The following is a 144,179-nucleotide window of genomic DNA, read 5'->3' as shown; positions in this document are numbered from 1 at the left end:
AATACTAATAAAAAAGTCTAAATGTTTGCTGGATTCAGATACAAACCCAACACACACAAGCAATCTTACATCGAACTATAGCTTTATTTTCCCCCTGCTGCTGTCCCCCTATACCCACCCCCCCTGCTTTTTTTTTTTTTTTATTTTTTTTTAATTTTTTTTTATTTAAAAGCAGATTATGCAGACAAAGATATTATGAGAGAGCATATTTCAGTTGTAAGGTTTTAGGACAGAGGAAGGAAAACAGGGCTCAGACCAATTAAAAGCTTTAGAGAAGAAAGGCAAATCAATTAAAAATGCCAGAGGGCAGACACTGAATAGAAAGAGAAGAGACTTTGACAAATTTGAAATAACTCTGTTCTTCACAGTCTATAATGGCAGATGAAAATAAGCTGCCCTCATACTCACAAATATTTAGGGAAGGATAAGGCATTTGATACCTCATGGGTAAAAGAGATCTGTGCTTCCACACACTGAATAAACAAGCCACAGGACTGAGTTAGTGTTTGGTGGGTACTTTGGAGAAGTGTATAAAATGTGAGGTGTTATTTTTGAGACACACAAGCAGCCAGCCTTCCAACTCAGCTGCTGAATTATTAGTCTTATTGATCTCCTACTGCATGATTTTTTACACCACAAAAGCCATTTGCTCTCAATGGAACACAGGCAGTGAAAAGACAATAGTCATAAAAAGATTTGCAGTCTGGAACTTCAATTTTGGCAGCTTACTAGGAATAAGAACCCAAACTGCCATTGCTGAATGTATCCTTTGACTGTAACTATAATTTAAAAGCATTGTCCAATGTAATTTCTTTTTTTTTCCTCACAGTGATTCCAGGCCAAGTATTTATTCCCCCTCCCCCATAAGAATAGTGTTTTGAAGTCAGCCAATGAAACATGTTTTATTTAAGGACTATATTCCTGGAGCAATGGAATAGATTCTTTGGAGACCTAAAGGTTGCAGAGCACTTCATTAGTTCCACATAATGAAAGAATGGTGCAATTGAAGGAGATCTCTAAGGGAAAATGGTGTGAAAATTAGAGACTCGTCTGCTCACTTGCAAAAAGAAAAAAAAAAAGAAAAAGAAAAAAGAAAGGAAAAAATTGAGAAAAAGGAAAGAAGGGGGAAAGAAGAGGGGAAAAAAGAAGAAAAATGAGGAAAGGAAAAAAAAAACCCGTGGATTTTCTAAATAAAGCACACTGTCTCCATTCAGCCCATGGAGAAAGGGTGCCTACTCAATCCTCTTACCATTGACAATATAATAAAACCAGAGGAACTTTTTTGAAGTAGATCTGCACATTCCACATTTGGATTGAGGGGCAATGGACTGTTTAAATTGCTATTTACATTTCCAGCTGTTTTACCAGTGATTTGCCCAACTTAATAGCTCTTTAAGCTTTTAAACAAGAAAATAGCTATTCTCACGACTCAAAGAAGAAACCATGGTTATTTCAGTCTGCCTCTATTGTAAAAGGCTTAGACCCCTCTCTCTTTATAGATGCCCTTCCCTTTATAGTACTTCCCTTTTCCATCTCCTCCTTCTTTCTAAACCTTCTTCCATCTTTTTAGCTCACTTTTTACATTATATACTTTTAGCACCATAATGTATCTTTGCTGATACTGCTCATTCAAGGAAAATGTTTGCAAGTAGTCACCAAGGTTCCCAAGAGAGACTTAAGTTAGCTAGAAAATCAGATTTGCGTGTAAAATCTTCTGCTAGTTATTGGGGTGTTAGTCCATGTTAAACAAATGTTCTACAGCTATTGAAAAATGTATATTTATTTATCCAGTTTCCTCTGGGGATATATTAAAAAAAAAAACTAGACGTATGTACAGACATAATGTAAACTCTATTTTCTGCTTATTTTTCAGGCAGAGTGGAAGAAGGGCAAAGAGGAACTCCACAGATAAGAATGAGACCAAGATAAAAGGTTAAAATAGAAGGGAGGTTATTTCATAGTGGCTCTATAAAAAACTGCAATTATCTTGTTGTAATTTGAACCTATTAGCTTGTTTAAGTTGGTGCTAATAAACTGTAAAATCATGAAGAAGAAATTCAAAAACAAAATCCACCTCCTCCTTTTCCCCAGATCAAAGCTTCAATGTTTTCCTTTTATTAACCCTAAATGTCCCCTGTGTTTACAGATGATTGCAACCCTAGTCAGACAGTGCAGCAAAAAACCAAATCTAAACCTTGCAGGAAGTGGTAGCAGCAACTCTGATTAAAACTTTTGAAATGAGTACAGTTCAGTAAAGAAAACTTTTGCAGTAGTCAGAAAAATATAACTTCTTTTTAGGTTGTATCCTAACTCAAATATTTTTAGAGAAATTAATCGCAACTGGCATAACATCAGACAGCTGTGATTTTCTTTTAAAGGTAACACTTCATATTTAACAGTTATACAATCTAAACTACACATATTCTAAACTAAAATTCACATTTTTTTGGTTAGGTTTGTAAAAGTTAGTTTATAATCCCCAGACCAGGCAGACGTGTCCTGGTGTCACACACTGGCACATCACTGACAACACAGCAGTGTTACCAGGCAAGACAGGACCAAGAATCAGTGGGTAGTTGAATTACTGTGACTAAGAAAATCGGCTTGTAATAGAACCATCTGTTCACTTTAGAAAGGAAGTGAGAAAACTTGCACACCTGAATCACTGAAAGGTGACAGAGTTCTAGAGGAAGAAGGTTTAAGGGTAAATCAGGTGCTATCTTTGCCTACAAAGAAAAAAAAATCAAACAGCATGAAAGCCAAGGTCCAGTAGAAGCCACAAAAAACTGGAAAATCATCAAAAAACATCTAAGCACAATTAGACTTTATGAATTTTTTTAGTGAAAAGAAATTCCACTGTATTTTAGTACTCCACAGGAGAGTTGAAAACAAGCAGTATTTAGCAGAATTTTTTATGGCAAACTCTTGCCTTAGATTTTGAAAATTCTGAGGGAGCTCTGCTATTAACACTAAAAAGAATACAAATATACATGGGGTGGGGGCAGTGGGACAGAAGGGGGGAGATTTTGTATACATTTAATGTGACAAATCCAGCTCTGTTTTAGTACTGTTGAAAAAGAACTGCCTTAGGAGCTGCCTTATGAATTTCGATACTCTGGATATATTCCCCTAGCCTGAGTTTCAACAGCTAAAAAAACATTAAAATCCATCTTTGTTGAAGTTCCTAACAAAAGAGGAGTTAAAAAAAAAAAGCTACTGTGTAGAACGTGGAAATAATTAACTTGTGGGGCAGTCTATTATCAGCCAACAATCTTGTGCAGTAGAGTAGCCACAGGAAGTTGCACTGAGTAAAAAAATGTTTGAAAGTAAAGTTTTCCAGCACTGGGCAAGATTAAGAGAGACAAACTCCTGTGAGCAGCTACACTAAAACCAGCAGTTTAGAGTATTGAAAGAATCAGGACCCAATCTTGAGCTGCAGGAGCCCTGTATTAGAGAATTCATTTGTATGAAGACATTACTTTGTCTCAAACATGGAAGTTTTACTGCCGAAAGAGCCATAGTAAAAGGTTAATGACTCAGCCTCGCACTATATGAAGAGTTTTACATTTTATACAGCATTCAGCTGCTACAGCCACCAGATATCAGTAGTATGTCCTGACAAATCTCATTAGGCTTCTTCCTGCTCTATTAAAATCACTGGAGGTTAGGAAAGATGGATCAAAACTACGTTGTGCAGCCTGATAGGTTTTATATTTGCATATTTTCTAACACAGGAAAGATTTAACCTAGCAACTACTATTTTTCTAAGAAATACATAATACATACAGTTTTTAATGCCCACAAAGTAAAAATGAGTCTGATACAAGCACTTTACAAATGTGGATCAACACACAGCTTACATGTCTGAAAAGTCCAGCAACTCCATAAACAAGCTCAAGACTGGCAGGTTACCTTCACCTCTAATCTTCTCTTCCAATTCCCAGTAGGTGCTGTATCCTTCTCCTAGCAAAGCTGCTTTGCAGCCCCTTGCAGACAGCCTGGCTGACCATTTCCAGCTGGTTTTTAATACTCAGGTGTGGTTGGTGTCACTGACCTTCACAGGCTCCTCCAAACTCTCCCTCATGTGCCAAGTCTTGCACACCTGCAGTCCTGGCAGAGGGCTTGAAGGTGATGGGATGGGGGTGGCTATACCTACACAGGCTGGAAAAATGCAGCAGCAGAGTTGAAGGATATAGGAAACCCTATATAACCTGATTATTTAATGTAGATACTCCCTCCTTGGAACTTCTTGGTATTGTCTTCCCCAAATTAGCACAGAAAGGCCTTTTTAACTCCAGAAGTGGTGTTTTAAGAAGCAGAATTTAGAAAAAAAAGGTGTCACTCCAATCTTTACTTTAGTTTGTTCCATTTCCAAAGTCTCTCAGGTGCTGGGAGAGCATTTAAAGACAATGAGGTAGACCAAGCTAGCCATGCTGTCATGCTGCAGGAGATGCTCTGAGGTCTGAGCAAACTTCTTTCCCCACTATTCCGGATGGAGAGGAGTTTCTGTGTAACCCTGGGCCATTGCAAGGAGGAGTCCGTTTCTAGGCATGGCCAATTTCCAGTGCTTCACAGGAACTAAGCAAACACTAACCCAGAGTACATCTGGTTAATTGTATAGTGAGAGGAAAAAAAAATCTTGACCCCAGTGGTTACCCAGCTAAATCCCTGAAGCCCAGGCTTTTATTATAACCATTATCTTTATGCAAATCATGATCATGCTGAGGACTTATTCTGCCTGTTACATATGAAGGAAGGAGCTGAATGAAAGATACATTCTGGACAGATTCCTTGGCCAGAAGGGACCATTCATGCCAAACACAGTTTGAAAGAATATCTTTTAGAAAGTTATCCAAACTGCCTCCTAAAGACTCCAAGTGGTGTCAATCATGCTGCCCCCTTAATCTATTGTAATGTTCAGTTGCCCTCAATACTAGAACACTTCCTGAAATCAGTGTAAAATTTATCCAGCATGAGCTTTTCCCCATCAGATCAATTTCTGCAAACTTGAAAATCACTGATAAACTGCTTGGTAGCATTCTGTGTTAACACTGATGGCAGTTTTAGCTCTGCTAGACCTGAATACTCAGTTTCAGACTTCAGTAGGATTCATAAGGTGTCAGGGAAATTCTCTCTCAAATGCCAAAAAGTTCTGCAAAATGAAAACTGTGTCTGGTTTAAAAGCTGTGGCACAGAGCATGGCTGCTAGACAAACTCTTTTATCCTTACTCATACTTCTGTCCCTTCCAGCAATACTCACTGGCCACACACAAACACATTGCATGATCTCAACTCACCGAAATGAAACCTAGGAAAAAGCATAAGCAGGGAAGGAAAAGACAACTAGTGAAACAGTAAATGGGATCTGAGAGAGCAGAATGTCTCATGCAGCTATTGATACACACTCAGTGTGATGGCTCAGAGTTGTGAGCCCTAGAAAGGCACAAACCATTACTCTAAAACATGGGTTCTTGCCAGCTGGAGATACTGTAACCAAACATAGCAGGGGCCATCTTAGTCTGTGTCTCCTTGTTATAGAAACATCCGAGGCAACAGAGAAGTAGTCACACACAGTATCCGGTATTGTGTCAAAACAGTTCTTCAGAAGCTTTGGGATGTGCTCGATCAATAGCTGGAAAATACTGTTGAGTTGAACACTGAGTGTAGCAGGTGCACCTAACAAGCACCTATTAAAATGCCTGTTCCCCCAGTCAATTCCTTATAGATACTCCTTGGGCTACTGGGTTTTCAAAAGCTCTGTCATTCAAGGCTTCTCTTCTTTGGCTCTGTTGTCACCACCACAGCAGTCACACGAGCATATGTACCTCTGGTGGATAATCACTGTGCTTCCTGCAGCACAGCTTTCATTTCTGCTGACTGACAAATGCCTGAATGCAGCTTCCTGGCTGGATCTGGTGCCCTTCTCTGTTCCTTTCCCTCTGCCCTTCCCTTGCTTCAGATTGAACAGGTATAGTTTGTGCTGTTTGTGCAGTCAGATCACACCTGCCCTGCCAGCTGCACTTCCTTTTATCTGTGAGTAACAGTGTGGGAGCCAAAAATTGACTGAAAACGCTTTCTAGTCCCGCTTCCTTGCTGGTGTCTGGCTCATGTGTTGAAATACAGGACATATCACCTGAAAAATCTTTTTAGTCCCTTAGGTCAGAAGTAGAATAAAATTAATTTGCTAACAGTGCTACTGAAAGACCCATGCTGAGAGTCCAAAACATGAGCATATGTAGAAATTGTCTGCCCAAATTCTTTTTAGAAGGCTCAGAGGTAGAAAGCATTAGCTGAAAAATGATGCCAGGCAAAGTGAAATTTTCAAACCTTTATTGTGAATCACAATTTATAGTATCATTCTGCAGGTTTTTTTCTGAGTTTCTCTTTTAGAGAAAGAACTTTAGTCACTGAAGATACACAATGATTCTTCATAAACAGCTTAACTCGCCCTCAAATGCTCCATGACTTAACACAGCTCATGCCTGCATGTGAAAGTCTTTTCAATTTGATTCCCTGACTGTCAGTTCTGGATATTTGTAAATAGATAAAAATGACCAAAAAATACAGAAAGACAGAAAGATCCTCAAGATTAGAGCCCTTGAATGCTGCATTAGGTGAATACAAATATAGTTAGGACTTTCATCCTTTGCAAGGACAAATCTGAAATTTGCTGCATTCAAGGAACCTCAGAAGGCAAATTTACATAACCAAACTCTTCCACTGGCTGTGTTGAGGGGAGCAGCACAAGCTGTGAGGTGTAGCCTCACCTGTGGGGTGCAGCCGTGTGAGGCTGAGAACCTAAAGGGATGTCAGAGCTGGCACAGCACATTGATGGAGATGTTGCCTGCATCTGGACACGAGTGCTATGCTTCTGTGGAGAAATAGGCAAAAACGTTTGTTTTCTGCCAAAATCTCTCTTAGCAGAGTCACCAAAGTCTGTTTCCAAGGCAGAACAGCTTCTCTAGGGTTTGATATAATTCTGGCAGAAAGTCCTTCATGCTGCTTGAGCAGAGGCTGGTATATGTATGTGGTATATATGGCACTGAAACAAAACTTCTCATCACTGCTTTGCCTTCTGGTTGAAAGGCAAATTGCTCAGCAAAGGGCAACATTAAATTGTAGTTCCCTTATTTAAAACAATAACAAATGTCTCCTGCATAGAAAACTAATAGGCCCTGTCCCCAGATGGTGTAAATTAGCATGGCACCACTAATGTCTGATTTATAACAACTGAAGATCCAATATACCACATAATTAAATGTGCACTTTAGTATCCTGGAAATGTCTTGAGGGGCCATGTAATTGTGTGGTAATGAACTAAACTTTTAATTAGTTCTCATTTTGAATTAGAATCAATAAGTCAATAAATAGCCTTCACTTGATTCAGATGATAAACATGCACAGCTGAGACTGCACTCTATGTCCTCCCTAGTTTTCAGGGTCTCTTTTCTCCTCCATATGTCAGAATCTAATGAAGGAGCTTTGAAGTATGGTCCTAATATATTATTGTCACACATGGTGATAATACTGGTAGAGTTAGGAGACTGCCAGGTTTCTATTATAAATCCTGTTCCCAAGGTTTTATAGCATGTGTGTTTCAAACTGCAGTCAGCAACATTGTTTTTACAAGGAGCTGTCAGCCCCAGTGTGAATTTTTGTCAAAATAAAATTAAAAATGGATTTGATAGATTCAATCTGTCAATTTTTCAGGATTTCTGAGGCTATTTTTGCTAGCCCCTGGCATAATATGCCTTGGATTTGAAAAATGCAGTTTCATAGCAAGCTTTTCAACACGACTAATTGCTGATTTTTGTTGGAAGGAGAGAAGGGACAAATAGATTTGTATAGTGGCAATTATAGTGTAGTGACTCTTCTAAGACTAGATGAGACCTTTCTGACCATCTAGTCTGACCCTTTGAATAGCTAGGTGACAGAATTTCATCCAGAAATTAACACATCTGTCCCAGTAAATTGCAGGTTGAATTACAGAAGTTCTTCAGAAAGTTATTGCCTCTCCCTGTAGGGAATGTTGCAGACAAACTATAATCCAGCATTTGGAATGGCAGAGCTGAAGCTATCACTTCAGACTTGTACTCTCTGCTCTATTATGACTCACTGTGTGGTCTCAGGAAAGTAACTTAATTTTTCTGATTTCTCCATTTTTCCATCTTCTGCAATGAGGAAAATAATATTTAAAAGCCTCAGAGAGAAGATGGTGAGATGTAATAAATTATTGGAGGAATGCTTTGAACTCTTCAGATAAAAGATGCTATTCTGTGAAAGTGAAGAAAGACACTAGCCTGTATTCAAATTTCAAAACTGATTACTTTTCAGAATGTGTTGTTTCTCTACATTTGTGTAGAGCTAACAGCTGCTGCTGAACAAATCGGGTTAGGTGAAGAACTGAATCTCACAGTTCATTTTAGAAAAAAACAGTGTAGGAGTTGGTATGAGTACTTTCACTCCATTTGTAATACTTTTCTCTACTAGAAAGGGTGGTTTTCATTATGAGCATATTTTGTCTTAATTTCCACTGGATAGAGCATTTTTCAGTGGGACTCTCTCAGGGCTACAAAAACTGTCCTTTTCTTGGCTGTTTAAGTATCTGGTAGCAAATTGGGTTCTGGAGAACAATTAAAATTATTGGGGTAATTTGCACTTTGGTCTCTCGCTGTGGCTGGACACTCCAAAAATAGAGGGTTTCATCTTCAAAAGCCTAATAATAATACTTGGCACTGGCATAAAGAATAATTCACACCATTATACCTTAAAAAATATCCAGCTTCATTCAATTGGAATATCCAGGACCATTTTCAGAGTGACTTTTACAATTAAGTTCCACTAATAATCCTTACTATTTAGGGTCTATGTTTACCCTGATAAACACACCTGCTTCAAAAATTGTCCCTTGGCACTTAGGCTAGTTATGTAGAGTGATCTGCACACACACACACTGGGTATTGTGCTGCTCTAAATTGGCTCCTCAATGTCCTCCAAAGATTATTTATTATTTTATCACAGCTTTCTAATTCAGAATTTCCAAAAAACAAGGGAGAAGTAGAGCAGTAAAGAGGGTAAGGTCCACAGTCCATAATACTGCAAGGTATTCAGCCAAGTAAAATTATTTCACTGAAGGACCATCACAATGAAAACCCCAGGGCTATGTGGTGGGACACCAGCTCCTGACCCTTCAGTATCCACCAGGACATCTGCTGTGCAAGAGATAGCGACTGCAGCATGATGACTCCAGGAAGAGGATCTTGTGGAGAACAGGGAAGAGAGATGGGGTTTGCACAGGAGCAGTCATTGCTGCAGTGTGGTCACTGGTGGCTACATACAGTGACTTTCTTGCAAGACACAAGATCTAGGGGGAAGACTCCCAAAATAATGATAAAATTTCATGGAAGTGGTGGGTCTGGATTAATGGAACTATGTAGCTGATCTTGTTTTCCAAAGTCCGTACAGCCAAGTCCTTTAGAAATACAATTTCTATATTAAGAACCTGTGTTCTTTGCCTCTGTGTATTTTCCACCCCAACTGCATTAGAAGTTCAACACCAGATGAGGGTTCTCAAAGTCTTGTTAGAATCAGTATCTCAAAAGAGAAATTTCTGTGATGGTTTGAGAGGTTTCAGCTTCTGAATCCTGGCCACAGAGAAGAATGAATCTTTGTATAAAACTCAGCAAGACAGTTTTTAGTTTGCTTTGTTAGCTTCAACTACACAAAAATAACAGATACTGTATTTTTGCTCACACACAGTTTCATTGTTTTTTAGTAGTTTAACTGGGGACCAAAAAACAGTGGGGACTAAAGAAGAGTTGGGAAACAACTTCTAAAAAGTCCACATTAGCAAGTAGAAGTTCTCAAGCTGGGATAGTTTATTTTCAGACCAGGATAAACAAAAGATTAAACAATCTACACACTGTGATTTCAGTAACAACTTAGATACAATGCACCAAATTAATTCCTTGTTTATTGTATTACAGTGGGGTTGCACCAAGTTATGAATTTAGCATGCTGACCCTGTTCAGTGAGAGATGCAGAGATGTACAAATAAGTATCACAAAGACTCTTACAATGTCATTTCACAGAATGCTTTCCTTTCCCTTCAGACGTCAATGCTGACCAGACGTAGTTGGAGCAGAGCTGGTCAGCAAAGGCTACCAGTACTAAAATTCTGAGAAAGAAGAACCACAAGCCATTTCTGCAAGTGAACAACACTCTTTTGTCATGAGTGTGTTTTAGTATTTACAGTCCAGATCAGTTCTGAGTGATAAAAAATTATCAGAAGCATGTTCCTCTGTGAGTTGAAGCTCACCTTTGTCACAGATAAAGAGTATAAATTGACATGTAAAAATTATTCACTGCTGGCTCATTGTTGAGCCTTTAGTCTCTAGAGCTGAAGAGCTTGTGAACAGGATAGCACAGACTATGCTGTTGAGATGGAATGCTGAGAAACAGAAACCAAATCAAAACAAAATCTGGCTGCTATCTATTACTGCTGGGATTTACTTTATTTTCTTCATGTATTCAGGCTTGTGTGTAGGTGGCCCAAAAAGCTTTGGACTAATCCTAGATCCCCTTCAATGAGGAGTCCTTCTTCTCATTTACCAATGTGCTGCAGCAGATGGCCAGAAGTGGGAATCTTCAGGCAGATGTACAGGACTAGACACAAAAAAAAATACATGAACATAACTGGACAGCTAGCAAAACATGGTATCACAGGCAAAATTAACTTGATTCTTGACAATATTTATCCCACTGCCACAGTGCTACTAATCTCAACAGAATTAAAAGCTCTCAACAGAATTAAGAGCATTTTGTCAATGATATGTGGCACAGATCTCTGAATATGGATAGTCAGCCTTCCAACAGTGTAAACCACCCATGTAGACCAGCCCACCATGAACAACTTGGGTGTTTACAGGGGTTAGCCTATCATGCAGATTAAGTATGAGTTGAAGCAGCCAATTGTTTTGATCCTCTGGCAGTGTACAGAGCAGAAGGAATATTAATCTTATGAAATATCATACCATGCAATTTATAATAATCAGGGGAGTGATGAGAAAAACCCAGGACAATATTATGGAAGAAGGGCCATTTTAATAATTTGGCTTCAGCAGCCTCAGAGAAATGGGCAAGAGATTCCAGACATATTTGAAGACTTTGAAGGCACCAAGGAAATAATCCATTTAATTCAATAACAGCCCAGTTTGGAATTGCCTCATTTGCAGCTTGCTTGACATTTGCTGAAATTTTTGGTGCCAGTAAAATAAAATTGCTCTTTTGGTATAATTAACTTACTAACACATTATTGAATGAGACATTAAGTGTGTGTCTAAACTTTTTGTCTCAAAACCAAGAACATGAAATATTTTAACCTAAATGGGACATGAGAATTGACTAGTGACATTTGAATGCAGGGACTGGTCCAGACTCTGCTTCACAAGGGACTCTGCCATGGGCTCCTACTGTACTTTGCACCATTTCAAAAGAACACTTAAAAAATATTCTGGTTTTGGCTGGGATAGACATAATTATCTTCTTAGTTGCTGGTACAGTGCTGTGTTTTGAGTTTAGGATGAGAATAGTGTTGATAACACACTGATATTTTAGTTGTTGATGAACAGGGTTTACACTAAGTCAAGGATTTTTCAGCTTCTCCTGCCCTGCCAGGAAGTGAGGCTGGGGTTACACAAGAAGATGGGAGTGGAAACAGCCAGCACAGCTGACCCCAGCTGGCCAAAGGACCATATCACCTCCAGCTGAACAATAGAACTGGGGGAGTTGGCTGGAATGGGAACCTGTTTCTCAAGGATTGGCTGGGCATAAGTCAGCAGGTAGTGAGCAATTACACTGTGCATCACCTATATTGAATGTTCTATCCATTATTATTTCCCTTCCTTTTCTGTCCTATTGACCTGTCTTTATGGCAGCCTATGAGTTAACCCTTTTCCTGATTTTTCTCTCCCATCCCAGTGCGGGGGAAAGATGGAACAGCTGTAGGGTGTTGAGCTGTCTGCTGGATTAAACCACAAAAAACTTCAATTCACAGTGGGTTTTGTTGGGTTTTGCTTTTTTTTCAGATGGACTGCTATGGACACATGGTGACACCTCAATCCATAATGGAGGCTTGTTAGCTACATTATAAATCACATCAGCATACAGGCAGATGGCCCATGGGTGCATGTCGCTGAGCACACACTGCAGCTCCCTATGCAGTAGCTGAGCCATAACCCATACTATACCACCAAACCACTATTTATGACCTTATTTGTCTCCCTAGACCAACAGGGATAACCCAACCTCATGTTGGGGTTGATGGAGTGTATCCTCTGGCTGGACACAGAAAGGGACTGACACATCTTGTTCAACAGTCACTGCCTGACAAAATTTCACAAACAGTAGGAAAGGTCCACACCCACTAAACCTCAAGAGCTTAGCATCTAACGCAGGCACAAAGCCATGTGGTACACACTCCCCTCTCACCTGCTCAAGGAACAGAGGCTGTCAGTGCACTGCAACTTGTCCATGAGCTGCATCCTGATACAGCCAGTGGAAACTGGACTGGTTTAGTGTGATATAATTCTCTTGCATTTGTTTCTCAGGCCATTTGCTTGCAAATTGGTCTCTTACTTCATCAGTGAAATTGAAGGCAAATCAAGATTAGTAAAGAAATTACTGAATCTGCAAAGTGTAGCATCAAGGCTATGTGGCATTTCAGGGAGGAGGAATATATTGAATAAAGATTAAAGAATAATTGTAGCACAAAGATGACAAGGAATGATACTATTTTATTTGCCTTAAAGTGAAGTACTCCTGACAAAGGATGGATGGATTAATTTTTACTTAGAAGCACCATCCAGTTCTTGAAATGTCAACAGAAAACAATTCAGGAACTATAAATGTTGTCTAATGTAAAAAAAAGATGCAATTTCAAGTCATGAGAAAACAGATTTCAGTGGCATGACACATCCTTCAATCAGTCTGCAGATTGTGCCACACAGCTACAATCTTTGTGGGTGGTAACTCAAAGGAGGCATAGAGACTCTCTGGATGTATTACAGTATTATGGCACAATTTATTAAGTCAATCTTTCATTCTCTGCTTTAAAATGTCTACAGTTATATTCCCTCTTCCATTCTTTTCCAATTGAGTTGTACAAATGGATAATTTGCACAAGTCTGAGCCAGGTCAACAAGGCTGAATCTCAGCTCTTTCCTGGGGAAGGGATACAGGACACTGCATGGCTGCAGCACTTGTCTCTTCCTGATTTTGGTCTGTGTGCCCAGGTTTCGGTAGTGGAAGGAAGACTACAGGGGTTCCTTCTGTGAGAAGCTCCCAGAAGCGCCCCCCATGTCCAGCAGAGACAGTGCCAGCCCAGGCTCCAGGACAGACCTGCCACTGGTCAAGGTCAAGGCCAGCAGAGAGGGTGGTGACACCTGGAGGATAATGGATTTAAGAACAAAAAAGAAGTTTTTGCACAGCTGTAATTTGGTACAGAGAAGAGTGGGGTGAGAACACATGAGAGGAACAGCTCTGCAGACACCCAGGGAAGGGTAAGAGTAAGAGCTGCTCCAGGCTCCAGAGCTGAGGTTCCCCTGAGATTCCATGATGCAGAGAGGTGGCTGAGCCCCTGCAGCCCCTGGAAGACAGGGGTTTGCAGAGATCCACCTGCAGCCCCTGGAGGAGCCCAGAGCAAGGATATGCCTGAAGGAGGCTGTTACTCCAAGGGAAGCCTGTGCTGGAGCAGGGTCCTGGCAGAATCTGTGGAGAGAGGATCCCAGGATGGAGCAGATTTGCTGGCAGGACCTGTGACCCTGTAGGGGACCCATGCTGGAGCAGGCTGTTCCTGAAGGACTGACCCTATGGAAGGGACCCATGCTGGAACAGCTTATGAAGAACTTCAGCTTGAGGGAAAGACTCATGTTGAAGAAGTTGCTGGAATACTGTCTCCTGTGGGAGGGACTCCACACTGGAGTGGGGAGTGTGAGGAGCCCTTCCCCTGAGGAGGAAGGACCAGCAGAAACAAAGTGACACCAACTCATCACAACCCCCATTCCTGGTTCCTCTGCACTACTGCAGGGAAAGAGAAAGTTTGTGACTAAACTTAAGCCCAGGAAGAAGGGAAGGATAGAGGACAGGGTTTTAAGATTTGGTTTTATTTCTCATTATCCTGCTCTGATCTGATTGGTAATAAATTCAATTAATTTCTCTGAGTCTGTTCTGCCCCACGACAGTAACTAGTGAGCGATCTCTTGCTGCCCCTATCTCAACCCAGAAGCCTTTAGTAATTTAGTAATATTTTCTTTCCCTTGCCTATTTGAGTCTGGAAGGCAGTGATAGAGCAGCTTTGGTGGGCACCTGGGTCAACCCACCACACCTCCCTACTAACAGCCTGTATGGCTCCTGGGAAGTGCCCAGAACATACGAGGGCTATCCACTGGCATATCACACTCCTACTGGCTTCTAGTTGCTTCCCTGCAAAGAAAATAGAAGGTTCACTGGGTGCTTACCAAGATCTCAGTTACTGTCCCTGGGAATGTTTCTGTTTATGGAATGAGACTGGCAAGAAGCTCTAGCAGTACTGTCTTGCTAGCAGGAACAAAAGTTCATCCTACAGGAGCAACTTCTCCCTACTTTCAGAAATTGCAGCCCCTCAGATGCCTTCTTCAGATGTACAAGAGCAGTGACACTTTTATTTGCTTGTCCTATATTTTTCCTTCTTACATACTCCCATGTACTGTTTGTAATTTCAACTTGGATCCTAAAGCATTCCATAGAGGGATCACTCACTGCCTCTCAGGATATGTTAATTAAAGTCACCAATAATGAGATTTTTCTCTTTTGGAATATTTTTTGCAGTCACATGTAGCTCACATAAGGTTTGTACAGTGTTTTTTGTCATAATTGTCACAGGAAAATGAAACAATTTTGAAGTGGAGTAGTAGAATGATAATTTGTTGCTGACCTGCTATGGGATGTGTAATTGCTCAGTAATTAAAGCTCCAAAGATATTTTATACTTTTCAGTCGTTCACTGGCACTTCTTCCTGCTACAATGCTGATGCAGAGGTGATAATTATTTGCAGGGCTGCTTTCTAGCTCTCCAGACAAGAGGTTCTGGTTAAAAAAAGTGTACTTCAAACATCATGTTGGTCTTAGAAAGGAAGTAAAGGAATTATTAAAGTACATGTCAAAATCTGTATTGATTCAGGGTTCTAAAAACAATTGAATCTAAATTGGTTATCCTAAGGAAATGCAAGGAAAAAACCCAAACACTTCAGACATATATGCTTCTATAGTCCTGGTGTTTACAATGCCGATACAAATAAAAATAACTAAAGCAGAGATGGCTGTTGTTGGCAGTCCCCAATATTTAGGATCAATATAGCAATGAATGTGTAATGTCACTTTGGGTGGCACATCATTCTACTTGATGTGGCCAAAAGCCACATCCTTCTGTAAGTAAAACAATTCACTTGTTAATTGCATAGCCCCAGGGTACCCTGCCTCAATCTGTATATAATATTGATATATCTGATAGAATTATGGGATAATACTTAAAAAAAACCTACCTGGTTATTACTCTTCCTGTCAAGATCTGACAGCTGTGTCAGCCTCAGGAGACTACTGAGTTCCTTGGCATAAGGTGTGGAGCATTGCAGTGGATTAGCTGGGGCTCAGGTGCAGAGCTGGGGAGTCTTCCTGGTTTCAGACACAATACAGCAGCTCCATGGGAGCTGGAGATAGGACACCTTCAGGGTGACCAAGGCAACCACATGATCTATTTGTCTCTCTTTAGTTTTCAAACCAATGATAGAAAAAACTGATATTGTTTTTGGACCAAGTCAACAATACTGAGTGACATGGAGCACTCCAAAAGGCAAAGGCCAAAATCAGTGAGTATTTGATCAGGTTGCAGATTTTTGCTGCTCAAGTTAAGGCCATGCATTCACTCACATCTCTTTCTTTCTCAAAGAGGACCGTTACACCAAATTAGCAGGAGACACATGAATAGAGTAGTAAAGAGGATAAGGATTAAAAAAAAAGTCCTTTGTACCTCAGTAAGATGGTCCCATCATGATCTTTAGTTAGGACTGGTGATCTCATTGGAATACTCTGCACGGTGTCAAGGAGGTAACATGCAAGACAAACATTGAGCTAAAAGCAGAAATTGAGAGAAAGCCTTCAGATAAGAACTGCACAGATACTTTGAATTGTCGCTTTACCCATCTTCTTCTTAAACCTATTTTTAGAGATGCCAGTGCATATTACCTTGCTCCTACAGCCAACCTAGTGATGCTGCAGTCAGACAAGGTGTCATTTCTTCACTCAGTTGTCTCATTGAGGCTGTATAAATTGATATTTTCCCCACAACTACTTGAAACCACCATTCTTGTGAATAATATGGTGTACCTTTTATTAATTTGACATGGTGTAGCTTACACATATTAGATAGAATTGAAGGAAATTGCCTTGAACAATTAGGAGGTGTCTTACAGCTGAAAACAAATTTAGGCTTGGTCTTAATCTCTGAAAGTTACCACCAGTACCAAACTTGCAAAAAGTGCAGGCTAGCAGAAAGCAGCAGAGCACAGCAGTAAATCTGCAAAGCCATTAGTCTTCTAGACAGCTGTTACAAATACAGCAGAAACTTATGGATCTACATAATCTCAAATGTAAAAAGTCATACCTTTCATTCATAGGAGTGCTTTACAACCATTAATTAAACCTCATGACACTGCAGGGAGTTAGTAAAATGCTAATGCCAGTTTGGCAGATGTGTAAATTAGCCTATTTATCATTCAATATTTGAATGTACTTGATCACATTGAGGGGAAACTGATCAGGAACCTCTTTATCTATTGATTTTCCTATGCTAGAGGATATGTATGATGTCTCAAGAGATTTAGAGAAGGAACATTCTGTTTTAAAATGGAATTATTTGGAATAATAAAGCCTCTAATTTCCTACATTTCCACAACAAAATTTAAAATAAATATTCTCCTTCTACTGTACCTAACACTTCAGAAAAAAACATATACAAATTGAGGAAGGTATGAAATAAGCTACTGTTTCACTGATTTATTTGCCTACTCACCATTTTCAAGGGTTCTTTTTCTGTAGAGATAATTAAAGATGTGTGGCTAAATAATCAACCTGTTTTCAAGTCAACCCATTCCTAGAAGCAAGGAAGCAGCACTAGGGGCACAACACCACATGACTTATGATTTCCAAGGAGGAGGGGAAGGCAGATGAGAAGTCAGCAATTTCTTAATTTTCAGATAATTTAGAAAATTTAGGTCCATTTGCTCTGGATGACAAATTTAGTTAACGCTGTAAGCTTTCAAAAGAAGAGGCACATTGAAAGAATACATAGAATAAAATCCTTGGTGTTGTGAATCTTCAGTAGCACTCTTGGCGAAGAGTAATTTAAGATGTCTGGCCTCTAAAGTCAATAGACACTTAAAAGGACTGGTGGTATCTCTAGCATATGGCACTTTTCAGAAATGTTAAGGAAGGCCTGACCTTGTAATTTGGTGGGCAGGAAACAAGCTGAAGCTGACTGGTCTTAAGGCTTTCAAATCCCTGCCTACTTTCCATCTGTTTCAAAAATCAGGACCCAGCAGAAAATACATTTCAGAATAATCACATAACTGGTCACACAATCTTACATTGTGTCTCCCCATTGTACCATATTTTGGTTGTAAAACCTTTGGAAAACATAGCAGATGATGAAGAGGTAACAGGTAACAAAAGGACAATGTAATGAACTGGAAAAGCTGTAGAAGCCTGAATATGATTGCTACTAACAATCCAGATATACAATTTACTAAGCGAGGGGTAATCAGATCTCCTCCTACAAGCAGAAAGCTGAGTCCTGCACCACAGACAGATGCTTACCTCAGTTCTCTCCATCTTTAGTTAGTCATGCTTTGGCCACGCAAACTCATCCAACTTCCTTTGAAGCATCATGTCCTGACAGCTGCTAGGAACAGGATATCTAACGTGATAGGTATAACAAATCCTAAATTCCTGGAAAGGGCTTCCTTTGAGTGTACTCTTTGGTATTTCCTTTCCTATGGAAATGGGCAGAACTGTCAGCCTCCTTGGAAACTGCAATTAATCCAGGGTGAGGAGCTCATTGCTACAACAAAGATGCAGACAAAATAGTTTTTTCTTCTTTGCATGTCTACTATTCAAACACTCTGGTCAAGCCACATTCAGTAGGTTCAGCTTTGAGCTTGAAGCCAGAAAGTGCTCCAAGGCTGTGCTCCTGACCACGATCCTACTAAAAAGTACTGTGCTAAATAAATATCTGATATATCTGGGACTTATTCCCTGGAAGGATCACAAAGTGTTTTGCATGCTATATATAGGAATCACTTCATCTACCACCAAAATGTGGTTACATATGAAGTGAAAGAGAGGGCAAAGAACAGAAACACTGCAGCTATGATGTGAAAAATAGATCAGCTAAATTTTAAAGGCAGATGAATTTCTTGAGCCTGAATCAGAGCCTTTGAATCTATTTAGCAGAAAACATCACAAAAATTTTCATTGATGCCCTGTTGTCAGATTCTTGGCTCCCCTCATTAATGCTGAAACATAGTGGTCCCATTTTTCTGTGGCCCTACCTGAATTCAGGCTCTGATGTACATTTGCCCTTTAATCATAATATGATTACTTTAAATATAATTTTGAATACCAGGAGGACCTGCCACAATGATACCAGTTCCCAACAGTAGAGAAAAAAGCACAAAGGAGGAAAGACTGTTAATAAATTACTTGACAACAGCCATCCCTGTAGTTCACCGGAACAGTGACTAATGCATTCACCCTCCCAGCAATCCTGCAAAATAGAGATCATCAGTTACACTGAGGAGGAACCAAAGGCTCAGAAAGACTCACACCCTCCATGCCCTGCAGCTGTTCTTACACTTAGATCACAGTATCAAAGTCCCATCAATGCCTCTAAGCAGAGAATCTCTCTCCCTAAGGACCCAGGCCCCACCAGGGTCTGGGACCTAAAGCATTCACAGGGGTCGTGGACTGACAGTTTGGTGGCTTCTTCCAGCTGTTGATGTGGAAATTAAGTGCATTTTTGTGGTATTTTCCTAACTACTTCTAGGCCGTGTCCAATCTTTCAGTTTGTGTTTATCCCTGACCACAGAGCTGGAGCTCTCCTTTGGCTCTCCCCTAATGCCACACCATCCATCTCCCCCTGGGCCTTCTAGCCCTGACCTTTGGCTCAGGGTAACACTTTACACTGGGAATGTGGCACCTCCAAAGCAGAGAGTGCAATGTTAGAGCTGGAGAAGGAGCCCAGTGCTTCACCAGAGCCTGGCACTACCAGTTATTCAAATTATATCATCCATCTTCTACCTATAACCATGTTCCAAAGGGATTAGACAACTCACAACTCTGGTAAATAGTTCTGGAGCTTTTCACCTCGAGGTTAGAGGTTCACAGTCTCCCTTGGTTATGACTGTAAGATACTCTTTGGTGCTTTCCCTGACTTACGTGTGTTGCAGGGCAGTTATGTCTACTTCTCTCTATCTGTTACCTGATTTCACTAGATTTTTTTTTTTAAAATTTTTAAAAACTTTTTAGCCTACTGTTTGGATGGATCAGTGGAAAAGGATACGAAGAAAATATCTGTATGTGGTAAAAATGCACTAGAATTTATAAGGCTTTTACTTTCAACAGAATTTTGAGGGCTAATAAAAAATGCAAAAAATATAAAATATATAAAATATTTCTCTTCCTTTTTCCTAAGGAGACAGGGGTTGAGCAAACCAAATCTTGCACTGTGCTGCAAAGAAATGACCACGAAGTGAGCAAGATCCAGTCTTCTGGAGATAACCAAAAAAGATGTCAAGTTAGTGAACCTGTGAGAACAGTCTAAAACCCGCAGTCTCACCAGGGGAACATATGATTTGCCACTCTGGATCAATTAAGAGACTCCTCATGAGAGTGGTATTTTTGCAAATACATGGAGTAAAGGAGCTGAGAAAGCTTATTTGGGATGTCTCCTGTAAAGTGAAATTCAGAGGCAGACTGATATCTAATTCAGGACAGTATGAAAGAAATGTGTGCTGCTCCTAGCAATGAGATACTTCTGTAGATAAAGCTAACAGTTAGAAATTACAAATTTGCTTGCATTCAAAAAACAAAAACCCGAACAAACGAACAAAAAACTAAACAAAAAAACAACAAAACGAAAAACCCCCAAACCAATCAAACTGAAAATCTATCTTTTCTCTGAAGTGTACATTTAAATTCAGCCACTTCTGACTGAAACAAATACATGATTTAAATATTCCTGGCTTATCCATTCTTATTTAAAACATTTCTAACTCTCTTTCCTAGCAAACTACTCTAAGTGTACAGGCAGTTTAGAAAAGTTACATGTAGCTGAATTTAGTGAAGATATGAAGTTTTGGTGTTTGAAATTTTTTTCCAAAGTTCAGCTTTCAGGGTCATGCAAGCATGCAAAAAAATCTGAACTTCCACTTAGTAAAAAGAAAAAAACAAAATATTTTTAAGCCCCGTGGTTGCAAAGAAAGATTTTGAAAATAGAGATCATAAAGTCTCATAAGGCAGAAGACAAACAAAAAATCTATTTGTATTATTTTAAAGCTCTCATCTTATTAAAGCTAATAACATAATTAGGGGGCAGGGTGGATGTCTGCTCCATGATATTTGAATGCCTGGTTTGGAAATGCTGGACTTTACTGTAGTATTTTCTATTTATTGTTTATTTTTAGTATTGAGTACTAAAATTCCAAGTTTCAGTGGAGTAGAATGCTTTCTTCTCCTGAGGTGATAAAACCCTGAAAATAATGGAAATACTGACAGAATGTAACTACACTGTCTCAAAAGAATCACCCTGATTTTTAGTTTCTAATTAAAAGCATATTTCTTTCAAAATTGGCTCTTATATAACTTGTAAATCATTTTGGTGGCAGCTCAGAGGGAAATAAGGGGAACGTTGATCTTGGCAAGCTTGATCTTGGCAAGAAAAAAAGAATTTTCATCTGAACTTCAAATTCTTAAAACCTCTTAATCCAAACAATATATATACTAGGTCAAAGAGCTCTTTAAATGAAGAAAAAAAAAAGCATCAGCAAGTTTAAAGTTGCAAAGAAATTAACAGGTATTCTGCTGCCTCCCTGTGGAAGCTGGGATGCTTTAACTTGAATTCCTTTCAAAACCAGAATCTAGTACGTTTTCATTTTTAGTTCAAACCAATTTGCAAGAGTATTTCTAATTATCTGCTGGGTTTAAAAGCACATACAATGCTCAAGATCTGAACAGATGGATGATGTTGGAGGACGTAGGTGGGGAGATGGCCATGAAGGTGCTGTGGGTGCTGCACAGGCCCCGAGTGCTGTATCTATTGCTGGTCTAGTGGCCAAGGCTGTTCTTTGAGTGATCAAGGAACCACATCCTGTGACACATTCCTACTACTCCTATACTAAGCTCAAGAAGAAAAAAAAGTTAGTTTTCTACTGTTTTAGCCCCAAACCTGCTCTCTAGTTAGTGCAGGTAGGGAAGCAGCAAAATGCTGCCAGTGGGTTCAATTGCTCTGTAAATGGAGCTTCACTTTGGGTCTCCTTCACCCCTCTGGAACACAACAGTGTGTGCTTCTGTTCTGTGCCACTTCTGTTCTGTGCCGCTTCTGAGGAAAAAGTGTGAGAGTAAACAACTCTGACCCTTCACTGAAGGAGGAAAACAATACAGAAGACAGTAGCAAACAAGGGCATTCAGGAAAAGGCTCTTGAAGGGAGGGAAGCCCTGGATAGAGCAGCACAGAGGACTGTGCAGGGAGTAGATGGAGAAGAAGTGGCACTCCTTGGCCAGCACTAGAGGAGGTACGAGCCAGTGTTGACTCAGCAGGCACGGCCTGCCAGAATGTCAGGGTCAGCACTGCCCTGCCTGCCCTTCTCCAGCACTGAAAGGACTAATCAGATCTTTTTTGCTACATGTCTCATATTTCTACTTCCAAGTTTTTTTTGGCAGCTGGCACTCACTGCTATGTGATCCAGGTGCAGTGGAGCCTGTCCTGGCACTTCTATTAAAGAAGAGATGGTTATCTGATTCCATCTCATCTGAGCCACCTGAGTGAGCTAAACCATCCTCTGGAGATGCACTGCTCCTTACTTAAGAATTGAATTGCATTCAGGGGGAGGGGTGAGAGAAACCTTCCTCTAGAGATTATAAAGGAAACTCAGGAAAGCTTTTTGATTTATGTGCTTTGAATTATACAGGATTAATAACAACTACATGAGCATGCACTGAGTATTCAGCCTACCAGCTCATTAAACACATCTAGGACAAGACACCACTGACTGTTTTAGCTTCTCTGGGGCACTTTCCCAAGAATCATGATAAGGTGAGTCCACAGGAATGCAATGGGTTAAATGCGGATTTGTGTCATTTGTCATCTACAAAGAGGACAGTGCGCTCTCCAGGCTCAGGCCAGCACAGACTGTGAGATCATTGCCTCACACTCGAACTCTACAAAAGATCTCAATGAAGCCACCAAAATTGCAGAAAGCCACAGCATATAATCTGCCAGAAGGTAATGAAATATCAATAAGATTAGGTTCTCCTGGCAATAATTCCCCCTAAACATTTTCTGTCACATGTTTTTCATATGGCTTTAAAAATATCAAGGCATGCCTAGTCCATTGAGAAGTAACACAGAGCAGGACATCACTGAGCTTGGAAGCTGTTTAAGGAAATAGCTGAGGAATCCACCTACAGGAGTGGCTTAATCTTCAAATAATCACAATATTTTGTTTAATTAGCATTAAATGTTGCTGCAGGCTGAAAAATTTTCAACTCTTAAAAATATAAGATTGCCTTTTTGACACAAAGAGCCTCAATCTGTACGTCACTGTCATATTTCTGACCACACTGATGAGCAAACATTAATTCCTGATTTTCTTCTCCCTTTCTCTGCTCCCTTTTTCATTCCTGTGATGGTAGTATATCCTCAAAGGGAGCCACTTGTTCTGTCTAGGATGGCCTCATGTCTAGGGCTGACCTGGACAGTCCTGGAACACTGGCTTCACCTAGAAACCACAGCCCCATTGAGTTCCTAATTCTCACAAGGGAAAGGAAGACACACGATCTCACCTGATTTGCACCCTATGTGCCAATGTGAATTTTCTCGTGCAGACCAGATGTCAGTTGAGCAAGAAACAGTGGCACCAGCAATGGCTCCATTTTCCACTTCATATAACTATGGAAGTTTGTTGGCAGGATTTTTTTTCCTACCAAATTTCTCACTTTTTTTTTTTTCCCCTGCCGCTGTTGAAACTCTGTGAGAAAATTTCATTTTCAGATTTTTGACTAAAAAAGTGAAACAACTCAAAAAACCCCAGCACAAACTTTGGGGAAAGGGAAAATAATTTGTAACCCTAAGAAAAGCACTACTTTAATTCCTAATACCACCTTTAAAACACTTTTGTTATTTGCTGTCTTTCATCTGTCTTTCTCACAGGAAGAAATATTAAAAAAAAAAATAAATTTGTAGGGATTTATTTCAGTTCTGTGATCTCTAAACCCCTTCGTCTCAAAGAAAAGGGCACAGAACTCAAAATAAGAGTGTGTGGGAAGAAATGTTCTGTAATCATCTCTTCCATGAAATAAAAAGGACAATGTAAGTAAGGAGAAAGAAGCCATCTCATTTATTTACTTCTCATCCATTCTCCATTAAAAAAAATAGATGGAACACCTTTCAAGGAAAACAAAGCAAGCAATTCCCTTTTCCAAGGGAAAATATAAATTATGGAGAAAAATGGATTTGGTGCTTCCTGTTATTTAGGCCCTTTTCCACCTGTTGGTAAGGAAAGAAAAGGGAAAGTTCTACAAAAGCAGGAATTCTGACCCCTTTGCCAAATAAAAGAATATGACTGTTTTGAATGAGTCAACTGTTTCTGTTTCTATTTTTTTTTTCCAAAGACCCTCCAACTCTGTCTCAAACCTTAAAAAAAAAAATAAAAATCCATAAAGTATTTACCTCTTAATGCATCACTTCTGGGGCCACATCAGTGGTTAATGAATGACCTGAAAGATGCCACCCAATGACCAATACATAGATTGAGTAATTTGTGTTGTTATTTGTCCACCTACCTACTTATCACTGCCTGGACACAGGTATTTCTTCAGCCTTAGGTCAGACTCTGCTTAGCATTTTCACCTAAATATTAAAAACAAGGGGCATAAGGATTGACAACTTGGTAGAGTGTAGAGATGAACCACAATAAATGTGTGTGGTGTGGTCTTCAGCAGAAATACTTCAGTGCACATTTAAGGTTTCCAGGACAGAGGATCTGAGCAGTGTCATCATCCCCTTCACTCCCCCAGCTATGACACTGTTACCTGAAGAGTTGAAACAGACAAAGGATCTACATACTTCCTTTCCTTGGAAACAGGACTAAGTCCTATAGGACTTCTTTTTGCAAGGCCCTACTCCCATAGGACAATCTGTTGGATCCCAGCTGAACACGGTGCCCATAGTTTAGGCAAACACCTGGCCACACATCTGTGGGAAAATGTCTGAAGCAGGCTGATTTTCTAGTTAGCCTGAAAAAAAAAGGGAGAAGCATGTTCGGGCTGTAGCTTATGTGTCATACAGTTCATTTATCCCCTTTCATATTTTTTGGGAGGGAAAGGAAACAACTCAATTTCTTGCTTTGACTACATGGGTGGCTTTCCTGGGGACCTTCTTGGCTCCACCCGTTTTTAGCCAAGTGACACTTGAGCAACCAGGTGCTTTGGAGCAGGATGAGCACAACTATCCTGTGGAGGAAACTTCAGGAAAGCATGGGGCAGGGAGTTCAGCTCAGCAAGGTTCTCCCTACAGGGCTGCCAAAGCCAGGAGAGGATGGGCAGAGAATGGTGAGAAACACAGCAGTTCTGATCATCTTCTGGTGACTGATCACAGAATCAGTAAGGTTGGAAAAGACCTCCCAGGTCATCAAAACCAGCAACCTCGCTCTGACAGCACCACCACCAAACCATGTCCTTAATGAAATGAATAAGATGAATGTATTACAAACAAACCATGGGAATCTGCTTGTAGACAGGGCTGGGAATTTACAGATAGGGAAGTAATGGAAGAAATTGTCAGCTCTAGAAAGTGTTGCTAATTGACACAGAATGCTGCTTAGTCAAGGCTGAGTAAAATTCCTGAACCTCGAGAAAAAGAACAAAGACTTAATAGAATTATGCATTGTGTTTTGTTATAAGAAGAAAAATAAAAGGGAGTGCATATTAGAGGGGGACATAGAGTAGGCGATTTGGGAAATCTGTGCTTTCCAAGTACCTCAGCCAAATGGGGGAAAGAAGCGGGTGATGTATTTGGGAAATTGGGATAAAAAGGGGGCTGCATCCTCCAGCAATTTGAGAGACCCCGTGACCTCTCCTTTTATTTGAATAAAGTTACAGGACTTCTCTGTCTCCCTTTTGGACACAAACCTCCAGCATTGTGAATTTTACCACAAGCTAAGCACCACATCTACAAGTTTCTGGAACACTGTGACGGTTGACAAATCAAACCCTTTCGTGGGCAGCCTGTCCCTACGCTTCGCTACCTTTTCGGTGAAGAATTTCCCAACCGCAGTATCCAAACGAATGCTCCTTTGGCACCACTTGCGACCTTTCGCCGGGGGGGAAAGGCCCCGAACAAGGTGAGGCCGAGCGGGCGCCACCGCTCCCGCCTCCTGCCACGAGGGGGCGCCACCGCCCCGCCCGGGAGCCGCCTCAGGAGCCGCCGCGGGATGGGGCCGGGTCCGCGGAAAAGCGGGGGGAAAACCGATTAAAAAGCAGAATATAAAAGGGAACTGAAGGTCAGTACCTCACAGGAAATGCCTTCCCAATATCCTTTTCCAGACGAAATTTTTCTAAGAGCCTGCTTAAAAAAATAAAAAAGTAAAAAAATTTGGAGGAGGAAATGTCTTAAATAAAATGTCTTTAAGCATATTATTCATACTTTTGACGTTGGTTCCAGGTATTAGCAAGAACGTGTGAATGCGGGCACTCCCCGAGTTGTCTCCCTGGTGCAGGAGAATTTAATCTTTTACCGCAAAAATAATGATGAGTAGCTGTTTCTGAATTCTGATTGAAACAGCTTCTTGTTTATGTGTTAATGAAAAAAAAAAATTGTCTCTTCGGTCTAAAAAATAAAGTATGTCTATGAGTACTACCGGCTTATCTTGAAATAATAGGAGTAATATACATAGAAATGGAACAGCTGAAAAGTTAGGCCTGTGAAGCAGATCCTTGGGGGTTTTTTTTCCTGGCGTGAAAAAGATGATTTAACTCATTAAGTATTGATTTAAATGAAATGGATTTGAGTTTAATGAACAAAATTAGATTTTTTTTTTTTTTTCAAGTAGTTCTTAAACAGCAAATTTCTGGCCAGCTCTGTGAGTTCCATTGTATCAGCAATAGCCTGGAAGCTTCTCCATTTCAGGGACTGTTCCTTTATTTCTTAATGCTTTGGATAGTCTGTTTCTCTCTATTTAGATAAGAATGCCTTAATTATGGTTATTCTGTAGAGAGTGGTGGAATACAGGTTTCTGTGCCCACACTTGCTCTCAGCAATGCTGCTCATAATGACCTTAAGCCATGCTACAGAGAGTAATCACTAAATTCTACCTAAAATTGTTTGGATTTTTTTTGGTTCCTTTTCTGAAATAAAAAAAGTATGTTTCAGAGAGGAAAGAAATAATTGCTTCCAGAGGAAAAATAATCTTTCAATGCACTCATTTTTCAGCACAATCCTAAAGAATTCTCCTAGAGGTTAAAACTACTGAGTTGAATGAGTTTCTTATCTTCCCCTATTCCTTTTAAATAAAGACGTACCTGAAACAAAAGAGTATCTGCCTAAAGGAAATACTTAAGAGAAATTGCCTGGTTTTTACATGCCTTTGATTTTCAAACCCTTAGAATTTTTATATTCAAACAGTTCTCTGTTATCACAGATATTTTTGAGGGGGAAGTATAATTCTGATTTCAGCAAGTGAGGGCAAGGAAGATGCCGCATGTTGCGGAATGGGTTCAGTAATGTCCTCCACTGCCAGTGGGGAAGGGGCAAAACCAAGAAAGAGACAAAGGACACAGCCCAGTGCCCACAGAGTCCCCACAGGGAGCCCTGGGCAATGCCCACCCATGGGTATCATGGACAACTTTGAGCTGAAGGAGGTGGCCCTGATCCACCTTTTTCTTCTTGGTTAGTGATTGCCAAACCACCCTCAAACTCTGCAGGTATCTATACAATATCAGCTGTTTTCAAGGGGGCTGGGGACCACTGTTCAACAGAAATAAATACATTATTTAATTTGGAAAGCATATTAAATTCGTTTTTTAGTTCATTACACTTCACTCCCCAGTGAAAGCAGCTCTGTCATTACAAGTAAGATTGCTTTGATATTTACCTGAGCTCAAAAAAATGCCATTTCTCAATCTTACTGAAGACGACAAGTAATAATTAGGAGGGGGAACACTGTCTGAGGAATAAAGGATAACAAAGGCAGCATTGCATCTGTTGTAAAAATACTGCAATAAAATAAGACTAGGCATGTACCATCCCATTTTCTCTTACAAAGGGTATGGATTGAAGGCTGATTAATATCTCATATGGCATCACCACTAGCTTTCTAAAATGAATGTTCTTTCCAGGCCAAATTTGGGAGGTGAAAGGAATATATTTATTTTTAAATTTCTGTCACAACACAGTTAAAATAGCTCAGGTACTTATGTATGCACTTTGTAGTAGTAGACTCGTGTATCACACTCTTCCAATAAGGATGCACATCCATAAGGGATCAGGGTAGGCAGCAGGGCAGAGACCAAGCACTGGCATGATGTTCCAGGTAGGGGGTGAACACAGGGTTCCTCCTCTGTGGCTCTGTTCACTCCTCATCATCTGCCACAACTGTTTTATCATAAACTCTTCAGATGCAGAGACTCTTCCTCCCCAGGAACACAGAGTGCCTAGAGGTGGAGTTTTGATATCAGCCTAGGCTTCCTTGCTCTACTCTAATGCAAATAATAATTAAAAGCTTCATGTTGTACCTTTATGCTGAAGACAACACCTCAAATGCAATTGTGATAAATGAAAAACAATCACTCTCATTTTATCCAGGTATTTTTTTTTTTCTGTCAAAGCCACAAACAAGAAAGAAAAATTAAAAATAGCACATTTAGTCTTGCATTCCTAGTAGGGCTTTGATGACAACCACACACAGTGGATTATATATATTTCATTTTCCAGATAATAACATGAACTGTTCATTCCTTTCCAACAGACTACACATTCCAAAAATATTTAATATATGTTTAATATACTGATTATTTCCTCCATCATGTTACTAAAGACAAATTAAATACACCTAATGATCCCTTCTAGTTCTATAATCCCTTTAATCCAAAGATCCTAAGGCACACTACAGTTGTTAATTTGCCATGAAAAACACTCTGCCATAGAGCTGTGCTAATAAATTACTTTGGTAGCTGAATCTAATATACATTTGGCTTCAGTATGACCCATAGTTACATTTTTAGCTATAAAGAAAGGAAAAACATTCCTTTTCAAGTGAAAGGAAGCATTTTGTTTGACCTGAAGTGTTTTATTTCTGAAGAATGAAGATTTGGAAAGAAGTGGCCAGATTCATAAAGAAAGTTGTTCAAATGAAGATGAGGTTATTATTTGGCCTTGTGTAGTTTAATGGTTAGGACAGTTTTGGAGGAAAAAAAAAATTAAAAAATACCAGGGGATTTGAAGACAGGTCTATTCCAAAAAATAATTTTCTCTATAGTTAGGGCTTTTCCTGGAAAACAGAGAATCTGTGTACCTCTCCAGAAGCACGCATAAAAGGTATAAACTCAGGTTTATCTCACAGGGACTTTAGGTACAAGACAAAGTTCAAGGGTACATCTGAGCATTCCTTAGAAATTCTTTGTGTAGCAACTCAAATCTCTCAATTTCTCCACTATTTAGATATACTTTTTCCTCTCCCGGTAGTTTGTTTATTCCCCCTTTTCATCCTCCCCCTAGAGCTGTTTTTTCAAGGAAAAAAAGCTCATTTTTTTTTTTCTGTTTTTCATTCAGCTCCTTTTTTGTCCAAGTAAATCAAGGCATAAGTTTGCATGACTGAGAACAAGTAGCTAAACTCTGAGTTTTAACATTAACATCAATGAAAGTTGCATGGCATCCAGAATCACATATTGGTGGAACTGAGTCTAGACCAGAGAATCTTCCTTTGTGGTGATCTTGCTACAGCACAAGTGCCTCAGCAGCTGCAGAATTAACAGGTCTAAGGATTTTTTTATACTTTCTTTTTGGATAGTGATAAGCAAAATTCACTTTGTAGATGTTCTTTTACGTGGTTTAACATTGTGGTAAGTAATGAAACAAAATTAAGGAGAGAAATTAGGAAAAAATTAAATAACAAATTTAGGAAGCTGGAAATCATTGCCTAATATACATGCAGAATGTAATAGGAATTTGGTAGACAAAGCACCCAACTTTGTAAAATCTTCTGACTTAGCATACCCCTAGTAGATTTAATTTCAGCATGTTTGCAGCATGTTTAATGACATTTTCCTCTCAGATGCTATTGCTTTGTGATTTGGGTCTCTTGAAGATTAATTTATCTTCTATTTTCTTGTTCCAGATCCATAATTAAGGTCCCTCTATTAATCTGGGCATGGTGCAAGTGCTGTGAAAGAATCAGAGCCTACTCCAAGGAGCTTACAGGGACATTGCAACTCCATCTTGTTTTCTACTTTTACCCTGAATTTTAAGTACCTCATTTGTTATTGCTCATATTTATACAAACCTAGCATTAATTCATTACATTCACAGTAAAATCAAGAACCAAGAAGGTTACAGTATGGGCAAAGACTTCATTTTGCAAGTGCCCCATTACAAGTCATACTTGCTTAGTACAAGTACACTTTAGCTTCAGATATCAAAAAAATATTTGTATGTCACTGTCATTTCATCCACTTTTGAGAAATAACGCAAATCTTTCCTGCTCCAGCACACTGAGCTCTTGTTTTTTAAAGGATTTGCATCACTGAAACTAAGTGGAGATTCTTCCAGCTTCCAGACATATTTCAACAGGTAGTGCTGTGCTTCTCACCCTATTTTGCTTAGTGGTTTGCATAATATCCAAATTTTAGGTCTCAAGTGAGAGTTTTGGGGTTTTTTTTTAGGTTTTATTTATTTTGTTTAATCTTGCTTTTATAAAGTTCACAACATTATTACCAAATGGATTCACATTGTGTGAGCCCTGGAGGATCTTAAGAGAGTGCCCAAATTCTGAGTTAAGAAATGTTATTAATGCACCCCTAGTTGTGAATTGGCCTGCCCACGTACCCATGACTGTATTGACTGCTTGCCACTGTCCAAACTGCAGATACAGATGTGACCTCTGCCACCAGAGCTCTTCGCTCTTTTAAGAAAAGCAATGCAACTGAGAGAAGTATCCAGCGTCTCCATCTATACATATTGGTACAGAACAATTTCTTTCAACTGCCTTGTGCTAAGATAAAATAGCCTCAGACCCACAAACTTATAGAGCTCCTTGTAAGCAGTTTACATACATTATATGTTCACAGGATACATACACCTGGTATTTTTGCAGGCCGATTTTGGCAGGTGATGATCTGAACTACAAAAGACTGGAGAAGGAAATCTCATGCCTGTAACCTTAAACCCATGGAAACTTAAGGGAGTGCTGGTAGAAAGATGCATTACACCCAATAAAAGTATTAGAAAGTGAGGCAACATTATCAGATATGTCTGTGAGGGGGAGATAAACATGATGTGTAACCATAAAACAGATAGTGTCCACAAACACTAAAAGCTTTTTTCTAGGGTTTTCACTTGTGCAGTCTTGTTCTCAGTATGCACATGCATATCTATCTCTCCGAGAATACCTCCACAAGTCATTAAGAGTTTTTAACAAATTTGCCAGACAGCAAGGGTTCCAGACCAAATTCTTCAAGCATTAGTGAATTAAGTGACCAGAAACATTACAATTAGCTCTGCTGAAGAAAAGAGGGTTATTTAGATTAAGATATTTTTAGATGTCAAGGATCCATATGTGCAAGAGTGACCATGCAAACATCTCAACAATGACAAAATTTTCAGTCAGAGTTGCTCTTCCTTGAAACACCACAGTGAACAATGAGATATACGTCTCCATAAAACATCAGCCTAGTTCTGTTATTTAATGACTGGGCTGTTTATTTTGGGCATTTAATATCATTAATGGCAAGATTCAGAAGAATGAGAAGATTACTGCTGTGCAGTTGATAAGTGAGGCTGCAGGGCACAACATCAAGAACAATGTTCCAGGCACATGGGTTTGGTATGAGAGAGCAGGGAAGGAGGATGGTCCATACCAGTCTGCAGAAGCAGGGTGTTTGCTGGGTTCAAGATGACAGAAATGTCACCAGACAGACACTGAGTGCTGAAAGGCAACTGATGACATTCTGCTCAGTGTGAAAGGGTGATACAACAATTTAAAGTGGAGAGACTGAGCTTTGAGACTGACATCCAAGGACTGTGGCTTCTAGTGGCTTAGCTTGAATAAGTAAGGTAACTGTTATAAAGCCAAAAGAGAACAGATTGCAGTATCTATGACATAAGACACAGTATGGCAAGGACCCCTGTTTTAGCAAGAGAGGAAGCCAGTCATGTTTTGAAGAAATATTTGGCAGAGTGGGGATGAATAGGAGAGAGGTGTCAGACCATGCCTCTCAAGTTGTAAACCCCTTAGACTTGTTTGGCTTCAGCCTGCTTGTTACCCTCTCTCTGCATATGATACCACCTTTCACATGATTAGCAAAAGCAGCTACATCACCTCTGAAGGGGAGAAAGTCAAACATATGGCACACCTCTCAGAAACAGGAAGGCATTTAAGGATTAATTAATCATCTAGAAATATTACCAAACCTACCTTTGCTAGAGGGTAAAAGGGCTGTTAGATATTTTAATTATATGGAATGGTTGCTCTGTGGAAATGTACGTGTTGAGGTTTGACCAATAGCCATTGAAAGTGGAGAAAAGACAAAGCTACTTAAAAATCCTAAAAAGTAAGGGTTGAAAAAGATAAGACGGGAAGAATGATCTGCTTTGAGAAAGGAAATTTGTGCAGGGAAAAATGAAAAGGGCAAAAGTTAAAAATGTAAAGAGCATATACCTAAATTAGATTTTCAGGGTGAAGTTTCAAATAAACAACCACTGATCTCAAGCAGATTGCAAGAAAATATCAGGGAACATATGTGCAGGAATACACACAGTCATAATTGTCTGTGTGTATACACAAAAGGTATATAGGAAAATTAACAAGGAAAATACCAAAGGTATTTGGCAGCTACCACATGCAGAAGGGGATGTGAAAAGAACAGCCACAGAAGTTCAGTACTATGAGGATCACTTGCAGGAAGAGCACCTTAGTCAGAAGCAACTCTTAAAGAGGTGGAGTCTCTTGAATATTGCCATAAGATGTGGAATTAGCACAAAGGAGCTCAACTTCCAGCTGGATTTGAGTATGTGCAGCAGTGGAGAGGGATGTTGTACTGCACAGGTTGTACCAGACAGTGACAAAAAAACAGCTCAGTCAGAAGGAGCAGACTGGAGAGCTGAGACCCTTGGGATCACACAGCAAATATGAAGTGACTGGGGTTAAAGATAAAAAAATGAAAAGGGTTGAGTTTCATTTGCTCTATCAACACCAGTGGGAAAGGGCTAACAAAATTAACTTTGAGGCAGAAAAAGAGAAAAAAATTGTCCTGTAAATCACAAAGAGCAACACAAAATTAAGTAAAAGAAAGTGGAGCTGAGAAGATTAAAACAATGATTGAAGCAGAAAGAGGACCAAGATTTCAAAGTCAGCAAGAAAAGATACCTTAGGGTCTCATTCTGAGAGATAATTTGTGTAGGGAAGATGGATGACTACCTGGTCTGAGAGCAGTTTAAGCAAAGAAGCAAGATCCAAAAAAACTTTTCTGTGTATCTTTAACACTACAGGTAACACCACCACCCAGTATATTTCTTCTTTGTTGAAGCCATTATTTTAAGAAACAGTATTCTCACACCTGCCTGAGTGTTGAAAGTGTGGCATTTTCTATCAGAAGAAATACAGTTTTCAAGAGTGCAAAAGTGAGTTAGCATTCTCTCTTGTAATACTATATAAGGTTAGCTTGCCTGTCTACACACAGTACATTTAACATGCTGAAGATAAATTGACTCAATAAATTCTTGTGTCTCAGAAAATAGTGAGAACAACGTGTTGATGACATTGAAACAGTAAAAGATTGTATTCTAAATGTTCCAACATCTTTGACACATGATTTCCAAGGTTCTAACATCAGTGGCATGAGATTCCTATTTTCCAATCTTAATACTATCATCTTTCATGCTTTTTCTTGGCACCATGAACAAAAAAAGTTCCTCCTGTGGAATTTTTCTTTGTGCTTGTTCCTATTCCTTTAGTGTGAAAGGATACACATCTCCCTGTGGCAATATTTTTTTTTTTCTTTCTACTGTCCATTCACAAACAGCAAGATGACAAACTGGATCCATACAGTGAATAAAAGAAACTAGTTCCTAAACTGTCAAAACTATTCTAGCAGGTAACACGTGTGTTTTAACACCTCTTACCTGCTGACTCACAACTTGCTGCTGCAGTAGGAGGAGAAACTGGTTGGTCAGCTATTTCTCTGATGCCACCCTGTTGGCCTGAGCAGAAGGGGACTCAAAGAAGACTCTTTGTGTCTTTGATTCTGGACAAATAACTTGGTTTGGATTGAAATCTCCATCAATTCTACTGCAGTGTTTCTTGAAGAAGCTTTACAGCTTCCTATGGCTTACTAGAATTGTAGGAGAGGCACTAGGATCCAATTCAAGACAATTGACAGCTATATCTGTTCACTTACTCATCACAGCAGCTTAGGACAGAAGATTGACATCTATATGCCGCCTTCAAAAGGAAATAAAAGTAGAAGAGTCTTTCTAGAGGATTCAATACAAATTACATAATTTTAAGCAACTATCTATAGTATCTATAGGAATTTATCCTATCTATTAGGATGTTTTCATGTGCTACTCCAAATTGTATCTCAGTGTACCTGTCTTTGGAGTTTTCTTGCTGCCCAGGTTTCTTTCAGGCTGCTTGCAGGAGCACATGAGTAAAGGCTCCTGAGTACTGTCAGGTGTATGAGCAGACATTTCTGGATGCAGCACCCCACACGTTGTGTCCTAATAAGGGGCATGGGGGCGGTTGGGAGCAGCTTCTTACTGAAATGGCCTTTGTAATTTTGAGATTCACGAGTACTCTCTCAAATTTTAGGATGAGAAAGCGAGAAGAACAGTTTTAACCCTGTAAATCCTCTCAGTTGGACATGACAATTTATATCCAGGGATGAACCCCAAATTATTTCCAATGACACTACTTGCATTCACATCAGATCCATGTAGGGCCCTATCCAAGGTTTAGCTGGTTTAAGTTTTTCAATCAAATTTGGCTCAAAAGTAGGATTTGCAGTTCAATGGAAATTTGAGGGGGCTTTTCAGACTTGATTCCAGTCCAAATCAAATCTAAGTGAGATATTTTCAGGAATTCTTCTGAACTGGAAGTTCCCCAAACCATTCAGCTGCTCAGTGATTATCACAGATAAAATGAGCATTGACTTCACAAAGCAGTGATAGGGACTCAGACTCCCAGTTCCAAGTAGTTCCATCTGTGATGTGTTCTGTGGGGAGGACATGATAATCTCCAAAGTTTGCCAGAAACTTTGGAACTATCTTAGATCCAGTAAAATCAAACAGGGCCTAAGATGCTTTAAACAAATTCTCTTTATCTGAGGAATGTCACTATTGCTACTGAAAAAGAGTCATCTCTGGCACACCCTGCAGTCCTGATCTCCCCAGCTGAGAAACTCCAAGCTTTCTTTGAATGAAGGGCTCATATGCTCTGGGTCTTGTCTCAGCAGAGCACCCACACCCAAGAGCAGGGCAGTACTTCTGGCTTATACACTCAGAACATCAGTAGTAGATAGTCCCATTTATCACAGGTTGTCTTTAAATATATCCACCAAGCATAGGACATTTTGGGTTTTTTTCCTTTTGGAATGAAGGGCTTCTGAATGGCCTACATAATTGCTACTCCACAAAAAACTCCAGATAAAAGATTTCTCGAAGTGTTAAGCCCTCCAACCAAGAGGGAAAAGCACTAGCCTACACTCCTACAGCTTCAAAATGAATACAAAATGCTAATTTCTGCCTCTTGTTGATAAGCAAGTCAGCTGAACTGCCAGCATCCACTCTGAATTCCTCCATTATCTTATCAGAAGTTGTTGCACCAAGATGGTGGTTATTTAATAGATTTCCTATAGTCTCACAATCTACACACTTACAATTCAAAACTTCTTCCCTAATCCATATATGACCCACCCCAAAATTTCATATCTAATTAATCCTCTTGGCTACAGTCTGCTCTACTTTGTGAGGAAGCAATGTGGGCATCCTTTCCTAAAGGAAGGTGAGCCAAGGGGAATGCTAGGGCCACCAAGGCAGATGCCTCTGTGGCCAGGCTCCATCCCACAGAACTTCAGGATACCTGTAGGTACAAATCCAGAGATGGTGGCCAGGTTCAGTGAAGAACCCAGGTCTTAAGGCAAAGCTGTGATGATGAGGGAGATTCAGATCAAGCTAGGAAGTCAGAGCACAGGTTTAAATTTGGCGGCATAACATGGTTCTAGCTCATAACTTCTTCAGCAAAGCTTAAAGAGAGAAGGAGGGGCTGGGGCTGAGCTTAAATAGAGCTCCTGGTCTCTTAAAGAATACGGGTAGAGGGCTCAGGGGGGACTGGTCAGGGACATACAGACTTACTAGTGCAAAAAGGGCCTTCCCATAAAGTGCTCTTTATGTAACTTTGGGAACTACTGCAAAATTCCCAAGCAAATAATAAATACTAGTCTTTATAAAAAATATCAGAAAGATCTGCTTAGCAAAATCCTGCTCAAGAGAAGTTTTTCCTATGTCTCAATGGTTCCTAGCAACTTCTACATCCATTTGTAACACAACAAATGCAAAGGAAATCGTAGCACTTTACTACACCTCAAATTGCCATCAGTTTTTAAATTATGACATTACACTACATCCTTCTTTTTCAGTAGATCTAGAGCCAGATAATAAACCTTATAATCTATTGCTTTCCTCTCATCCTTTATACAGAATTTGATGGTAAACTCTGAGCCATTCTACTCTAAGTGTAGTGTTCACTCAGGTGAAAAAAACTCAGTTTTCACTCACACTGGGACAGATTATATTCCAGGATGGCTGTTGCAAATAGCACAGTACTCTGGTAGCAGATTCTCTCTGTAGGAATCACTCAGTTTCTTGGGAATCCCTGGAGCAACTGTCCACTTCTGAGAAATACAGAAGCGGAGAAAAAACCACCTCTCCCCAGATGTGTTCATTGCCCTGAACAATCAGTTCTTTGCTCCTTGCTTGTTCAGGCTGGCATTTGCAATCAATCCCAGAATTAAGTTATTTGGACAAGACACCAATAGCAATCAATGCTATTGATGGGTTACTACAAAACCATGGCACCAGTTATTCCACTCTGTGGTGGAAGTAAATTGCCCCTCTGGTTCTGAATCTGAAGAACCACCGTTGGTCCATTCCCACGACAAGCCTCTTTCCTACAAGTAGCTGTGAACATATTCTGCAGTTTTAACTGTTTGCAGAACATAAGGTAATTTTTCTCATGAGAGGTTAGCTTTTGACTCTTAATGAGCTGTCATCCTCTTTAGTAATTTTAATTCTTGTATCAATACCCAGTCCATGGACAGTAGCATCTGTGTCTAATTGAAAATGAGGTTTGCAGCCCTGGTCAGTTAGCAGCATTTCATCTCTGAATAGTAAATTGCACACTGACCATTGAAATAACATTATTTTCTTTCCCTTTTATGTAAATGTTATGTAATATTGCAAAACACAGGAAAACAACCTTCTCTGGTAGGATTAAAGTCCCTCAAAACTGCACATCTGGAAGTTTCTGGGGTGCTCTCTGGACTCCTAAGAGTAAAATTTCCCTCCCTGCTCTTATATGTGCTGGACCTAAATTCATTCCTCTTAATACAATCCCCATTGGTTTGGGTGCAGTTTTCAGGCCAGCACCTTTGGGTTGAGCCCAACCTATTTGTAAATATATCGTTTTGTTCAAAGATACTAACATGTGCCCAGGGTGTTATTTAGCTGCAATGAGTAAGCCAGGAGTAATCCTGGACCAAATCCTCTATTAGCGGGGCCTCAAATGTAGTCGCTCACTATGACAATCAAAGGCCACTACACTGAATGCTGCAAACCTTGCTTGTAATAAAAGCATTTTCTCTCATTTTTAAAGCAAATTTCTATTGCCAATATTCACTTAGTATTCAGTCTGAAAATCAGATTAAATTTTTACAGAGTCTTGGGAATCATCTACTCATGGAAACTCAGAGCAAGCCTTTTAAAGTGTTCAAGGTAGTTTCTACACAGGAACCAAATCTGCCTTTTTCTTTTTTTTTTTATTTCTAACAAGAATCATGGTTGACACACAAGAACAGCTGAAGGCTGTTATGCCCATCTGATGTGTTTCTTCCATGTCCTTTGTGGGCTATTCTTTCTTTGCTTGATGGCAAAAACAAATGAGGTGGGTGTTTGATGTGTTGTTTCTCCCTCTGAGGGCTTGGAACACTGCTGCCTTGATCTTTGCTGAATCAAGTAGAAAATCATGACACTCAACCAAAGGTCTTTTGGGCTATTTTGCAACTGCCTGTTTAAAGCAACAGTACTATGTCAGAACAAATCCAACAGAAACCTCCAACTCCATCTCTTTAGTGTTTCCCGTATACAGCTATGCTTTTTATCCAGTGGGTTTACATTTTTATGTTTTACATGCCTCCCTTTTTTTCCTTTTTGATGTTCACTACATTTTAGCCACATTAGCAGGAGTATAAAAACATCACCCCAGCCCCAGACCTACAAAAAATATAATACATAACATCCTGCTTTAAACTTTTTCTAAAAGATTATTTCAGCCAAACTTTTCTTCCTTTGGAAGATAATCATCATACTGAACTACTTTTGGCATTGTAGGACAATTTGTTCAGAGTTGTAAATTACTTACTCCACAGAACTTATTTACTTACAGTATGTACTAAACAGTTCCTCAGAGAATTTGGCACAGGCTGGATTTATAAGGTACCACCTGTCAGCTAACAGTCACCATTTATTCACTCAAATTGCACAAGCAGACAGAATCACTTAGTTTGGCCAGGCTAGCCTAAGAGTTGTCATGTTGGAAGTTATGTCTACTTTGGTCCGAGGCTGAGGAGGGTCCTGGCTTCTCCATTTTGAGTATGGTACCCCTTGTTTCTGGCTAGGCGTCTAACAGCCTTTATTTTCTTCTGTCAGCATTTAGTCGAACTATTCCTTTGCATTACTGTAAATTTGCTTTGTCTTGTAAGCTGTGTTACTTTTAAGGGTGGCCTGAAGGATGAGACAGGCTCTACTTACCAGCCTCAGAGCTGTGCTAACAGAGCTCATAGCAAACAGTTCTCAGCCTTCTTAGGAATGCTTACTTCCCATCCTAGAACACTGCTGTGAGAAATGAGAGGTTTATGGGGAAATTCCATTGCTTTTTTAGAAGCCAGTAACTTCTTTACTGGCTTCGATCCAGGGAAACACACACACACACACACACACACACATAAATATATATATATATATATATATATATATATATATATATTTATGTATATTCATCTCCTGATAATTTATGTGCTTCAGAGGTGTATGTGAATTCTATGGATTTCCACAGTGCCCTGCAAGTGAGGTGAGGACTCCGGTTTCTCCCTCTTCCTGACTCCTGGCTGTCCTCTAGCCACTACAGATATTGAAACAAAGACTCGAGTTTCCCTTAAAGATCGGGAGAATGCCATGTCCTTCTGGTGGACAAGGCATACAGTGCTGTCCAAACTGTACATTCTGACCCCCATCCTTTTTGTTCCTTATCTAGCTGTCCCCTACCTGGGGGATGGCAGATCAGTCGTAGGAGAAGCTAATTATTCACTTTATGCTTAACCCAAAGGTGCAACAGAAGAGGAAACACTGGAGGCCTTTCCCCAGGCTGTAAGAGAGTGTCTCCTCAGACACTGGACTCATTGTCTCACCAAAGGTCGAACACTGCAGCTGCTGGAGTGCCAGGAAAGGAAAGGAAGACTCAACTAATGTTTCTCTCTAAACGGTAGATCCACACTTCCTTTACCTCTGAATTTCCTTGTCGTGATGGGTTTATTTGACTGAATTGTGTGCTTCTCTGATTTGTTATGTTATTAGGGTGAGTAAAAAAAACCTGCAGCTTTTCTTTTGCTGTATTAGTGCAGTTTAATTACATTTGGGAAAGGCAAAAAGGAGAGTGGGAGCTTGCCAACATTAATGCTGTCTGTCATTCACAGCCCATTGATGACAAGGAGTTGAAAGCTTGGCAGTTACTCTGGTAATCAGCAACCTGGCTGATGACGAATGGAAAAGATTATGTGAAATTTCCTGAAAGGGGGAAAAAAAGAAGAGTTCTCCAAAGAAATAAAATACAAAATACAAAATGAGAACAAAGGGCAAAAAACCCCGAACCCCAACTTCTAAATCCAGGACTAAATCCTTTTTATAATGTTTACATGGAAGACCCTACATGAAGCAGATATAACAAATGAAATTTTTCCAGTAGTAAACTGTGCTTAATGCCTATAAAAGGAATATGTTCCTAAAATAGGAGCACAAATATGTCCACTTGATTGTTGAAACGGACTTTTTCCCCTCAGCTGAAGAATACATATCACTGATAAAAACCAGCCAACCAAACAAAAAACCTTTTATTGCTATAGATGGCCTCCCTAATATTTTTAAATTTATAACTCTGAGAAGCAGCTAATCTTTTAGAGCTATTCCAAATATATAATTCTACAGCCTTCAAAATGCAAATACTTTGTTTTCTATTTTATTTTCTCCACTTCTTTTTCTATTTTTAAAACAGGAGTACGCAGCTATTTCATCTTACTATTAGGAACATAAGCAACTGCTATTCAGGTTTTAGAGTTATTTGCAGTATCTCAGCCTCTGATGCAATAGTAAAGTTCAAGAAAAACTTGTGTTAAATGAGACTTGGAATCACATCAGTGTTTAAGGAGAAATTCTAAAGGAGAAATTCTACATTCTACATGGTTTTGCTGTGACCTGTAAAACACATTATTTGTAACATTTCTCATTTGTCATAATTAAAAGCTGAATATCATCCCAAAGCCATTTTTTGGCAACTTTAGGAAGAAACAATGATGGCCTGTTTGAGGTTTTGTTCTGTCATTTTTCTGTAGCTGCTGGATATACCTACTCAATTTCACAAATCACAGAATTGCACTTTGGTAGTCAAGACTTCAGCTTTTCATTTTGTTAACAATGGGCAAATGAAAAGGTCCTCTGGTATCTATGGTATTATTAGACCATATTTTTAAGAACAAGAAAAACCCATACAATTGGACACTGTGCAATTGTTTGCTTGGCATGGAAGCAATTGTGAGACTTTTGTCCCTTCTGTTTTGCCAAACACAGCATAGGACAAGAAAGAAACACATGGCTTTTAATCACGACATTAAGCAACTCAGGCAATTTAAAGTTTACCAGCAGGCAATGCTGACTGTGTGGGGCTGTGAATAGGGGATTTCTCTTTTACACTGCTGAACAGATACATGACTATGTGGCTCCAGGCTTTTACCCTACAGGCAAAGTTCCACAGCTCTGTATTTTATGAGGAACTGCACGGAACAGACAGCGGAAAGGAGATCACTAAGGTTTACTGGAAAGCAACATGAGGCTGATTTGATTGGTAAGTTTAGTGTTAAGAACTAGCTGTTTATTTATTAGCTTAAAAATATCACACAGGTCAGACACCTCCTCCCCACTGAAGAAATGACAATGGGATATTAGTCATTCATCAGACGGACTTTCAAATTTCTGTGGAAAAGATGTACAATTTAACAAACTGCAAACTCTGTAAACCTTTTTTTTTTTTTTTTTTTTTTTTTTGTGTGTGTGTGTGTGTGTGTGTTAGCAGTGCAAAGTTCCACTGCCTGAGGAACAGGTCTTTCCATCCTGGATAATACAGCATTCTGTCCATGTGATAACCATGCCCAGGTACAACCTGGTGTTCCTCCGTATTTTTCCAGGTTTCATGAACATACAGACATGCCTCAAAGCTCAGGTACATGACATATCCTCATGTCCTGGCAAAGATCACCCAGATCGTGTAGATCAGCTGTTCCTTGCACACGTGCATTCCATCTGATGCCTCAGGAAAGCACCATTGGAGCATCAGTCAGGCTTGGGAAGTGCAGGCTGGAGTGTACAGGCACAGATGAACTCTGCAGGGCATGTGTAGGAAGTCTGACATGTCACAGAAGTGCAGGGGATGGGGAACAAAGAACCTACGAGACGATGGATGGCACATTTCAGAGCTGTAGGCTGTCACTCAGCAGTGGTCTACTGCTCCTCTTCTGCTGTGACACTGTGCAAACAGAAGTCTGCACTAACTCTTATCTGTAAAATTCCAACTGCTCAAGAAACAAAAAAAAATCCTAAACTAGGATGGATTTGTTAATTTAATGGGTAGTTTTGAAGAACAGGTTTAATTTAAACTACACATAAATAATTGGCAAACACCAAGAAGCCAAATCAAGTAAAAAAAATCAGCCAAAATGCTGCACAGGTTTATATTTATTTTATATCCATTTCTGCCTTCCCCAGTAATTGTCTGAACTGCATTTGCCCAACTGCCTTTCACTTTAGATAAGGGGATAATTTTCTCTCCTATCAGTTGAAATTACTTTTTGTCTGTTGCTACCTAAGTGCTCACATAGAGCATTTTCCATCTTCAAAACTAATTATTCAAAAATGAGATATATAAGCCCTTCCACCTTGAAGTAACAATCCATACAACCAAAGGTAACTATTTAGGGGTCCCTTGCTTCATTATGCCAGAATTTGATCAAAATCCCTACAAATACTGTCCTTGCTGGACAACATTATTCCATACTATCTTCTCAAAAAATCCATTATTTAACAAAAAAAATTTTAAAAATTAAGCAATGTTTTGTTGAAATTTTGTCTGCACCTCTTCAATTGACACAAAGAGATGTTTGCTGTTCCTAAACTTTGGAAGGTGATGCCACCAACCTGACTGAAGGCCTTGGCTAAGCAGATGGAACAGGATGTAACAGATTCAGGAAAGCAATTTTTGAGAGCTGCAGTTTCTTCTGCAGGTGGGGTGAATATCTTCTTTGTTTCAATCCATTTGAATAGTTCAGTTAAGGACTATTAATGCTGAAAAATCAACATTAGAGAATAAAAAGTAAGATTGCATATTTTCCTCTGTCAATCTATAGCTAAACCCAAGTGTGAGAGGATAAGATCTGCTTTCTCTAAGACTGTCAAAGCCATGGCTACCAGAAGCTTCCAATTTAATTCCCCTTCTATGGGCCATTATTTCAGATATTTAATAAAATATTTTAAAATGCAAAGATAGTTTTGAAACAAATCAAGCATATTTAAGACAGTTTTAATGAACAATTTTAAATTACCTCAAAGAAATTTTAATTGAATGTCAATTTTCATACAAAGAGAACTTGATGCAAATCATAAATAACCAAAAATGTCAAGTACTATTCACCATTTTTAACAATAGAGAGTGAGAAATTAATTTCTTCATAAAATATTTTAATCCCAAACCAGATGTATTTAATGTGTGTAGCAGATACAATGTTAATTCTCAGTTGAAAAATCAAAATAAGCAGATCTGATAATACTTATCAGCTGATTTCTGTTTGTACATTCACCAAAAAAGGAAAAATCCATTTCTCTTATGAAAGACAACTAAAATTTAAAAAGGGAAAAGAAGAAATAAATTGCCATTAGAAAATCTTTCTGCTTGTTCTTTTAAAGGCTAGCTGAAATTAAGGATTTGCATCCAGCCACTCCTGCCTCACCTGGAACATTTAATCAACAATTTTTACTTTTAAAGACAAAAGTAAATAAGAACAATGCTAAGCACATTTGCCTCTTTCTTTTTTTTATTTTTTTTTAAAGTAGGAATTTTATTACTCATATTTCTCATGGGGAAACCACACAGCCTCAAGATTTCCAAAAAAAGGTGCCTGTAATTACTTTTCTAAGTTTGTATTCATGCATCTGAATAAGTGAATTGATTGTGAATATGGTCTGCAGCTTTTAATAGGTCCTAACCATTAGGCCGATCAAAAATTTTTCAAGCACATTTATATTGTTGCAAAACCGCTGACATGTCAAAATGCAAACTTTCAAGATAAATACATATGTTTTGCCAGAAATAGAAACTGTGGGGAAAGGTTTTCAGGTCCAGTTTTGGGGTTCCAAGCCTCTGCCCAGAGCACAAGAACTTCTCGGGGGGGCAGCTGAGGATTCCTTCTGTCCTGGGCAGAGCCTGTGTGCAAGTTTGGCTCTGCTCGGTCATACAGGACCTTTTGTAGGGCTCGATGGCTTCTTTTATTTCCTCCAGAACGTTTCCCAGAGCTGTCTGTTTCATCCTGACCTGGAAGAAATGTGCAAGGTACAATTTTCGTGTCCAGAATGGGTATTATCCAGCTCGGGATTTTCAGACTGTTGTTTGATGAGCAGCAAATCACCATGTGTACCAAACCCAGATGTAACTCCACTAATTGTTGCTCAATAATCCAGCACATTTTCTTGCCTAGCAGGCGATATGGGAACATGCGAGCAGGAATTATATTTGTTCTTGTAAGGATTTGAGTTTTTTTCATTTGAGAATCGCTCTGCAGTTGTGCAATAAAGCCCTTTACATATAATTTGCCTCTCCTCAACGCATGCATTTAACTCTCCTGTTCTCTACTCATAATATCATAAGAGTGTAATATTACATATTTATGATTCTACGATGGCCTGATTTCGAAGCAGAGGGAAGTTGTCCATGCTCGGCGCCTCTGAGAAATACACCAGGCGCTGTTAGGGAAGGGACCTTCCCTCGCCTACCCCCGTGCCCCCTTGTACCCTGCAAGGACCGGACCTCCGGAGTCCCCCGGCGCCCTTCTAGCCACCTGCGCTGCCGAAGGGACGGGCTGCGGCTCCCTTGGCCCCGCGGCGCTGGCCGGAGAATCCTCCCGCAGCCCCGCCGCCAAACTTCCCCCTGACCGCTGCGGGAAGGAGGGGGAAGACCAGTACCCCCCACCCCCGCGAAAGGCCGGCGCGGAGTTCTTGCCTCCCGACTGCACGCACACGCTCCCCAAGGATGCTGCCTCGGCTGTGGCCCGGGCCGCGCAGCCCCTCTGCGGGGCCGGGGGACGCAGCCTCCCCTCCCGCCGGAGGCGGCCCCGCGCCGCCCCCGCTGACCCGCGCCCGCGGCGGGAGGGGACAGCCCGCGCTCCGCCGCAGCGCAGCCGGGCCGCGGGCACCGAGCACCGGGGCCATGCAGCGCCGCCGCCCCGACGCATCACCGCTCCGGCCGGGCGGGGAGGAGGCAGGGCCGGCAGTGGGGGATTCCTGGCCCCCCAAAGGAGGTGGGGGAGGCGGGGGAAGGGAGGCAGGGGGGAGGGGAGGCTGAGCTCCCGGAGAAGGAGACGATCGTTCGCACAAAATCCTGCGTCCTCAAACCAGCCCCGGCAGGCAGGGTACGTATTTGGGGGGGAGGGGGCCGCCCTGCTGCCCCCACAGGGATGGGGGTCGGGGTTGGGGTCCGGACGGCTGCCCCGAGCTGGAGGATCGTGCGCAGGGCCCGTTCCCGGTGCAGGATCGGTGGAAGGCGGTGAGCTTCGACCGCCTCCCCCGGCTGGGGACCGAGGAGACGGGGGGGATGGGTCCGCCTGTGTTGCCGTGCGAGGGTCTGAAACCCCCGCAGCCGCACCCCACACCTACCCACCCCCGAGCGCGTCAGGGCTTTGGTTCTCCCAACCAAGCTTCCCCTTGGCTTCTTAAAAAAAAAAAGAAAAATGTAAATAAATAAATAAATAAATAGATAAATAAATAAATAAATAAATAAATAAAATGTCTATGCCCCAGAGCTAGAGAGAGTGAGGAGGACGGGGGGGGGGGAGCGGGGGGGGAAGCGAAGGGGGGAAGGGCTTTTCTGAGGATCAGGAGAGAGGCGGAGGAAGAGGCGCCGGGAGCCTCGCAGCATCCCGTGCCCCGGCCCCGCGGCGCTGCTGCCGCTGGGCGTGCGGAGCGGGGTGCGGAGCAAGGTAAGGGCTGGCAGCGCACTCCGGGGACCTTGCCTGCCCCTCGGGGGCTGCTCTCCCCGGCTGTGCGAGCTCTCGCTGGGCAGGGCAGGGCGGTCGCTGCCCCGCCGTGCACCGCCGGGAAGTTACTTTGTTCGCAGAGTTGCCGCGGAGGCCGAGCTGGGATCCCCGGGCGCTCCGGCCGCTTGTCCCTCGCGTTCCCCCCACCGTGCTCTGTCACCAGCCAACACCGCCAAAGAAGCCCCCGAGGAAAAGCCGTGCGCGTCTTCCCCAGTAGTTTCCCTCCCATAGCAAGGGGTGATGGAAGAGGAAGAACTTCCCTTTGTCGTAGGAGAGGATTGAGTGACCTCCAAAGTTTTGTTCCGGGAGGAAACCGCTCGATAAGTTTGGTAGGATTCATGCCGATTTGCATGTAATTTATTTCTCTGTTATTTGGTATCCAGCACGCTCAAAGCAGTAGAGCAGACAAAAAAAAAAAAAAAAAAAAAAAAAAAAAAGGCAGACTGGGGACGTTTCGGTAGAGATTTCATTTCTTTTTAGTGCTTTCTTAGGATTAGCAATTTCTATGTTGCACTTTCAGATAGGTAGTGTGGAATACATTTATAAATGGGTGTGCTTGTCCGTGGGTAACACAGATGGTTTGGATGCGAAACGTGAAGAAACTGGGCAGATTTTAAACATTCCTTTCTCTTTGGTGGAAGATCAATAGTTGAAGATTCCTGCTTGTACAGTCTGATACCTTGACAATACTATCATTTAGAGATCTGCTGATAGTGTATGGTATTGATAGCCGTTTCAACTTCAGTTTAATGAATTTTGTAGTTGATTTAGACTAGTGTAAAGGAGCTTTGGATATATCCATATATGGATATATGATAATGGATATTTAGATAAATGGATAACTAGGAATGATTATTAAACTTTGCAATTGGCCTGTGATGAAGTGAACACTCAGTTTTTCTAAAGTAGATATTTAAAATGCAAGGCTACATTTTAACAGTGTATATCTGAAATGTGAATACCAAAAAATCATGCATCTCCAGTTATGGAGTCATTGTAAAATGGCAATCTGTGTTGCACCTATTTGTAATAAACAGTTTTGTGATGCCAGACACTGTAAATTCTCTGGTAGTGTACTACAAAAATGGGGAGTGGAACTGATTTCTATCTGTATATGGATTTCTGAAATTTTTAAATGTAGTAGTTTTCCCATGTATGATATCTATGTGAACTGATTAATATTAGTTACTACCCAGGTATGTCTAAACAGTTTTAGCTCGGCTTTTGGGTTTGTTTCATTGTCTCAAATGAGACATAACAAATCTTTAAAATTTCTTGCTTGTACATTATCCTGCGTGTCTCCTTTATTCTCTTCCTGATCTTCTGTAGTATAATTCAAAGCAGAGTATCTGCAGAGAATACCTGTATATGTTTGTCTGAAGTAAAATGCCCATTTTAAAGATACAAAAATGTTCTTGGTGGACAAGAGCCCTCCCCTCATGCCCTGTACTAAAACCTGGACTGCTGTTAACAAGAGACTTGCTTTGGTGTTAGTTTGTGATGCCAAACAACAAACATTAGAGAATGCAAAGATAAAGCTGGTGCTCCGATCTTTGTTTAAACAGGTTATGGTTTTTATTTAATGCTGCATGCTCATTATGGGAACTGTCAGCAGGAATGTAAAGCAGACTGGAGTTCTGATCTAACATACATTCATAGATGACTTTGACACTGATGTTTCTTATTCTTCAGTTAACGGTTCATAGAATACAGTGCTGTTTGTGATCATATTTATTTAATTGAGTGCACTATATGATATCAGAAGAAATCTGCTAGATTAATGTCCTTCTAGGAACCAAACGTTCAGATCTGTTGACTCAGGTGCAGTCCTCCTGACCTGAAGAGTTTCACAGAAGTGGACTTTTCTATTTAGTAGAACGAGTTGGAGTGTATAAAGACATCATTGGTTTTTAAGTCAGCTAGAGTTCTGCCACTGAATTACAAGGAAGGAGACTCAAATCCCCTGAAACCAGGTAACTGCTTAGTCAATTACCCAGTCAGTTTCTTTTTTTTCAGACATATGGAAACAATATCAAATAGTAATTAGAAAGTGCATTCATAATTGATAATTTTAATGCTTTTCATCCATGAGAACAGTTTTCATCTCAGTTGGTTAATAATCATAATAAAAATAACTCAGTGCAGTCCATTTGATTCTTGCTTAATCTTGTTTGGAAAAATTCAGATGGGATGTGGAAGGTAAGCTGAAGGAAAAGCCTTTTCACATGTTCAGTTATGTGAAGAAATATGAGGAATATTGCAGCATACAGTATGAGCTTTCAAAATAAGACTCAGTGTAGCACTGGAAACTTTAATTTGGGTGTCCTGGATCATACATTGGTTTGGGTTCTGTGATCGTTTTCCATAGGTCAATTTCATCTGTCTGAGAGTGTCTGAGAGCAAAGTGGTCTCTTATTTCTGACTTAAAAGATATGCTTTATTTTAAATCCTGGCCATTCAAGGTTATATTTCAAAATATAAGCAAAGTTGGTAATGTAAGAGAGTTCTTTAAGTTTGCTGGATTGTTATCCTTTGGCTTCCTATTAGAAAATCATATTTCCAGTCAATGTAATTACAAATAAAACAGCATGAGAATATGATGCTCGGGCAAGGTTGCAGAGTCCCTGATAAGTCCTGATAAGATCTACTGCAAAAAGTGGCAGAGCTGTTACAGTACTGGCTGTTCCCCTGCTTCTGCAGTAACCACCTCTGGAAGTAAAGCAGTTCACTCCTGGGCACTGCTCACTGCTTGACCTCGTTGTTGAAGCTGTTAACAAGTGTGACAGTTTTGCCGTGCTTTGACAAGGCAGTGGGAATTGTATTAGGATTAACAGTTAGCCACTACGGTATATGTGTGGCAACTTGCAGTCATAACTGATTTGGGATTCATTACAGTAACCTAAACACAAAATACTTAGTATCTTCCATTCAGTCATGATTTAAAATGCTACAATTTACTACGGGAGTAAAGACTGAGTTCATAGTATCATTTAAATATGCTGTATTGTGTCTGTCTAATATCAGTGTAGTAAGGGCTCATCTTTACTGATTGAGAGGTGTAATGCAGAAATGCATTTCAATTATGAGTATCAGCCCTCATTTGTTACATACTCTTAATTTGTACATTTTTGCTAAAACCAAGAGTATATCACTTTTCTTTGCAAGCTTACTTTTTATGTGGTGTGTCCTCTTCACCTTTTATGTGGCATGTCCTCTTCTCCTTTTAAACTGAATTCCTCTGCCATGCAGTCAGCCCAGCTTTCGTTATGGCATCAAGGGTCTTACCATTGAACCAAAGACTGAAGCAAGCAGAGCAGCTGCACAAGTAGCATATGAAGGAGGCTGATGATGACTGATATTTTTCATTGTTTTTTTTCCGTGCTTTTCCTAATTGGCTGTTTTGCACAAGCCTCCTTTTTTGCCTGCTCTCAGAATCGCATCACTTCGCTTAATGTGCTGTGTAACTTGGGCACCCTGCACCCCACTTTATTCTTTATCACCTTTTCCTTTTTCTCACTGACTCTTATCATATCCCATCTTTCCACTTCTGTCTTTTGTAATGTTAATCTTGCATTATTTTTTCCTTCTTTGTAAAAGAAAATGGAAGGAACACAGTGTGCTGGCATTGCACCGATCATTCCTGTGCTACACTGTTTTCCTTCCATACCCTTTGTTGAGTTTCTGGGGACTGTAATCTGGGGCAGAGACTGTTTTACTGTAGAGCTGTACAGTATCCAGCATCATTTGCTGCTGGATTTCACCTGGTCTGTGGACACTCATAATATATAGTAATAAAAGGATTATTTTGGCTTTGTTGTTCTTTGATAGAAAAGGAAAAGATTTCTATTTCGAGGTTTTCTATTCTGCATTGCTCTTCTGAGTTTTGTCCTTCAACACTTTGTCTCTAATATAAGTGGATTTTGGTAAAAGTTCAGGACACTTTGCTTAATGTAGTGGGGTGGGGTAAATTAGAGCTTAGCTACTGACAGAGGTTAACTGTCATGTACCTTCAAAAAGAATGACGATAAATGTCAATTTCAACATATATTAGTGGAAACCTCAGGTTTGGTTTGTCAACATCAAAAAAATGTTCAGATTTCACCATGCTGATTAAGTAAAACAGAAGGGAAAATAAAATTTTTTAAAAATGTACAGCAAGTCCATTTCCAAACTTCGTTATTTTCCTCACAGATATTTTTACATTTTGGTCTATATTCACTTTCCATCCCTAAACTGTGTAGTTTTAATTTAGCATTTTTTTGTGTCACATGAAAATAATTTTACCACTGCAAATAAAATTTTTCAAGGTTTTTCAAGCTGCCAGTGAATCAGCTGATGGACAGTGCACAGCTCTGGGAGCCACAGTTCAGGGGTAGCCTTTCTTTATCTCATGTGGACCACATAGGGGGGCCCTTTGTGGACAGCACTTCAGGGTAGGAAGAGTGGCTGTTGGCCATTTTTTCCTTACATCAGTGCTGGAGGCGATACCTGGAAAAATAAAGGTAACAAACCCAGTGATTCCCTCCCTGGACATGATTCAGATGACATGAAGGGTTTCAACAGGATAGATGCAGCTAAATGAGGGAGAGGTGGAAACAGCAAAAAAAAAAAGAAAGTAATATGACAGCATACTTAATTTTCAAAGTTCTGTGTATAGAGAAAAAATGTAGCTGTTAAGAATTTGCTTGTTTAATTTTATAATTTATCTCCAGGCCTTAGAAAAAGAGACACTGATCTCTGAAGTAGTATCACTATAAATGTATTTACATGTGAGCTGTGTTCTACATGCCACCTTTGACTTATGTGCTACTGCTTTGGCATTTCATTCATCTTGAACTACAGGAATGGATAGGCCACTTTTCTTTAGTGCTCTTGTCCTTTTAAGAGCTGTTAGCATCAGATTTCTTTCTGAAATCAGATGAGAATACTGGCAGTAGAATCCACAGCAGAGCGGGTGCTGTTGCATGAAAAGGGAAGACCCTGTCAATTTATTACACACAAATTCCACTGAAATCAATTTGGATAAAGTGAGTGTTGCAGGCAAGTGGCTTTCACCCACAGGGCTTGTAACTGAAATTTTGCTAGGAAAATTTCTAGGAAATGAGAATGTGGCCACACAAAAGATGAAAAGAACATTCTTCAATTAAAAATTAGACCAAACTCTCTTAAATGTGTTTCAGTATTTACATAGTCTTCTAAGTAAATAATATTTTGAAAGATTCAGGACTTTAACCAGAAGACATGCCCAAATTTAAACTGAAATATAGAATCAAACCCCTACAACCCTAATTTATTCCTGTTACAATGTCCATTTTTTGTAATTTCCCCACATAACTTGTATTTTTGGCTGTTTTCCTTTAGAATGAGTATTCTCATTTGGGGACTTCTAATTTTTCCTGTATGAGTATTGTTTACATATGCATTGTTTACAGTAACATAGAAGATTATATATTACTGCCAGAGAGTAAGGCAAATTTTTTAGAGTGAAGAAAGATTTTTGTGGCTCTTAAATATTTATTTTTAATTTCCTTCCCTAGATGTAATTACTTACATAGATTAGGAACCTCTGCAGGTATTTTTAGATAACTGAAGGTAGTACTGAGCAGAAATAGAATATTTTTCAGGAAAAAATATTAGGTTTTACTTTAAAAAAAAGTATCTATTTAAATATTTCATAAAAATATGATAATGTTTTATACATTCAGGCACTATCGTATGTAGGATTGCAATAATGCATTTAACCTAGACAAATATTCAGTCTATTTGTAAATCTTAGAGCACTCCAGTGTCTAAAATATATTGGATATATGGAAAAGCACAAATTCAAAGTGAAAACAAAGCATTCTTATTAGATTGTGTTGATTTTTCAAATTAAATAAATGAACAGTTTATTTGTATGGATGAGAAATTGATGCAGAAAATGATACTGCTAATGAGCCAAAATAAAACCAAATCTTCATAAATAGAATATTCATTTACTGTATAGTTTTGGGAACCATGTAGGAAAATGAAAAAAAGTAATTTAAAATTATATGATCATTCAAAATAAGACTGACAAAGAAGGTTTCTAAGTGGTAATTGTTTTAAATGAATATAGAATTGGATTTCTTAGGTAAATGTGCCATTTTTGTATTTGCTGAACTCAGTGTCTGTATCTTTTCCTGAATGCCTGGTCCAAACTGTGGTGTACAGTAGATACAGTATATTTTTGGATGAAACTTCACAGACGTGGATGTTACCACATAGTCCCAAAACCAAAATAATTTATGTTATTTCCTATATGCTGTGTCCGTATCATCTTTTAATTACAGGTGAAGCTCACAAGTATGCTAGTGTTTTTCATAAAGAAAATAATGAGAGAAATGTGCAATATTTATGTTCGAGAGCAAAGGAAGTAACTACTTTGAAGAAAAAAAAATCAGTCAAGAATTTTCTCATACATGTACATGACAGGATATTATAACCCGCAAAGGAAAACAATGGCATGTGTTTTAGAATGGTGAGAAATAGCTTGGGGGGGTTTTGTTACCTTTTTTTTTCCCCTAATGTAGGTTAAGGAGATTGAAACTATAGAGAAATAAGAGGTTTTATCTAAGTCACTGTTCTTTTTTCTATGTTAGAAACCAGATTGCTCAGTGTCCCATAGATCTGCAGTTAACAAATACATGAGATATATGATGAGGCACTGAATTAGGAGATTCTAAACAGAAGAGGACAAAAAGAGTAGGGTTTTGAGACTTACAGGTAATTCAGAATTTCATTCCCTGGTTTTGCTTATATGAGTGGAAATAGCTATGAGTTCCAGGACAAAGATACAGTCACAGAACTGAATATTATTTGACTGATAACAGTTATCAAATTTAGATTTGCTGGCACAGAAAACCACCTCAGACATTTTCTAAAAAGGCTTAGAAGTGCATATTTAGTTTTATTTGTTTATTTTTTTAAATGCAATGGGAAATATTCCTATCTCTGTCAAATCCTATTCATTTAGGAATCCTAGTGATTCCCTCAACAGAAGTGTGCATGATCAAATTAAAATCCATGAGTGTCTCCATGACATTTGATTGTACTGCCTTCCCTTTAAAGTCCTCATTTGTCAGGTGAGCACACCAGGCTGCCAAGGAGAGGCTCACTGGTTTTGCTTTTCCAGGACCTGCATTCTGTTTCAGAAGATGAAGAGGAGGAAGAGGAGAGAGCCTCTGGAAAGGCTTTCATCAGCAGCATGATTTCCCTGGCTCATCCTTTCCCACAGAATAATGCCTTTTTAGGGTTATTTCAATATTCATTTTCTGGTGGCAGAACTGAAGATAGTAGACTCATTCCATTGATTTGCCTCTATCTGAACTGTCTGAAATAGGTATTTTAGCAAAAACTCTTAGTATTTTCAGCCTATTTCTCTGAGTAAGGATTGAAAATTAAGCTTTCTGATAGATAATGTTTTCATAGTTTTAGTTACTTTCCCATGAAAGTCCTATAAACATAAGTTGTTTATCACATACCTTCTAAGAAAGGTCTTTTGGTGGACGTTTCTCATGACCAGTGTGCTTGGGAAGGTGGTAACTTAATTATCCAATCCGTGGTGATTTTTGCGAATCTATAAATACTGGAGTCAGAGAATAAAGGACGGTTTTTTGTTCTGACACTGAGAGTGTTCATGTGAATCATTTTGTGTCCTTTAGCAACATAAGTGGTTGCTTTTCTAGTCTCAGTATGGTCACTTACTGGTGGTCAGTTTGTAACAAGCATTTTTCAAGAGGTTAAAACAAAAGCAGGAGTTTGTGATAATGAAGATGGTGGTTGTAAAAATATTATTGTGTCGATTTGGACCATTGATGCAAAGTACTCTATAGTGATTTTTGGGTGTTTAAATAAAGGGTCTACTTCCCCATGTAAGGGATCTATTACAGTTTATGAAGGGTTCTGTAGTTCAGGGAAGACCTGGGCCCTTGTAAAAGCGCTTGAAAGAGTTTCTGGTTAGCAATGTCCCAAGATTTGCATGAGAAGCAAGTGTGTCACCACGTAGTCTATCACAAACTCTCACACTCCCCTCTAAGGTGCTTTACTGCTCTTGTCTTACTGGCTGTCCCTGAAAAAAAAAAAAATACAACTCTGGTGTTTTATAGCTGCACAGAAATGTTTGCTTTTTATTTTTTTTTATTTTTTTTTTTTTTCATATTACATTTTGTTCTTTCATTGCCTCCCCAAGCCCCAGCTTGTCAGGCTGGCAGAGCAAAATGAACATGTTTTCTGTAGCTGCCTCTTTGCCCCTGACCTTGGTACTGCCTGGAGTCCCAGTATTCTCTTCTTTCATTGTCTAAGTTGCAATGGAAACTCTGACAACATTCCTGTTCAGCTTCTTGCTGGGATGTGCTACAGTCACATTGTGCTTCTTAACCTCCAGATGTTAGCAACTTAGCAAAGTTCATTCCTCAACAGAGAACACTTTTATAGTTTTCTCCTAATTAGTGACTTTTTATATTATTATTATTATTATTATTATTATTATTATTATTATTATTATTATTATTATTATTATTATTATTATTATCATCATCATCATCATCATCATCATCGTCATCATCATCATCAATATTTTATCTTGGTTTTTAGTTATTTCAGTGACATCTGCTTGAGCCATGTTGCTTCCATTCGCTTCATGTTGTATTCATATTGTGTGCTGCTGAATTATTTTCAAGAAGTGTCAGTGGTGTTTTTAGACTTGAGAGAAAGGGTGGATGATGAAGAGAACAGTGGGATCAGTGAAGTGAGATACGGGGAGAGATAGTGGACATGAGAGTGAACCTAGAATAAAGCCAAATCTGTGAATGAAAAAGTGAAATCAAAATATAATATTGGCTTGAAATGAAAAAAAAGGAAAAAAAAGATAAATAGGATGCATAAAAAGGCTGGGACGTTCATGCAGACAGGGAAATATATATGTTGGTGAGATATAACACCAGAAATTTCAGGTTGAAAAAATGAAAGAAAAAGAAAATCTTAATGCAAAGATGGACTTCATAAAGAAATATATCTGGGTAGTCCTACCTGCTTAGTACAGTAATTTTGTGAGAGGTGTTTCAATCCTCACAGTTTATGGCCTGATGTGAAGCCTTCTGAAAGCTGGAGCAGTGTCCATTGCACACAGAGCAGTTTGGGACCCATTTGAACACGCTGGAGAAACAGCAGGAAAATAATGTACAGGGAACATTGCTGCTTTCTATAAGAAGATGGAATAGCTGATTTAATAGCTTTTTCTCAGTCTGTGATTCCAACAGCTAGGTTTGTGATATTTATTTTAGTATTCATGTTCTTGCAGTCCTTTTTACATTTCTCTGTTTTTCCCTGGCAGACATCCCACAGCTCCATAAGTCTGGGGGAAGAGGATGGTTAGCATGTTGTTTCTGTGGGGATTTGAGTCTTAACTCTCTGTGTTGGTAATGCTAGGCATATAATTTTAAAACTTGCATGCTACAGAAGCAGATAATTATTTCCCTGCTGCATTTTATATTGTGGTGTTGGAAAGCAATATATTTCAGAATATTAAAAGAAAGAAAAAGTTACAATTTGGGGGACTATTGGAAATGGAAACAGAAACAGGGGAGTAATGGGTGTCAGTCTGGTAATCAGTCAAGCTGGAAGGAGACAGCTTGTTCTGTTGAGCACCAAGAATGTCAGTAGTCAGCCAATCACTTATGCAGGAAGAAAACCATAGACTGAAAGGTAAGGTTCAAAGATATCTGTGTATGTTTCTGAAATGAGCTTGCTATTGAATTATGCTTACTGATCCTGTGCGTTACACAGATGAATTCTGTTTAGCACAGGGCATTTCTATGATTGCTGTTCATTTTGGTTTTTTGCAGGATCTATCTCCTTTTCCCTTCCCTTCCCTTCCCTTCCCTTCCCTTCCCTTCCCTTCCTTCCCTTCCCTTCCCTTCCCTTCCCTTCCCTTCCCTTCCCTTCCCTTCCCTTCCCTTCCCTTCCCTTCCCTTCCCCCTTCCCTTCCCTTCCCTTCCCTTCCCTTCCCTTCCCTTCCCTTCCCCTTCCCTTCCCTTCCCTTCCCTTCCCTTCCCTTCCCTCCCTTCCCTCCCCTTCCCTTCCCTTCCTCCCCTCCTTCCCTCCCCTTCCCCTCCCCTCCCCTCCCCTCCCCTCCCTCCCCTCCCCTCCCCTCCCCTCCCCTCCCCTCCCCTCCCCTCCCCTCCCCTCCCCTCCCCTCCCCCTCCCCTCCCCTTCCCCTCCCCTCCCTCCCCCTCCCCTCCCCTCCCCTCCCCCTCCCCTTCCCCTCCCCTCCCCTCCCCTCCCCTCCCCTCCCCTCCCCTCCCCTCCCTCCCCTCCCCTCCCCTCCCCTCCCCCTCCCCCTCCCCTCCCCTCCCCTCCCCTCCCCTCCCCTCCCCTCCCCTCCCCCTCCCCTCCCCTCCCCTCCCCTCCCCTCCCCTCCCCTCCCCTCCCCTCCCCTCCCCTCCCCTCCCCTCCCCTCCCCACCCTCCCCTCCCCTCCCCTCCCCTCCCCTCCCTCCCCTCCCCCTCCCCTCCCCTTCCCTTCCCTTCCCCTCCCCCTTCCCTCCCCTTCCCTTCCCTCCCCTTCCCTTCCCTTCCCTTCCCTCCCCTTCCCTTCCCTTCCCTTCCCTTCCCTTCCTTCCCTTCCCTTCCCTTCCCTTCCCTTCCCTTCCCTTCCCTTCCCTTCCCTTCCCTTCCCTTCCCTTCCCTTCCTTCCCTTCCCTTCCCTTCCCTTCCCTTCCCTTCCCTTCCCTTCCCTTCCCTTCCCTTCCCTTCCCTTCCCTTCCCTTCCTTCCCTTCCCTTCCCTTCCCTTCCCTTCCCTTCCCTTCCCTTCCCTTCCCTTCCCTTCCCTTCCCTTCCCTTCCCTTCCCTTCCTCCCTTCCCTTCCCTTCCCTTCCCTTCCCTTCCCTCCCCTCCCCTTCCCTTCCCTTCCCTCCCCTCCCCTCCCCTCCCCTCCCCTCCCCTCCCCTCCCCTCCCCTCCCCTCCCCTCCCCTCCCCTCCCCTCCCCTCCCCCCTCCCCCCCTTACCCTTACCCTTACCCTTACCCTTACCCTTACCCTTACCTTACCCTTACCCTTACCCTTTTCTCCCTCTTTTTATGATTTTTATGTGTCCAGGGTTGGCAGTGAGTGACTCTCCCTGAGCAGAAGGCTCAATATGCTGCTACACATTTCTTTTTTCCGTTTTTATTTTTTCATCAAAGGAAATAGGTTCTCTTCCCATTTTTCACCTGTATATAGGGTGAATTTTTTGCTGAGTTTGCTGCCATTCTCTCAGGATGGCCTGATGGTGTGATTCACTCACTTTCTCATGTGCAAGGGTTGATTCCTTGCCTAAAAGAGTTCTTCAGCATTAAAGGGTGTGTTGAGTTGTGTACTGGACGTGTTTCTGTTCCCAAACAAATTTGTGTTTTGAGTTAGATTGTGTTGGTAAATGCTATTCCACTACCCCAGAAAGAGGAAGAGGGCCAAAGAGTGGTTATTGGGGTACATGCACATTTATCTGCTGTTTCTGCAGCAGATTTGACATCTGACTTGTGATAAGCTGTGAAGGACAGAACCCAAAGAGGAGACTGATAGAAGCTGTTTCCTCAGCTGCTCCTGAGAGCTTCCTAAAGCTAAAGGGAGACTATAGGTCCCTAAGGCAGTACCTTAACTTCTTTGAAACCCTGGTTCAGTTGTGTGTAAAATAGGCACAATCCCTGAATTGTAAAAAAAGGCTGTATTTTTCAGGTAGTTTGAAATCCTTATGTAGAGGTGTGGAATCATAAATTATTTATCTCACTGGAAAATATTTCTAGAGGTCACCAGCTCTAATAGTTTCTTTCAAACAGAAGTAGGTTTGCTTAGAACAGTTTGCCCCCTATAAAATCTCTGACCTTGACTATTCAAACTTCTTTACAAATGCAACATTTAATACAGGAAACTCCTTAGGGAAGGTTCTTCACATCTGCTGTCATAATTTCTTATTTCCTAAATGTAGCAATTTATACTTGATTATTCTTACAAGGATCGTGCCTCCCTTCCCTTCCCTCCCCCTGCTCTGGCTCGTGCTGCTGCTTCTTCTGTAGCCTGAACGTGGCATTTGAGAGTGTTTGAAATCCCAAATTTTCTTTGTTGTTATTCTAGCATTTCCTTACCACTCCATTCTAGGGGAGGGCATGTAGGAATCTGCTCCTTTATTCTGATTCTGTTTTACTATGGCTTGTTAGTGATAGCAAGTTGTCATCATTTTACAGGCATTCAGCCAGTAACAAAAACCAAGCTGAATCTTTCATTTCAGCTTCCTGAGAATAAAATTTTCCCAAACAAAAATACTCTGCCACTTCTTGGAGCACTTAACATCTGCAGGAGATAAGCAGAGGGCTGCAGCCCAGATTTTTAAAGATGCTTAAGTCCTTGACTGCCACTGAACTGAATTGGACTTAAGTACTCATAAATAGCTTTAAAAATTTGAATGACTGTGAAGGTCTCCTTCATCCATCACTCTCAGCAGTGGTCCCTTCAGAATGGCAGAAAGGCACATCAGCATGGTTGCAGAAAATACTTCTAGTCCTGCTCTCCAAAACTCTGCATATTATGTAGCGTGGCTTTTCATTAAATACGTCTTTGAATCAGATTGCTTGTATTCCCTAGAAGAAAAGAGCCCCTGCTTGCATGAAAGTCAATATTTGTCAGACAACTTTTAAAAAGGATGCGAATTATACTGAAAAAATACCCACCTTTATAACTTATAATCCATTTTTTATTAAAACTGGGAAATAAGAATAAAATTCACATTAAATTACTTTCTGCTGTTTCTAGGGGATACTCTTTGCATTCCAGTTGGTTTCACATTGTTCTTCCCCTACCCAAATCTTGGTACTGCTGTTCTAGACTTGCATAATCTTTGGGGAAAAATTTATTCCCAAACAAAAAACCTGTATGGATTTTACAGTTTTTTAATATTTAGTAACATTTAACTGTGTGTTAGCCTTAGAGTCACTCTGTTTTCCTGTGAATCCAGAATTCTGTGCCAGTACTGACTGAAAAGTGTTTGATGAGGGGAGCCCTGTCTCCCTGAAAACTAAAGCCTTCTGATAATGTTTTCGTAGTTTTAGTTACTTTCCCATGAAAGTCCTATAAACATAAGTTGTTTATCACATTCCTTCTAAAAAAGGTCTTTTGATGGACGTTTTGCATGACCAGTGTGCTTGGGAAGGTGGTAACTTAATTATCCAAACCCTGGTGATTTTCGAGAATCTATAAATACTGGAGTCAGAGAATAAAGGTTGGTTCTTTCCTGTTTTAACACTGAGAATCATTTTGTGTCCTTTAATGACAGGAGCCCTTCATGTTTATATCCTTCACTCAAGGAGTTGTGTCCTCCTCAAGAGCTCCTTCAGTGATGCTATAAAACCAGAATCAAGTGCACAGAAGGCCATTCACTTTTCTGTTGATGTAAAGAACAGGCACTTGCAATGCCTCTCTGTAATAAATGTCACAGGGTTTGGGAAAATTTACTTAAACTAGTTATTGTTCAATGAACTTCCATTTGAGTGGTGCATAGTCATGTATTCTGTTTCAGGTTTGGTGGGGGTTTTTTGAGGGAGGAAGGGGAATAAAACTTCATCAGTTCTATGAAAAAAATAATGTAAATGATTGTGTTGGAAAAACATTGTGATTTGATGTGGTTTTTGAATGATGGTCTTGTCTTTTGGGTTTTGATTAAAAGTCTGAAATACTTGAGCTATGTTCTGTAGCAAGTTTACTTTCACTCCATGCTTCCTACCCCTAATTAAAGCACGTTCATCAGGTCACTGAGCTGGAAAAGTTTGCGATATATATGTACATTGTATATGTATATGTATATATGTACATTGAGCAGTCTGTCTTCGTCCCTCCGCCTTCACCTCACATTAAATAAAGCCAATTCCAAGCAGGTTCAGTGTCCGACAGTTACACTGCATCTCTCCCATCTGCCGTAGGTGTTTGGAAGGGGAGTGTGCTGGCTGGGCCGGGGGCTGTCATGGTGCTGGCCTCCACAGCAGGAAGATAGCAGAGATGGTAGCCTGAGGGTGCCGGTCCCACGCACAGACATGGCCTTCGCCCAGTCCCACATCATGGCAGCCAGGAGGCACCAGCACAGCCGGCTCATCATCGAGGTGGATGAGTACAGCTCCAACCCCACACAGGCTTTCACGTTCTACAACATTAACCAGGGACGTTTCCAGCCCCCACATGTGCAAATGTAAGTATTATAGTGTTATTGCTCCAGCACAGCCTTCAGAATGGTTGTTGCCTTGTCAATGTGGTATTTGATGGACCAATCAAAAAGAATTCAAAGAACACTGTTTTGCTGAATTTCTAATAATATTTACTGTAATGACAAGAAATTGGTCCATTTGAAAAGTTCTTTGTTAATAGACTGGAGAAAGATTTCCTTATTGGTGTAAGTAATACGTATTAAAAAGAGCAATAAAAAACAAGCAGTGGCAATAAAACATAAGATGCTACAAGGATGATACTTTCTGCAAACTTAATAATGTTTGTTTGCTTTGTGCACTTGCATATTGATGCACATAGCTGTTGAAAATACCAAGCCTGGATCTGTCCAACACACATTCTGTTTGGTTGGTTATATTACAGCTGCATACAAGGGAAAAATTATATCAATACATAAAATACTGTGGGCACCCATCCGACAACTTACTTTCTGAAAATGCCAAGTGCTTAAAGAGTAATTAAAATAATGTGTTTGTTTCTGACTTCTTATATAATGACAATATCAGTAAAATTAACTGCTCTAGATAATTTACTTGTAAAGTAAAGTGGAGAATTATAATTATGAAATGAAACCTGCCATAAAGTTTAAAGCCAGGCGGAAGAGCAAAGTAGTAAAACTATTACAAATAAATTAAGTATAAAATTCTACTGTAAAATATTTTTATAGGGAATAAAAATATCTCCACCATTTTATTGTGTTTATTAAAGAGAGAAGCAGCTTTATCTTTAGATCAGATGGCTGGTTTTAATTTTTAGATAGAACCCTTTTCCTTTTGGAAGACTGAATAAATAGTCACCTAGTTTACATTTTTGGTATTTAATATGATTTGATAACTTAAAAACGTATGTCATGATTTCTGCAGTTAAAAAACTCAGCACTTGTGACTGATTGAATGCTGTGTGTCTATTCAGTCAATGCTTCTTTGGAATAAATTAGATTATATTAAAAAAAATCTGATGACTAACATGTATATCAAGATGGTGAGCAAACACTCAGTTTTTGGGGGCAGTATATTATGGTCTGTGTTGGGGTTTTTTAGATCCTACTGAAATGCAAACAGTAAAATGAGTGGAGTGTTAGCACTTGGAAACATCTTTTGTTTATAGAGCTGGCAAATGGTAGAAAAAGTACAAACAAACAAATGTGGGTTCAGAAATACTTTTACAAATGAAAATGCCAAATGCAGGTTGCCTGATTTGTTGAGGCTTAGCTATTCTTTGTGAATATTCAGACAGCTCCTGGGCACTCAGGAATTTGTTTCCTGGTGTTAAAAGCAGAATATTTTGTACTAGACTGCAAATAATTGATTTATTAGTATTCACTTGGTTCTCAACAATATGCTGTTTTAAACTTCTAACCAGTAAGAAATCATGGTACTGGAGGCTTAGACAGTCAACTACATGATAGAAACCCAGCACCCAAGCAAGGAGTTGAAATAAGCTATCCTGAGAAAATAGTTCCTCAGAAGAGTTTAGCAATTTCTCATGAATGTTTAATACTGTTGAAGCTTGAGCAAATAGAAGAACAGGCCGAATCAATTGCAACATGTACCACAATCTGACCTACGCTTTCTCTTTGTACAGAAATAGTAAATAATGTTTCTGAATAACAGCAGGATTTCTTTCTCTTCCTACCAGTGAAAAGAATAGTAACAAAAAAGGGAAAAGTAGACATAAAAAGGGTGACAAAAGCACCTTTTATTCACATGATTGTTGCGGGTGAAATCTTAGCCCTGCTTCTGTGCATGCAAGTTTAGTCCTTAACTTCAGGGAGATGAAAGCTTGTGCATGGTTAAAAATACCTCCATTAGTGATGTTGCAGGCAATGATAAAAATTTCACACAGACCTGTTAACATCTGAACTCACATTAAACTACTTTAACCATGGGGGAGAGGGTTGTGTGCTCCTTTTCTTCTGGATTCAGTCCTGCAGCTCTTCCTTGGTTCTCTGTGCAGGTTTGGACTTCTTATTTGATGTTTTAGCTCCCATAACATGCTGACAGCCCTTTTCAGACCTGTTGTAGTCTGGCATCCCTGTGCTTGTGAGATGACTGGGTGGCCTCTGACAAGAAGGGTGCTAAATTCTGCCAGTGTTTCCAAGTCCATCAGTCATTTCTGGAAAGTGCCTGTCTCATTCCTTCCTGAAGTACTAAAATCTAGTGTATAAACTAATCTCTAGAAGTGTTTTTGCTCTGAGATGTTCCAACTTTGCTTTTCAGTTTCTCTGCAAGTTTTCCTACTGATCTGAAGAAAAACAAAAGCATTTGCACAAAAATAATCAGCAGATCTGTATTCCTCTGCTCGTGCTGCAAGCTGTGCATTGGGTGTTGGTGTGACAGCTGCTGTGGGAATGCGTTACACAAGAATATGGGGACTGAGCCTTCAGAAATTATTTCCAGTAATACAGCTTAGATGTGTTTGCGAAACTTGACATATGCTTTTACCTATATATGGTCTCAGTGCGTGCATATCACTTCAACATGAGAAATCTGCATGTCATTTATTTGGGTGGAGGGTTTTTTTGTATTGATGCCCTTTTCCCACAAAAATTCTCTGGCCTATTGCAGAGAATTTGAAAGTTACACATACCTCAGCAACCAGGACAATGCTGTCCACACTTTCCCCATCCCCATCCAAAGCACATGAATTATGTGCTGCATAGGGTTGCTGTGGTAAGTCTGCTGTTCTTTCCACACAGCTTCCTATGTGAAATGTACACTGCTCCCTGACACCCAGCTCACTGCTGTGCTGAGCTTTAAAAGATTTCTGAAGGAGAAGCAGTACCTGCTTTAAAGGCTAACCTACCATGAAAAGTCAAAAAGTGGTGTTTTAGACCAGTCCATATCCTTATGTTTGCCAAGGCAGTATCCGTGATTTACAGCTGGCTCAGTAATGCCATCTGTAACTCACTTTGGGAAGTGTTGGGCGGGGAGAGCAGTAATTCAGTTTACTGGACTGATGTTTAATCCTTTTAACTTGAACAGCTACAGTGATAGCCAAGGGCAGCCCCTCATCATTTTTATCCAACCATCCCAGTTCATTTTGTGAGCTGACTGCATCATCCTTCACATAGCTCCCACCTGAGGGCAAATCCTCACTGCCCAGTCTAAGCCCCACCATTCACCATCCGCATTCCTTTGGACCCCTGCTCTCTCCCCTGGAGCTTGCCCTGTGCAGCTCTCTCCTCCTCCAAAACAGAAGCGTTTTTAACATCTCAAATATTTTCCTTCATCTGCCCTTCCCCATGTGCCCTACACGAGGTGTTACCAGCTGCTCAGAGTCCAAGCACTGCACTCTTTGCCACCCAAATTTTGGTGTTCCTGCTACATCCTTGCTTACATATGCCCCTAGCATGTAGTTCATCAGGTAGGATTTGATCACAGCTGGGTTGACTCTTCAGCTCATATTTAGCTACTTCCTGCTCAAAACCTGGAACTTCAGAAAGACAGCCCTAAGGTGTTTGTACTAAAAGGCCGCTCCTCCGGTATTGCTCTAAAAAACCCAATATCTCTTCTTCCTATGTGGGAAATATGGGTATAAAATAATTGGTTCATACTGTGGTTTTGTAGTTACATTGTAGAAAATGCTAAGATCTTTTTCTGTATTTAACAAGATTACAATGGTTTAGATTTGTTCCTCACTCTCTCAGTAATCCTGTGAAGTTGTCAAAACCACCTCAGTTTATCTGCCTATAAATATTATAGAATTTCTTGACACAGCAAAAAGGTTGAGTGATTAAAGATTGTTATCTTATGCCTTTTAAGCAATAAAATGCTTTTTGAAAATTTACCTAGAAAACAGAAGTAGTATTATTAAAAGCAAAGATCTCTATAATTTTTTTCCCCAGAGTTTCTTTATGTAAAAGTAAGGTCCTGAATTGAAGCACAACCAGCAAGGGATAGAAATATGTACTATATACTGCGAAAGTGAACAAACTAATTTTATTTGTCCTTTCAAAAGAAATGATGGAAAAGTAAAATAGTTCATAACAAATCTGTATATCTCTCTGGTTTCTAGTGACACTAACATAACTCTTGCGTTTCTTGCTTTTTTGATTTTTTTCCCACCAGAATTCCCTAACTGGAGTAGCAGATACAGTATAGCTGCATATAGACAGATTTGCTTCTATGTATTCAAACAAAATATGGATTGAAGTTAAAAAGATTAATTTGAAAACAAATATTCCTTCCATAGCAAAGAGGTATTCTCTGACTTTGCCTTGTAAATTATAAGTGAGTCTCATCAAACTGGGTCAGATCTTTTAGTTTCTTCAGTTTTGAATGTAGAGATTGGGTTCTGAAAAATGCAGCCTCACCCCTCACAGCATCTGATTTCATTTAGTATAATTAAGCCCAGAAAGTCGTCACTTTGTCCTGACAATAGTCAGGCTTTAATGTACATTTACAGCTGTTAGGAGAGTTTTTATGTTGCTTTTCATTAATGGACCGAAACATAGCTCCAAAATACGTTAATTAAATTTGCTGGAGTTGAGTAACTTGCAGAAAAGTTGTAATTAGGAAAAAAAAAAGCATCTACATGTATTTATGTATCTAAAGTAAGTCTTTTCCCTGTGTACAGTGTAATCATATTTAAGCAATGAAATGGGATAGTACTTTTCCTTTGAAACTGGCAATACCTTTGATTTATTTGTGTTTGTGTAAGAGTTAATGCCATAGTCCAATCTTTTTCCTTTAATCTCTCAATTAATCTATCTACCCAACAAATACCAAAAATGTTGTGATGTGAACATCAAGAACTTTTACACCTTCCATTAGTGTTAGATTTGTTTTAATAAATCCTTCCATCAGGCAGATTTAGAAGTCCATAATATTTTGTTAAAGGTAAAAAGTAATATTAGAATTGCAAAGCAGACGCTAAGAAGTACGTAAATGCTTTATAACCTTGTTATGATGCATTTCCTACAGGGTTGATCCGGTGCCCCATGATGCTCCGAAGCCTCCAGGATATACACGATTTGTCTGTATTTCTGATACTCACTCAAGAACTGATCCCATCCAAATGCCATATGGAGATGTGTTAATACATGCTGGTGATTTTACTGAGCTGGGACTTCCTAGTGAAGTAAAAAAATTCAACGAGTGGCTAGGTAGGTACTGAATTCTGTGTGGATTCGTCAGTAAATTTGTTTACTGATTGTACGTGCCCCTTCTGCCTCCCAGTTAAAAACCATCACACACTCAGAAATCATGAATATTTATCTGAATTTTAAATTTGAATGGCAGCAAGCAGGAATCACATTTTTTTTTCCTTAGTTTTAACAAATATTTTTGCATTTTTCCAACTGAGCAAATAGGATTTGTGAGACTATTCATCTGTTCTGCCTTCACACTCTCAAGTGTACATTAAGCAACTTCTTGGTGTTAGCAACAATTGAAGTCAGGAGGCCTTTAATGATTTACATAAAACCTCTTCCGTACATTGTTACAGCTTCACTGCCTCCTCCAAAAAGTTGTTGTGATGGAAAACATTTTTCTGTTTAACCCCAGAGGGCTCATAGGTTTGGGTTTTTTTAATATCTGAGGCTCAGCTGCACCACAGAGATTGAATTCTGAATAAAGCAAACCGTGTGTGCCCGTGGTTGCTGCCTTGGATGTAGCAGACCAGATGTAGATGCCTTCTGTAGGCAACTTTTGGCATTGCTAACTAAAATTCTGTTCCACTGGGCAAGAGAGTGATGATTTACATGTGCTTCTGCAATATTTTGTATATGCTAAAAAAAAAATAAAAAAATGACAGTGAAAATTGGAAAGCATGCACTGTATCCAGACAAATACCCTCATCAGTGCCGTTCCTGCAGCATTGCAGATGCCTTAATTTAGAATAAAAGCGGCTTCTGGATTCTTATACTTCATTAATAAAACAAAGGTGAGAGGGAATGAAGGAGTTGGAGAGAGAAAGGACACAGCTTAAGGGTAACAGATTTCAAGTTTTTGTGTTGATTTTATTTCTTGTAGTTGATATTTTTGCATTTTTTTTCTGACTTTCTTTTTTTTTTCCTTGCTACATATTGCAGCATTCTGCACTAGGAAGGCACAAAGCAGACAGATGCATGTAGGCTGAAATGAAATTTAAAAAGGAAAGTCAGGACTTCACAATTTAAATAAATATTTACTAGCAAATAATTATCAGCAAGGCTGATAAATATTTATTTGAGCTCAGGAACCCAATAATATGCCTCACATGGAACAATTGTTTTGTTCTGTGACTCTGAAGGTAGGAAAAGCATGTGGAATAATTGATATAAAGCCATCAACTCTGTCTCTGCACCCAAATGGAACAGGTTGGTTATAAAACAGCAAGTTTTGACCCTATTTTGTAGGTCTCTTCTATGTATTATAGTAATGTGCTGAAAATAGCATTTACAAATTATTCAAAACATATGGTTACCCCTTCTAAATAATCCTGATTTTATTTATCTGCTGGTATGAAGAGAGAAGTGCTTTGGGATATTGCTGGTGAGCAAGGATGGGGCTGTGTGCATTGCTTGCTTCACAGCTTTTGTCTCCAGTTCTCCATCTGCCTCCCTGCTGGTCACAGCTGTACAGTGTTCTGAAGATGTCTGTAAGCTGAAATCATCTCAGAATGGTAGAGAGATTTCCCAAGGAATTTCTGTGATATTCTCTTCATCATTTTTATTAAAAAAAAAGGCTTAATTTTCTGACTTTTCAGGCATGCTTCCAATTTCATGGTAGTGTGCACTTGGGAAAAGGTGATCTTGGTGGTTGGAGTTATATTTTACAAGAGTGTCTTTGAGATACAGAAAGCTAGCAAGTTAAAAGGCTTTCGTTTAGTTTTTAGGCAATTTAAAACAAAGATTTAACTTAAATTTTTAATAAATTTTTGTTTGATTGTTTCAAATAAACAGGTTATCAACTTTTGAATGCATTGAGTGTTCACAAAATATGCAGTAAATGGCAGAATGGGTAAAAGCATTCCCATGGAGAAGGAATTTCAGGAGGTTCTGCTGGTTTTCCATGTTTTTGTAAAGGCATTAATCTCCAAGAGTTTTGAGTTTTCCAGATAGCTGCTTCCAATACCTTCCATAATTTTGCAACTCCACAGCCAACACAACCTTCTCTTTCTTCCTTAGTATTTTACTGGTTTCTTGAGAAAGTAACTGACAGACTCTGGCACCAACTTTTCCTCCACTGAGATTCTTCCTTGCTGCTGCCTGATTTCCCTGTTTATTCCTTCATGCACAGGGCTCACTTTCCCACTTTGTTCTTTGTCTAATTCATGTCTTCCACTGTCATTAGATTATGACTTTGTTTATACCTTGCAATGAACACTAGGTTTAGTACACCTTCCCTTGATCTCAGCTTCCCCTCAAGCATGAGATACAAATCCTCTTCCTGCTTTTGCTCCATGCCTTTATGTCCAGTCCTGACTTCAGTTCTGCCACACCTTCTTGGCTCTGCGCCACTCTGGTCTCTGTTTCATCTTTCCAGATGAACTTGCCCTTCAGCAAGTTCAGATTTTATCTTTGCGCTTTACATAAAACTCCTGTGACTGTCTGATGGAAAATTTATTTTACATTACCGTCATTAACTTCCATGGGCCTTATGGTTCTATCAAGCACATGCTTAAGTGTTGTGCTAATAGAGGCACATCGGCTGGATGAGTCATCCCCTAAAATCTGTTCTCTTTTCCTGACTGACCGTGGGTTCCCAGGAAAGCCACTACCAGCTTGGATAATGCCGCTCATGATCCCAGTATTGTCCTTGGCTGGGGCTGGTAGCCCAGGTGCTCTGTTTGGTTGCCCTTTAAGTCACCAAGTGTTACACTTCTGACCCCTAAAGCCCTCTACTTCATTTCAGTTTGTCCTTTCTTGTGTTTTCTGTCATATGTCTTTTTCTCTAAGCCCTTTCTCAGGGAGACAGTTGAGGTTTCTAGGTCTAGCTTGGTATCCAGCTCTGTGGAAGAGATAAAACGTTGGTGATCACTGCATGGGCTTATTTTCTCAGCCTTCTCTGGTAGGCAGTCTAGTGCTACTTTTAATTTGATATATAGATTTTTCTTCTCTTGAGTTTTTTAATTGCCTTTTGGGTCTGTGCAAAGTTTGAGCACAGACACAGTTTTGCAGTAGAGTTCCAGAATATGACAGGGATGGTGAGACAAACTGTGCCTAATCTAAAATTGTCACCCACTAGTTTCATTTGGTATTTCCTAATACTAGAAGAGACAAGTGAAAAAATTATCATTCTTTATTCCTCTTAAGAAATTTTAGGTTCCTTCCATATCTGCCCTTAAGATATTTTTCAGGCTGAATATTGTTCAGAACTCTTTAAATGCCTTTAATCATCTGTGTCACTCTTTGTACCTCTTTGTTCCACATACTTTTAAAAAGATTGAGACCAGAAGTGCAGATGTTCTGAGAACACTACAGATTTATTCCCTGGCACAATGAAATCTCCTAGTTCTCTTTTCCTTTCTGGTGTTGTGGATTATTCTGTTTTTAACAGAACAATGAGATGGCATTGTCATAAAATTTCCTAATACAATTCCATGAAGTCTTTCCTGAATGGTAATATCTAGTTCAGAACCCATCACTACATCTATAATTTGTGTATTTTTTTCCAAATTTTTAAAATTATTCTGCACAAATTTATGTTCAGTTTCATCTGTCCTCTTATTGCCCAGTCAAGAAATATCATGATGCACTTTTGCAAGTGACATTTCTATTTTGCTGATGTTTTTCAGGGTAACTTAGGAAATTAAGGGGAAAGGAAGGAGATGAACAGTCAGTTTACAAAGCATACAAAGAGTGCTTTCCTTTTTTTTTTTTTTTTGAACTGACCCTTCTCCTATTTTTTTATCTAGTTTGTTCTCTTACTGTATTTTTCTTCCAAATTTAAAATTTCAGTTTTGGAGAATCAGAAAAAGATGAAGTACAAGTTATGTTTTATGGTAGGACTGAAAGGAAGAAAGGAAGGTCAAGAATCCAGTGAAACTTTCTGATGATTTGTAAGAATGCACGGTATGACTTTGAACCTGTGCTAATTTTCCAGCATGTTCAGGAGATTTTAATGATAACACTTCAAACAGAAAAAAAAAAAAATCTGCAGCTTTTTCATTATTTTAGGTTTTGTTATTTATTCCCTTCTTCCCTACCTGCATATCAATCAAATGTGTTGTAGGACAAATACAAAGACGTATGCCCTGCCTTAGTACACTTGTCAAATACTGACTCCAAAATCATCTCTATTTTTTATCTCCCATATTGCTGGCACTGGAAATTGCCTGCTTGGCTCAGTTGCTGATGTAAATTCCCTTTGCTCAAGCCTGTAATATCATTTCCAAATTGTGTATGCTCCAGGACCCACTGTCACTTTGAGCTTGTGGGTTACTTTCCTGGAAATTTAACTAAATGATGATCTATGGTATAAGCTGCAACACATACTTCCATCTTTTCTCTGAGAATTATCTTCTGTGCATGGATTGGGAAGATTACTTAAACTAACGCATTTTGTAATATATTTGTTTCAGTGTGTTTGCTTGAGATTTCCCAGTTTCTAAGACAGGCTTTCTATTTGAGATTCAAGTTCAATGTAAATTTGGAATAAAAAATAGAAGATGGCTTGGAAATGTAATGGAAAACAATACTTAGCTCTTATTTTCCTGAAAATGTTCTTACATGCATGTTGTACACACAGAAACAAAAAAAGACAAAAAAATGATTACATGATTTGACATGTGCTTCAGAAGGTGACCAAGGCAAATTCAGCACAAAGAATAAGATTTTTATTTCAGATTAAAAAATATTTTAGAGTGACGACGTCTACCAACTGTAGTGACTAGCATTACTAGAATGACTTGTTTCTGGAATTAGATTGATCTAATTAATTAATTTGATCTAATCCTGTAGTATGAGATTCTGTAGACAGAATCGGAGATTCGTCAATAAATATCACATCTACTTTTTAAAGTTCTTGTTAAAAGATCTTCAGAAAAACTTGCAGTCATAGGCTTAGGTTTACTTTTGCATCACTGCTCAGCTTTGCAAAATGATGGTAAAAATTTTTCTTCCTCTCTTAATATGTATATTTTTAAGTTCAGTAATACATTTAAAATAGGATGAAATCATGTTAAAAATTAAAAAAATCACCTTCAAAGCAGCAAAAGGGATTAGAATTTATATATTGTAGTCATGCTATTTTGACCATCGGTAATTACACTATTTTTATGTTAATGTAGAAAGCCTTTGAAAGAAGTATTTAAGCACTAATTATCTATTTACACAAGAATGGCTTTGAAAATGCAGTGAAAAACATTGAGCTGTGTAGGGATTTAGAACAGATGTCAATTTTAAAAGACTGGGCATACTAAAAAATGTGCTGGTTTTTACTGCAGTTCTTAAATGTGTGGTGACTTGGATGCATTTATACATCCAGGGCTCAGACACAGAAAAGTGCACTGCAACACACTCTTCCAGTATTTCTCCAGTTCTGGGGAGTTAGGATGTTCTAAGTTAGGATGTTAGGAACTTCAGAATATTAAACTGGCTTCTGTGAGTCTCAGGAATATTTGAGTTGCATCCCCATATTGGGAAGATGATCCAATGCAACTATTTTCCATGTACACCTCCTGTGCCAGTGGTGAGAAGCTGTAGAGGTGATGGGTGCTAAAGCATTGTTTCTTCATTTCCTCCTTCCAAACATATGTGCTTCTGGGGGATTTCTTGTACTTTGTACTAATACTGAGCTTGCCTCCTTCCGCTAATGCATTGCAAAGTAGCCACACTCCAGGATTCTGAGTATGAGTTTTCATAAATACTGAGGTCCCTGACTCTTCAAATGAGCAGTGAATAAAAATACCCAGTCTTATCCCGGACTAACAGACAAGGGTAGCTTTAGGAAGGCAGTGTGGCGCAGAAGTGAAGAGAACAACGGAACTGGAAAGATCTGGGATGTGAATCCGTGAACTGTCATTGCCTCTGGCAGAGATATTTGAAAGAGCCTGAGGAAGACAGGCAACCAAATTCTAGTTAGTCATCTTCAGATTTGACAGCCTCTTTATTGTTCCCCCTTGTGAAATTGTGAAAATGATGCTTGATCCACCTACCGCATGAATGTGTTGGAGGATTAATTATTCTCAGCACAGCACTTTGAACACTTATTGTGCAGCATTGTACACAAACATTAAACATGGCTGTTAGTGCTGTGCACCTCATATGCTGACATGACACACAGCTCTTTGTAGTCTTCCCTTCTAGAAGGTGACAAGTGGGAGATGCTGAAAGCACCTCTGTGGCATTTGAAGATCTGAATAGGAATCTGTATCAGTGTTTAACTCAGTTGTCCCAGCTCCTTCCCTTTTGTGGTCCCCACATACAAGTTGTAACCAAAACTAGAATATTTCCAGGGGCAGAAAAGATATGGTAGGAAAATTTAAGACTATAACTATCCCAGGAAGTAGAAAAAAACCCAAAATTACTTATGAAAATGGACTATGACTTACGTAGGTGGTGGCTTTCAAGGCATCAGGTGCCAGAAGCTAAGGGGACACATCAAAGCAAGGTTCAGTCCAGGTAGACATTGCAGTCGAGCAATTTTGTAGACATCTCTTGAAGACCACAGGTGAACAGAAGGTGCAGATCCATGTTACTTTTTGTCTTGCTTCATTGTAGCTACTCTAATGGCCTAGTTATGCATTGGGCTGGTTCTGCATAGTTACAGGGTAATTAAATAAACCAGGCTAAAAGAAAGCCACTTTTCCTTTAGAAGTAATTTTGACCAATTATTATATGTGTGTGGGTGTGTATAAAGCAGAGTATATCAAAGACCCTAAACTGGATTATCATCAGGTGTTTTTTTAGTTTGATTTGCCTTCCTCTATTTTAAGGAATCCTGTTTTACCGACGTGAACAGTGTTTTATGCGTTTACTGTTTGGTATAATTACTGGCTTTTTTAATGGAAGAATGGCTAGAGGTGGAAGGTTACAGATGACTTCGGAGGGAGTGTTCATTTACAGTATTATTCCAGATTACACACCATACAACAAGTATGTTAATGTGAATTTCCCAGACATCAGCCCTAGTGTTTAAACACAGAACTGTCAAAAAGATGCTAAAAAGCAATCTGAGACAGTTATGCATTCTTTCCACTGTATCACTCAGTGCTGTATTCTAAAAGATTGAAATGAGAGGGAAGAAGCACTAAGTGGGCATTTATATGATTGTCACTTCTTTTAATGAATGCTAAAAATTCTGCTCAGTACAAAATACCAGGAGAGAAGCAAAAACACATCTGCCTGTAAAAGTCTGCATTTACCTCGGCAAAGCTGAGAGTTGATAACAACTGCGAGCTTCAGAGGAGGTTGATAAAGATGCCTTAGTTGGTACAAGAAGAGCCTGGAGTATGGACATCATGAGTTTTCACTTGGATTATTTGCAGTGTTGATCTGATTTACTGGGCTGCTGATAGAACAGAATGAAACCTTAAGCACACAGAATTCCACTTTGAACAAGCTCAGATGTAGAGAAATAGTAAACAGACAGTGTTGCTCAGCAGGCTGCATTATGCAGCCTCTAGTTCAAGTAATGGTTCCCCAGCACTTCAAGTTATTTTGTAAAAATTACGTTCGTCGTAAAAAGAACCTACTGGAGTTTGGAAGTTAAAAATTGCCACAATATTTTTTGTAATTGGTGCATAAAGATGCAAAAATTAGATGTTTGGTTGATTTTCTTAATTAGTAATCTGCAGTAATGAAAGGAATAAACAAAGATGTTCCTAGCTAAAGAATATATGTATTCCTATGAATATTATATTACCAGAACTGCTGTCACATTCTTATACTGAACAAATGAAGGCTAAGAAGCTTTCTGAGGAAGGTTTGCTGTAAACTGACAAAAATTACATGGGTGAAGAAGTATGTAAGATGATGATATATCTGGCTATATATAAGTTAAATAGGATATCCTGAGCTTGTTGATAGTAAAATAATCTCAAATAATAAGAAAGTATATCGATGGAGGCAGTTTAGGGCTGATTTTTTTTGTGTGATGGGTTGCTCTGGAAGCAGAACCACTGCTGCCTGACTTCTTGGATCTTGTCTTGTAGACCTGCTGTGGGTTCCACGTTGCCTCATTCCTTTGAAACCTCTCTTTCAGACTGGGCATTACTCACCTTAGACACTTTCAGGACATTCAAGGGAACATAATTACCTTTGAGGTCTTTATATAGTAAATGGCTTTTCAATCTGTTGGGTGGTTTCAGACAGATATGGAGTGACAAAGAGACAGAAGTCTAAAGCATTGTACTTCTACAAGTTCTGTGTTTTCCCTAAGAAAAAAGTAGGTATTTTGGTCAAATTTCTAAATTAAGGGCAAGATAATGTGTCTCCAGCATTTTATGGCATATAAGGGAAGATTACAAAATGGCAAGGAGAAAATAAGGCAGGAAAGATAAAGAGCCATGTAGGCAAGAAGAAGGAAAAGGATGGGAGAAATCTCTTATCCTGCATTAACACAGAGGATGACAGAGTGGATGGTGGCTTGGAGCCCCATTCCAAATTGGCAGAGGCAGAAGTTGAATGTGCCCTGAAAGAGAAAGCTCTGAAACCCAGGGCTGAATCTGAGCCAGTGTGTTTCTGACAGGATGTTGGTTTGTAAATATTTCATTCCAAATCCAAATAGGATGAAGTGGATAGAGGTTGATTATGGAGGAAAATAATTTTAGTTTCTTGCAAGTTAAACATGAGAAGAAAAAAACCCAACTCCTGTTTTAAGGAAAAAAAAAAGTGAAATTTTGACTAGAAATGAAATTTTTATTCATCCCAAAATATTTCAAATGGACATTTTACTTAATTTTTTTTTTTTCTTAGTAATGTCCGAAAGACTGTCTGAATTTCCAAATATATCCTATTCCATCCAAGTAGTGTTTTAGTACAGAAAAATATTTAGGTAAGATTTTTCCAATCTATTCTAGTTGCAGTTTATGTCCAGATTAGAGGCATATTTTAGAAGAATCTTCTCAGGTGCCAAGAACAGAAGAATCCCTGGATTTTAGACAAAAACACTTGCCTTGTTTTGGCTGGTCAAAAGAAGAGATCAGACAAAACTATAACTTCCCCCAGATTAATAACTTTTTTCTTCTTTTTTTTTTTTTTTGATTCTTTGGTTGAAATTACATCTTAGACTCCCATAGCATATGTTCTTGAACATGTTTCTTGGCACTCCTGAAGGGCAGATCTGTTTCTTACATGCTTCCTGCCTTAGTTTTTTCTGGGGAATTAATTTTGTCCTGGATATATGTGCAGAATTCCTATGACAGCCATAAGTTTTCCTTAATATCATTGTATACACAGAGCTTCTGTATTAATACTGAGTTTGCTACCTGCCCACCATCAAAGCCATATGCTAGCATCAAATGTTAATTGATTATCAGTTGGGGATTTAGTCCTACTCAACTTCTAGATGGTTAGTATGAGAAACCTACACCAGAGTTAATGTAACATACTCTCTAGTTCTGTAAAATTGCCTGTCTGCCATAGATTTATTCCATTACAATCACAACACAAAATGAGGTCTGGATTTGTTTTAGCACTGCAGATTCTTTAAAATTCTGTTTTGTTTTCTGGTGTGGACTGACAGGAACTTAGATAATCAGGGAGGATGAAGGACACCTCTGGAGGACATTGAGTCCAGCATCCTCCTCAAAGTAGGCATAGTTAGAGACCAGAACCTTGGCCTGGTGAACCTTGAGTGCCTTCAAGGGAGAATTCCCAGCTGCTCTGGGTACTTATTTCACTTTTTTACCATCCTCACTGTGAAATTCTTTCCTTGTAGCATGTTCCTACTTGTGCCTATTGCTGCTTGTTGTGCACCTCTGAGAAGGATTTGCTCTTGTGTTTTCCTGAGCTCAGGTGGTTGCAGACCAGCAGCAGGGTCTGCTCTGCATCTTCTCTGGGTATGAACAGCCTCAGATCTCAGTCTCTCCTCTCATCCCAACCACCTTGGCAGCTCTCTGATGGACTTGCCTCAGCTTCTCAGTAGATTTCAGTAGATTCAGTAGATTTCCTGTCACTGAAGAGCTCAGGATGGGACCCCACACTCCAGAGGGGGTCTCACAAGCAGTACATAGAGAAGAAGGATCACCTCCTTTGTTCAGCTGGTTATTAACACAGCCAGGGTGCCATGGCTAGAAAGACTCACTGCATAGTCTTTTTGAGTGAAGTTACCCCATCCTGGGTGCAACTGTAGGAATAACTGATGAACCTGGAAGTGTTGAATTATCTGCGATCAAGAGCTGTTGGGATAAAAAACAGAAAAGTGTTTGTTCTAGGGTTGTGGATGGGAACACAGTCATAAAATTGCTCTAAGATTATGCGGTCTTGGGAATGTCCTGCTCCTAGCCAATGGAATCCAGGGCTACAAATTATGCAAAAATTTGTTCCTTACACATAACTTCACAACAGCAGTGCCCAGGCAGAAGCAAAGCTTCAAACATTTATACCTAAGTCTGATTTTGTACTTCAAGAGCACTTGGAGCAAAAAGCAAGGCACATTCTAAAGTCTTCCAGGGAACAAGGTTTGAACAAAATATTGCTAAATCTATGAACAAGCAGCAGAAATACTTTTGTTAGTCAAAAAATTAAGATTTAAAGGGTAAAAAGTATAGTTAAGGAGACAAACAAAAGGAAATAGTTTCACCAAAACCTGGTGTGGAATAAAAGAAAAAACCTAAGAACTGAGCTGCATACTCATCAAAAACACTACTGTTAATTGAAAAGCTGACAGACCTGTAACTACAGCAGTGCTTTTGGCCGCCACTATAATAAATGTAACTGTACATTTAGAGTAATTCGCTAATTTGCCTAAGTAACACCCACAGACAGCAACATGACATAAATACATTAGTGGAAGCAACAACTATAACCAGCTCATACAGGTTCTTGGCTGCTAGATGGATGGATCAGATGAGCTGGAAAAGATTTACCAAACAGAACAGAAATGGAGTTTGTAACAATATTGTGGGATACAGGATTTCTTTATTCCTTTAAGGCCTGAAGATGCCCATACATATCACAGCATGTAAATAACATTTTTAGCATGCGTGTGTATGTGTGTACACACCTAGAAAGCTTGTACAGGTGGACTACACATCTGCTAAATTCTAAGAGAATCCTTTCAGGTAAATCATTGAATCTTGAACATTTAATATGTAATTATAAAAATCTGAAAAGAGTTTTTGTTAAATATTCTAAAGACACATTTGTATTTGGTCCGTAGGAAAGACTGGAACCCATACCATCAGCTTTCCTAATAAAGGTGTCACAAGTGTCTGAAACTTGTACTTCAGAATCACCTACATCTTCATATGACAAAGTTCAGTCCTGTGTCACCTCCCTAAGGCTAGCACTGTTTTGTCTTTGGTTTCAATTACTCTGAATCACACTGTTGCATTTTATTCTGAAGTTCTACACATACCAGCTTTTGCCATTGCATATTAACAATTCCAGGTTAAGCTTGGGCCATTGCTAAGGATTTTTGTATTATCAACTATGAATTTCTAAAATGAAAAGCCCACAAAATTACTGTTATGCAAGGAAGCTTTAATTTTCAATAAAATATTTCTTTCTGGTCCAAATCACCTCTTCTGATTGCCTTCATTCTGATACAAATTTATAGTCTAGAAGCAGAGCTAATGAATGCGGCTTTGCACAGTTTCTGTATTTGTTTCCTCCCAGATGTGCTTGGGAGGTTTGTGCTGAGCTGTTTGAGACAGACAGTGCCAGCTCTCAGGGGCAGAATCCAGTGAATAACCAAATGTGGAGTGAGGTGGAAAATTTCTGTTTCAGTGCTGCTCTCAGGAAGAGCCCACGTGTGTGGGCATATATATTCTTGCCTTCATCAGGAGGTTGTTCTAAGGTTTTTCACTAAATACGGGTTGTAAAATATTCTTGAACATGAGTCACTTTAAATTATAGTCCATGGAGCTAAGGAAGTCACTGAGAAAATGGAGCAGGGAAAAAACCATGGGATAGAGGCAAACGGTGAGATTTCACTACGGGATGTGGATTTATGACAGCCAAACTGAATCCATGCCTTTCTTGAAGGATTGGCCAGGGCAATGTCAGACAAAGACCTCTCTGGCTGACCCAAGTTCTGGGTGTTAAACCTCATCAGTACAGGCTGACAAAGACCTCAGCTATGGGAGAACAGAGCTGACATGATTTTATGAAGAATTACGGCTGATCTTCTTTGAACCTTAATTTCTGTCAAAGAGTTATCATCACTGTCACAGTAAATGATACTTGCAGCACAAATGGCAATTAACTAGAAGTAAATAGTAGAGCAGAAGTCTGCAGACTGGTTTTTAAGGTTGATGAGTTGAAAGTAATTTCAACACATTAATGCTAAGCATGCTAAATCATAGTGTGCCATGAAAAAGACAGTAATGTCATTTACCTGAAATTAGCAGGAATTACAGTAACATGTAGGGGTAGGCTCAATTGTTTCAAATATATGAGTATATTACAGGAAGCAATAACACTTTGTCTATCTGTTTGCTTTTATCAAGTTTTCCATAAAACAAGTAATTTGTTTGTTTTTCACTGTTTTAGGTAGCCTGCCCTATGAATACAAGATTGTGATAGCAGGAAATCATGAATTGACCTTTGACCAGGAATTCATGGCTGACTTAATCAAGCAGGACTTTTACTATTTCCCCTCTGTTTCTAAGCTGAAGCCAGAGAGCTATGAAAATGTACAATCTCTTCTAACAAACTGCATCTATCTTCAAGACTCTGAAGTGACGGTGAGGGGATTCAGAATATATGGCTCCCCTTGGTAAGCAGGTTTTTAAGCATACATAAAAAAAAATTGTTGATTGCTATCACATCAACTATTTTGTCTGCATCAGCTGTATTTGGATCGCTGTGTTAGGAAGAAAAGTAACACTCACTTTGATAAAGTTCTTATATTTTCTTGTAATGAATTGTTCCTGTGACAAAATAATGTACTGTACTGTGGGTAGGTATGGTTAACCAAATAATGATGGGGGAAAAGATGGTGTGCTCTTCAAACTCTTAGCCAGGAGCAGTTGTTTAACAATCTAAGCAGGGGGCTTTTATGTCATAAAATATCCTTGGTGAGTTTATTTAATTATAGGTTAATTTTTTTGCAAGGGTACATTCTTTTGACCATCCTACGGATAATATTGGAGGTTCATTAGTGTATACAGTAGTCTTTTAACTCAGCAAGCTTTTTTCAGCAACTCTGAAGGTCTTTAATTGCATATCCCTTACAATCTTACTTTCTTTTGTAATGTAATAACTTTCCCCAAGGTCTAGCTGAGCTTCTAAACTAAAGTCAACAACTCAGTGACAGCTTGATATTTCATGGATTTTTCTCTACTGCATAGTGAACACTTAGAACCCCAGGACAGTACTGGATGCAGATACACTTCCTTGTATGTGCTGCTTCTGGGTCTCTTACTAATGTCACATTGCTGTTTATTATTTCTTCTGATAGGCCTGTAAATTTGGTCTTTTGTGAGCATTTGGTATATGCTTAAAATAAGCAAAAATGTATTTTAAAAGGCAGGGTTTTAAGGGAATATATTTTTCTTCCTTTTAACATCACATCAGGCTGAAATGTAGCAAACAAGTTGTCAAACCTGATGCATATACCCCGATGTGAATTTTAAGTGTGAATAAAGTGTGAAATCTCTTGGAATTTTTTTCTTTTTTAATGAAAATTGGATTTTTCCCATTTGATTACTTGAGATGGGTGCTAATTTTGTCTGAACTTATTATTTTGCATTTGTCTAGATTAGTTTCTCTCTTAAATGCACCCTTCTATTTCTTCCTCTCAGACCTCCAGATCTGGAGACCTCCAAATCTTTTTTTTTTTCCAGCCTACCAACCTGCCCTGTTGTAGTTCATCTTCCTGTTGTGTGTACAATGTATGTAGTCAATGAGCAGTTTACTTAATTTTCCAAATTATTTGGGAAGATGTTAGATGGTATCAGTCCCAATATTAACTTCTGAGAAATGCCACTTGGCATCTTTTCCCATTTTGATGTTCAACTGTAAAGATTATAATTATACTCTGTTTACAGTATGTCTGGCAACCTCATATCTTCATTGCAGTGTTAGTAACCAGGCACCATATTTCCAGTGTCAGTAATAATTTTCCAAGCAGTAAAGTACCAAAAGTCACATGGAAGTCTAGAGAAATTAAATTAAAGCAGAACACTATCTATAAAGTAGCATTATGTAGAGGCTAAAGAGAAGCATTTGAACTTTATGTGTGTGATTATATCTGCAAAAACCTGTTGGGAAAACCTTTTGTCCATGCACTAACCCATAAATAAGGTTTCTGTAAAATCAGCTCTACCACATTCTCTTTGTGCACTTATCCTGTCACTCTGCACAAGTTGCCTGAGCTATCTGCCATGACTTATCCTTCAAGTAAAAAGAAAGCTTTCCATCTTTTCTGCAACTCAAGGTTACAGCTACACTTCCACACTCCATTTTTCACAGTGTTGCTAACTCATCTCCCACCACCTTATGGTCCAGGAAGTTGAGTGTTGTGAGGTCTCCTGAAGATATTTGCTTTTTCAATCTGGGAGAGAGTCTTGATGAAAGTCTTCCAGCCAAACCGGGTTTTTTCACTTGCTGAATGAAATTCCCACACCAATTGATGACATGTCCAGTGGAAACATCAACAGTAGAAATAACAGCCCTTCATTAATCTATCAGGGCAGCAGATGCAGAAGTTGCAGAGTCCCATTCAGCTAGCCCAACAGTCAGAAAGCTTGGGAAGACAAACAGCTGTTTTGTGGGGGTTTAACTAGCTGCTACTGGATTTCAGGCTGTAGTATACTTATGTGCCTAGTGAGCACCTCTGTTCTTTGGCATTTCTGTTGCTATACTTTGTTTGCCCTGAAAAGAGAGGTTTGTTGTAGCCTCTCTGGGAAATCAATCTCAGTTTCTTTCTACATCATAGTAATGTAATCTCTAAAAAGGTACAGAAATTTGATGAACTTTACATGGTGAATCTGTTTTTTAGACCTAGCATTATCAAGCTAGTCCATTATAAAATATTTATGAACATAGTCAAGACTTCAAAATTTAAAGTTCTTTAGCGTCTCAGAACTCTGTAAGAAAGTTAAATTTCATGCAATTGCTTGTTGAATATCCTAAAATAATTTTCTTTTTCTGCTTAGAAAATATGCATCTAGACCTTCCATTTCTGGTTGCAGCACTGAATTTCTGTGGAAATAATTACAAGCTAGAGATAGTAATAGAGGACAAAATACCAAGTGCTATTAAAATAGTGCTTTATGCATAAAGCATGTTAATCAATAGTTGCAAAGTATTTTGAGAATGCTGGAGTAAGGTCTGAGTGAAAGCCAAGCAGTATTAACTTAGTGTCTTTTGCCTGTAGCCATCTGCATTTCTACATATAACCTGTACACATTAGATTTTACTTCTATTTAAAATGTTTTTGTTGCAAATTAAACCATGAGAGCTTGATTGGTTTGCATAACATGCCAGTCTCTAACATCTTTTAAATATATACCATTTGTGCGTGATTAAATATTTTTAATACCACTTGGTATTTTGTCCTCTATTACTATCTAAAACTAAGTGGTTATTTTTAATTGTGCAGAAGAAATGGGACAGTGTTTTGTCTTAGACACCAATGCGCTAACTCTCCTGGGCTCCAAGGGCAAGAATTCAAGTGCTAGATTAAATCTCTACTCAGTAACAAAAATTTAACTGTCTTAATTGTTAATTACTCAAGTATTATCATTGAGCAGGGGGCTGCTGTTTTGAAATGTAACTTGCAATGCACAAAAGCAGCTTCTTCAGAATTAGTATTTGCAAAAGCCATATCTTGGACCATGGATTATCAGAATAGATGATAAGGAGGAGAACTGTAAAAACATTAGAAGTTCCATGAGAAACTCAGGAATACCAAGGTTTTAAATGTGTCCAGAGCGATGTGGAATGCAAAGGGTAGCTCTGTTTGGCCTAGGAGCATGATGCTTCTCACAGTGCATATAGGGCTGGCTGACAGGTCTGGATGAGCAGGGTATCAGTAAGAATGCAATGTGCTTCACAGAATCCCAGTATGGGTCAGGCTGAAAGAGACCACAGTGGTGCAGCTGGCCCCACCTTCCTGCACCATCAGGGCTATCCCAGAGCACACAGCACAGGATTGTGTCCAGATGGTTCTAGACTCCCCACCCTCTCTGGACAATCTGTTCAGTGCTCAGTCACTGCCCAGGACAGAAGTTCTGTCTCATGTCCAGGTGGAACTTCCTGGGATCAGTCCCTGCCCGTTCCTCTGGTGCCATTGCTGGGCCCCCCGGAGCAGAGCCTGGGCCCTGCTCTGAGCCCTCCCTGCTCACAGGGACACCCAGGCCTGAGGGCCCCTCTCAGCTGGGGCTCCTCTCGAGGCTGGACAGCCCCAGATCCCTCAGCCTTTCCCTGTCAGAGATGCTCCAGGCCCCAAATCATCTCTGCAGCCTCTGCTGGCCCTGCTCCAGGAGCTCCATGTCCCTCCTGTGCTGAGGAGCCCAGGGCTGGACACAGCTCTCCAGATGTGCCTGGCAGGGCTGGGTAGAGGGGCAGCATCACTTCTTGAGCTGCTGGAACTGCTCTTCCCAGTACACTTCCTTCAGTACAGTTCAGATGCTTGGAACTGTTGGGTCTTCTTCAGTATAAAAAAGGCTGGACACCCTGATTTTTTTATTTGCTTTTTCAAAAACTAGTCACAAGGAAATGCACTTGGGTTTCATCCTAGCAAAAACCAGTGCATGGCCAGAACATACTTGCAGACCTGGAATATCTTGTGCAGACAGTAGCCGTAGTTGTTGTGATTGTAAAAGAGAAGACTTTAGTTCCTCAATAATGTTTATTGTGAAATAGAAAGCTTCTGGTTGAAAAGTACTTTTAAATACCTGTTGGGAAGGTAGAATTAGAAAGAAATTATAAATATGACTCTTTAGCCAGAAAGGCTAAGGAAGAAATACAAATGAAAGCACGGTTTGAATAATTCAAAGAAACTGGGCTGGTATGCCAGAACACATTCTTTCCCCCAATAAAACTAAGTTGAGACCCCTCTTTCCAGCCTTATAAGGAAAGGTTTAAAGGACCCTGAGATAACTAAAAATATGCAAAAATAGCGATTTCTATAGGTTGTACACAAATGTTACTGTATTAATATACTTAGAAAGATTGGTTAGTAAAGGAATAGAATATTCAAAGGTATAGATTATATAAGTAGTTGTATAGGAGAGCTCAGTCTCTTTTTTCCCGGCTCTCTTACTTCTGTTCTGTTACTCTCTTTCTTAGCTATCTTAAGTCTTGAGCTCATGTATTCATATTTTATCCCCTTTTGTATTGTTCACTCTGAGCCTCCTTTGAGCTCTATCTGCTGGCTCATAGCAGGCTCTCTCTCTCTCTCTCTATCCCACGCCCTGGAATAAACTACTAACACCTAACTCGACTATAGAGGTCTCTGCCGTGTCTCAGACCATCCACCCCCGAAGTATCTCTTACAAATACCCTTCTTGTTCTGAACTGTTAGGAAGATAGATAAACTGGCAGATAGAATAACCCAAATAATTCCGTGTAATCCATATAATTAGGGCTAAGACTTCCCAAGGATGAAGCCATTTTCTAGAGGGTTTTAATTTATTTTCCATTAACAAAAAACTCCATGTAATAGAAGTAAAAATATAGCAAGCAGGAGCACCAGAGAGGTGGCAAACATTCTTAGGTGTTTACAAGACTTGGCTAGACAGTCATGGCTGACCAGATCAACTGGTGGTGAGAGGCAGTGAGTGGTAGGTTGGACTGGAGATCTCCAGAAGTCATTTTGGAGCCATCTTTCTGTGATTCTGTCAATCCCACTATGGAGCTAGGACTGTGTGTCAGGCGGACACCTGAAATGGGCAGGTATCAACAAAAGCCTTGCAACAGGGAGTTTGCTGTTGTTACCACACTCACTACAAGCAGTAGATGATCCCAACAGGTGGTTCAGAAGTCAGGAATCTGAGATAATAGTGGAAGTTTGAATTTGGATTTGAAGCAGAAGGTCTGTCATCAGAGAGGGTTCTGTGTTATCAGACAGGGTATTAGCTCTACATCTACATGAATGATGGCATCATTCATGGAACCATACTAATAATTTATTAATGATTATTTGAGTTACAGATATTCAGATTTCTATTGTAGTTCATCACCTGCCCCCCACCCCCCACCAGTACTATTTTTCAGGTAAGAATTTTTAGTACTTTAGTAGTGCAAGCCACATTCAAGCCACAGCTTGAAGATAGACTACAGCATCCACTCTTGGTTCTGTACTGCCAAAGATTTTAATTGCACAATTACACACTGTGTTTGCACAAAAAGACCTGATACATTCAGTGCACAAGATCTGCTGTGCTTGCTGAATGAGTCCACTGCATATTAATCCTATTACAATTGTTATCCAGAAATGCTATGTAAAAACAAAATGCCTATGAAAGTGCATGTGCATTTATGTATTGACATGAGAACAGGTCTCTGAGCTTTGTAGAAAAGATGTGCCTCTGCTAAAGGACAGGTATACTGTGTGTATGCTCTGATCTTGTGGATAGTGGCAAGTGGCCATCCTGTTAAGAAGTGGATTATTGAGCATTAGTGACAGGATGAGAGCACACATTTTACTTGATAGTGCAAAAGAAATGCAGGTGGCAGAAAGAGATCTTTTTCCTAGCTACTAATTTTCCATAATAGTTGTAAGCAGATGTATACAGTTGCAGGAGAAACTTTGGTCCTCCTGCTTTCAAGCAGGCATACAAGGTGTCAGGAGAGCATTTTATCTCTTTCGACACTTTTTTTTCCATTTTCCACCATGTGGGAAAGGAGGGGACAATCAAAACTGTCTCGGAAACATATGACAGTTTCATTATTCTAAATGACATATTGGTCTGGAAAGCTTAAAGAAGCCCTATTGTATGAGATTGCCTCCAGACTCATTATCCAGAGTGGATTTTTACTTGGCTTCAATTTTCTGGAAGGATCTATTCCTGTGAAACAGAACCTCATTTTTCTTTTTGCAGAAGTAATTTTTTTTTTCTAGGATCTATGTATTCTCATTTCCTCCTTCATTCTTTTGTTAAAGGCCTTCTGAACCTCAGAAACTCTTAATTTCCCAGTCAGAGAAGATGGGAGAGAAAATATTAATGTCAGCATAGAAAGGCATTTGTGACCATTTGTCCTGCAGTGACAGATGCCTGGGCTAGACTCCTGGGGTTTAGTAGCTTCCTTACAATGGAGTGTTGATTAGATTTGGCCTGTCATGTTTACACATGGACCAACAGCTCTGGTACCACATTATGTTTCCAAAATTGGGAACTGAGGGAAGAAAGTTAAGGGTGTGTACGTGGAGACCAGTTTCTTTCTGTTCAAGTCTTGTTTTTATGAACTTTAGCAAACTGGGTGAGGCCCATCCTGTGAGCTCTGGCTTTGTCAGAGGAGACGGGTGAATTCCTTCCAGTCTAAAGGACATCAACATGTAGGTTGCATCAGTGAGTATCAGCCCAAAGCAGCCTCAACAGGGGGCTTATTCTCCAAACCATCATTCCCCTTTGGCTGGAGAGCTGGAAATTTGTTCCAACCTGTTGTCTCTTTTCTTGGTGCATTGCAGTTGTCTGGACTATTCCAGCCAAGTGTCTTTACTCAAGTTGTGCATCCAGGGTGCTCAGTAGTGCTTAGCTGTGGGTACGTAACTCTTGTCTGAGTTGTTACTTTCTTGTCTGATTTGTGTTTTATCACAGAGTAGGTGACTTTGTTATTTGACTCCTTGTCAAATGTTCTCTTTCTTCTTTGTGTGTGTGCATGTGCACTTTGCATAGAAAGGTTGGTAACTTCCAGGTGCAATCAGGGCAGTTTCAAAGAGCATGCAAAGGGGCAAACTGAGTCAGCCTTATTTTGGTTCCACACAGACTCCAGGCCTAGGTCTCCATTTCAGTGCCCTCCTCCTCCATCTTTTCAAGAACAGCTGTAACAGACTTTTTCATTCCTCGCTAAACTCAGTTTCCATCAGTGAAGATTTATAGATTCATTTCATGAGACAGACATGCTTTCATTTGCCAGTGATGAATTGCCTAATGTTTACTTTCTGGGACCTTGTACAAATTTTTAGTCATTGAGGTGAACATCAATTAAAATGAAACGGTATCAAGATAAAACATTGACTTCATTTAACGTAATAAACCCCCCAAGCTGGGAGTTTGGCTTCCATATAAAGCAGCAGCAGCTCAAGGTGTTACAATCTGGGTTTCACTTCCCAGACTTCAGAGAGAGTAAGAACTTCTGCCTCAAAGTGACCATTCCAATTCTTAGTTCTTATGTTCCCTTTCAAATCAAAAAACCTATTTAGCATCTTCTACATAACAAAAATATATAGGGAATCAAAGTTTTTGTTACTGGAAAAAAACATACTACACGTTTTTCTTAGTAAAATACCTGATCCTTTTATGTTCTTTTCTTGCTGCACCCTCGCTGGGTCAAAAGATAAAAATACAAATAACTGAAGTGCACTTGCTTCTGTACTGTTTCCTGAAGCAAAATTCACTCTAAAATTCTTTCAACCTTCAGATTAAGTAGATTTCTGAGCAGGTGGCTTGTTTGCATGTCTGTGCTACAGTTTTGTTTGGATGGATGCAGAAATCCTGGATGTGGATGAATTATAGACTGCTGGGTTTTGGTTGCTCAAAAATATGTTTTAAAAGTGATAAATGTTCCCTGATTCTTAAAGTTAGGAACTATTTGGAGTTTTTTAATTAGTGACTTTGAGTCAGGCAATAGAAGCAATTAACTTAGACTTGAGATGGTTCTTGAAAAAAAATGAAAGTAGTCAGTGGGAATAATAGACCCTTCTCATTATTTAGAAATGAAGCATCTCAGGTTTCAGAAATTTTTGAGAGAAGTTTGGCATCTAAGCCTACCTGATGTGGCTCTATTACTGTGGTGAGAATGCTGAAGGTATTTTATTTCAGGCATTCGGTATAAGATATGTAAGACATGACAGATGTGTAAGAAATAGCAACATATTAAGAAGAGAGAAAGTTCATCATCTTGTTAAAATATGTTATCAGTCTGAGGCACATAGATACAAGTTTAATGGTATATTAACAGAATGCTAGAGTGATATTTTTATTTCCTCTTTTACAAGAAGCCATTTTCCATTTTGTAAGTGGTGCTTCTAAAATGACTTAAAACCACAATGCACTTCTAGTTTAGTCTGCAGCATATGGAAGATCATAAACATGGTTTTTCCTGTAAAATTATTTTGATCTATTAAGCTCAGCTGTTCCAGCAAAGTGGTGTGGAGAACTGAACAATACTGAACTTCTAGAGTGTTAAAGGTATTCCAGTGGCTGAAAGTGAGATTTAACATTCTGGCTGTTTTAGAATCAGGACTAGATCACTGGATCATTTTTATCCTTAATTTTCTTTTGTTTAACAAAGAAAAAAATAGTTTAAATTGGTGCATTTGGTGTGATAAATTTAGTTTGGAAAGCATTTAATTTTCTGCATGATTTGAAAATACAGATGTGAATGTCATTCATCAGGCTCTGAGTATACAGGTGCTATTGCTTGTATGAGCAATCTTGCTGAATTCTGGAGGTCTTTCTAATGAATGCTTCCAGACAAAATAAGAGACTGAAATGAATTAGAAAGAATCGTTAACATTTCTGAAAAAAGTGCATGGAAGAAAATAAAAATTAGCTAACTCCAAGTAAATTTTCTATATCATGTTGAAGAAGTATAGTTGTTATTAACTAATTAAACTCTGCAATAAGTATGTGAACAAATGAAAATGTAGACTGAACTACATCTATTGTAGTCCATAAATACTATCACAGTCAGACCAATGCAATAAATTCTACCTATTAGGTATTCTGGAATCACAGCAGTTTAGAATATAGCTTTTATTTTATTTTCTTGTTGATGAACATCCCAGAAAATGTTTTCTTTCAAATATAATTTCTTGGCATTTCCTGTGGTTGAGGAGTCTGGAACAGTTCAATCCCAAAGTATCACAATGGAGGAAAATCAGTAGTTCAGACACCTCTTACATGTTGTGTATTAGGGATATGGATCAGTTCTCTAACACATTTCACTGTGACCTCTTGCAAGGGGAGTTTAAGCAGTTAATGAAGCCAAAAGTTCTTTGCATCCACTTTGCAGTAAAGCTCTTTCGATGCTCCTCACTTTAGTTAAATTTGAGAGCAGTTATAAAATATATTGCTTTAGTTTAATTAGCTTAGTAGGAAAAAGTCCTTTCTTGGGCAGTAATTATTAGTTGTGTATTATTAAAAGGAAGTAGTTCATGTTCAGTTACTTAGCAGAAATAATTGAATCCTCTGATCCAGTAAACTAGCTCACTTTGGATTCAGCTAGTTTTTAATTTAAGACCTGTAGAAGAGGAGACCTGTAATCTCACTATGGGGAATTGGCTTCACTTTCCTGCAGTTCATAAACCACAAGAGTGAAATTGCTATCTACCACAGCAGTTTTCTCTTTATTTTTCACATTTGCTTGAAAGTTTAATTTTATGAGACAGAGCTGATTTTAAAGTGCCTTTTTTGTTGTTTTGCTGCCTTTTCCCCTCATTTTTTTTTCTTCTTGAACAAAAGAACTACCAGCTCTGTCTGTAGTCTGAGCTGTAGTCCCAGACAGCAGCAATTTCAGGATGTTTCAAAGATGTAAACACAGTTGGGCACTGCAATGAGCCCTTTGGGGATATTCCAAGAGAAACACAAATAACCGACTAGTTTGGAGTGGGTCTATGTGAAGCTGATTCTCAGCTGGAGTAACTTGGCAGTGCTCCACCAGCTTTTGAGCCACTTACACCTGGTGAGAATCAGCCTCCCTACTCTGTGGTAGATTGTATATGTGCATTTCCCCAGGTTTTGACACGGTAAAGTTGTCACTACATCAAGAAGGAGATGGTGGATCTACATGAGAAACCATAAATAGAGCCACTGCCACAGGAACTAATTGCAACAAAGCTGTCTGAGTTCTTTCTGTTTTCCCTGCCTGGATTTTTAAGGGGAAAAGTAATTTACCACTTGTGAAACTGCTTTAACATCAGAACACTTCCTTTAGAATTGCTGTTCATAAATGATTTCATTTAATAAATTAGTATTGTTTAAAATTAATTAAAATGAGGATTTTTCTTTACCACTAAGACATCAGAGAAAATGGAAGCCAATCATAGAATTATTTAGGTTGGGAAAGACCTCTAAGATCAAGTCCAAACATAAAACAAGCACTTCCAGGGCCAACACTAAACCCTGTCCCTAAGCACATCTGAACCTCCAGGGCTAGGGACTCAACCACCTCCCTGGGCAGCCCCTTCCAATGCCTGACCACCCCTGCCATGAAGAAATTTTTCCTGATGTCCAGCCTGAACCTCCCCTGGCACAACTTGAGGACATTTTCTCTTGTCCTATCCCTTGTTCCCTGGGAGCAGAGCCCCAGCTGTCCCCTCCTGTCAGGGAGTTGTGCAGAGCCAGAAGGTTCCCCCTGAGCCTCCTTTTCTCCAGGCTGAGCCCCTTTCCCAGCTCCCTCAGCCCCTCCTGGTGCTCCAGAGCCTTCCCCAGCTCCATTCCCTTCTCTGGACACGCTCCAGCCCCTCAATGTCCATCTTGTCCTGAGGTTCCCAAGCTGCCCCAGGATCTGAGGTGTGGCCCCAGCAGTGCCCAGCACAGGGACAGTCACTGCCCTGGCCCTGCAGCCACACCATGGCTGGCACAGCCCAGGTGCCTTTGGCCTCTTGCCCCCCTGGGCTCCTGTCCAGCTGCTGTCCCCAGCACCCCCAGGGCCTTTCCCAGCTTTCCAGCCCCTCTGCCCCAGCCTGGAGCTGCAGGGGTTGGTGTGAGCCAAGGGCAGCACCCAGGACCTGGCCTTGTTGACCCTCAGACCACTGGCCTGGGCCCATGGATCCAGCCTGTCCAGATCCCTCTGCAGAGCCTTCGTGCTCCCAGCAGATCCACACTCACACCTAGCTGGGTGCTGTCCATGAAATGACTGGGCATGCCCTCGATCCCCTTGTCCAGATCATCAGTAAAGATATTAAACAGGACTGGCCCCAGTGCTGAGCCCTGGGGACTCCATTGGTACCTGGCCACACCTGGATGTGGCTCCAGTCCCCACCAGTCCCTGGGCCCATCCAGCCGGTTTTATACCCAGTGAAGCAGGGCCATGAGCAGCCGGTGTCCCCAGGAGAATGTGTGGGAGACATTGTCAAAGGCTTTCTAAAGTCTGGGGAAACACATCCACAGCCCTACCTTCATCCACTGAGGGGGTCGCCCTGTCACAGAAGGAGCTGGGTGGGTCAAGCAAGAGCTGTCTGTCACAGACCCACGTTGTCTGGGGCTGATTCCCTGGTTGTCCTGCATGTGATGACACTTAGCTCTTGGGTAGATCCAATCCAGCCCCGCAGACTTTGGTGTGTCTCAGTTGTGTAGCAATCACTGAAAATATCTCCCTGGATTATGGGGCTCCATTCTGCTCCCTGTCCTTGTCTTTCAGCTCAGGGGCTCAGTACAAGGAGAACAACCAGTCTGACTGTTAGAGTGAGGCAGAGAAAACACTGAGTATCTCAGCCTTTCCTCAGTCCTTGTCACCATGTTTCCTCTTGCATCCAATGGAGAGTCTCCTTGGCCATCCTTTTGTTGCTGATGTATTAATTTTTTTACTGTTTTTTACCACAGTAGGCAGATTAAGCTCTATCTGGAAACTGGCCCATCAACTTTTCTTCCCTGCATAACCCACAACATCCTTGTAGTCCTCTTGACTTTCTGCCTTCTTCAGAAGGTCTTCAATTCCCTTTTTTTTCTTGAGTTCAGAAAAAGCTGTCTGAATATTACAACACTGGATTGCACCTGTGCATGTCAAATATTTTTAATTGTGTAATCTTCATCAGAGAAGCTAAACCATTTTTCAGGTGTCTCAGATTCCTAGATAGCTGAAGGATAGATGTTAAAAATATACTTTTTTGGTATAGAAAGCTATGCTGCATCAGTTTGCTTCTGCAAACCACCACTGCACTGTGGAGTGAATTTAGGACTGTGAGAAAACATAAATATGGAATTTAGGATTGCTTGGATTTTGTTCACTTCAGGGAGACACATGGCATATGAAGTACCGGTATGTGCTTTTTTAAACAAGAGGTGAGTTCATCTGTTGCTAAATTGGAAACATTAATAATAATGCACTTCATGCATATATGCACACATTGCATTAATTTATTAGTTTTGGAAGCGTTTTTGTGCTTGTTTAAATCAAAATGGATTTAAATTTTCTAAGTAAAAGAAGGTAAAAAAAATAAAATGGAGGAAAATCAGAAAAGAACTGGCAGACAGTTAGTCCATATGGCCTGATTGCTCCTGGTATTTTGAGACAAGAATGTAAACCTGGTGAATTACTAAACTGAGTAACTTTTGGGCCTGACCGTAACTGGGGGGTTCAGTAACTCAGTGGCTACTGTGAGAGCCTTTCTTGTTGTTTCTCAGGGCACTTATTACATATCCTACATATTTTAATCATGTTTCCTCTGGGAAACATCCCCCTAAAAGGATATTCAATCTACTCAGGTGGCAAACACCTGCAGTGTCTTAGGGGACTACAACAAACAACAGCTATCTGGAAGTGTGGAAGAACGTTCTTTTTCTTTAGCTGTCGGGGCATCTGACAGTGAATAACCATAATGATGCCATGCATAGATGGGCATCAAATATTTTTTTCCTTCTTGGATTTTTTTTTTTTTTTTTTTATATTTAAAATGAGATGGTGACTGTACTGTGAACAATGGAGCTGTTAACTTCTCTCCTAACCTTTCTTTCTGTGACTGCCAGCTATCAGTATCTCAAATATGGGCTGGATAACCTGTCTGTATCTATAGTTTTAGATGCTGAGAATTCAAGAGACTGGGGGGACAGTCTCTGAGACATCAGAAACCTTATCTCTGCATTGAATCTCTAAGACTGTACTGAAAGTCTGTACAGTTTTACATTTGCACCCTCAGCACTGAATATTTTGACTAATTATTCCAAATTAGCTTATACCATTGTTTGTTTTATTATTTTTTAAAAATATCAGATAGGGCAAAATAATTTGCCTTCCAGAAGAATGAGATAAACTATCTGCATTTGGTGCTGGCATATTTTAAATTCATTCTTTCATTAATTTTCCTCCTTACCTGTTATGTTCTTGTACTCCTGTTATGAAGATAAAGTAGATTTCATTTTATTTTTCATTGTTTTATAACAGATTAATGTTTAGAAATGATCAGTTCCTATTAGTCATAGCTCATTCTTTCTTCTTTGCGGTCAGAGCTGTATGAAATCCTTTACTAAACAAAAGATGAATGATTTCATGTGTAACTCAAATTGCAAGAGAAATAATTACTGACAAAGGGCCATATTCAGATTTTTATCCTTTTTTCCTTTTGTGAAAACAATAATTTAATTTGATTCAGAGTTTCGAGAATGACAACTTGGGATGCAAAGCAAGTAAGGAAAACTTCCCCATGGAAGCAGAGTTGTGTGTTATGGCCAGTAGAGGATTGGAGTTGCATCATTTCCATTTATTAGTTATAAGGCCTTACCTTTCATAAAAAAGACCTGGCTTCAGTATTAAGAATGAAAAAATCAAATTTCTTTTTTGCATAGTTTAATTCTTTTTGCACACTGCTGTTCTCTAAAATCACACCACCCTTGCCTCTCTCACATGGAAGTTCGCTGTAATATAAATCTTCTCATGCTCCTGAAGACTCCTGAAACCTGTTTTTCCTTAGATCTCAGTTATGTTTGGCTCAGATGCCCCAATGCTGAATGAAATTTCAAAGCCTATAAACAAACAGTGCCCTGCCAGTCATTCCTAGCACCAATGGCCTGATGGCTCCGTTTGTCCTTTCCCTTCCTGCTTTGGATGGCTCTTTTGCACGGAAGAGAAAAACCAAAAAGGTCTGTGTTATTTCACAACTCCTTTAGATGAAATGGCTGATACAAAAAAAACCCCTAAAAATATGAACATTTGTGAATGCTTACTTGGACAGAAAGTAGAGTTAAAAACTAATAGAAATACTCAGTAAAATAGTTACTTACTGAGGAAAGGCTAAGTACTGAACACTCATGCCCAAAGGAATGTAGCTAGTTATGATAGTAAGATTATATCAAGACCAGGAAAAAATAGACTTAGGTGTCCACCATTGTGTTTTTCTGGGCTGGGAATCAGGATGTGTTGAGTTTTGCCCATGTTTGCCACTGTGGAACCTGCTTTTTGTGCTCCATGGCCCTTGACCAGTCACTCCTGCCAGTATGGCTTTCAGCACGGGTAGTCCAATCTTCTAAATACAGAATATTTTGTTTTATCAGGAAGAGAAGCAGGACTGAGAAAGGTGATTTGGTCCATTCTTTTCCCACTGAGCTTCTCGACAGTCACCAACCAATATCTGTTTATTTTCCTGTAGGAGAAAAATAACAGCAGTTGTGGAGAAAAGACTGGAGCAAGTTGCATATGTTTGTGAACCTTTGAAATTTATTTGGTAAGCAAAGGAATTCTACTGAGAGAACTTGCCTTTCAGCTGAAAAAAAAAAAATAAATATTTTAATAGGAAACTATAGAAAATAGGAGGCACAATGTGTTTCAGTTCTGCACTTTTTGCTAGCGCGGTGTTTGCAGGATGCTGTCCATTGATACTTTGATGCATCACTGCTGTTCATTCAAACTACCATAGCTCCCTGTGGCTACTGGGCTTTCCCCTTGAAGTCAAAGAGAGCAATTGGTGCCTACTGGTGGCAAGGTTAGAGTTACTCAGCTGGGCAGCCTAGAGGCAGTTGCTGCAGTAAATCTTGTAGCTCTTGTGTTAGCTGGCACTCCCCAGCCATGCAGGCAGTGCCAAGGCACGTGTTTCAGGGAGTGCCTACTGGTTTTCTACCCTGTTTGTTTGCAGGGGTGCCAAGGTACTGTGGAGAGTCTACTTGGAAAGGAAGGAAAGCATTCTTTGAGTTAAAACGTTTTAAATTGAATCAAGGCAATGGAGAATCAAATTCCAGTCTTTCATCGCTTGTAATAGAAAAATCCATGTGCATTGATAGTTCTCCCCAGTCAAGTGTCCCTTGTTTGTATGGCTGCCTGTCAGACAGAGATGGGTACCAGTGGTTTGAATGTGAAAAACCCTCCATTTTCACATAAAGGGCAGATCAAATATGTGTGGTGCATCCCCTTATGCAGTAGAGCACATGTAAAACTAAGTAAAGTCCCATTTAAATGACAAAAGAATTCTTGGGCTACATGTTAGCTCTTTCTGGTAGTAGCTGAATGAAAGAAAATTAAAAAAAAACCTAATAAATAATTAGGGTGGTAATATGTTTGACGATTATTTTTTTACTATGACTTTTTTTCTGTTACTATTATAACACAAATGATCCTTTCAAATACAACTAAAGTGCTAATGATAGTTAAGAAGGTCATTCCTAGGAGGTTAAACTGGTTTAATTAGAATTTATGAGAAGGTTACTATAGGAGTGCAGAAAGATGTTAAGGGGTTAACCTATAAGAGATTACATTGTAGTCAGTGTTCTGTTAAAGTTTGAATTAATTTTTCCCATGGGTTTTTCACATTCTAATTTTCAACTAAATGAGACATCTGTTTCAGAAAACGAAAATTTGCTATGGTTGTCATAGCAACTATCATTCTGTAAGAAAATTATTCCAATGGTTACTTTAGAAAAGAAAGATAGAAATTCAGTACATAAAGCAACATCCGATTTCTAGCACAAACTGTGATAATTCAGCCCTTTTTGTGCTGTATATTATTTGGCCTGCAAAACTTGTTCAAATGTTTTAAACTTAAGGTCAGTTGTGCTGTAAACAAATTCACCTCTGATATATTTTCCCCCTTGAGTCTTCTATGTAGACAATCATTATTCTTATCAAAATAATGGTTGAATTTCAGTAGTGTTGGAGACACTGAAACTGTTCACTTGAAAAAGGTAAGACCTAAATCAAAGTACATTTCTACAGATGAGTGCTTCACTTCGAAGGTGAAATATATTCATGATATATGTCTTTAATTGCCAAATAAATTTTTCTTGGGTTGGTTTTTTTTTGAGGAGAGTGGATTTTTCTCTTGTAAAGCATACTTTGTCAAATGCAAAATATTATTGAAAAATACGTTATAAAAATAATTACACTTTTCCTGAGTAAGCACTAACTGGGAATACAAAAATTCAGTACTTGATATAAAGAATTTAACTTTGTTTCCAGGTTCTATTGTAAATGCAAATTCTAGACAAAGTTGTCTTAGTATGATATCCAGGCCACAGGCTCATCAGTGGGTAAGAGAAGAAGGCTTTTTCCCTACTCAGAAAATTTCATAGCTGTTTTGTATTTTCAGAGGAAGGGACTTAGGGATTTATAAAATCCTTACGTGCTTATAAAGATGGTTTTTGCTTTGGGGGTGAGGGCACTGAAGTGTGATTTGTCTTTCTTCTCTCCAATGTAAAGCATGCCAGCATCCTCTGCTGAATCCTTTCTTGGACCTGGGATTTTTTAATTTTTTTGCCAGAAATATTCCAGACATTTCCTTCCATCTCAGGATTGTCACAAAAGACAGCATAATGGCAAATCACACAAGTTGTAACATCTCCCCTTCACAAAAGAACAGCTCCAGCATGCATAACTTACCAGCCCTGCTGCAGTCACCACAAAGGGAGCGAGGGAGGGAGGAGGGAGGGAGGGATGGGGGAAAGTGCTTCTTGTCTTAATAAGCAGATCATGCCTATTCATAAAGGGAAATGGGCTTTTTTAGAAAGTGGCCATGTGTAGGCCAACCCAGGTAGAGGTGCTCACAGCTGCTTATATGGCTTGTGGTTGTCTGGATTTCAGCAGGATTAAGCTGACTTCTGGGGAGACCTGTGGCAGTCATGATTATTTCTGTTTTAAAGTGCTTCGTTGTAATCTTAAAATAATTATTCTGTGAGGTTTTTGACTTGTGCTTCTTGGGCAAATGCTGGTCTTTCCTCTTGGCTTCTTTTCTGTGTCTGGCACACCTGTGGGATGGTGCCTCCCCATGCTTCCCATCAGAGACCCAGGGACAATCCTGTCCCTGCCCAGCAGTACCAGGCCATGCGAGGGGTGGCAGCAGGGATGTATATGCACTGAAACTGTCAATGACTTAAAAAACATGATTTACTGTGCTGACACTTCTTTTGCCACCTATTTGCCCTTGCAAATATTTTCTGTCAGTGGGATCTTTCTAATGGGAAATGTGCCCTGGGTCTACAGACAATTTGCCAAACAGTTGCGTATTTTCATCTTGGTGAAGAAATATACTTAGTGTGTTAGGTGTGGAATGCAATCCCAAGGCAGGAAAGGATGAAGAGTTTAGAAAAAAGCCAACCACTGTATATTTTTATGAAGCCTCCCACTTCTGTAATATCCCAGCACCTCACAGACTTTATGTTTTTTCTTTTTGAGGCATTCCTGTGTGATAAAAATAATTTCCTTATCTCAGTGGTGAGCTGAATGTAAGGAGAAACAGATCCAGTTCCACAGAGCTTTGTGTGGTTGCTGTGTGGCAATGTCACATGGTAGCATTGCTGGTACCTTGCTGCACAATAAGCCAATTAGGAGAATCCCATAATTGTTTAGGAAAAGACATCTGAGATGATCAAGTCCATCCATAAACCTGATGCCACTAAACCATGTCCCCAAGTGCCACATCTGCACACCTTTTGAATGCTTCCAAGCATGGTGACTTAGCCACTTGACCTCCCAGTGAAGAATTTTTCCCAATATCCAAACTAAACCTCCCCTGGTGCAAATTGAGGTCATTTCCTCTTGTCCTAATGATTGTTAGCTGGGAGAAGAGACCAAATTCCCACCTTGCTATAAACTCCTTTCAGGAAATTTTAGAGAGATAAGATCTCTCTGAGCTTCGCTCTAGAGACCCTGGCAGCAGAAAGGTGAGGAAAGGCTGCTTGGAATGTTGAACAGGTAACCAGAAAAGTATGAGTCTGTGGCCTGATGTAGGGACATGTCTTTTTCTTAGCCAGCTGCCTTGGCCTGAGCAATGTTACTCAGAACAAGATCTGTGCTTCACCACTAGTGCTGTTAGCTTCTTTTCTTCAAACACCTTCTTCACCTCCCTCATCACAGCTTCTGAAGGCTGAGAGATGTATTTCTGGTTCTGATAGCAGATGTTTGAAGATTCACAGTTTTTTGGTTTTCTTTTTTTCCCTGGGACACCTGTTTCTCAAGACCTGGTTATCCAGGGCATGTGATGAAGAGGCAGGGGATGAGAAAGCAAGCTTTTCAGTCATCAATAGTTGACCCTCTTTTTGTCTGTGGAAGAAAAACATTCTGTCATTGTTCTTCAAATATGGGTACGGCCACAAGACATCAGTCTTAACTATTAAAACTTCCAGCCTAAAACTAACCCCTCAATTTTATGTCCTAGAATTGGAGCCTAGTCAGCAAGACATAATTTAACACTGTGATATAATTGCTGTGAAATATAGTTTTTTAATCAACGGAATAGCAAGATACAGATAAATTATGTTCTGACTGGCAGTATTACAGTCCTGCTGCTCCATTATGAGCTGCTCCATAAGTACATTTCAAAAAATGTAAATGCCTATCTGATAAGGAATCTTGAATATGGAAAGTCTTACTTAAAAGCAAGTCAACATACCAGAGGACAGAAGAAATTTGTGTGTTAGAGAAGCAGCAGCATTCTTGTTCTGATGGGATGTATGCAATTAGGGAAACAAAGCAGCAGAGATGCTGTCTCTGACTTCAGAGCAGGATCTGTCATGGTGCCAGGGTCTGTCTTTGCCCAGCTGGTCATAGGCTAAGGGCCAAATGTGCTGGGAGCCAATGTGAAACATAAGTCACGTGGGTGTGTCTGAGACAGCTGTTCTTCTAAATGTTGTGAGAGTCAGCGCGATAATCCACACATGGAGATCTTGGTATCCAGGGATTGTAAGTAGTTGGAGCACTACTGTGAATATTTTGCTGTATGCTGTCTACTGAAAGCGGGGAGGACTGCACGTATTTTCCATACAAGTTAAACAGCACTGTTTGTATGGAAAGAGGGGATTACTGTGTGCACACAAAGAAGAAAATGAATGCTGTTTGTGTCTTCAAATTCCATGGTAGTAAAGTGTCAACCTCAGTATTTTGCTTAGATAACCAGTACATGGAAGTAGCACTGAAGAGATTCTCCTCCTCTCTTGGCAGGCAACCTTGGTTTTATGGCTGGGGCTTTAATCTTCCACGAGGCCAAGCACTATTAGAGAAATGGAACCTTATTCCAGATGGAATAGATATTCTTATAACACATGGACCACCTCTCGGTAAGAAAATAATAGTGCTCTTAGCTGTGTATTTAAGATGATTATATGGTAACTGATGGCTGTCTTTAGAAAAAGAGTGCAATCCTGACTTACAAAAGTCAAGAGCAACATACGCACTGATTTCAGCAACACCAGGACTTCAGCTCATGATTACCTATGATACCTCTTAACAATGGCAGGGAATTAAATAATGGCTTAAAAATTAAAACATTAATACATAAAGCCATAATGAGCTTTATAAATAAGCAGGGTCTAGTTTTCCTATGCACATTTCTAATCTGCCACTGGTGAAATTACTAGATTGAAAGCATGGAGTGTTTTTGAAGAGAAATGCAGGATTAGGATCTTATTTTTTAGAACTTTCTCCCTGACTTGCTACTGCATTTTCCCACCAACCCAGAATCTCTTCTTTTCCTCATCATGCTGACTTGGTGTATCTTCTGCCTTACAAACCCAGATGCTCCCCATTGTTCGCCTGTTCTTTGGACTGCATGGTTGAATTGCTTACCTGTAATACAGTTTGGCAACATGAACAGATCAAAAACAAATAGTTTTGCATGTGCATTTTTCAAACGTTAATATAGGTGATATAAAAGCTATCTATCTATAAAAGATTTCTTGTATTCCTAGAAAATTTTGACATTACCTTTGCTACAGAAATAATGCAATCACACAAACCTGTACAGATTCAGTAAGGACTTAAGGCTTTTAAGCTTTTTTTCAATGTATTAAATATATGTAGAAGTCTATATATAATGTGACTGTGTGTTTGACTCTCACTAATTTAATAAATGAACATGAGCAAGAACCATGTACTCAAGTGTTCTGCTGAGTCTTACTGTGCTTTGTGTGAAATTAAGGTAGTTGGTTTCTTTAAACTTTTAGATTCCCTAATTTCCTGAAGCTAAAACCCTCGCCTTCCACCCTTTCTTCTCTTTCAGAGCTCAGAGGAGAAAGTATCTAAAAGGTTTCTGTTTTGTTTTCTTTAGAAAGACATGTTTGCATTCCACTGCTCACTAATCCTGGAGGAAAGTGGTTCTTTGTGAGCAGAGTTTCTCACAGTTAGGGGTGTGTGTTTTGATTCCTCATCTAAGTGTAGTCTCATGCCGTGCTGTGGACTGATTTTAATATGAGCCTGTCTTGTAAAAGTGGATGTCAGAAATTAAGTGTTGTGGCCCAAGATATCAGCTCCAGGCCATTGGTATGGGGGTAATCCCTGCTAGGATCCAAGGTACAATGCTGTCTTTCATGCAGTTTTATTTATAAGTCATATTTAAAACTTTTTCAGAAGCTTTTTCAGCACTTTGAAAACCCCTTTTAAAGCCAGCTGACCAACTGTATCCAACCTTCAGCTGACTGAAGATTCACTTGAAATTAATGTTGGAAAGTGGCGAGATTCAACCACCTTGCTACTTTAGCCACCAGGCCTCTCCAGTAGCCACAGGCATCAGCAGAAGGAGGAGGACCCCTAAAGAGCACTGCAGAACTGGCACTCAACAGACAGGCTTTAGTAATAAATTTAATAGTAAATTTAATAATCTAAAAATAAATTAATAATTGCAGTAATTCTGAGGAAGGGCCACCCATCTCTAGTGATTTGTAAAGGACTATTGTGAATTCCCCCCATCTCCATGGCTCAGTATGTGTTTTTGTTTTTTTTTTTTTTCCACTTTTAATTCTTTATCTTCAACCATCCCCCCAGAATTTCCTTTTTTTTTCAGAAGTTCCTGTTTCTTTGTCTCTCTCTTATTGATGCATTAATAGATAGCTCGGGCACCAAACCCTCTGCCTGAGGGCAGGAGCTGTTGGTCTCCCTGACACCTATGGCAACAAATATATGACATTTCAAAGAGCTTAACACTCTGCTTAACTTACAGAACCACCTTATTGTGCAGCTCTGTCTGCAGACCTTTTGGGAGACAAGATCCTCTGACTCTCCCAGCCAATTTTTTTAACCAGGAAGCTGATTCTTGTTCTGATCTTGGAACTCAGAACCTCACTGAAGTTGTTCCTAAGGATCATAAATAGCAATCAGTCCTCTTGCAAATTCTGAGGATTATTCTCCAGAATGGCTGCCTAAATTCAGCCTATCATCCATTTTCTGTGCTGCTTTCTCATTTCCTCACTGCAAAAGAGGTGTGCATCCTCCTGAACTAATTAATACTACATTATTACATGGATTTGAAATAGTCTGATTTAGATCAGAAGCACAATTAAGAGTTAATGAATTTTGTTTTTTCATTTAGCTGTGTAACAAAAATCTGAGTAATTTTTCTCTTCTGTTTTAGAGTAGTGCTTTGGGATGAAACCAGGGCAGGGATACATTTGAGGTTCACATAGGATGAGGAAAAAAAGGGTTAAAACAGCTGTTTTTGACCATTTTATTAGTAACTTGTCTATTATTATTAACAATGATATGCAATGTATTTCATAGTTTATGAAATATAGAATTTGTGATTATGGGATCAGTGTTAATGCTCATTTCTACATTGGCATATCTTTGTTACCCAAAGATCTCAATTTATTATTCTTTTCTCTTCCAAAAGTTCACGTACTCTTCTTTGTTTTTAATTTAATTTCACCTTTAAGTCTTCATTTGCATCTGTCTGCTTGATAGTCTGTGACAAAGATTTATACTTTCTTGACAGCTGCAGAAACCTGTTTCAAGTAACCAAACATTAAAAAAACCACTAAGATGAACTCTAATTGTTAGCTAGGTGTAATCAATTATTCTTAGTTTGTGTAGTCAGGTGTACATAATAAGCTGCAAACATATGGGAAGGCTTCAGAAGGGTGATAATGCATGTAAACAAAAACATGTTCAACATAAATAATGCTTAATTTAATGGAGAACTTAATTTTATGGATTATTTTTGTTTGTGAAGTTTTTGAAGTGGAAATACTTTTAGCTTTATGTTCACTGCAGACATTTTGACAATTAACTGCTTCAAATCATTGGAGTAATAAAACATACGGCTCTAATATATTTACTCTGGAAAAAGAAAAAAAAAAAAAAAAAGCGTGACTTTATTCCAGAGGAATTGCTGGCCTCACTTTGACATCATAAATACTGTTTTTCTCTGGTGAATTTTGACCTCCCTTTGATGCACAAGTGAATTCAGCAGGAGTGAGCATTGCTCAGTCTGGTTGTAGTTCAGCAGGGCTTTCCTTTTCTACATCCTCTGACAGGTGCCAAACAGCACCTTCTGTCTTTGACCATGCTCAGAACTTCCTCTTTTTGGCACTTATGATGCCCCATTCCCAACTTTTTTTCTGAAAATTGAACTTAGCTCTCTGAGTAGCTATGAAACAAGTGCAAAATTTTGCCATTTTGGTAAAACTTCACAGTTTACCAAACGAGCCCAGTTTCCAAGCACTGGCAGCTAAAGAGGTATTTGCCAATGTGTGAACCTTCCCTGAAGCTCTAGCAAATCTGAGAGCTTGTCCAAGAGCTTGAATACCACACTTCTGGTTTTTCAAACCAGTTGGTTGCCTGCTTAGCCATGCTTGAGTGGATATCAAAAGTAAATGTATGAAAATCAGGTCCAGACTCTGCACTTCTGGCTAAAAGCACAATATATTCACACTACTGCAGCGAATCCAAGAGATGCAAAGCTATGACAGGCACACAGAGAAAATATCAGAACAACAAAATATAAGCATGAAGATTTTATCTTTTACGTTTCCAAATCTGAGCCTTATAAAAGTTACTGAACAGAAATGAACAGAAATGAATAGAAAGAAAACAGATTGGTTGTTGCAAACACTCCAATACAACATCCTCCTTATACTAGTACTTGGAAGGAAACATGAGACCAGTTGGCAGTAAACATCCCCCTGCAATACTTTTAGACAAAGAGTTGATGTAACATTTCTGTCTATTTTCATAAAAAATACATTTTTACACAATTTTTGTGCAAGTAAATGCAGTACTTAAATACATCTACTGCAAAAGGCTTGAGTGTCTCTTCTGAGATCCATCAATTTAACCAAGTGGAGCTTGCTGTGCCATGAAGTGGTTTAACTCAGGGATGTTATTTTTTGGGCATGTAGTGGATTCATCACCTGAGCTCCACTACTGTAAGGTTCAATGTGATAACAATATAGTTGTAGTATTGGCAACACAGATTCCATTACATTGGTTCAAGTGCTCAATCTAAAAAAGTAGGTCCCACGACTGCTTTTAAATAGTTAAATGTTTTAAATTCTTTAGAGGCTTGCTTTGGACTTACTGTTCTTTATACCTCATTCTCTTCAAGAAGAAAAATGGGTAAAGCATTGAGTTACCCCATTAACAGCAGTGCAAAAAAATGTTTTGACTGCAGTAATTATTTTTATTCTTTGAAAAACAACTGGAAAGAGTTATCACAGTCCTTTTTATCCAGGTGAGCTTTTATGGTTTTCCGTCCGTATTTTTATTTCCTTCCTCTTCTGCTTACCAATGCAGACACAATTCTTGCTATTTCAATTCTTCTGTGGCTGTTTGTGAAAAGCCATGAGACATGAAATCTCAAAAATGCTGTATAACACCACAACTTTGTGGATTATCTGTCTTTTCTTAAAGCTTTCTTTTCTTTTCCAAAGGTTTTCTGGACTGGGTTCCTAAGAAAATGCAACGGGTAGGATGTGTTGAGCTGCTGAACACAGTCCAGAGACGAATACAGCCAAGGCTTCATGTTTTTGGACATATCCATGAAGGTCAGAACACATTTCTTCTTATAATAGGCATTTAGAAGCCACAAGTAGAGAAGGCTTAACCGGCATTTTCAAACTTGAATGTCTGAAGCACTTCTAGAATTCAGATGCATTTTTAAATGCATATATAGAGGTGAAATTGGCTGATAGACACATTTCAATACCTGTACTTGAGCATATCTTTCATTTTCTACATCTATAAAACAGGTTGATGCTTCCTTCACAGAGATGAGTACTGTGAATTTTAAAATAAGAGCACAAGTCCAGTAGTTACAGAAAGTGTCTAAATATTAGGATGGAGGGATTTTTTTTTCCTCAGCAGAACTTGCACTTCATAGTAATTCATGTAAGATCTCTGTGTCTCAGCTTCCGTGCTTTTAAAATGGGTAAGAATGTTTTGAGGGGTGCTTCTAAGGCTTGATCTTCAAGATTGTAATAACAGCTGTCTTTCCCCATCAGTGTGTATATGAAGTTGAAATCAAGACACACAAGACACACTGACTGGTGTAGAAGTTCCAAGATATTCATGGATGCATTTAGTTGCTTTGGCAGGGGAAAGATTTTGTGCTCAGACAAAACAAGTGGTTCTATTTATTTGATATTTAACTGGGAAGAAAATGAGTTCCCTTCACACAAGCCAGTGAATGGTGACAGATACACTCTGCTGAAGCCAGTAACAGCAGGAGTTCATCTCCTGGCAAAGGGAAAGGTAGATGCTGTTTGTCCTGTCCACAAAGCAAGGCAGCAAGGCTTCAAGCAGTGCCCCCACCCTAAGCAGAAAGCAGTGGGCTGTGCAGGAGTGAACCATTGGTGTGTAATGTGTATTATCAGCTGCTCAGTCATTGGCAGTGTTAACTGACTGGCAGGAAAAGGTACTCCACAACTACCAGTTTTCTGCTTATGGGACTGCTCCAGCCTTTGCTGTGGAATCTCTGTGGGTCTCACCAGTGTAGAGATGGAAAATATGGAGGAGCTGGCCTTCAGATTCTTCTGATTTTGTGAAGAGCTCTTCCCAAGATACCCTCTCTGACTTGCTGCTGGGGACTTTTACCATGGCGTATTAGAAGTGGCATTGCTGGTGGTATAAAAGAATGTTCAGATCATTATTTTATAGCTCAAGGATTCTCCTCATGTGTCTCATCTGCAGTGACCTGGTTAATGTCCAAAGTCCCCTTAAATCACAGAGTAAACAGATAATACCGCTAGAGCAATCTTTGATATTCCAACCAAAACAGTGGGTGAATACAGTTCAAACTCACTGTCATTTCAGAAATTGTAAGGCAAGAGGGTTTCAGGGGATATAAGCAAACAGCAAGCCATGAAGCTTCAGGCAGGTAAACAAAATCACATCTGTTAAAACCAAGCCCAACTTTGAGTCTCGAGGGAAGAGAATGGCACCTCCACAGAATAGCAAATCCTGTGAGTTAGTGTAGTTGGCACAGTAGGTATCAGAACACAGAAACAAGGTACTCTTCTTGTTAACTATCATAATTTAGAGAAAACAAATGGGGAGCTGCAGACCCTGTTTTTCAATGGGATGCTAAATCTCTGCAGAGGAGAATTCCCATTGCAGGCAACCTGTGCAAACGAAGCTGCACTTTGTAGAGAGAATGCATGATTTGAACAGATGAATTTTTCCTCTGAGTGAGCATAGCTACATCTGCAGCAGTCATTTACTGAACATCTGGGGGAAAGAGATGCTTATAAGAGATGTTTCTTCCTTATTCCTTCCCTCCACTACCATGTCTGCCAAAAAATACCTCTGCACATGGGCTTGCTGCTGATCCACCCATGGAAGGGACAAGAGACATGGCAGGCATTCTGGCTAAAATTCTGGTTTTCCCATTATAGCCAGTACACCACTGAGGTATGGCCAAGGAAACTCTGCTGGCAGTGGGACAGGAGTGAAAGCTGCAGCACTAGGAATCTTCCAGCAAAGGATTGTGTTAGCAGTCTGTGTCTGTTCTCTCCAAATGTGTAGCTGAGGAGACAGCAAGTCCTAAACACAGTGCTGACTGTCCTCCATGCATTTCATGTTTTCCTCAGAGCAGTCGTTCTGTGGCAAACAGAAAGGGATTTAAAGAAATGCTGGTGACAGGAACCTTACATGGTTTTCTTCCGTCCCTGGTCCCTAATTATAGTGTGTTTCTTCCATGGGAGGTGCAGGAGGCCCTGAATTATTCAGGGTGTTTTAAGGAACCAAAAAGAAAGGAATTTGGCTACTGTTTCTTTGTTTGCAAATTATGCAATTTTCAGAGTTCTGAAAGACACAGAATTGCATTCAGAAAAACCATAGGGTCATCGGAACATAGGATTTGACTAGCTGTAACTCCTTGTGTATATAGCAATGAATACATTTCACTATTAACTTTATGAAAGGTGAAATTGAGTCTTAGTACAAATTTCTACCAGTTGATTTCCCCAAAATCACATATTTCTGATGATTGCAGTTCTTCATATTGATCATAATACTTCAGTGAAAGTTTCCAACATTAAACTTTTAGCTTTCATGTAATCAGGCTTATATTTTTATCCTAGTGGCTCATTAAAAGATTTTTGACAACAGAGAGGGTGTCTGTTTTTTCATGACACCAAGGCTGTCAAAGGGCTTCTTCACTTTCTGAAAGAGCATTTCACTGTACTTCTACAGGCAATAGAGCTAGAAGTTTGGTTTTCTGCAGATTTGATTCTGGAATTATTTGCCTTGTGTGTCTAGCCAGACATGAGATGTAGCTGAAGCTTTTTTACCACTGGTGAGACACACAGCTGTGTATGTTCTGTGGAAATGTTCTGGTGTTTTAGGGTGTGAATTCACCTTGTCTGTTAGACAATGCATTCAATAATAAAGCCATTTTTTCTCAGCCTACACAGGCATTTTAGTGCCTTTCCATCAATTTTGGTCAACAAGTTCAAAGACGTAGCAAAAAGAGGCTCCTACTAGTCAAATCCTGCCCAGATGCACATGCACACATACTTGCCTCAGTCAAGCAATGCTTTTTTTCATTGGTTGCTTAAAGGATGTTCAACAGAGGGCAGGAAAAATGGTGGGAAGATTAAAATTGCCCAAAGTTTGCTGTACTGATGACTGCAAGCCTAAACAATCAGAAGCATCCTTTCCAAAACTAAAAAGGTTTTAAGAGAAAAATCTCTGCAGTGAAAAGCATCTGTCTTTCTAAGGAGGCTTAGTGAGCTGGCTGCCAGAGATAACAGCCACTAGATACTGAGGGCCCATCTTGCTTTTCTGACACAATTTGAAAAGCTCTGCTGTAGGACAAAGATGGTATTGATTCAGGGAACATTCATGTTTTGTGCGAAGAGAATTTTTAAATTCCTTCTAAGTAATAAAAAATGTGGCACTTATTGTTGTGTGATACAAGTAATTAAAAAATAAAGAGAATAATAACTAATAATGAAAGTAATCATAATTTTTTTTCCTTTGTAGGTTACGGTGTCATGGCTGATGGAACCACCACCTATGTGAATGCATCTGTGTGCACTGTGAATTACCAGCCACTTAATCCACCTATAGTTATTGACTTACCTACTCCAAGGAACACATGATTATAATGAGGATTTAAAGTTGTACCCAACACATTAGCAACTTTATATTGCTGGCTGAGAATCCCAATAGGGAACCATTCAACAAAAAAAGCAAAATCCTTCTTTTTTCCCTGCTAGCTCTTCACAGATAAATTTAGAGTAACAAAAGTGGACAAGGAACAAAGACATTTTGGTGCCAGAAACAGATTAAAGACTAACATTTTACCATTAAAATGTTTGTGAATACAGAAAAGTGATTTCATTACACACACACACATACACACACACATATTTATATATACACATATATATATGTGTGTGTGTGTATAATATATATATATATATCTAGTAGGGGCTTTTGTACATACCATATATTGGACTTATTAAAAGAACGATGTCTTTCAAAGGAGTGTTTCTTTAAGAAAGTTTGCAGTTTAAACGTGTTTAGACTAGGATTCCCTCATTTCAGATGTTTTCCAGTGAGCTCTTGGTAAAATAAAAATGATGGTAAAGATGTTTTCCCTTAATCAACATGGAAAATATAAAAGATGGTACACAAATGACCAGTCAGAGGAGGAAAACTATTTCTCCAAGTCCTCCGAGTCTAAGTCTTTGCATCTATTCAAAACCAATGCAAAAGAGGCCCTAATTCACTGTACTGAAATGAAGTTTTACTACATCTGGCATTACAGATGGCAAGGGAAATGGTACATATTGCCAGCATGCTGTAAACAGCTCAACATTCAAGAAGGGAGACTGTGTTAAATGCAGTATAAACTCAGGAATTTGTAACCTGGCCTCGCCTGTTTAAAAAAAGAAAATAAGGATGACATTTCCCTTAAAAAAAAAAAGAAAAAAGAAAAAATATAACTGTGTTTTCATATGGTAAAGTGATATGTGATTGTATTTAAGGAAAAAGAAAGAGGAAAAACCTGCAAAGGGCTCACCCAATGATTAGTAATGGTATTTTAAATAAAACCCACCGAGACCATTGGTTTAAAACCTGCTAATGGGACATGCAGCCAATGATGAGATTACTGGTTTGAATTTGGCCCTGGTCAGGAATGGTTAAATGTCATTGTGATCATTTTGTCCTTGGGAAACATAGATGTCAAGGGGAAGGCATCAACCCAAGGTGTAGTTTGGACACTTGCTTTTGGGTGGCTGTGAGCAATGGGTACGCACCAAAGTGTGAAGAGCAGAGGCCACCGCAGGGGACCTGGGACTTGCCCACTCATGGACACTGCTGAGAGAGGCCCAGCACAAAACAAGTAGAAACCCATCTGTTGTATTGCTTTTGGCACCAAGCAAAGCAGGGGACATGTCAGAAGCGGGTTGAGATGGTCCACAGCCATGGTACTGCCTGTGCAGCTCTCCTGCAGTGTTAGCAGAGGTATTTAAGCTGCTGGGATTTCAGTCCTGTCCTAGGCAGAAGCTTAAGAATTGTTTACAAAGCCACCAAAAAACCCAGGGCTTCAGACATGTCCTGCAAGAAATGGATTTCTGCCTCAAACTGACAAACATGTCCTTTTGACTTGATGGAGATAATTTAACTGCTGTATTCTATATGTGGACATACTGAATTGGGGGTGACAGCATCTAGACATTAATCTTGCTCACACACATTGGGCAGACCATAGCACTCCCAGCTCACAGTTGCAGGTCTGTGCATAGCCCACATCTGCATCCATGCATTGGAGAATTGTGTGTTACATGGATGTAAATGTGACTTTTACACAGCAGCTGCATGTACATTATACACATAAACAATTTAAAATACCTGTGTTGCAAAACCAGGCCATGTGAGCTTCAGCTCTGAGCAAGGTGGGCACAAACTCTGCTTTTCCCTAGCTTCCCATGTGCAGCAGCTCTTCCAGGTGCTGCCTGGAGCTGAGATGTCCAAGCCCAGTAACTGACTCATGCTGTGGACCCACAGGAAGCCACCAAACCCCCAGAAAACATGACAAGTCACAGGTCTGTCATTTCTTGTAATCTGTTGGGTGACCATGTGTCTAAATTAATGTGCTGCTTTTTTTCCTGAAAGTGAAACCCAAAACAATTGGTGGCACCTGCAACTGGTTTTTGGGAGAGTGGTTCACAAGTGCATGAGCAGTCTGCCATTAATTCAGATGGGACCACTTTTGTCAAAACTACTGGTGTAGAAATTTCAGGATCAGCTCCTAAATCAGTAAGAATTGAAATTCACAGTTGAATATGTACTCCTGTCATCACTGGAAGATGAACAATAGCATGTAGTTAGAATAAAAGTGGCTTAGCTAGTCACAATTCAAGAGGTTTGCAACAAATGTGGCAGGAAATTGGCTGCATGTTTAAGTCTGAAATGTTTACATTTGCTCATGGCACTTAAAGTGAAGGGAAGAGGTCCTTTTATTAGCCTCAGCAAAATTTCTATGTCAACCATAAAATATTCTCTTAAAAATAATTTTTCCTAAGGTATCTTCCAAATACTGTGTATTTTTATGTGGAAAGGAAATGAAAGCAACTGTTACTTCAAAATATCATTTAAAGTACTTGAGGTATGAAAGCTTAAAGATTATTTAATCATTTTGGCATAACTTGAGTGTTGTAATTTTTGGTCAAGCATGTTAGCTGAATAAAGTCTTAAAAAAAAACCAAACAAATGAACAAAAAAAACCCACACAGCAAAAAATAAGGTCTCTTAATGTCCAGCTCATGTGATCAGCTCCATGTTGGAATTACTGTCGTCTTCTCCAGGGGTAGAAGCCAGGCTGTGGGACATTTAAGATGTTATGGAGGGAGGTCAGCAGAGGGTGCCTTGCTTTGTCCCCCAGATTCCAGCTACCACATCTCCTGCAGAGAATAACGAGCTTGAGGCTGGGGCTGCAGAGAGAACGGAAAACAGTACCTACTGTCTGTAATGAATGTATTTTGGTGGGAGAGTATGTCAGGAGTGTCTATGCATGCTGTGGGAGTGCTGCAGCACAGCTCTGGAGATGCTGGGAACTGGAATTCCATCCTTTGGGAGTGGGAAGCAGCTGGGAGAAGGAGAGTTCCTGCTCTGAGTTGGGTGTAATGATACATCTTCACAGAGAGGGAGGTTATAAGGCCAGGTGAATATTTTATTTTAACTTTGTAGGCACAGAAAGACCTGAGTATCTGATCTACCTCAGATAAGGAAGACTGTGAAAAGGAAGAGCTCCACAAATCCAGCTGTGCATTTGTCAGCTCTGTTTAAATTTGGGATGCCTCTCAAGTAATTTTCTGCCCCACCTCCCCATTGCTGACCTTCACTGATATTTATCCAGGTAGCAGTGCTCCTCCTGAAGGAAGGTGTGCTGATGTGTGTCACTAATATGTACATTCCCATCACCAGGCAGAATCGTTGGCTGAGATTAATTGTGATTCATTTCAGCAATGAATAGGGAAGATATCACTGCACGTCAATGAAAAAAAGAAAAAGATGACAAGATTATTTTTACCTCCCTCAGTCACATACGGCTGAGGATGTGAAATGTTCCTTGACTAAAAACTAGAAGAAAGGAGCAGGCTGGAACTCAGCACCCACCCAAGCCGCTGCTTTTGGTGCCCCAGGAAGGATCAAAAGCCCTGTCTCAGGGTCATGCTGGGGACACAGCAGATGGGAAAGTGCTCTGGTCTTGATGCAGGAGGTCACCAAAGGAGATAAGAAGTGGTTTGTCTTTTCCAGTCACTGACTGCTGCTAACAGTCAATGAAAATACTTCAGAGGAAGGAAGAATGAGACATCCCTTAGAAGGCAATTTTTGGAATAATCTGCCCAAGGGGATCTTTGCCCCCCTCCTATTTATTGCTGTTTGTGTGAAAATTTCTCTCTTTAAAACCCATATTATTGCTTTCTGCTCAAGTAACTCACACAGAGCAAATAAAACTACAAATGGTCTTTCCTTTCAGGTACATTTCTGTCCCTTTCTTTCAAGTCTCCCTGCATCTGTGATTTTAGTGATATTTTGGAACAGGGAGCACACTGGATGATTATGCACAGTGCATTAGAACAACAGTATTTCACTTATCCTTGTACATGTGCTGCTGCTTGCATTTATTGACTGTCCCTTTGTTCTCTTTTTATGTGAAAAGTGACAATAGGAGTACTTACACACACCTCTTTTGTGCCATTTGTTATTCTGTATATTGGCCATTATGTTGCTTTTTACTCACTTCATCTAGAAATTAATATAATTTCAGTTCTAGCTAGGCTCTATTTCTAACTCCCTTACTTTCCCATCTCAGAAATGCTCCCCTCCTCTCTTTTTGATGTGTCATTTGGGAGTTGGTGAGAGGCAGCAGTGCCAAAAGAGGACCTTATCTTCCTTCCTATCTGAGCATTTAGACACAGTTCTCTGCTACTTTCTCTCCTGACTTTTATCCATTTTTTTAGGGTTTGTTGGGATAATAGCATATATTTTTAAACACCAATGGACCACTGTGGTGAGTTGACTCATGGTTGCCTATGGCCCTAGCTCAGTTTTCTCTTCAAAAGGCAGACTGTCACTGAATTTGCCATAACCATCACCCCTTCCTCTCATGGACTCTGACCCAGGCTGTGTCTGTGGTGGGGATCTTCCCCCATCCTGGCCTGTTCCCCTGGCTTTGGTGGTGCCCTTGGCAATCCTCATCATCCCTGGTTGGGTTTTGCTGCTGGAGGGTAGCTCATCCACCTACCTCAGTGTGGGGACCTGAGGGTGCTGCTGGGTGGGATAAGGAGCATTTGCATTTGTACAGCCTGCATCCTGCTTTAGAGGTTTTTGTTTCTTAGCTGCTGCCCAAACCATGACCCTTCTTTGCCTCCCATGAATAGCTCTTCCATAAAGGTCTTTATCAAAACCTTTGCAATTGTCTGCACCAATTATATCAGCAATAGCTCTTCTGGACAGGACTCTGATCTACAAAAGCTTTCAAACAGATTAAAGGAATGGGCTTTTCTTTCACACAAAGTGGTTGGCATTGTTTCCCCCTGCCCAGTGAAGTGTATTCCCTCTCTGGAGCATGATGGACTAAAACTGAGCAGAGCAATTAACCTCACCACATGTCACTGGGTCTTGCACACTGTGCCCTTGTGCTCTTTGCTCCCATACAGGCCCATGTAGGCCTGGTTAGTGGATAGATGCTTCCTGCTCTAGGAGCCCATTCTCTCCCTGAGAGCTCTGGTCTTGCCTCTGCATGGCCTCAGGGACAGGGGGGACAGCCATGGGAAAACACAAAGCAGACAGGTTGGCGTTTCAAGTACTCTCATTTCACTTGTCAGGAAAATTAATCCACAAACACCAGAGGTTTATGTCCAAAAAGGAGACAGAGGAGTCCTTTTTCTTTATTCGAATACAGGGAGAGGCCATGGGGCATTCCCCTGGGGTCTCTCAAATTTTTGGAGGGCGAAGCCTCCTTTTTATCCTAATTCCTGGCCGCTTGTCCCTTCTCTCTTTCCCCATAGGCTGAGGTACTTGAGAGGTACAGACTTCCCGGAACGCCTGATACCTGGGGTACCTTTTCCCCTCCCACGCATAATCCCTTCTTAATTCTTAACTTTTGTGGAATTAATGATACTCTTTCAGTGCCTCTTTGATCTTTTAGTGGAATCCATCCCATTCTTTCTGTTGTCTCTCACTGATAGCTGCATCTTATCAGCAGACCCACAGCTTGTTTGTAAAGACAAACCCATCATTCCTCTCACACTTATCCTGTCGTTCTCTGTGCTCTGAATGAGGTGAACAACTTGAGCAGGACCAGATGGAAAAATGCTGGTTGCTATAAACAAGTTACAGTGGCTTATGGTAGAACAAAGCTTCCAAATCAGTGTAAGGAAAATACTTTGCCCAACACCCAGGAAAGGCTGGGGAGAGTCAAAGGTGGTGTTAAAGTGGCCTCCCACCAGTGCAGCCTCAAATGCCCATTCCCCACTGCAGCTAGAGCCTGGATGTGGGGGCTAGAGCTAGCCCAGCTCAACGACAAGTGCAAATTAGGAGTACTAGAAGATTGGTGGTAGAAACCTTACCGCAGAGGCCACTGGAAGGGTGAAAAGGGGTCTCAAAGGGTGCTGAAGTGTCTTCTTTCAGTGAGTGGCCCCTTGTCCACAGGGGAATGGCTGCATGTGTCCTGGTGGCAACCCTGCCTGTGGGGGGGGGTGGGGCTGAAGCTGATGGAGAGGACCAGGGGTCTGTACCACTGCAGGGCACAGAGTCCGGTGGCATTGGTGCTGTGTGCTGTGAACTTCAGAGAGACTTGTGTCTGCTGGGTTTCTCTTTCAGCCTGGTGGTGCTGCTGCTCTGTTGAAACACAAGGGAGGGGAAGCAACAAGGTCAGGTCCTGCATGACTCTGCACCTCCAGAGTGCTGAGGAGGCCTTGGTGCAGAAAAGATATTCTCCCCTTGCAGTGTAATAACCCACAGTGGCAAATTTCAGGGTCTCCTGCCAACTTTACCTCCCACCGTGATGACCTGGGCCAAAAGAAAAGAATTATGCAGGATAAAGCAGTTAAATACAGGCAGTTAAACCTGTATTTCTATTTTTTTTTCTACTCTTTTATAAGGCTGCTGCATGGGACAGCCATTCTGGTTGTGTCTGTTACATGGTATTTTAAAATGCTGCTTCACATGTGTCAGCTACAGATTAAGCTGACTTTACCACCACCTTCTGTGCTTCCCGTGGTCACCCCTGTTGGTCCCTGTTATTTCACAGCACTCACACTGGGGTTCCCTGAGAAGTATCTCACCATGGACACTCTCACTCTGGGTACTTCTTTGGCCTCCCCAAGTGTGTTGTATGAGGATCAATCCATCCTGGCCTTGTTTTTGAGCCCACAGACAAACCCCAACACCTTCCCCAGCAGCATTAGCTCCAAAGACCTGCAACAAACCAGGAGTGGTGAAGGAAAAGGAGATGGGTCCTTCTGCTTGGCGTGAGCCTGAGGACAACTCCCAGCATCACCCCAAGTCTCTCCAGGTGAGCCAGTAGCTGCATATGAGGCAGGTTCCCTCCAGTGGGAAGAAAGATCCCCTGTTCTGGGGGGAATGAATACCAATACCAGATAGAGAAAAGGCAGAACAGTACAGCAAGATAAAGCACAGCAGGGTAGGGCAAGCCTCCAGAGAAAATGTCCCAGTGGGGTCCCCAGCATCAAAATTTCTTCTATAAGTTTGTAAAATGGTACAAACATCTGGCACCCTGATAACCTTGTGGCCTGCCCATGGTGCTTCCCACCCCTCATTCACACACCAGGAGATGCAGCACCTCTGCCCTTGATTGCAGTCCTCTGTAGTGACATACACAGGAAAGACGCTATGGAGCCGCCGAGGAGTCACGAGAAGGAACTGCTTCCAATATGCTTCCCCATCACCTCAGCCTGTTCTCCCTGGATGCCCATCTCTGGGCATTGATGGCTTACCCTCACGCCTTCAAAAGCACCTTCTTTCCCCACCTGTTCTGGTTGGAATGCAGTGTAAACATAATTATGTTTATTGCTTGTTCAGAAAGAAATAAAAGCTCTGAAGTGTTACCTATCTGGTTTGTTTCTGCAGACGCCCTTAACAATAATTAATCATATGTATTAACATGGGGTCAAGAGACTTGTCAAAACTGCAGCTCTTGAGCAGTAAACAGAGCTCATGCAATTAGCAGTCCCCACTCTGAAAATGCTTGGATTGATTCATTGTTCTAACACCTGAGAAAGTCAGGGAAGTAATAAATCATGAAAATATAGACAAGCTATTCAGCAAACTATGATGAAGACACTTCATCAGCTGTCTGCAGCTCTGTGTTGGTGTGTTTGCACTGGAGTCAACACTGAGCTGTTTGCATAACAGCTGGAACCACCAAGCACCCACAAACACTGCAATAAACTCAGAAACTTCATTCTCTCTTCTAAGTTAAAAGTAGGGGATTCCTTAACTGCTTTTAATCCAACTGCTACCAAGCTTATGCCATCCCTTAAAATAAAGGTACAGGAGCTTTTAGTGAACAGATTTTAATCAGAATAGTAATACATTCTCTGGGAAGTTCATAAGGCTGTGTGGATGGAGGGGAAAAGGGTGCAGCTGCATTTGCTTGTCAGGAAAGGTCCTTCCATCTCTCCATGAACTCAGGATGCCACAGTGCAAGACACCCATCTCTCCTGGATCCTGGACGTGCTCTGTTAAAAAAGCCCCTTTTAACTCTCCCCCCCCCCAAAAAAAAATTAAAAAAATAAAATAAAATAAAATTTTTTTTAAAAATCAACATTTGCTAAAAGAATAAAGGAAAAAATGACAACAGTGTCAGAAGAGGAACAGTTCTCCCAAACTTTGAAGCTGGTGTTATCTATTAGAAACAACAAAAGGAACTCAAAGCTGGGAGATGGAAAGCAACAAAGTATAAGAAAGGAAATTACTTGAATGGGGCTCTCAGAAGTGATGATGATGCTTCATGCTCCCTATTGGCTTTGTTTCTGTTTCTGAGTGAAAAAGGAGAGCATACTTTAAAAAACAGCCCTGTCTCGCAGTAGACTCTGCTTGGCATTATTAACAGTGGTTGTGTTCTGCAGTTGTGATGTTGGTCTAAAAATCATCAGGAACTCACAGCCCACATGTAACACTGAAATAGGAAGGTGGTATGTGGTTTTGTTTTTTTTATTTTTTAATAAAGAGAAAATAAAGACTGTTTTTACTCTCTGAAAGATCCTTGTAGTTGTAAGAGGCAGTTACTTCTCCTGGCTCCTTGATGATTTCACAGAGGTTATTCCTTTCCTGTGTACATGACTTCAGAGAAGTGTGAAGCTGTTTCCACAAGAAGAGGGTGCTGATACCAGTGGGAGTGACTTTGTCAGAAGCCCAGGGCCCATTGAATCTGGAAACTAGCTGTGAGGAGCTAAATTACCCAAGTCTCTTTTCCAAGTTGCCCAGGTCAGAACACCTCTGGAAATACCCAGTATTACCTCTTGTTTGAAGCAGTGGAAGCTGCTCAGGGCTGCTCCAGCTGAGCTTAGAGGCTCTGCAAACATCAGAAATCAACACAACTCCGGGTACCCATGCCGGTGTTTGACCATCCTCATGGTGTAAAGTGCTCTGTCCTGTGGAACGGAAAGCTCAAGCTCTGCATCCCAAAGGGAAGCCACCTGCCCTGCTCCCCAGCCCATGTGGCTACACAATGGCATACTTCAGGGTGATGTCCAGAGTGGTGGCCAATGCCAGGCAGCCACCAGATCCACCAGGCTGCCCCAGCCACTCCAAATCTAAATGTACGTGGAGAGCCACAGCAAAACCTTGGAGTCTGCCAGTTTTATTTCTGGTGCTCTGATGTCACCAGTGCAATGGCTTGATTTGCTTTGGCTGTTTCAGGAGAGCAAAAAGAAAACCCACTCTGAAGAAGTGGGTGCTGGTCTTGGTCCCACTCAATTCAGCAGAAGAAATGAGCACTGAGCTCAGCAAAATGAGCATCAGTGCATCAAAAGCATCCTTATATGACCTCACCCTAAGGTTTATAAAAGTTTTCAAGACATTTTCAAGAGAAGTCATGCTCATCTTTGCACCATGCTCTTTTCTGGCTGAGCCGAAAAAGCCAAGAGTGACACCCACTGTGCTGAACATTCACTTTGCCAGGCTGCTTCAGAGCAGCCTTCTTTCTGTGGGAAAGCTTCAGCGGGGATATGAGACTTCAAATGCAGGAACTGGAGCTATGGCAAGCAAAAAAGATCCATTCATTGGGGAAGAATTTTGCTCTAGAAGTTGCTCAATTGATGATTGATAAAATCAATAACAATCAATTTGGTGCACAGCCTCCTTACTATTTCCACAAGTGAAGTCTAAGGAATTTTGTGTGCTGGGACAGTGAAAGGCAGAGAGCATCCCCTCACTGGGTACCTGGAAGAAGCAGGAAAAGACAAAACCAGGGAGGAAGATCAGCTTCTGTTGCTTGGAGGAGAGGAGGAAAGATATCCTACAAAGTACAGGCTGGTACCAGAATAATGAACCAACAGTGGAACCACAACACAAAGGACAATATCTTCTGAAAACAGAAGACATTGCTGCATTGTTTCATGATCTAACTTTATAAAATTTACACTCTGAATGGGACTGAGGGAGAGGGATGTTTGCTTGGGGGAAAATGAAGGAAATCAGAAGATGCAAGGGCCTGACAGTGAAAAAGCTGCTTAACTAGGAGGTATAAGTTAAATAATTTTTGCTTTTTAGGACAACAGAGAAACTGCATGGTTTTGAAGAGCTCCATTCCTGCAGAAGACAGGGCTGTCTCGAGCTGCAATGGGAGATTTCAATTAACAGAAATGTCTGAAAAGAAGGGATCACCAAACCCTCAGACTGTTCAAATTCGGTGTTGGCAACATGTAATAGAGAGACTATGCTGTACAGAAATTCCTAAATTGATTATGTATCAAGATTAAAAGCCCAGGTAATAAATGCAAAGAATAGAAATTGCCTGTTTAGAACCATGCATTAGAACTAGCTGATATTAATGAAACCTAATAGGATGACACATGACAGGAATGTTGATTAAGTTGTTTATAATCTCTTTAGAAAAGTTCAACTGGACAAAAGGGAAATCAAACTGACTCACACTATAAAATGCTGATGCTGGCAACTACGAAGTTAGTCAGCTGGAATGTTTATTCATCCACTAGACCCAAGAAGTAAAGCTTGTGGTGTCCCTCCAAGTGATATACGCTTCACAACATTACATTCAATTGAATCATAGAATATCCTGGGTTGGAAGAGACTTGCAAGGAACATCCAAGTCCAACTCCCTGGCCCTGCACAGGACAAAGACAACCTCAAGAATACCACCATGTGTGTGAGAGTGTTGTCCAAGTGCTTCTTCAACTCTGACAGATCTGGTGCTGTGACCACTGCCCTGGGGAGCCTGTTCTAGTGCCCAGCCACCCTCTGGGGAAGAACCTTTTCCTAATATCCAGCCTAACACTCCCCTGACACAGCCTCATGTCATTCCCTCAGGTCCTGCCACTGGTCACCATGAGAAGAGATCAGTTCCTGATCCCCTGCTTCCCTCATGAGGAAGCTGCAGACTGCGATGAGTTTCCCCTCAGTCTCCTCCTCTCCAGCTGAACAGACCAAGTGACCTCAGCCACTCCTCATAAGGCTGTCCTCCAGACCCTTCCCCATCCTTGTGGCCTCCTTTGGATACTCTCCAAGATATTAATGTGGTTTTCATGTTTTTTACATTATGGCACCCAAAACTGCCCCCAGGACTGGAGGTGAGGCCATCCCAGCCCAGAGCAGAGCATGACAATCCCTCCCTGGGCTGGATGTCCCCAGGAGGGATGTCCCTCCTGGCTCCAGGCCACTGCTGGCTCATGTCCAGCTGGCCACAGCCTAGAACCCCCAGATCCCTTCCTGCAGCTGCTCTGCAGCCTCTCATTCCCCAGTCTGTCCGTACAGCCAGGGGTGCCCCATCCCAGGGAGAGAATCCAGCACCTTCCCCTGTGCAACCTCACAGGCTGGGGACTGCCCAGCCCTGTCATTTGTCCTGGGCTCTCTGCAGGGCCTCTCTGCCCTCAAGGGAGTCAACTACTCCTCCCAGTTTGGTGTCACTGGCAAAATTACTGAATGTTCCTTTGAATCACTATTGAGGATGCTGAACACACAGGGCCAAGGATGGAGCCCTGTGGGACTGCACCAGTCACCAGTGTCAGCCTGGTGTCACCCCAGTCACTGTCACCCTTTGCACCTGACCCCTGAGCCAGCTGCTCACCCATTGCAGGGTGTGTTTATCCAGCTGTGCCTGGACAGTTTGTCCAGAAGGATCCTGGGAGAGGCAGTACTGAAAGCTTTGCTGAAGTCCAAAAATGTTACATCAACCAGCTTCCCTTCATCGATTAGGAGGGTTACCTTGTCATAAAAGAAAATTGAATTAATCTTTTATCCCTATAGAATAACACTACTACTTAACCACGTACCAATATGGTTTGCACCATACTCTGCTCTTGTCATTGTGAGGCGGCTTGTTCTGAATGGTAAAAAGTGGAAATTTCAGTCCATCAGAATTTCTGAAGTCCCCAGATGGCAATTTTCTGACAGAAAGGCTACTTCCAGCAGGGACATCTACATCATGTCTCATCTTGGCGGACAAGGAGAACTTGTTCACAGAATGAGGGTGCTGAAGCAGCTTGAGGTATCAGCAGCACAATTTTGGTCACAACCACTGTGTGAACATAAAATAAGGAGATAAACCACGTCAGATAGACTCTTTGTCTTTCAAAAGGGAAATTTCACACAGCTAAATCTTAACACACTGGTGAGGAAGAGAAACATTTAAGTAGGAAAATAGAGATGGTATTTACAAACTGTTTAATCAAGTTTGCCGAAAACAGTCCCAGAATAAAGAAAGACTCAAATTAATTTCAAAAATACCCCCCACCCTGGTTAGGAGGGTAAATAAAGGCAGACTTGAAAAAATATATATGAAGGGAGAAATTTGTATCAAAAAGGAACAAGTAAAATAAACACACAGAGGGGCTATCAATGGCTTAAACTGGTAATAATAAGAATACAAAAGCAAATGGAAATGGGAGATACTATTAAAATGGTGGAATTTTAAGATATCTTTGCTGTTGCAGACAAAATGGCCCATGGTGGTGGTGGGACATTGCACACAGTTACTCAGCCTAGCAATCCTAAAAGAGCAAGTTAAATGGCAATTACCAAATTTCTCAATTCAGAATTGTATCAGAGAAAGTAGGTTTTTTAAACTGCTAATGATGAATGAATGCTCAGACACCCTAGGACACGAGAGAAGTCTCAGCAGTCCAAAGAAGGCTGAAATTGTGCCAATATCTTTAAAAGGGAGAGAGAATGGCCAAAGCTAGAGAGCATTACCCATACTTTGATCCCTGGGAAAAAAAGCAGTGATGGGACTGATTGTGCAAGGCTTTAGCAATAAAGAATTTAAAAAGACTAATAAAATTAAATGTTAATCAAGGTGGGTTTAAGGTAAATGGATCTTCTTAAACTGATTTGCTACATTTTTATGAGATTACATGTTTGGATGACAAATTAATTAGTCTTAAGGTAATAGACTTGGTAATAGACTTCTGTAAAGCACATGACTTGGCACCTCTGTCTGCTATTTTGAGGAGGAAAGAAGAATGATATAATTTTGACATGGCACACAATAAATGAATTAAAACCCATCAAACTATGTAATTAAATAAGGAATCATCTTGAAGAGGCTATATGTGTTGCAGGGTCATCCAGGTACTGGTTCTTGCCCTGACATGAATGACATGCTACATCTTGATTAGAAAACCTGCTTCCCCCACCCCAAAAAGTGTCACTGAGGCTTTAAAGATGAACCAAGTGTTGGACTGCAGGAAATACTGAATGGTATGTCTCACAGAGATACTCTGATCCAGACTTTTTTAGAAAACGGGGTACAGCAAATCAGTCCTACATTTCAGCATGGACACATATAACCCTTAATCCCTCATGACAAGGACAGGAAGTGACTTTCCTCAGGGAGAAGGGCTCTAAAAAAAGAGGCCTTGGATGTGTTTCTGGCTAGCATAAAGTGTGCTCAGAAGAGCAAGTGTAGCAGTTGACTGGGCAAAGCTGGCAGAGGGAGGCTGCACATCTGCCTTTGGCATCCCTCTGGCTGAGATTTGAAAATGCCCAGTTCAGACATCCCTGACTTGAGTATGAATTTGAGGAGCTGAAAATGACTCCAGGAAAGCCTGTGGAAACGGGGAAATGGCCAGAAAATTTGCACCTAAGAGGTGAAAATTTGGGAAGTTCACTCTGTCTTGCTGAAAACAGAAGAGGGTCAAGTTGATTTTGCTGTAACCTTTATGTAACTGTAGGGTGCACCATCTGGAAGCCACACAGAGGCAAATTCATATCTGTAACAAGGACACCATCTTAAAAATGTATGTATTCATATATATGTATATGGTGCTTCCTTTACGAAGAGAGTTATTAGCCACCAAAACAACCTTTGAATGATTGCACTGAATCTTTGCAACTGCAAATTTTAAAATCAAGTTCTGATGTGTATCTTCAGACAGAAAATAATTATGGGACTCCCATTCATTAGCAATAAACAAGCAAACAAACATTCATGTGAATCCTTTCAACTCAAGTGATTGTGATTTGGATCAGGCCCTGCCTTAGTTGTGGCAAATGCTGCAAAATTACCAGTGTCCAGGGTGCTTCAGCCCCACTGGGCCTGTGCAAACCCCTGCAGCTGAAGAAAATGTTCCTTTACCTAGGCATGTCATTTCACACCCTGGCAGGCAATTAAAATGCAAATTAAAAATGTTAATTAGAACTGTTTCAACATCTATTCTAATGCACAAGATGGGAATTCTGTACAGTGTACAGAGAAAGATGCATTGTTCCTTAGGCAAGATCCTCCCGCCACTCTGGAGGAGTGAGCAGAAAGAGTTATTATATATATATATAATTATATATATATATATATATATATATATATATATATATATAATTTTTTTTAAAACCTGCAGGAAATAAAAAGAAAAGAAAATGGAGTGCTGAGATCTGATCCTGATCTTAAATGCTGGCATAAATCTACCAAAGCCAGAGGAGTGGTTGTTGATTTAAGGAGGTCAGGACCAAGTCCTGTGAAACTACTTGCACTGAAATGAGGTAAAAATGTGTATCTACCCCACAACGAAATATCTGTGTAGGAGCTTGTTTTACTGTGTTTCTCCTGTCCTTTTTTTAAACCACAGCCAGTTTTGGTGTAGTGACCCAGACAGACTCCAGCTAACCTGAGGCACTGGAGGCCACCTTGTTTCAATTGGGATTTGGGAGGGAAGGAGGCCCTGTGCCACAGCGTTCAGCCCCCACAGCCCTGCCTGCACAGCACTACAACTCCATTTTTATAATGCCAACAGCTCTGTGAATGCACACCAGCAGGTCTCCTTTTCACGTTAAATATGTAGTTGCTCATCCCATTAAGGCTCATATGAATACACCCTGATGCTTCAGACAACTTCCTTCCCTTTCCTACTTAAAATCTAGCTACATCAAAGATGAAATCTGGATGCTCCCAGAGTTGTGATGAGGTTGTTTTTACAGCTATTTGAGTAGCATGTTATACCTGCTTATTTGAAGATGATGATATTTGTATTGCTGCTAAGAATTCATGCCAAGCATAATTCTGGGGCGTTGTGAAGATATCATATTTGCATATTTTAAGTATTGATATAATACAAAATTCTCTTTATGACTCCTTTCACAGCATAATAATGCTTTTTCCACTGCATGACAGCCTTTAGCTTAGAAAAATTCATGAACAGAAGAAAATTATTTTTTAGAAAATGGATCTTTTTTTTAAATCTGATTTTCATTTTCCCATGTTTGGAGCATCCCTTACTGCTCATGACCTGCTGCACATCATTCTGATAAAAACAGTAATTGTACAGGGATACAGGCACTTCACATAGTAATGTCTTAATCAAACAAATGACTGCAATTGGAGGAAGTTTGATTTTTTTTTTTTTCCTGGAGCATACTCTATTTTTAGCCTTGCAGACCCCATGCCAGTTGTCCATGTAGAAGATGGCTCATATGAATCTGAGGGTCTAAGCACAGGGGTTCTCTCCAGCCCCTCCTGGCTGCACGGCTGACCCTTGGGAAACAGGAGCAGCTGCCAAAAAAATCCCCAACTCCTCTTCTGTTACAGAGCTTATCCATCCAGCAGTTTTCAATTTTAATATGAAAATCGCCTTGGTTATCTCAAAATTCTGGCAATTGAAATTCAGTTTGTTGGGTTTTTGTTGGGGTTTATTTTTTTGAGGTTGCATAAACAGTTGGTAAGTGACATCCCTGCCTTTAAGAACTCAGTAAGAAAACCCAGCGTGATTTGATTTGTTTTTACAGTGAAAAGATTGTTCTTTAATCCCTTTGGAGTTGTTGGATTTGATACTCCTGCCAGTGGAACTAATGAAAAATCCTCTGACAGTGTGAGTGTGGAAGCTCAGAGACATCCATCCCCTGGCTGCATTGCCTATTCTGAAGATGATGGAAGCTTGAAAACTGCAGAGCAAGGGACAAAACTCCTGCATCCCTCCGAACAGCTGCACTCCATGCCAGAAAGCAGTGCAGGGATGGAAGCCTTGCTGTATTTGACACAAAACTAAACCCAGTTATCAAACTGGAAGTACAGGAGATCTGGGGAAAACAAAAAGCAAACAAAGAAAAGACCCACTCAAGCAATAATCTTGAGTAATTTTTTTTTTTCCTTGGTTATATGCACAATTGTAAAAATAATTCATGTGATATTTGTGTTAATCTTATTGATCAAAGTAGCAATTAATTGTTTAATTAATATGAATGATAAATTCACTATATAAACTGCATGGAGCAATAACAGAAACTGTTTTCTTAACAATGGAACTAGGAATTTTTGTAATGATCTAGTGTGGGAGAACATCCCGAAATAATAGTGGTTTCAGTTTTCCTCTGGTAATCAACTATCTAAGCAGCAATTTCAGGGATGTACAGATAGACACTGATTTTGGGAAAAAAAGTCTAGCAAGCATTTTTTAAATGCTTATTTTCCAAATACATCCAAATCCAAGTGTACTCATTTTGTAGTAGAGTACTAATTGCACAAATCTTAGAAGCAAAAAGAAAAAGAATATAAAACATCCAACCTTAGGCCTCCCCCAAGCTTTTTACTTAAAATCTTTGCAGTTTTCCTGAAAAGCTCCAAATGCAAAGAAACATTTTCCCAGAAAAAAACTCCATGTGTTAAAATGTTCTAAACTGAAAATCTTTCAGATTCATGCAATAGTTCATACATTCACTAGAAATAATAAGAAAACAAGATTACTTTCCTCTACCTTTCCCCATTCCAAAGACTTTACTTGAGATATAAATATGTATTTTTATGTGTGTTTGTACACCCACAACTTGCTCCATTTTTCCCCCTGTAATATCTGTTGACTGCTCTTTATGTTTGACTTGAGAGAAAGAAAGATACCAAATCAGCACAGCAGACAAGGGCCCTTTGGTGTTCTGATGAAAACTGATTTAGGAACTAGACAGAGAAATATTTATCTAGCAGTTCATCAGGGTGGGTGCTTAATTGTTGATATAATCCCAGGAAGCAGGCTCTGATAATCATGTTAGCCTTTAATTATCACAAGAGTTCAATGGTCAAATAATTACCTTTTCCTTGACAAGATCCAAGTACCTCACAAGGTATTCAAAGAGGATTTTTTTCTTGAACTGGTAATCTAACCAGAGATTTTAACCTGGAATTGACTGTTTACTGTTCAAATACATACATACATACATACATACATACATACATACATATATATATAATTTGTACTTGTAGTTGTATTTATATTTCTATATTTTTTATTTTTAATAGACTGTGGTGGGTACATCTCTACTCTGTCCCCCTCCCTTCCCATTCCTTGGACCTGTTCTATGATCTGGGAAGATCCTGATAAGCCTTGACCAAACTGATGAATGATGCCTTGAGGAAACCAGTGAACCATAAGGCATTCACTGATTGTACAAGGAGCTCCTGCATGACAGAGGTGGGACCATCAGTTGCCCAGCCAAAGTGGGAAACAAGGGATAAGCAATTATCACTTTTTTTAAAATCTGAATTGTATTCTGAGTGACACAGCCCCACTGGGAATAATAGCCAGAATGAAATGTTACAATTGATACTGCACTTTGGGCAAGGGAAGTGCAGTAGTTACAAGGTTGGGTTATGGCCAGGATGGAAGCTTGGTAGTGACGCCATCATCTAGAGATCCTATAAACAGTGTTCAGTCCTGAGTGGGGCCCTTTGAGCTCCACTGGATTGCAGTGGCTGTGCCAGCACCTCCCTTTGAGTGGGACCCTTTGTGGAGCTCCAAACCCTCAAGATTGTTACTGACAAGGATATCCCCTGTCTCGGTTTTAGAAGACAGGTGTCTGCTAGGGAGGGCAGGAGCCTCCCTTGGAATGAAAGAATGCAGACACCCTCCCTCCGAATTATTATAATTCTGAAATAAAGGGGTCTTTAGGCAGAGATCTGGGGATAGGAATAATGGTTTTTTACTAGTATTTATAACAAGGCAAACAAACAACAATAACTACAGCATTAGCAAGAAAACAGAACCAGGGGCCCTGTGACAGCTTTCTCGGCTGAGATGGGATGGAGGAGAGGCTTTGTTTCACAAACCCCTCGGGCAGTCAGTCCCGGTGCTCCTGCAGGGCTCTGAGGAACACTCAGCTGGAACAGCAGGGATGAGCAGAGATCCTGGGCCGGTGGCTGAGGTGGATCAGCAGCTCCGCGGCGGTGCCTGGCACTGCCACACGTCCCGGCAGGACAGGGGGTGCGAGGCCACCAACAAAGAGGGGAGAAGGAGAAGAAGCAGCAGCTCCGTCCGGGTGATGGCGAAATTCCCTTCTCCCCGTGGCAACAGCTCTGCACTCAAAGTGTTCTTCTCCAAAGCTGAAGAAAGGCCGCCAAACTGTCCCCACCCTCCTTTTTTCCTGCCCCCTTCCCCCCCTGGGCCCCGGCCGAACTCTCTGTCTTCTCTCAAGCACTCACCAAGTACCCACAGGTAGGTTGTCCCTGCAACTAATGGGTAAAAATTCCACGGGCAAGCCAGAACTGAAAAATAAATAAATAAATAAATAAATGAATAAATACCAAAACCAACACCTAACCCCCAGCATCCCCCCACCCCACATCTCCACAGGCAACCTTTGAGGTACAACACTTCCCTTTGGGAAACTCCAGGGGATTTGATGTGAGTATTTCACTGATCCCAAGGGGAGCTTTGGATAGGCACCTTTGCACACACAGGTTTTACTTGTGTGTGTGTGTGTGTGAGAACCGGTTATTGTATGAATGTTACTACCTTAAACCCATAGCTAAGGCACTGTTATAATTATTGTGAACCCTACTGAATTGCTTTGCAAATGTTGAAGTGATTAAATGCTGCTAAACCCTTTTATACCCTTATCTTTGCATCCATATCCTTTGTACCCTGACACTCTTGCATTCCCAGCTTCCTTGGAAGCCAGTCCAATTTGCTTTTAATTTGATCTTCCTGTGGATGTTTTAATATGTGCAGTAAGTAATAGAGTGGAGCTTGCCACTGAGTTTTGTAAAGTCACATTTCCACAATTTCATATTAAACCCTGCTTTTGCCAACACCTTTGATGGTGTCTTAAAGCAGCCAGACCACTCATATGCAACACGGAGAAAGGTGTGGTATCCACACACAGCTGGCATCTGCCCAGATTTCAATGCTTGGTCTATATAAACATGTCCTTAAAATACACATATGGTGTCATGAATACAATTTCTCAAGAAATCCACCCTAGTTAAAATACTGTGTTTAGTTATGTACAGTTAATGTTCTTATCCCATTTGTAAACCTTGCACCCCTTGTTTACTCCAATGGTTATTAGTAATGTTAATTACTTACCAGTTTCTGATGTGTTTTAAAGGTTCTTATGAGATATTATTCTATCCCTTTCCCTTACTTCCCTGCTGCGATGTAACAGAGCTGCTCCCATGGGGGCTGGGCCACGCTAACAAAAGCAACCCATTAGAAAGGTATGCCACAGAAGCTGCTCCCATGGTCGCTGTGCCACACTAGAACAAAGTCCCAGGAAGCTGTGCAACCGAGTAATATGGGAACTAAGGCATGCAAGACACCAAAACAATGAGCTAACAGAGGAATAAAAGGACAAGGAAACATATTCTAGCAAGCTATGATGAAAGATCATCTCCCTGCATCACCTAAGCCTGCTTAGAAACCATCTTCCTGCATCACCATGACCTAAAGAGGACTGGAAAGGACTGACAGCCCTAGACAGCGAAACAGAATGACAGGACTCCTGGATACTCTCATGAGGATGGAAGCCCCAGCTCTGCAGTGTCTGCTGAAAAGCAACTCCTCAAGCCCCCACCCCAAGAGCTGAGTCCTAATATAGGCATCAAACAGGAGTCTGTCTCCTGGCAAATTTCTTTCAGATGGCACTGCAAGCAGGGGAAGAAGGTGCACTTAGAAATAGGATTTTTATTTTTTTTTTAATAATGAAGGCAAAATTATTAGAAGGAATACAATTGGAGAATGGCAAATGAGAAAATTCAATAGTATGTCTTGTAAACCTTTTTAGTGAAGTTAAGAGTGTGCCAGTAATAAAGTGGATAAAATTTAAAAATCATTTCCTTAAATGAATTGCTTTTGGAAACGTCTTAGGAAGCATTATTTTGACAATGTTAATTGTTGCCTTTTTCTTTTTTGATAAATGGATTATGTAAAATTAATTTTCTCACTGTGTAGATTTAATCCACAACACAGGACCACTGTCAGAATTTAAAACTATTTTGAGTTTTAGAATGAATAGACACAAAAACCCCATACTCAATTAATTTATTAGTTTGAAATTATAAATCAGTCACTGTCTTTATCTACAGTTTCCTGCATTTGACCAAATCTTACTGTACAAATACCCAGAGAAAATAATTATAGGATATATTTGAAGAGAAAGTTCTATCATAGTATTCTAAAATATTGGGTAACTTCCCTTCTGTTATGTCAGTGCTTTACTCATGAAGAACCTACAAAACATAGAGATAACTTAAAAACTTATTCCAGTGCTTTGAGTGTGAAAGTAGTAAAACCATTAGTTAACCTCACTACAATTTCTTTTAAAAATAACTCAGTGATCCAGGTTCACTCTTAATTTTCCCAGACTAGTAGAAAATCAAACTTTCCTTTATTATCTCTTATTCTTGCCATGCTAATACTTGTCTTCCTGAATGGACACCAGGATATGGAGAGGTTTTGTCCACTTTCCACTGGGAGTGGGCAGCACCCCTGTGCAGAGAAGCTAATTTACAAAAATTTAATGTTTAGAAGGCTTTCATTGTTGTCTGGATATGAGGTGATGAAAAGGTAAACTATCTTCCTCTCTATCCTCCTTGGGTGATCTGCATTCAGAGAAACAGAAGAAATAATCCAATCACCCAAACTGTGCAAAGCCCCAGATATATATCAGTCTGCCCATGATGCAATTTTAATTTTAATTAAATTTAGCTTTGATTTTAGCATTTAATTTCCATGGGAAGAATGCTCAGCCTGCCTAAGTGAAAATCCAGCTGGAACAGGGTTCATCTGGTTTAGCATCACCTGATGCTAAAACACAGGTGCAAGTGTCCAACATCTTTCATCAATTTCACCTGGTACATCTTTCATCACTCTAGTAGTTTTAAATATTCTCAGTGCCCTCACATGAAAGAATACATTGCATTAATTTCTGAGGGTTACTTCTGGGTCTAGATACACTGAGGAATTTAAACCAGACAACTGGCCACTGACTAAATGTGTCCTTGCATACCTATGCTGGTTGAATTTAGTTCCCTGGTAAACTCCGATTAGTCTGCCCCTGTTCAAACTCAGCATCAAAATCACTGATTACTTCTTGCAGAAAGAAGAGCTATAAAACAGCAGTGTTAGTACAAGAAGTTAGTAGAAAGCTAATTTCCCTGTTGCGGTAAATTAAGTTACCTAGGAAATAAAGGGAGATCTCTACAGCCACAAATCACTTGATATCTTGTCAAACAGCAGGTTCATACTTGTCTGGTAGGGTTTTGGAATCAGAGATTGCTTCTTGATCTAGATCCATGAAGATTTAGTGCTGATTTTGTGACTGTTTTTTTTGTTTGGTTGGTTGATTTTTGTTTTTTGTTTATGCTTTTGCTTTTGTTTGTTTTTTGTTTTTTTTTCCTAGCTTATATCATGTTAGAGAGCTTGACTTGAAAGCTGTTGCCATTGCTTTAACCACAAATGGTAATCATCATGTCCTGGAGGTGTCCTAACTTGCACAGCATTAAACAGGTTCAGGGCCCCACTCTATTTTTTTCTTTTTTTCTTTTTTTTCTTGCAATTGAATAGCAAATATTCAGAATTATTCCTAAACAGATAGTGATTATTATTCTTAGTTTGGTAAAATTGTGGAATTAATAAAGTTAAGCAAAAGTCAAATGTCTCATGGATCTAGATTAAGAATCACTGGTATTCAGAATACACGCGTGTGTATTTGCTGTTTGATGAGATACAAGGTACCAGAATACTTACAGAGGAGACAGAACCCTTACCTAGTAGAAAAATCATGAAAATTTTCGATCAGGAAACTTAGATTAGACAGCTATAATTTTCTGGATATTTTTTAATAAATGCAACTGACTTGTCTGAAATCTGCCATATTTAATAGCTCTTACAACTTTATCATAGAATTTAAAAGTTTTCTTCACTGGTGTGCAGCAGTGCAGCATTTGGGGCTGAATTGGCTTGTGGTCCAGGATTTGGCCAACAGAGATGGATGAAAGTGACTGGCATTTACTGGCAGCATCATGAACACAACTGGGCAGAACTGTAATGCACAATGAAAAGATGCTGGATTGTAATAGTGACTTAGTCTGTGACTGGCTGCTGAATACTTGTTTACAAATTATTGCAAGATTCTGTTTACACAAGATTATTTTAACCTATAACATTTTGATATTCTTGGGAAGTGCAGATGGTATATTTACTTAATCACTGTCAGAGCCCTAACTTTTTATTATTTTAAACTGATTCTGAAGTCAGTGTTACTTCTGCTCAGTGTTTTCGCATGTGTTACGCTTGCTTTGTTTCAACCCTTTTTTCAGTCATTTTTAATTCTCATCAGTGTTTGTTTTTCAGTGTGAAGTTTTTCTTAAAAGTGACTGAATGTTTAAGCCAACAGTAGGAGTGGTAAGGTATTTAAGAAAAAAAACCCCACCCCTTCCTACACTTCTTCCTGTGTTAGCAGTTTTTGAACCTTTCAGTGTTTCCACTGCTGGATCATGGGATTCATACCCTGAACTACAGAATTAATTCCAAAACCTTAACACTGGAGTGATGAGTAAGGGACTTGTCCCAAAGGCAGCAAGCTCCAGTCTTCTGGCAGGCTCTGGATCTGATCTACCACCTGTTTCTTTCTTTAAAAAATACACCTCCCCACACTCCCCTGGTATTTATTGTTGTATTTGGGTACCAGCTGTACATGTCAGTGGAGTTGTTACAGGCAAAGGAATGAGCAGGTACACAAATAAAATGCAGCTTCCAGGCCGAAAGTACTAAGTGCCCCTGCGGACTGAATAGAGGGAGAAAGCAATTTATGGTGACTACAACTTGGGTTGTTTTCATGGCTCAGTCTGGATGCTTCCACAAAGCCTTAGGCTGTTTATTCTCTCAGGCTTTTGAGGACGAGAAGGAATTGTGCCTGCCACCAAAATAAAAGGGCTTTATTTGGGCTTTTTATGATTCCTCGTGATGTGTGTCTGTATACTTAGGTGGAAAGGACTGTGAAATCTATGAGGAAATTTAACTCAGAATATTACCTTATATAAAGGTGTTCAGACATGGATTGAAACCTTCATTATTTTTTTCAGAATAGAATAAATTAAAAAAAATAATATTTGAAACAGCTGCACAGGGACTGAAATATTATTGCTTAATCCTCTCTAGAATATTGGGATGGAATTTCACAGTATCTAGCTTGAGTATAAAGGAAACCTTATGTAAGATAATGAGGTACTTTGAAGCAAAACTTAATGGCTTTACCTTAGTCTTCCTACTGGTAGTGAATACTTGATATTTCCTAATGATGCTTTCTTCATACCTTCGTAGCAATATGTTCATTCCACATCTAAAAACGGTTTGGTAATGTAATTTCTCTACAAAATGCTGCTACTAACCATATCTAAACTAATTAGGCACAGTCAGAAACAGCCTAAAAATGTAGCAAGCTTGCTGAATGAGCAGATTTGGAATTTGGCACTTTTCCTACTATATAACTCAATTAGGATGCTATTACTGATGCCTTTCTTTCTGGGCCACAAGAGCCAGATTTCTGTGTCTCTTCTGATCTCCTCTGCCCTGGAGCGCTTCTGGGGGCAGAGGGGAACAGCTTGTGTGTAGCTGTTGCGATGGAGCTCCTCTGCTTCTTCATCACAGCTTGGGGAGCAGAAATGTGAGGCAGGGAGAGCTGCAAGGGCACAATGTGACCACCACCAGCAGTGCAAGTCAGAGCCTCCTCTGGGTTTCCTTACAGTTCTGGGTGTGCAGCAGAGGCAAAACTAGCTGAAAATTGGGGCCATCCTAATATACATCCCATGGACTTTTTATTTCTAGATTGGTTTTTATTTCAACAAAAGCTTTTAAAACATTAGCCCTTGTGTTTTCCCAAATTTTATCAAAGGTGGCAAACTTACCATGTAACTTTGATACACGTTACCATGTAACATGATCCCAAGCAGTTAAATGACCCTGTTGGAGCATTTACCAAATAAATATTAAAACATTAGTATCATGGGATTAAAAGAAGGAAAGAAAGTCCTTGCTTAAGTGACTACAGAAACAGGAAATATCCTGTTAGTACAGCAGAAACTTAATCTCCTGTGTATTCAACTCAGGGTACATGAACTGTTGTAAGCCCTTCCCAAAGTCTGTTGAGTTGATTGCAATCTTACAGCCACTTGAGTCACTGCTAAGTCTAATTTGCATTTGGTCTGCAAAAATCTAGGTAAAAAAAGTGTATGTATACTCTTAGTGTATTCAAAATGACAGCATTCATTTAATGGGCCATGACCATTTTTTATTATTTTGGCTTAATCTGTAAGCTGTCATAGTTTCCCCAAGCTCTTTGTCATTAAACAACAGATACCATGTTCACAAGAAGCACTGAAATACCATCTCAGATCAAACACAAACCAGTGCAAAGTCACTGAATTATGAGATGATTGGTTTGTCACTGGGAGGACTCAGTGGTTCTGCAGTGATCCAGTGATCCTATTCCAGAAGGAATAGCTTGGGAGGATCCTGATACTCCATGTCTCTCGTTGCTGCTGCAGTGTGAGCAGGGGAGAGGTAGGAGAAAAGCCTCAGCCCAGAACACTACAATATATGCACATGTGCTACGTTGGCTTCTAGATCCAACATAAAATCTCCTTTTTACTGAGATTCCCCATTGCTGCCTGGAGGGTTTCACTGGTGCAGGCTTGCTGAAGCCACACAAATATGTCCATGGAATGAATGCTGTAGGAACATTCATCATGATCTACGGTCAGGCAGGCTGGGATCTTTCTAAGAGCCCCAAGCTTTTGGGACACTTAAGTTCTCTTCCTATTATCTCACACTGCCTAGTCTAGCATTTACAAATAGTAACGAGGAGTTTTCTGTTGCTTTCTCTGAAAGCTGGATCAAATCACAAAGGATGCATGAAGCTAATTGTCTGGGCTTCTCTAAGAACCCATAGTTAATGCAATAGTTGGGCCCACAATGGGCCAATATTTAGATTTACCAGCCCTGACAATTTGTTTACATCTTTAATTTGCTCAATCTGTTATTTCTTTTTCAGTAGCTAAACATTTCCATGTAGAAGTAGTCAGAAAACTCAAGCATGTTCCAGGCAATAAAAAATCTAAATATTTTATTTTTCTGTTGCAGGTTTGGTTGTACTAAAGAACATGGGTACAGCTCTGCAAGGGGGATGTTTAATTTTTCTTCTTGGAATCATTTTTGCACTTTTCTGTGAATCCTATCACTAGGCTGCAGCCAGCATGGCAGTGGAGAGGACCAAAGTGCATTTTTGATAGGATCTATAAGTACTGATGCCAAAATGAAACAAAACTACTACATTCCTAATCCTTTTACCTCTCTCAGATCACTGGTCTTCATGGCAAGTCGCTCACTTAGACTCTCAGGCACTAACAGCTGTAATTTTGCATCCACCAGAAAGTGGGAAAATCCAACAGAATGTTTTGGGACAGGTGACCAAAAACACCTGCTGGAAAACCTCATCTGCCAGTCCTGCCTAGCTTTTTTGGATGACCACAGATAAGCTGCCTGTATTTTTTTATGCCACTTTTGCAACTATTAGGTCTTCTTAATTTGGGGTTTGTTTTTTTTTTTTTTGGTTTCTTTTATCTTTCAGAAACCTGATTATGCTTGAATGCACAAATTTTATTTGTGTGTCCAAAGGATATGAAGAAAACATAGCAAAAAGAAAGGGAGAGGTTGTTTTGTAATAGGAAAAAAAACTTGAGTCCATCTTATTAAAAAAAATTAAAAAATACAGTTTATCTGCTAAAACTTGCACAAAACTGGGAGGACAAGGAAAAAAAAAGGAAAATCCAGGACATTTTTAATCAAAATAGGTCCTTAGTATGCTGTTTAAACTACTAAACCTCTTGATTAGGCATAGTGATTGAACTGCAGTAAAGAATAATGCTTCTACATGAGATGTAAATCTCATACATGCTGCACTTCCACCCTGGCTACGTATTATTAAGGGGAATTTCTCATGATGTGGGGTGCAACTGAGTGATGCCACCATCTCAGAAGGCCATTAAAGTTCCTCAGTCATTGTTTTTGCTCCAACAAATAATTTCACCCCAAGAGAAAAAAAAAAAAATGGAACATAGAAAATCTGCACAGCCTTTAGCATCATGTATAGTATGTGCCAAACAATCCTATCTATAGAGAAGAGCTGGGCACTCTTGCTCCAGCTGGCCTGGCACCTTCTGAGCTACGTATGGAATTAAAAGGCTGAGGCTGAGCTGATTTCCCACCAAGCAGTGCTTTATTCCACAAGTACGGAGTAAAATGGGGCTCATGATATAAGCTACTAATCAAGGCAAAGATTATCACAGCCTGCCCTTAAATGAGCTGCACTCAGTTCATGACTGTTTCAAGAGTTATCAGCATTGCTTTTCAGGGTCTTTTTTATCGATTTTTAATACAGATCTAATTGGGAACCTCATATTGCTTTTGATTTGATCTTTTTCGGCAGAGACTTAAACCCTAAAGGAAACTAGTCACCTCTTTGATGCATGTGCCAAGCTGCAGTCAGACTTCAAAGGGCAAAGGATACATTTTGAATTTTCTTTCAACTTTCTCCCATTGGCCTGGCTGCTACCACATTATGAATTATAAACAATTCTATTTTGCACTTGTCATTGCACTTCACACTTAATATGAGGATCTTAAACTGTATTACAAACTTCAATTAAATAGAACAATACCCCAATGAACTGGGTTAGCTACAGTTGGAAACTATTTCAACACTCAGTGAAGTTTAGCCATTTGAGGGATTGCAGATAGTTCAAGCGAGTCAGGGGAGTTCAAGAAGAGAGAAGAAAAGTGCCTTTGGTAAAAAGGGGGATGTCATTAGGAAAGATATTAATCTACACCTCACTTGCAGCGTGTTTATGATCCTTATCTTTTCATTAAAAAGGTCACAGTATCAAATTCAGAAGACCAGGAAGTCAAACTTCAGCAAGAAATTCTTCATCTAGTACTTGAGACAAACTCCAGCTGAGCCTTGCTAATGGCAAACAGTAAATGGCCATAATCCAGGAAACGATAAAAGAAGACATTTTCTGTGAAGTCACCCAAACTACGACTATGGAAGCAGTAATGCTTCCATAACAACTCTGAGCAATGACAGTCAGAATGGCAGGGGTTTGGATTAGTAGTGGCAAAACCTCTACCCAGATTGGAAGGCTCTCCTGGGGCATCTTCTTATAGATCTATGTAGGCATATCTTTGAGGGGCCTGTCAAAATCAAAATATCTCTGGAAATACAGGGCTTGAATCTCACTCACACAGAGGCTGGTGCTTATATAAATGAGGCTCCTCAGGCCTGCCTCTAGTTACTATTATGGATGACAGTTTCTATCAAGATTTTTTTCTTCACTTCTCTGAGGTTCTTTTAAATATAAAATAGCTCCTGTGTCCTTTCACTTTTTCTTGAGTGAAAAGTAGACAAGATCTAGCCTGGAGGACTCACTGCATCCAAAAGAGGTAGAAACCAAGAGATTTTCCACAGCTCAGGAAGGTGTTTGTTTTCCTGCCTCAGCCAGGGTCAGCCTTAAGCCTGCCCTGGCATTTCTGCCTGGTGTTTCAGAGGGAGGAGCAAAGAGTAGGACCACACTGCCACGTCTGCTTTCACCTGATGTAGTGGCTTCAGATTCAGTTCAGCACTTGCACTTGGTAGCTCACCAGAAGCGTGGCTATTGGGATGACAGCACACAGGCTGTTATAGGGAGGTTTTATGCTATTTTCAGGGGGGAAAAGGAAAATATTTTTAGTTTGTTTTCAGTGTTTCCATCTGCAATTTTACACTCCATTGCAGTGCCTGATAACATGGCAGACTGTGCAACCATGTTGCTGTAATTACAAAGCAGGCCCCACTACGGTCTGCCATTTACAGTACAAAATGTTGGAATGAGAACTCAGAGGGTGTATCTGCAATGGCAAAGTATCAGAGCAGTGTTTTGTAGTCAGGTGTGCAAGTCTGATGGCTCTGTCTCTTGTCCTTCAGCTTGCTTCCCAATGGCACTCATGGGAATGGCCCAATGGCCATTCACGGGCAGGAAGGCGAGAGTGACTTTAAATGAAATCTGAAATCTTTTAGTTAAGGTTCCCTTTGTTTCACCTTAATCTTGGAGGAAGGAAAAAATCATATTGAACCAACATTGACAAAGATAAAAAAAAATGTGTTTTTTCATTTTAAGCTCAGGAGAAGCAGACTCTTAGGACAAACTGGCCTCTCAAGGTTCCCCTGGGATTAGCACTGGGCTAATCAGATGGTTTGTGCTTCCCTGACTTCAGCAACTCATGCTAATTTTAAGGTTATGCAAACTATTAATCTGATGGGATCTTTAACCAGGAAAACTAACTGACAGGTGGCCAGGAAATGTCAAATGCTCTCCCCTTTCTTTGTTCAAGGATGGCAGGAAAAAATAGCTACTGGGAAAAAGGAATTTGCATTTGTTCCCATGGGAATACTTTTTATCCCAGGCTTTTTTCCTCCATCAACTGGAAATGGATTAATTTAAATTGAAAAAAGAAAACTTTTAAGATAGAAAATACACAGATAAAGAGCTAGAGAAAGAGAACTACTGTGTTTTAAATTCACACCTTCACTATTAGCAATAGCATCTCCATGACTTTGATTCAGAAACTCTATGATTTTTATAGTTCATAACCATACCAGAGATAAGGAAAAAAGTAATCTTGCACAAATGCAACAACAAATGTTTGTGGAATGATAGTCTGAAAACATTTTCATTTAATCTAAATTTTTAAACTGCTTGCCTACATCCAGGAGTATGCAAACACATGTCTCTAGCCACAGCCAATTTGCCCTGTTGTACACTTAAATTAACAAGACAAAGTAATATAGTTTTCTTACTCATTCTTCAGTCAGCCACTGGAAATGTCAGTTACATGCATCCCAGAACTCTTACTTTTGATACTGTATTATCTTTTGAAGAGTAAGTATCTTCAAACTCCTGTGCAAATGTGTTAAAACCAGCACTCAGTACTTGTGGTATCCGTGAGAGGATGACTCTCTCTGACAGCTCCCAAGCAGATTTAGGCAGAATGACTTTTTGCCCTTCCTCAGTCTAGACAAGAAATATACACAGAGAATCACTAATGGATCCACTGAATAAATTATAAATCCTTGATGTGGCATTTAGCCAGTTGAAGAGGGAAATATCCATATAGAAGGTTGCCTCTGAGATCCTGCGAGCAGTAAAACCTGCTTCTACAAATTCTGGTTTGCACCATAAAAGATAAAAGGGGTTATGCAAGTAGTTAAGGGGAAGAAAATAGACTATAAGTCTGGTGACAGGCCAACAAAAGCACAGGATTCCAAGACTGACCTAAACTAAGAAAACTGGTCTAAAAGAATTTGGTGATCTTACAAAGAGGGTTTTTCTGTTAATACAGAGAAAAAGGAAGTGAGTGCTAACTAGCACCAAAATTCCCAAACAAATTCTTCTCATCTGAATAGTCTTAAGCAAGCAGTGGAAATCTCTTTGATTGAAAAGGCACTTCAGTCCTGAGATGTAAGAGTGGGCAATTATGTCCCTTTCCTAAGTTCAGGTATATTTAGGGTTGTACTTTTTAATCTGGTCATCCACAGTAGGGTTAGTGCAGGGAAATGATGCAGCTGAAGGTTGCAAAAGTACGGAATGTGTGAGAAGGGGTGGAGGAAAGTGTGTTAAAGCTAGCACAAGATACACACAATCCCATTTTTCAAAGCTAATGCTAGTGTATGGCTTTTAAAACCTGCCACTGGAGCTTATTACTGGCTAAACTCCCATTATGCATTCTGCAGGTTGGAAATGAGCACTTTGGATAAATACAAGAGAGGGTCATATAGCCGGCAGAAATAAATAAGACAAAAGGCACTTGGTTGTAACAAACTGCAGAGTAAAGCACAGCTAGGCTCTGATATGGATACACCTGAAAAAGCCAAAAATCTAACTGCATGCAAAAGGCTACATTTCATAAAGTTAAATATTAATGAAATCTGTTCAACATTTGCATTCAACCTCCAGAATTAGCAACTTCAGTTTTTTAAAAAAATAAACCAAGTTTTACTTATAAAATAAGTCTCAGGAATGGCACAATATTGAAGAATAAGAACAATAACAATTTTATAAAACACTATCAGAATTTTGAACAAGAAGCTGCTTATTTTTGGGAATGAAAGCTGACTTTCCACCCACTTTGCTGTCTAAATTAAATATGTAAAATATCTTGAAAGCAAAGTTTTCACAAACACAAGTAGCAGCCAGTTTTACTATAGCTGTGGTAAGAGGTCCTGGTAAAAATAGCAAGAGCAGAAAAAAAAAAGTCTTTTTGGTTCAAAGCTATTTCTTTACAGTATATTAAATATTACGATTGCATTTTATACCCCCATGATGAAGCTTATAATCTTTGCCACCTTCTTGCTCCATGCAATATGAAATACCAAAAGAGAAACAGATGGCTTTTGGTCCTGCGCTCCTGTTTCCTTGTCACATCTCACATGATCATTATAACTGGATGGAAAAGAAAACATGTTTTTTACAGAACTGAAAGAAACCTGCTTCCTTGATCAGGAGAAAGCTTCTCTATCTTGAGATACAAGTACCACTTTTCAGTATTACTGAAAAAAAACCACTATTTCAGTATTATTTTAGAGAAAATGTGTGTCTGACAGGCATTACGGTTGGACTGTGAAAAGAAGAAATAGGAGAAGTGGAATCATGCATGCAGATGTAAAACTGGACTGTGCCATAGAAATTCAGATTGCAGTGCACCTTCAGCCTGCCTGACATTTGCAACTAAAAAAACTGTACTGCTGCTTTTAATTCTTCTAATCAAGTCTTGGGCAAAGTGTTACTTCTGTAATCTTTTAAAGAAACATGTTTTGTAAGTGCCAGCTTTCCTGATTAATTTAATCTCAAGAACTTTTTATTTATTTCAGGAGACCTAGAGCACTCAAAATGGTTGGAGAGCCAATAAAAATATAAATCACTTGTTGTTATAAACCACGTATTGGAAATTCCTGTCCCTGACTCCATCATCCATGAGCCAAAATAATCACCTTTAGCTGAAATAATGGAGCTGGTAATCAAAGTCTCAGACTCAGGACAGGGCACTGGGATATTTAAGAGGCATTTCTGCATTTGAAACTAACCTTGGTCACAGTGTGGGTTTTTCTGTCTGACTCTCAGATCATGGATGAAATGGACCAGCAGGAATGAGCTGCTTCAGGGTTGTGCAGTGCTTGCCTCGGTAGCATGTACAGGACATGAATAGTGGAATTTCCACAGGATGGAAAAGGGGTTATTCTGCTTCTAATGATTTTCAGCAATTCACTGCCACACGCCCAATTCACCCCAGCAAGCTCTGTGTGTGTAACACTTCAGGATCCAGGGCCATGGATTTTCTTATGGGGCGCCTTAGGTAGCTTGTTTGCTGCTCAAAGCAGGGCTGTATTTTTCTTCTTTAGAAAGTTCCTTGCACAGCCTCATGTCTTTTTCTATAAATGGCATAACTGTGCTGATTAGTAATAAAAGAAGGTTCCACCACCCACACCTGCTCAGTGAAGCTCCATTCCTGCAGCTCTTTCCCGTTTCAGGAAGATTTTTCGGTTAAGATGAATTATTAATTAGTTAGTAAATCAGTACATCAAGATAAATTAGATTTTTTCTGGACTTGTCCAGAATTGCATTGCTCTGTCACAAGTCTGATCTTCCCTTTCTGGAAAAGCTCAGAAAACAAAGACCTTGGGAAACAGCTTACATAAGAAGACACTATAAGAAGACACTTGTATCTTTCCCTGAAATAAAATGCATTCTCCTCTTTCTTTGTGAGAATGACCTTGGCCAGAAGGAATCACTCATTTGACAGGTCACACAGATTTAGAGGCCGATGGGTCCTCCTTTAGCCTCACAGTACATATCTTCAAGTTATTTTGTATAAATGCTCTATTCTAATGATGTGTGGAAGCAGTAGGCTTAGTTGCCTGAGCATAGATTGCAGTGGAAATGTATTTTCTTCTTATGTTCCCATAACCAGTAATTTGCCAGCCAGCTTGTTCCAGCTCTCAGAGTCTCAGCACTGTAGAGAAGCTTGTATTTTATCCCTGGTTTACACACAGAGCTGTACCCTCATTTGGCAGTGATCAGTCTGGCTCCATTAACCTGAGTACTGATTTACACCTGTTGAGGATTTGATAGCTGCTGTGCAACAGGAGTTTGCAATAATGAACCCAGCTACAAGCAAAAGATGAAAACTCCATTGAGGGTCATTCTGTAATGGACCGTTTTCCTTTTGACCAAATCTTTGCAACACTCAGATTGATATTTTGAGGTCAAACTTGCAGGATAAGATATTCTTGGGAGTGTTTGGAATATGCAAAATACACAACTGTTTGAGAAAATTATTTGACACAATGAGTCAAAGGTGGCTCACATGCCTCTGTCTTGCTCGGGAAAAAAACCCCACATTCTTCTAAATGCAATTAAAATAACTATTCTGTTAAATAATTATGAAATATTAAGTACATCTAGAAGGGGGTAAAGAAATGGAAGCACATTGAGGCTCTTTATGTATCCCTGCTGCAATTTCACAGTATAACAGGCAGCAGAATCAACTTCAGGTCCCCACATCTGAACGAAGGGCTGGGATAGTAACCTGAATTTAGGAAGGAAGGTTGTGGAAAGACTGAAGATTCACTTCTCCATTGCATGGGGGTTTTGAGCTCCACAGATTCAGTGTAGAGTTGCACTCTGCATTTCATCACTTACAGGTGGTTAGGGAGTCACAGCACAGCCACTATCCATCCGTGGAGCTGGTGTGTCAGTACTGTCCTCTCTGCTGATTTAGGAATTGCAGGAACTTCAGCCCTTGGACCTGGTGGAACAGTTCTCACAGCGCCAGATTTCAAGAAGAGACACAAAGTTACTGTGCAGGAGGAATCCTCTCACAGGTACTGGTCCAAGGAGAAGCAGGAAGAGGATTATGGATGAACAGACAAGCCTGCAGTTTTGCAGGCAGGTTGATTAGATGGCACTGGCTGAAAACAAAAGGCACTCAGCTGTTGAAGAAGGCACTTGGCAGCATGAGACAGACTGCAGAAAAACTCAGAACAGGAAGCTAAACATGAACAAAAATAGAGACTTTAGTGTGGAAACGAAAAGTTCAGGATAAAGCTAAGCCAAATGCCTGATTTGATATTGAAATATTCTGCAAATTTTTCTGCAAAGTCTTGGAATTCAATCTGATTTCCAAATGTCATAATTTTAGATGAAAATACTTTTTCTAAAAAAACCCAAAAACATAGCTTAATCTGTTTCCATTCATTCCAGTAATTCCCTTTGTCAGTTGAAAGACACAAATGTCAACAAACCCCTAGTTAGCTCAGTTCCTGCCCTTGAACAGGGAGGAGTGGTAATCTGTCACTTCTGCCTGTCATTTCAACCTGACCTGCCCTCTCTCTCCTCACTGCTGGACTTGACAGGGGAAGGTTTACTCTGCTTCCCACAAATCACTCAGCAGCCTCAGCTCCAGGAAGGCTAAACACTAAACTGTCTGGCCTTGATCATAATCCATCCTTTCCCCATACATTTCCTTCTCCAGACTGATCCTGGATAAACACCTTGGTATTCTAGGCCTGAGCAGCATGCCATGAATTCGTGGTTTTAACAGTTATTTTTTCTGCTTCCACCTCTGGAACAGCTCACAGTGGGGAAGAACATTCTGTTCCGGGGGAAGCCTGAATCCCGCTTTCATTAGTTCTGACAGTACTGGCCACTTGTTCCAAACCAGAAGATCTCCACTGAGGCCTTACTAATCACAAGACTGGCAGGCCAGCTAAGAAAAGTGTGTGCTTATAGCTCCAGGGGTTGGGATCTTACAAATATTCTATGAGAATCCACCAGTGGTCATGGAATCCTACCTAAGCCAATCCCTGTCCTTCTCCTCCCTCACCTCCTCTGCAGTTAGCTGGCAACATTCAAGCTAAATGTCATTAACCATGATTCTTTCCTACTGAAATACTGAGCTGCAATCACACTGCTTAAAAAGTTTTACATTTCTTTAATTCTACTTTTTTACAGCACAGCCTTACAGGTCTACATTGATGTATTTCTGTGGGCATCCTGCTCATATACAGATGCTGTAACGTCTATTCTAGAGAGTTAATCATAATGTAAAGATCATCAACATATGTCAAAGCCATCAGAAGATCCTCCTGACACATGAAACATTTAGAAATAATTTCCACAAGTTTTTTTTTTTTCTCTCCTTATTCAGCTGTTTTCGAGGAAAAAAAAAAGAAAAAAGCCTCACAAGTTAAACCTGTATGGTTTTTGTGAATGTTTTCCTTTGTGTTTATGGGTTTTATTTATGAGGTACTATGTGAGACAAAAGTCATCCCAGGCTCATACTTTACTAGTTCAGTAAATTTTCCATACTTTAATGATCAAGCTGCATACTTTACTTGTTACTTTTTAATATACTTCAGTGATCAAATTGTATAGCATAATGATCAGTTTTCCTAATGTGCCTGAATGAGTTGCATACCTCATTAATTTACATACATACTTTACAGGCTAAAATTGTGGAGTGTTTGGATGAAGTGAATAATTTAACAAGCAGCCTTTTCTCACAACCTGCACAGGAGCTCAGGAATGAGTGTGAATCAGGGCAAGATGAAATTGTAAAGGTGTGGGTGGGAAATGTTTGTTTTAACCCAAAGTGAAAACAAAATATTTCAGAGCACCTGGAAAGATGAACCAGCACTGCAAACCTGGTTTGTATTTGCTTTGTATTTTCAAAATGTTCCCTTGTGGACTAACTTTGGATTTTAATGATGGATTTTTCCGTTCTACCGCTAACACAGCCCAACAACCTGTCCAAGGTGAATGCTCAGCATTTTAAAAAGCAGTTCAAACTCCAGCCCTGTCAGGAACCAATTACCTCTTGAAAGATCTGGAGGCATCTTGTTTTATTGCTGAGTTGAGGTGCAAAGTATTGAGGGTCTTGGAGGACTGTTAAAAGAGACTTCCTGTAAAAACACAGTCCTGTAGAGTTTGGCCCCATCATCCACTGTGCAGCTTGACGAGTTGTTAAGGATGCTTAAAACCTCTGTGGAGAAGTCATCACAGCCAACCCTGCCCTAAGAAAACCAGCTGCCTGTTCTAAAGGTAGCCTGAGAGCTTGCTGGTGGGTCAATATTACAGGACAAAAATACATTCTTTCAATAATTATACAGGCATGTTATAGTTCATACAAGTGGTCTTTCTGTTGATATGAGTCAGATGAAACTTACTGAATTTATTCCAGCATAGAAGCAAGAAAGGGGAAATGTGGCATTTACAAACCTTTATAAAGTATCCCACCATTTCATACATGAGAATCATGTAATCTATTTGTTAAGACTGCATTTTAATTTCAATAAGCTGAAAGCATAAATATTTTTAAGTTCCCAACTATTTTTAAATAACTATTATTATGGACAAAGTAACGGCTGCACTATTATAAATATTAATGCTGAATTTACAGAGAATAAAATACATTTAAGCAACCTTATAAAATTTTAATAAAGCTACACTTACAATAAGCACTTTGGTAAAACTGCCTGTTGCCAAATGACACACAGTCTCTAACCAGCTACAAATGCCTGTAAAACATTACAAACATTTAGAAACACATAGAAAACTTTTGGAGCTGTTTATGGATTTTCCTTCATTTGAAGCCTGTGGTCCTTCCTCTTCCATCTCTTGTGCATCACTCAAGCCCTGTAATTTTGATACCTGACAGACTTTGACTCAGGATTTGAAGCGGCTAAGACAGGTCTCACTGGTTTTCCAGCTTCTTCTTTGTGACAGGTTTAATTGCTGTATAGCTCTGTTTAGCACAACATTCCAGTATTGCCATGGCAATAGAGAGGTGCAGTTTGCCATTGGATGATGATTATTATTTTTTCTCATTTTACTTGTGCTTTGAGCACGTACTTTCAAAAAAGAAACATGGTTCTTTCTCAGGACATAAGCTGCAATTTAATACTCTTTTCTAGTAACAAAATTTCATATCCTTAGCCAGGTCCAGAAATGAGCTGTAAGGAAATGTCATTTGGACTCCTGAACACTCAGATCAACTCACACCTGCTACCTGCTGGGAAAGGCAGGCTGAGAGGGGAGAAGCCAGAAGAAAGGACTGTGAAAATTAACAAGACAGAGACGTCTTTGGTTTACACATTTGATAATGTTCCTGTTGCTTGCAAACATGGTAGGGATAGATGGCTGTACTGATAACAGGATGTGACTAAGAACTGAGGGATCTGCTCCTGCAATCTGCACCAAGTGAGACACTGTTGGCACTGACCTCTGCACCGAGAAACAGCAAATCTGGTTTAATTTGAGTTGTTGCATCTCTCATATTCAGAACATCAGAAGACCCTGCCCATGACTGCAGTCAAGATTTTCTCTGTACTTGACTAATCTCTGTGTCTACTCTGCCATTCTAGTTTGGCACCAAAAACCTGGTGGGATTCCTACTCCACTCATTTTTCCCTATGCCCCTACCAGTCCATTAGGGATCATTTGGGATATTTGGGTAGCCAATGTCCTGTGTCACCCATGTGGGGCAATCTGGCTGCATCCATGGTCATGTTTCCAGCTTTCTGCACATTCAGACCAACATCTAAGTGAGTGTACGACTTAACTAATTAGAGCACCTTGAAAGAGGGTAAGGGCTTCATGGAGTTAAATAGAAATTAACAGAAATAAATGTGACTTTTAGAAAATATGTGAATATATGTGAATCACATGCTTAATCAGTCATTGCTATCACATCTAATCCCATCTTTTAAAGAAATGTATTATAGCTTGGTGGCTCTTCTGATTTCTGAGGTGGTTTATATTTTCTCAGGACACTTTCAAGTGCACTGTGAAATGCACACAAAAGCTGAGGTTTTTGAGAAGGTGCGTGAACTGTTTGCCTCATCATTTAAAGGGGAAATGGCCAAGAACTTTCTGAAATTCCAGTGATTACCTACTCTAGTCTCATCTTTTTCCAACAGAGAAAATGGCTGAGAAACCAGAATTCAAACTATTTAAGCTAACCTTGACATTCCAAAAGAGCAGTCTTTACTAGTAGCCATTTAGCAGTTCACACGGAAACACCTGAAATCCATATGCCTTTTAATTGCAGGTGTTCTTTACATGAAGAAACAAAACACATTTATCAGAACCACATTTACCCTGAATCTTTCCTTTATTTTAAAAATAAGTTTCAATTATTGAAATGAGCCAAAAATAGTTTGCGGTTCTGTGACATGTGTAAATATTAGTATGGAAATAAACAATAACATGCAGTAAAAGCTAAAAGGCATTATAGCAAATATCCAAACATTCCCAAAAAGGTAGTGGTTAAGACAAGAGAGGAAGCAAACAAAAATATTAGAGGGTTGCCTTAAATAATTTACATTAAAATATTTTGTAATTCAACTCACCTGAGCATATTGAATTTGCTTTTTTTCCCCTCCACCATGACTGTTGGTGAGGCAAGTTAATTTTCTGCTCTATAAAGGACTTAATAGCCTTTCATCCTCATGAACTTCATCTCATCCTGAAGACTTACTTTCTTCTCATCCTCCCTTGCACAAAATTCCCAGCCCATTCCTTGTGGGAGTTTTCCAAAGGTTTCCCAGGGGAAACAGTTTAGGGAACAGTTGCAGCAGCAGAAATTTTGAGAGAGCAGTTCAAGAGAGTGGCAGAAATACCGAAGTCTAGAAAAGCTGTGGGTCAGCTTGTTGTGGATCAAAGTTGTGGCAATGTGACCCTGATAAGTTTGGAACAAACATTCCAGGAGTCTCCAGATAGTGTGCAAAGAAATTTCTGTAAAGCAGCAGCATCTCTGTGGAACTCTTTTATGTGGGTTCTATTTGCAGGGACATCACTAGCAGTGTGTTTATTGAAACCTGTGTTATTTCTGACTGCACAGGCTGAGGTTTCAGACATGAAGACACTGATGACAGGGAATTTATATCCCCATTTCCCTCCCAGGGATGGTTCTCTTCCCCACCCCTATGCAGGCAGCAGGTCTCCTGTGGTCACACACACCTGGTCAGGCTTTTATGACATTGATGTTCCTTGACCCAGGTCACAGGGCCAGAGAAAAAGTGCTGGTTTTGACCAAGGCAGAAGGCAGGACCACATTGCTGGGGATACAGGGTCTGCCTCTAAAATCATGAGCTTAAACTGAGCCTGAAACTGCAGGTGCAGATGACACAGCTCTAGAGTTTTTTGTGATGGCAGTGTGTTCTTCAAGGTTTTTTTTGATTATTCTTTTCCATGCTTGATAACAATCTTGCTGTGGCAGGAAGAGCTATTTCCTCTAGAGGCTGCTGCATTTCAGTAGACTGCGGCACAGCGGTCTAAGACTACTTAGCATACAGCTTTTATTCATTCAGAGCTTTCCAATCCTAGGGAGAAGTGGTTATTTTTATTGTTCTCGTTTTACAGGTAGAGAAACCAGGAAACA

At 40.0% G+C, this 144,179-nt stretch overlaps 1 protein-coding gene and 2 long non-coding RNA genes across 8 annotated transcripts; 2 read left to right on the top strand and 1 right to left on the bottom strand.

Moving 5' to 3' along the window:
* Window positions 1–44,658: 44,658 nt before the first annotated feature.
* MPPED1 (metallophosphoesterase domain containing 1) lies at window positions 44,659–107,890 on the top strand. 6 transcript variants are annotated; one of them, XM_086885179.1, is made up of 8 exons: window positions 44,689–44,792; window positions 59,381–59,643; window positions 64,604–64,789; window positions 77,267–77,488; window positions 92,189–92,263; window positions 96,964–97,079; window positions 101,664–101,777; window positions 105,217–107,890. In XM_086885179.1, exons 2-8 carry the CDS (start codon window positions 59,492–59,494, stop codon window positions 105,333–105,335), a joined length of 984 nt encoding a protein of 327 aa, XP_086741305.1. In that variant the 5' UTR covers window positions 44,689–44,792; window positions 59,381–59,491; the 3' UTR covers window positions 105,336–107,890. The 6 variants fall into 6 exon arrangements, with proteins under 6 accessions (XP_086741302.1, XP_086741305.1, XP_086741303.1 ...); XM_086885175.1 differs by lacking the exon at window positions 44,689–44,792 and adding an exon at window positions 45,256–45,359; XM_086885174.1 differs by lacking the exon at window positions 44,689–44,792 and adding an exon at window positions 45,497–45,745.
* On the top strand, window positions 89,088–89,892 carry LOC111923365 (uncharacterized). The gene is made up of 2 exons (XR_002861049.2): window positions 89,088–89,164; window positions 89,840–89,892. It is a non-coding gene; the product is annotated as an uncharacterized LOC111923365 (long non-coding RNA).
* A 14,519-nt stretch (window positions 107,891–122,409) lies between the features above and the next one.
* Window positions 122,410–141,315, bottom strand: LOC147653696 (uncharacterized). The gene is made up of 2 exons (XR_015285740.1): window positions 138,440–141,315; window positions 122,410–123,913 (listed from the first exon to the last, which is right to left on the bottom strand). It is a non-coding gene; the product is annotated as an uncharacterized LOC147653696 (long non-coding RNA).
* Between the last annotated feature and the right edge of the window lie 2,864 nt (window positions 141,316–144,179).

Source organism: Cyanistes caeruleus, chromosome 4, assembly GCF_971803275.1.
Source record: "Cyanistes caeruleus chromosome 4, bCyaCae1.hap1.1, whole genome shotgun sequence".
NCBI classification, from domain to species: domain Eukaryota; kingdom Metazoa; phylum Chordata; class Aves; order Passeriformes; family Paridae; genus Cyanistes; species Cyanistes caeruleus.
Note: the sequence above shows the minus strand (reverse complement) of the source record. Positions and strands in the feature narration are given on the sequence as shown.

Coding starts and splice junctions, on each gene's coding strand:
- MPPED1 (XM_086885179.1), top strand. CDS start 59,492: ATGGCCTTCGCCCAGTCCCACATCATGGCAGCCAGGAGGCACCAGCAC. Junction 59,644..64,603: donor CAGCCCCCACATGTGCAAAT/GTAAGTATTATA, acceptor CATTTCCTACAG/GGTTGATCCGGTGCCCCATG. Junction 97,080..101,663: donor AACACATGGACCACCTCTCG/GTAAGAAAATAA, acceptor TCTTTTCCAAAG/GTTTTCTGGACTGGGTTCCT.